Source organism: Pteropus medius, unplaced genomic scaffold, assembly GCF_902729225.1.
Source record: "Pteropus medius unplaced genomic scaffold, Ma_sr-lr_union100, whole genome shotgun sequence".
Lineage (NCBI taxonomy): Eukaryota > Metazoa > Chordata > Mammalia > Chiroptera > Pteropodidae > Pteropus > Pteropus medius.
In genome coordinates this window covers 11,005,443-11,129,415 of record NW_024352784.1, presented here as the reverse complement: position 1 = coordinate 11,129,415, position 123,973 = coordinate 11,005,443, and the positions used below count along the sequence as shown (strand labels likewise).

Sequence of the window (123,973 nt, the reverse complement as noted above, 5' to 3'; positions counted from 1 at the left end):
TATCGAACAGCATATACTGTTCAGCAGGTACAGGAATCAGCTTTAAATGTCCCCCACCACCACTGCAGGAGTCATAGATTTTCACCTTTTTTTTTTTGAAATTCATCCCCACCCCAATCCTTACCTCTCATCCTCTGTCTTGGGCCATGCATTTAAGGGATGAATGTCTTGGATTAAGAGTGAGTACAGTGGGTCATGGAACATGGCGAGCAAACAGGATGACAAAGAGATTAAACTTTGGGGTCCCTGGCATGGGATTTTTTAGTTAACTAAACATAGGCAATACATACACTTATTTGACATTTTCATTTAGCATATATAAAGTATTGGGCTTTGCAAAATCACTTACTGTAATTTTATGTTATTGTCTAATAACAACTTATCTGCAGTTGTATGAAAGTCTTACTTATGCTATTTTAGCACCTTCATTAAAAGGATGTGTTTGCAGAAATTTCTATTCTGAATTTACACATGCTATGGTTTTAAGTGTTCTATTATTAATATTAATTTGAACCACATGAACTGTGTTTTTTATGTCTAAACTGGTCAGATATTGGCAATTTTGTATGATTCTAATATGATATAGTAAGTCATAAGCAGCAAAGATTGGGAGGTAAATACCACTAGCTGAAGAAGAAACTTAGACTCTTACATGTTTTCATTCTATTTTGTTTAGTTTTTGCTGCTTAGGGAATTTGGAAAAGTTATCTCACCTTGCACCTTTCCCTTAGTTAAAGAGGAGAAATTGCAAACTTGAATGGAATTTTAAAATGCTTATTCATGTACAAATCATTACAGATCACAGGAATTAAAGTATAAATGTGGTTTATTCCCCAAATAGCTAAATGTTTAGATCACTGTAATTCTCACTTGGGTGATGTAATGCTTTAAATCCACAATTCCTTGGCAAGTTGGAAATCGGTGTTTTGAAAAACCTTTAGGATTACTACCATTAGTTGACTCAATTTTTCCACATTTGCTAACCACAGACAATGCCTGATATATGCTATCTAAATATACCTCCAAATACATCTGCAGCTGAAAGATGAAAACATGAGCTATATTTAAAACACAATCATGTGCCTATGCTTTTGGCCAGGTGCTCACCTCTGAATATTTCAAGAACCGAAATATCTTATTTCCGTTACTTGCAGGAATCCACACGTTAGTAATATAAGATGTCCTATCTACATTTTCAGACCTGAGATTTATTCAGGCTTCTCAGAGAATAGTTTTACTTTTCATATCTAGGTAAAAATAAGCTTGAAGAAACAGGCTAGTCTTTCTTTGATCTTAGAGATGAAACCCTAAGAACTAACAACTGTATGTGGCCTATTATTCTACAAAGGATATTTATGCTCAGAAAGGGTGAGGGAGCTCTCTGTGACTTCTTTTAAAAGGGCACTAATCGCATTCATGAGGGCTTTGCCCTCATGGCCAAATCACCTCCAAAAGGTGCCACTTCCAAATATCATCATGTTGGGGATTAGGTTTCAATATATGAATTTGGGGGTAGCGAGGGGACACAACATTAAGTCAATAATAGATGATATCTAGTTAATTGGGCTGATTGGCTACTCAGAGTTACAGGTTCAATATCAGAGGAACCATATCTGGTTTCCCTTTGCAATATAAGAAAGAAATACCTAAAGATCAAGGAGCGTTAACACGTTGTCAATAGCATTTATTGCCTCCAGGTAACTTAATCGTGTCCATTCAGCTTATTCTAATTAATATTTATTCAAATGCTTTCAATCAACCCCTTAATCTGGTACTAGCCAAACTGTAAGACCAGAGACAAGTAATCTGGCTAAGACCTGCTGAATTATGACTATTTTACCAAACACACGTACCTTAAGTTTAGATCTTCAAAGAGTGGAAAAATGCTTCTCCAGCCACTGCTGATTTTTGGGTCTGTTTTAGTGATCTTGGATAATACCTATTTTTATAATGCTTTGGTTGGTTGATTTTGTAATTGCAGGTGCTTCTGAACTTAAGATGGGATTACATTCCAATAAACCCATGGTAAATTGAAAATCTCATAAGCTGAAAACACATTTAACACACCTAATCTATCAAACATCATAGGTTAGCCTTGCCTACTTTAAACATGCTCCGAACACTTATATTAGCATGTAACTTATTGAATACAGTATCCAGGAAATGCTGGCAACATAGTGCACTATGGAGTGTTGGCTATTTATCCCTTGTGATTGTGTTGCTGACTGGAAGCTGTAGCTTGCTGCTGCTGCTCAGCCTCATGAAAGAGAATCTTACTGCATATCACTAGCCTAGGAAAAGATCAAAATTCAAAATTTGAAGTACGGTTTCTACTGTAGGTGTACTGCTTTCATACAATTGTAAAGTCAAAAACTCGTAAGTCAAAACATCAAAAGTCAGGGACTGTGCATACTTGGATAAACTGAGTGTGCATGTTGTAATTCCTAGGGTAAAAGCAAAGAGAAACAGCACTTAACTTCCAAACTTAGGAGAAAGAAAAACAGGAATAAAAAAAAATCAAGAGAAAAAAAGGAGAAAAGAAATATTGAATAGGTAGGATAAATAGGAAGTATGAAATATGATAAATCCAAATATGCTTTTGTTATTATATTAATTGTTGATGGACTAAATTTTTCAGTTAGAGCACAAAAACTGTCAAACTGGACAACAAAACCCAACTATATGAGGCTTACAAGAAGCACATCTAAGACAAAGATACAAGAAGACTGAAAAACAAATACAAAAACAAAAACTTCTTGCAAATACTAACCAAAACAAAGGTAATGTAGCACAGCAATAACAATTAAAAGACAAAAAGCATTAATAGTGATGAAACAGGACTTTCACAATGGTCTTTTCAATCTATTAGGAAGATACAAGAGGATTGAATTTGTACCTAATATAGCCTCAAAATAAAATAAAAATTGAGGGAAATAAAAGGAGAAATACATACATTCACAATCACAGGGGGGAGATTTTAAATTCTATTTCGGTAATTAATAGAACAGGAAAAATCAGTACAGATATAATTTGAGCAACGTGGTAAACATTATCTAATATACACAAAATTCTATGCCCAATAACTGCAGAACACACATTTTCAAGCACATGTGGAACATTTACAGAAACTAACTATATAGATTAGGCCACTAAGTCTCAACAAATTTCAAAGAATTGAATTAATATAGAATAAGTTTTATAACCACAGTGTAATTTAGGTAGAAATCATTCACAAAGAGATGACTAGAAAAAGTCTTTTATCATTGGAAATTAAAAAACATTTGTAAAAAACTCATAAGAAGCCACATGGAAATTATAAAACATTTTGAACTGAACAACAGAAAGACTAAAATAGAAGTTTGGTTTCAGGAAAAACTCTAGAGAGAAGATAGACTTCAAATTAAACAGTTTATGGGTGGTAGCTATAGATGAGTGAATGAATTAAACCAAAGAGTATATGTAGAAGGCTGATAAATAGAACACTCAGAGGCATCATCTTTTAAAAGGCAGGCAAATAAGGAGGCAATCAAGGACAATAAGGAGGGAGATCAGACAGCACCTCTGAAACTGAAGCAAGCAGAGACCCTGCCTCATGTCCCATAATTCAGGGAGACTCATGTTTAGTGAGACTTCCTCAAGATTTTCTAAATCTCCCTCCAGTTCTTAGGACTAAGCAAGGCATCCTGAGCCTGGATTCGGTCCCATGTGGGACCTGGTTGCCAGAAGTTATGTCTCTTGAAATTTTCCAAGTCTCACTTTGGTCCCTGGAAGGTGCTATTTCTTTCCTTTGACCCTTGGTGTGTACTGAATGCCCTGATGAACTTTGAGTCTTGTGCCTATAGAATTGCCCTGGGTCTGAAGAGTGGACTATTCTCACTAGCTGAAGCAATCTTTCTTTCACACAGTAGTGAGATTAGAGATTAGGCTACCGGATGGTGCTGACTTGCTTTTAGGTGTCTCATATTGGACACAGGATAAATTCAAGGTTCTGGGCTACCAAAGGTCACCATGGACTCTTGAAATTATGTTGTGTGGGGAAGGGGGATGCTGTGCATTGGCTCTCACTGGTCTTTGTCCCATCTACAGTGATGCCCCTGGTCTGTAGACACCCCAGGTTTGTGAGGGTGGTAGCAGGGTTGTTTTCCTCTTGCCATTGGCACTAGGAAGGTCACCCTAACCCTCTCTGCAGATTCTGTACTTTGTGTTGGGCCAGGCCTATCTCATTTGAGGTCTTAGGAAACTGCTGGTCCACAAAGCCAACTGGCCATTTTAATCAATGTCCTCGTGTTTTCAACTAATAGTGACTTTGTTCTCTCCAAGATACAGCTTAAGACATGCTGAAGAAGGAACTGTAATTTGTGCTCCACCCATGGGCCACTTGCCTGTTCTTCCTGTGTGTGCCCAGAATTGCAGTAATAACAGCCTAAAACATTCAGAAGACATGGTTAGAATACGTCTTTTATGTTTATGCTACAAAAGCTCAAATGGTAAATATAATAACATGACCAGAAAATGAATTATTATTCACATTTTCCTGCGTATTCTGGGTAAGACTTGCATTTTTGGTAACCAGTGACACACAGTAACAACCTGGAAGCCAGTATTCAGTGGCACAATGGGTGCAGCATCATGAGTAGTAACCAGCATTAAATAAATGGTATTAGGGAACTCTAGAGGTAAGATCTATATATAGTTCAATACAAACAGGTTTTTAAGAGTCATGGAATTATGAGTAATAATAGCATTACCACTCTTATATGAAATTAGCCGGAAACTGCACATTTGACAATATAGAACATGAAGAGACTATTTCCTAGGTTTGAGGAAGAGATGGTGCCTGTATACTATAAAAAATCTTTACATGCACTGATTGGACAATAAACATGCATTTTTCCTATCCATTATTCTGAATCTTCATTGACAAATCACTTTACCTTACATGGGCCCATGAATTTTATAATACATTTTTTTATAATAAATTTTAAATCAAATTGTTTATATAGATGAAGGCTCTGCAAAAAAATATTTGCCTTGCAGGCGACCCTGATCAAAGCAGAGCTGAAACTAAGAAACTAGAAACCATGAGAATGGTATCTTGAACATAGAGGAAGTGCAGAGATAAAATAATGAATGACGATCCATTGGATTTGAGGGTCAGAAAACCACAGACACTATAGCCGCCAAAGGTCAGGGAGAGAGAATAGATTGCAGCAGGTTGAACAGTGAATGGCATTAAAGTTGTCAGTGACTATTTTTTAAAGGAGCCTGGCAATGAACGAGAGTAGCTAGCAGGGAAATAGCAAGGAGTATCACATGGAATATTAAAAAGAATAAGTGTAAGGCATCTATACCAACCACTTAGTCAATCATTTGTAACATTTTCTCTTTTGCATATATATTTGCTTTCAATATTTATCTCTATCATCTATCTAATCATCTTTCTATCTAATCTATAATCTATCATGTTTTGCTGAGCCATATGAATGTAAGCTGCAGAAAGGACATTTCATCTCTAAATACAACAGAAATTTCCTTAAAATACTTTCTTCTACATAACTACAATATCATTATCCAACCAAAGAAAAATAACAGTAGTTCTCCAATATCAGTGGGTTGGTAGCATATAGAGAATGAAGATTTGGAATAGTTGCTGTGAGGAATGGCTAAAGGAGATGACCAGAGATATGTAAAAGATTTTGCAGGGTGCAGCTGAGGTGCTGCTAAGGATCTGAGTGTCTGGAAAGTACTCTTCATTTTGCTCCTATTAGCACCTCAAGCTTATCTGCTATCATAGAACTTACCAGATACTAATTATTTATTAGACCATGAATTTCTTGTGAAGGGGCTTGGCTTTCATCTTTGAATCCCCAGAACCTAGCACAGTGCCTGGCATGTAGTAAGTACATAATGAATACTTACTAAATAAAATAGTGAGTTTCACATTTAACTCTAAACAGTAAAGTTTTAAAAATAAATTTATTTAAATTAGTTTCAAGTATACAGTACATTGGTTAGACATCTATAATGTTCATAAAACGATCCCCCCAATTGCTCCCTCCCTCCCCTGGCCCTCCACTTAGCCATCATATTAATGCTAATTGCATTCCCTCTGCCATGCTCCCTATCCCCGTGCCCAACTATCAACTACTAATTTGTACTTCTTTAACCCTTCACCCTATTCTCTCAGCCTCAAAACCTCCCTCCCCAATGTCCATCACCAAATTGTCCACTACATTTGTGAGTCTGTTTTTGATTAGTTTGTTCTTTTCCTTAGATACCACATATAAGTGAAATCACATGGTATTTATCTTTCTCTGACTTATTTCACTCAGCATAATAACCTCTAGGTCCATCCATGTCATTGCAAATGGTACGATTTCATTTTTTTAATGGCTGAGTAATATTCCACTGTATCTATGAACTATAATTTCTTTATCCCATTGTCTAAACAGTAAGTTTTTATTGACCTTTCTTCTTATCCTCAGATGCTGCTGGGTTAACTGCTTCTCTGTCATGATCCCATAAGAATATAAACGTTTATAACCCTCATTAAAAACCTCTTTCATTGAATTTGCTGCATTATAGTCAAATTGTCTGTGATATGTCTGTCTTACCCAGTAGACTAAAATCTTTTGATACAGTGGGCATTTTCTGAGCTAAGATTAACAATTAAGAAAGACTTTAAGTTGTGGTCTGCAAAAACTTTATTACTGAATGTACGTGTGTTTTTAACAAATACTTTTAACAAGCAAAATTAACAATTATTACTAAAGTACAATCAACAACATAAAGTGTCAAATTATCTGAATCAGAGTATTCTGGATAAAACACTCAGAAAGAAAAACAATGGCTTTACAAACATTTAAAAAAGCACAACAGCACCTTTTTCCTACTTGTCTCTTTAAGTGTTCAAAATGGTAAGAATGCTTTTCATGCCAGTGGAGGCAAAAGTTTCTGAACAGACTTACCTTTAAAAGTTCAGCAATGGGGTTCAGGTGACTTTTTGTGAAAATAATTCAGGAGACCACACACTTTCCATTTCAGGCACTGAAGGTGGCCAATTTTCTGAAAACGTAAGGCAACATTTGACTTCTGAACAAGGACCAAGTCCCAAAACTGGCTCTTTGGAAATCCAGCCTGAACTTGTACTGTTACAGTTAGGAGTTTTCTGTTTTGTAACTACTGCTGTAAGCATATTCTTTAAATTTGACTTCTTAATTAAACATTTATCAGTTCCTTGTTTGACATATTTTAGTTTCTTTCTCGGTAGTTCTTTTTGATCAGGAGAATTACAGGCAGCAGGGCATTTCCTTAGACCCATGGCTTGGAATCCAAGCACACCTGAAAGAAATACTTTTTTTGTGGTAGGAGGGACCCATTCATCAATGTCAGATGCAAGGCACTCGGGAATAGGACAGTTATTGAAAACTTCTGGTTGTGTAATACCAGATATAACAGGGCTTCTGGATTTCTGGCTGGGTGTTTTTACATTTATATTTTTTGGACAGCTGGGGATAGCTTGCTGTCCCTCATTTTCAAAGGAAAAACTTGTTTTTTTATAGTTACCATCAAGATCTAAAAAGGCAGGTATTTTCTGGAAAGCCCCTTTTATCCTATGAATTCTTGTTTGGTGGAATCCTGCAACTGGAGTTGACTGTGAACATGGAACAAAGTCTTGGCTATCTTCAAAATCATTTTCTGAATCTGACTGAAAATGAGGTGGAGAAGAGCATGTTTTTGGATACACAGAGACAGATATGTTTTGCAAGGATAATTTTTGTGAAGATTGGCTGGAGTTTTCAGAAAGTGATCTCAGTGAAAAATCAGAATCTGCATGATGATTTTTTGCCAAAGACTCTCCCCACTGTAACACAATATCCTGTGATTCTTTGGTAATTTCTTTTGCGACGTCTATTTCTTTAGCACCATCATCAAAGAGATCAGCAGAAGCATCATAGCTACCTTCAGGACCAGCTGAATAGTTCTGTGTTAAAGTATTATTAATATGTCCATAAGGAATTTCTTTCAATGTATTTTTACTTCTATTTGGACTACTGCTGCAAACTGCTTCTAAAGGATATGTAAGTTTCCTGCAAATTGTAAAACTGTCATCTTGGTTCTTAGGCCACTTACTATGTTGTTTATTTTCTAAGTTGCAAAGGTCAGAAAAATCATTATACCTCCTAGTACAAAAAGCTGTCAGTTTTTTACTCATTTCTGAAAGTGATTTTTCTCCACATCCATTAAAATACTTGATATTGAGACAAGAATGGTCACTCTCTGAAGTACTGCACTTAAGTGAAATTTCAGCCGTATGTGGTGGAATTCTGGTAGACTTCCTAAGAGTAGCTGGTTTTCCTAGACCTCTTGAAGATGGAAACAAAGCTGACAAATAAGTGTTTGGCAGACAATATTCAGAAATATCTCTTCCATTCCTACTTATAGAGACAGCCTCTGCTGTACTACCTGATTGTGACTCATTTTGAACACTAGGAGTCAGATTTGCTTCACAGTTGGAAAGGAAGTTATCTTTCTCAGAGTTTGCTTTGACTGTTGCTTGTGATGATCTTAAAGATATAGGTGGTGTAGGCAAAGCTCCAGTAGTTTTCTGGGGAGTCACACATAACTTGCTGTGGTATGCATGTAATTTATCAATGTCACTATCTAGATGATGTTTTCTACTACTGGCATCTGTCTGGGTTATAGCAACTTCACTTTCAATAACTTCCAGAAACTTGTTTAAGCTTTCAGAGAATGGCAGTTCATCCCAAATCTCAGGGTCACAATCCTGGGAACCACCAGCTATCTCTTCAAGTCTGAGTGATGACGGTGGACATGTAGATCTCTCCTGAAGGCTCAGGAGGGTAGCTACATCATGACACTGGTGATGGGTTAGCTCACACTGGGAATACCTGTTTTTAATTTCCACTGCACTGTGGAAGGATTTTGTATTTCTTGGCTCAAGGGGCTCTTGCATTTTCAAAAGGAATAAATTAGAGCCAGTAACTCCAATTTCATGACTGCTGTGAACTGCACTTGGCTGATTAGCTTGTAAGCCAAGATCTTCACCCGACTTTTGTGATGTACTCTTTTTATCCATATATGAAACAAGACTCCATGGACCCTGAATGGCATCATGGCAGCTATTGGAACCAGTGGCCTCTGCAAAGGAGATACACTTTCTGTTCTGGTGAAGAGTATCACTGGCCTTGCTTTGTTCTGAAGCTGAAAAATTATCATCATCTGCTGGTTGTGAAACAATGGAAGTGAGTTCAAGTGATGGCTGCCAGAACCTTAAAAAATTCTCTCTGCTGTGAGCCTCAAAAAAACAAGAACTGCTGTCAGGATCACATATGTTGCTGAGATCCCTGCTGGAGTGTTCTAAAGCAAGTAAGTGACTATTAGGTGTCTGGGAACCACTGTGAAGTTTCTTAAAGTCAGAGAGCCGCAAGAGCTGATGGAAATAGTCAATGACAGTGGAGCCTGCAACACGTGGGTCTGGTAGAATAATCTGGGAGGCTACTAGTGCTTTAACTTCTTTCTTGTGGTCAGGGCACTGCTGTAAGAAGTTACTAGAATCTGAACCTTGCCCATGTTTGTTTTCAAAATTCTGCAAAAGAAGTAAATAAATTTAAATGAGAATAAAATGTTCTTCCTTTGACTCGAATGTGAAATAGGTTTAAAAGGTTAAAACAGATACAATTATAGCCCTACCCCCATAATTTGAATTCTTCTAGTGTTATACGCAAAGGAGTATAAGTAAGAGCAGTAAACCTTGGAATAAAGAGACTTGTCTTCAAATCCTGATTCTAATATTTACCAGTGTTATGGCTTTGGACAATTAATTTAACCTCTCTGAGCCTTGCTTTTCTCATCGATAAAATAAAGATAAAAATGCAGGATTATTGTATTTGCAATAACACATGGAAAACTGTGGTGCTTAGCAAACAGGAATTGTTCAGTAAATGTTAGCTGCTATTATATTTCTCATTAGCTTCCACAACTTTGAGTGTCTAAGGGAATGTTCTTACCTGTTTAAGAAAAAAAAGATAAAGAATTGCCTAAGATTTTAACAAAGAAAAGCTCTGTAGCTCCTAGCTTCACCTTCGCTTTGAGTTTTTCTCACTGTTCAGTTGTAGAGTGCTCTATTACTGTTTTTAAAACTCTGATTCCAATGTGGACAAAATTTCCATTTGTTCTCTTAAGCATAGATGAGACAGAGAATGATTACTCCTTCACAGTCAATACATTCTTTTTAACTTCTCTAGTCACTTTTATAATTATTTAAGACCATCCTTCCAAACCTAGTCTTAGAGTTATCAATATGCAGATACTTTGCCTTCAAAGTTTCCTCCTTCTCTTTTTACAGATGATAGAATTAAAAAGTGAAAAAGTTGGAGAAAGTTTTACTACAGAATTGAACAAAGTTTGGAAGGTAAAATAAACACCAAACATCAAAACAAATATCTAACACATCTGAATTTATAATAAATTTAACATTTTAAAGCCCCGAAAGCATCTGAACTAGGCTTTTCTGACTTTTGAAAGCAGAAGTTGTCACAGTGTTTTAACAAATTGGCTATAGCCTATTTTTAAAGTGCTTCTGCAGGCTCTCATATTTATGACTCCTAAACTATTTAGAGAATTCAAGTCATTTCATTATAATGGAAATGTTAACAGAATATGAAAAAGAAAGCTAGTCTCAATTACCGTCACTCCAAAAATGAAGCTCTGTCCAACAAAGCAAGTTTCAACTGCTTTAGCTAACAGGTTCTCAGTAGCATCACTGTCCAGTGTTTCTGGGATTTCATTAGGATCTTGAACATATCTTGATTAGAAAGAAATAACACAATGTGAAGAGATAAGCTTTAAAATTTTAACTTGCCATAGAGTCAGAAGATACAAATGATTAGTCCGAAAATGCAGCATGAACCTTTTTGAGTTACATATATATATATATATATAAAAGTGACTTTAAGAGCTAGGCCTTTTGTTCCCTCTGGTTTTCCTCAGGCTAGAAAGACAAAAACAACTGATCAAGGAAGTGTGAAAAAGTAGATGCCTGCCTAGTAATCAGACCCAGCAATTATTCTAAAAGTGGCAGTGGGAATAGTGGTGGGATCTCTTGCCCTTCTTCTCAAAGCAGAGGGAAGACTTTCCTCTTCCCTGGCAATCCTAGCTATGGTCCCTTGTTGCCTCTTTCTTCAAATAAGTTTGCTCTCAACTCTAAGGAGATAGAGATTTCTTCTGTCAAGTGATTAGGGGAAGAGGATAGAAGACAGGTTGACAAAAATGTTTCAATTGCTTCTATATATATATATCCTAGCATTCTCAGGACATCATAATAGGTCAAAATATACAGGTGAAGTTGTAGTACAAGTGAGAGAAATGACTAAATTTCAACTTCTGATATGTAAATATACCCACAAATGGTTTCTTCTGCCTCAAGGGACCTTAACCGCTTGAGCGTTAACCTCAATTAGGATAATCCTTCAGTTTGAAACCATTTTACTTATACTATATTTCTCTAACTCGGATTAGAGTTTTGTAATTTAATATTCTAATTGCAGTTTGGTTGTCCTGAATAAAAGGAGCCTGGTTTAACATCATCACAATATATATTCAGGAAATAAACATCTTTCTTTTTCTTGTTTATCTTTTAAAGAAACTGATCTGAGGTTGAGTGATTATCTTTTTACTAAATGCACATTACCTTAAAAACACATATCTTCAAATTCTATTAATATGCTAAAAGAGAAGCTAGGGAAAAGAATGCTTTAAATCTTCTTACCTATGCAAATCAGTGGCTGTAAGACCAAAAAATGCATCTAAGCAGCTTCCAAATACAGTAATGCCAAATAATTTGTTTGATTCTGCAACTTTTATGGAAAGTTTATATCTGTAACTGGCATTTTCAGCTTCACCAGTAGAGCCACATTTTGGACAATTAAACCTGGAAAAGTGATGGGGAGAAGTATAGAAATGTTCACTAATTTTTATTTTCATACGATGAAAAACAAATCTGAAAAATTAAAAATTAAAAATATTTTGTGTACAAATGTTTCTATACAACTTACATTCTTCTTAAACTATTTCAGATGAACCTCTTTTGAATTTGTGCATAACAGCTGCCTTCACTGATTTAAATTAAGTAGCACTAAATAGACAGAAAAGTGAAGGAAAACTGTGGTTGGGGGGTGGGAGAGAGAGATGTTCTTATCGGGTAGTTAAATCATCGTTAACAAATCGAAGCATATTATAGTCTGGAGTCGGGGGCGGGGTGCAAACTAATACAATGAAGTGAGTATCACACCAACAGAAGATATGAAAATTAATGTCTATCTTTTGTTAAGAAAATAATAATCTTGAAACATTTAATAAATATTTACACAGAGTACTCAGTTACATTTTCCTCACCATTATAATAGCTTTACTTTCTTTAATTCATAGAAATATGCTGAGAATCTATCAGATTACAAAAAATTAGGTACAAAATATCTTATTTAACTTGTTTTTAAGGCAACATATAATCATGGCCAATGGCTTTCTTGTAAAAAACTGTATACAAGTTTAACTCTACTGTCATGCACTAACTCTCTGGTCTTGGGATAGTTACTAAATCCCTTATACCTTTATTTTCTCATCTGTAAAATCCAGGGTTGAAGAAGGATAAAAGGAGACAAAGTAAAAAAAATATATAGTAAAGAAAGGATTATTGCAGATCTTGCCAAATTAATAGGGTTAGTCTGCTTATCTCTCATAATTATATTAAATATTGTGATTATTATCATGTCTGTTTCCCTTTTTAGCTGTTCACAGTATCTTATAACTCTGATATCCATCTTACAAATTCTTAATTTAGTCAACTGACCACTTAAAACATCTTACGAGAATGATTAATCTTAGAACTTTGTTTTTCCTTTGTGTCACTAGTGATATAGCTTAAAAAAGAGTGGCGCAATGCAAATAGAAAATGTTAAATAAAAATAGTTGTATAAATTTGATTGCTGCTAGATAGCCACTAGGGGGAGCCTGAACTCCACGACTCCCAAAGTGACTATTTTGAACAAAGGTCAATCCTTCATGTAAGAAGTTACTGATTCATCATCATTAGATCTGTGCTAATTATTATTATTTTTTTTGCTACAGTGAGGATGGATCTGTCAATCCAATCATATAATTTTACCCAAATCTACTAGAGTTTGTGCTATAGTTTGGCCATAGAATAAAGCAAAGGTAACTGACTTACTAGGGGATTAAAACCTCATTAGTACCAAGCTCTACTGAAATGAATTATTTTAAATTTATATTAGATTATTAAATATATATTCTTTAAAAGCTATATACTCATAATTCATTCATGTCGAATGTAAAATTCTTAGCAAATCTTAGAATAATTAATATGCATCAGCATTTTACAGTTTACAAATATTTGCAACATATATTCTTTCATAAACAAGGTCGTTTATCCCCATCTACAAATGGGGCAACTAGGGTAAATTTTTGACCAAGGAGACAAAATTAGTGAATGTTACCCAAATCCAAGGCTTTCTATTCTTAGCTAGAAGTTTTTTCCTGGATATCTTATAACTATAAGAGCAATACTGTTAACAATGAACTATCCTGCACAAAGGGTATCAATGACAGCCTAACAAAAACTAGATCTACTAATATTAATGCATACGCTCTAAATTACATATACTTTTATATAACATATATGTATAAAGAAAATATTTATTTATATAGTTTCATCTAGTCTTTTGGGAATAAGGCTGGATTGAAATAAACATTAGTATGGAGTAATACAGATGAGAGCTTAAACTTTAATATGCATACACATCATCTGGGGATCTTGTTAAAATGAAGATTCTGATTCAGTAAGTCTGGGTCAAGGCCCAAGATTCTGCATTTCTAACAGGCTCCCAGGTGATGCCGATGTAGCTGTTTCTCAACCATACTTTGGGAAGCAAGGGTAGAGACAACACATTCAGATCCCAGTCCCCTGATTTAACTTCTAGAAGCACTCCTATTTCCAAAATGCCATTTGTTATGAAATAGCAGTTTTCAAACTTTTTTGGTCTCAGGACCTTTACTGTCTGTATTACAAACTATAGAGAACACCGAAGAGCTTTTGTTATGTGAGTAATATCCATATTTTAAATTAAATATAAGAAATTAAATAAAAATAAAGGTGAGAAATTAATATTGAGAAATCTAAAAAGTATCAATTCATTAAAAATAATAGACCCATTGCATGGTTAACAAAAAGAACATATTTTTATAAAAAATAAGCATGTGTTCCAAAATAAAATTAGTGAGAAGAGAGTGGCATTGTTTTACATTCTGCAGATCCCTTTAACGTTTGGTTTAGTAAAGACAGATGGATTCTGATATCTCTTTTTCTGCTCAGTCTGCTGTGATATTACATGTCATGCAGTCTCTCGACAACTCCACTATGCACTCATAAGATAATGTGAGTGAAAGTGGAAATAATGCCTTGGAATTATTATGAAAATAGTTTTGATTTCAAAAAGCCTCTGAATGGATTTGTCTGAAATAATATTGGTAATATGCTATCTTTTTGGTTTGATACCAGTTAAAATAGAATTTTCATTTTTTTATTTTTCTAGGTTACTGTATTTATATATATATCCTAGAAGAAGAATTGATGAGATTAGTGATTCTTAGTGTTCCCTTGAAAATCTGATGAAAGCAATAGACTTACTCTCTCTCCCAGAAAAATGTGCATATAACTGGAACACACAGTTTATATACTTTGGAGACACCTATAGCCTACCTGCAGACCCCAGGTTAAGAATACCTCAACTAGATGATTATACAATGTCCCTTCCAAATTTATAGTTGCAGATTAAATTGAATGTATACAATGTAATGAAAAATATTTTTGAAAAATGTGTGTTTAAGGCTTTATATACCACTTCCTTCCAAAAGGAGGAAACTATAATCTAAGTGTTTAAAATTCATTTGACTTAAGTAAATGACACAGACTTATTGGGTGGTTGGGAGTGGTGGGCAGGGGAGAGGATAGGTAGATAGTCTCTGAGCTATGATTCACATTTTAAGACAGGAGAAAAAAGTTCTTAGTGTGACAGACAGACTTCTAGACTAATGGGACTATGGGGCCCATTAAGTCACCTAGAAGAGCAATTTACATCTGTTTAGGCTGGGTAGATAGCTTATTTGGATAAATAAGTCCCCTCCTTTGCTTACAATTTTTGGAAGAGTACACACACACACAAAATCATATACATATAAAGTTAACTTGGTCCTTCATGTGAAAAAATTATTTTATTCACACATATATGTACATATATAGGTATACACACACATATGTAAATATGACAATCTTCTTATATGAAGGACCAAACTTTCTGTATGTATATTTTTTATATTTGTATTTCTACATCTTTATCTATATCATGGAACCTGTTCAAATGAAATCTTGGAACCCTAATACAAGGATAAGAATGGAGCTCTTGTTGAAACTAAAGTGGAAACCCCAGAGCCCATCCTGACTGTCAGCACGATCCCCTTTTCTTTCTCTAATCCCGATCTCCTCTAGAAGCATGGAGCCCTAAGGCTCTGCAGAATGTAATTTGAAAACCACCACTGCTCAAAATCTTGGAGGTTAAAAAAAAGAAAAAAGTTAATCCCATAAAACATAATACATCGATTATGGTGTTGTCATTAAGGATTTGGAGTTCGAAGAAAATCTTTAGGCAGCAGTCTTTTTGCTCCTCGGTGTCTGTAAAACCTTTTTGCAAAGGCTAGAGTATGGAATTTCTTTGTTATATACTTGCTGTGCTGTAGCAGTGAGGAAATGAAAGTGGGAAATTTCTGTGTCCTGTATTGACTTAAAACTGACCTTTTGGAGACTAGGATTATCCGCGAGAAGCACTTTTGACATGAAGGATATATAAAACTTGAATTCTGGAGAGCAAGAACTGAGGCAAGAAGAAATTTTCTTCTTCTAATCATGTGTTCACACTGTAGCCTACAAAACAAAATATTCAGTGGGGTGAATGGCAAATCTTTAATTGTAGGTGTATACTTCCCTTCTTAGGAAAACCTCTTAACTTCCACTGCAGAGCCAATAGAAGTCTTTTGTAGTATCAACGTCTTGGAAAACTAATTTTCCTTTTCTGTTTAGTTAAAAATAATTAATAGAAAAAAATAAGATTTAAAACAGAATACTTCAAACAAACATTGTTTCTGAATAAATACTCCAACTCAGTAATTCAGGAAATCTATCATTTAGCTTCTTTCACATCATTATAAGAAAAACCATACAGAACTTGTTTCTACCATTAATAGGAAGAAATTTAAATAAACATATAATTCTTAAAAGAACCTAAATTGGTAGGAAATGGTCCTTTTTAGCTGAAAAAATAACTTTATTAGACTTCATTGTACAGTTTTACACAGCTGGAAGAGAAAAAAAATTTCATCAACAGAAAAAGCAAAATGTTATACGGGGAAGGGAGTGCTTAAAGATCCTTGTCTAAAACATATCAGAGAAGTAAAACAATAAAGCAACAATGTTCTACTCTTTTATACTTTCTTAGACTGGCATCTGCAAATTCTTACAAAGTGGAAGTCATCAGTTTAAAAATCACAAAAGAATCTTTTAAGTATAGCTCTTCATAGGATAATCAGAAATTTAGGATGATGGAAGGGAGATTTTAAAATGATACTAATCATGTCCATCAATCAAAATCAGATTTCTGTGAAAAAAATCTTGTTGTCTAAGGTTGAAAGATGGAAACTTACAAAGATATGATATAAACAGATTTATATAAATTACTGATCTACATTATTAAAGGGAGTATAAGGAAAAAAAGCTAATGCTTCCTAATTCTTTGCTGTTATCCTTTCTTTGGGATCCTTAAATATGTATGACCAGTAAAGTTTCACCAAAAGCAGATATGTATTCCTAGATTTGGTTTTCATCTTAGGCCACATGGCAATCTCTAAGGATAAGGTAAGAGCAGGTGATAGAGGATACAAGGGGAAGGCAGAAAGAAGGGTCGCAGAACACTGCCATTATTAATGCTACTAACTTCAAGTTCCTTGCCAACACAAGTGATGGAATGTATGTCAGCAAAGGCATCTTCCCTCTATATCTCCTCTAAAATCCCGTTTGGGATAGGGTGTAACATGATGTTACACCTACCCGTGAGCTAAGAGAGATAAGAGGGCAAAGCTCCCTCTTGAAAATGCCATCTCCTACCTGCTAAAATCCTGCTATTTAGAATGAAGGCTTAATTCCTTACAATGGCCTGAGGCCCTAGGTCATCTAGCTCTATCTACCTTCTTGACCCCACCTTGTACCACTCTCCCCCTTAGTCACTGAACTGCAGGCCATGCTAACCTTTCTGTTCCTCAAATACACCAATTCCTCTTGTCAGGCTTTTGTGCTTACCTTTCTCTTTGCCCAGAATGGTCTTCCCTTAGTTCTTCAAATAGTTGGCTCATTCTCATCCTTCACTCTTGAATGTTACCCCCTCAGATAGCCCCACTTTATCTCAAATAGACCTCTTAGTTACTATGATATCACCCGTTTTATCCCTTCATGGTACTTATGCTTGTGATATAAGCAATCATAAAAATGCATATATTCTATATATGCATATGTTCCTTATTTTTGTTTGTTCTACCTCCACTAGTTTGAGTTGCATGAAGACAGGGATCTGGTCTATCCTGTGCTCCATTACATCTCCAGTGCTTAGCACACAGTAAATTTTCAATAAATATTCATTGAATAAAAACTATAAGCAGAATCTTGTTATTTAGAAAATTTTTATAACAGAGTAGGTATATGCCATATAATAGAATTTGCCTCTGTTTTCATTTAAAGCCCCCTTCGAAAAGCCTTTCTCTATTAACAAAAAGGACAACTTTTTTTTTTTTTACATATTACACTACTGTACTTCCATAGTTTTACCATTTGTTCTATTCTATTCTATTTTCTACTTGGTTTTATTTTCCCTAATGCCTTTTCTCTTGATTCTTTCTTGTCCTTTATGTGCTAGTAATTTATGCTAGAGAACACAAAAAAGTAAACTGAGTTGTGTTCCTTGTTCCTTTCTTCACCCCCAAACACTTCCCTACCACAATATATTTCACATTTCTTTGCCTTTTTTTTCACTCTTTCCTCTGTCTAAAACGTTCTCTCACTCTCCCGGCTAATGCTTATTCTTAAGATTCTTCTCAGGGGTCTTCTTCTCCAGGAAGCTTTCCAAGGTTAAGTTATGTGACTTTACTTTTTAATTTATTACTTGCCACATTATAGTAAACTTATTTGTTTAATGTGTTTTTCTGAAACCAGAGTAGGATCTTAGAAGGACCATCTGTTTATATCCCCAGTGCAAAGTTAAAAAAAAAATTGTTGATCTGAACTTTAGCTATTAACTTTCTTCCTCATTTTCAGCTATCGTCTTTTTAAGTCAGTTCTGCAATGTACCAATATAAAACAGTTTTACCAGATCACAAAATAATTTTAAATGTGTATAGAGTGCACAGAGTAGTTTCATATATAGTATTTAAAACTTTCAATAAGTTTTAAATACTTAAATACTTAAATATTTAATATTTTTATAAATATTAAATATTTTAAAAATATAAAATATTTTTATTAAAGATTTAAATATTTAATAATATAAAAATAGATATAAAAATATTTTTATTAAATGTATTATTAATACGTTTATTTAAAACTTATTTTAATCATTATTTACATTTTATCCTCATTTCCAATTTTTTATTTTCTTAATTGTGGTCATATTTGCAGAGATTATCTTCTTTAGGGCTCTAAAATAAAATTTTATATTTTACCACAACTATATCAGCATTCACCAATCATATTCTTTGTAATTGCTATCAAATTCAAACTTAACGAAATGGATTAAACCTGTAAGATGACTAGGAGACTATACTAAGTGTTGTGGGGGATATTTTAGAAATAAGACACTTCCTGTCCTAAAATGTTTACTGTATAATTGCGCAGACAATTTACCAATAACTGATAAACATATAAGCAGAAATATTTGGGGATTCATTTCTAAATTACTTGCACAAGCACTAATTGTTATATTTTTAAAGGACGTTTTGTTATATTGTCTTATTTAAGGGTTTATTGCCCTCTAGTGGATCAGATAAGTATGTCTAGAAAACTAAATGGCAAATTTGAGAACCGAAACGAAAAAGGTCATAAACTATTTTTACTATTTGTGTTTCTCCTGGTAAACCTCAGCAAATTGCAAAAAGACTTCCCATTCATTGTCTAACAAAAAAATGCAATAATTCTTTTAAACAATTACTGTTAGTTATTCCTTTTGCTGTTTTCATATTTCCCTTATGATACTGGTCATCTCTCTCTCTACTGCTTGACTTGTAGTACAGTGAATCTATGTTTGATGGATAACTGAATGAAGCATCAGGAATGAGTAAATACTAAAGTTAGGAAAACATGATGGCAGCTTTGGGAACAATTACATTTCTTTCAGTCCCATCGCAGACAGCAAACCATACTCCAATTTAATAAGCTCAATATATTTATTTACTAGGTATTTATTGTGCAGCTGCTAAATATCAGGTGTTAGTGATAATGGACAAAATAAACGAAGTCCTCTTGGTCAGGAGACTCACAGGCTAATGCAAGAGAAAGATATTAAACCAATAATCACACAAAGTTTAACTGAAACTGTTGTAAATTCTATAAAGGAAATGAACATAATATCATGAGAAAATATAACAAGGGGATTGATGTAGTATTAGCTTGGGGGAATGGCGAAAGAGAAGGATAGTTAGGAAAATGTACAACATTTCCTTGAAAAGTATTTTCTCTCAGAGTTGTTAGATTAAAGGTAATTTTTTATTTCCTTACATATTTAAAATATTTTCTTAAAAAATTACATTTATAATTAGAAAAAAATTTTAAATGTAGTAAAAATACTAGCTGGGGACTTAGCAATAATATACCAAGAAAACGTAGATCCTCTCAATCTCTCACACATAAAAGTAGAAACAAGTTGAGATGGAAACAGAGGGAAAAAGAGCAAATGTTAGGGTAGGTTGATGGGAACTAATTAGGGCCTCAGTTAGCTTTTGTTTTGAAGGCTCAAGAGATTGCCTAAGTAAATGTCCAGGAAAGAAGACTCTGATAGACTTATACTTATGTGGGGTCTAGGTGGACACACTGTAGTACATTTTTAATTTAACACTAAATACCATGGAATATTTGCTTTCTCTCTTTCTAGCCAAGCCATATGGGGAGCTAAACTATAATCAAAGATGCTTTACTATTTTACCATCACAAGGAAGGGATACATCTTAAGCCTATATTTTCTTTTGGGTATACCTACATGTTAAGCCAAATTATAAACAAAGTTTTGTGAAGAAGGGGTGTTAGGTGAGTCAAAAATTTAATGGAATCAGGCTAATGATATAGCTGATGCATCCTCTTCACACTAGAGATTATTTTGTCAGTGGGTCCAGATATATCTCATTGATTGCTGCCCTGCATCCCATTTTCATACTAGCCAAGTGATTCTCAAACTTTAGTGTGCATCAACAACACCTGGAGGGCTTGATAAAACACTGACTTCTGTGCCCCAGTGGATGAGGGTCAAAGAATTTGCCTGTTCCCTGGTATGTCTTATGTTGCCCACACTTAAAAACCTAGCCATTGGGGCTGTCTGATGAACAACACTTATGATTAACGTGGTTACAATTAAATCATAAAGCCTGTGAGCATTTAAGTCTCTTTCAGATGACTTTGTAATTCTTTGTTCTAATATCCGGTGACTTTTCAGCTTATCTCTGTCATTACCAAGTTCTTAGGAGGTACCTTAATAGTTTGAGAAACCCTGCCCAGATATGGACACACACCGACATACTTTTTTTTCTCCTTTGGGCTAATTAGAAAATGTGGGATTGGGCTAGACTAGAAAATCTAGAACAATTCTTGTTAACTGTTTGATCATGGAGAAAAATTTAATTAAGTATTTATGTGAATACTTATATGGTGTGGGTAATGAACAGAAGACACAGAAGTATAAGATCCTATTTTAACAAAGTTTATAATCCAGTTGGGCTCATAAATTCTTTTGAATGCTTTATGGTTCTCAAAGTGCTTTTACATCATTACCTGATCCTCTCAAAGAAATGAAATAACTAAAGTTTAAGAAGCAGGCAGAATTAGGTCTGGAATTCATGTCTTCTGATGAGTAGGTGTCACCAGTCTTTCTAGTCCATTACACTGTATGGTTAAGCTTCACACTTAAAACTATTTGTATTTGTTTCAAGACTGTGGGCAAAAGATGAAATCATTCCTTTAAAAAACTAGTCCCCAGTTCTAATGACAGATGGAAACAGAGATATGACTAACTTTTCTTCCTTCTTTCATTCCTCCCCAAACTGGTCTTGCTTTGCAAGAAAATCTCTGTCACCTTGCTGCTCTCAGATTTTCTGTTTCATATTTTCCATGCCAAGAGGACTCAGCTATGGGAAGAGTGGCTATTTTGAGTTGTTTTCTTAAAATTATCTACTGGTCTTCTTCAAGGGCAAATACTTTGTCTAGTTTTTCTAAAGGCAGTCATAACAAGTCCTGAGAAAATTCCAGAAAAAGAAAAAGAGAGGCAGGAGATAGAAATTAAATAAATGAAAAATAAAGAGACAAAACCTCTCTTGTTTGGAGTAATATTGGTGAAAAATATTTTTAAAACATTATCCAGGAAAATCTTGGTGAGTATAAAATGCAGTTTGTCCACTGCATTTATGATAGCTAAAGTTCTAGTCTAGGGAAGGGGAAGGGGATAGGATTACAGAGAGACAAAAATGGCTCTTGTGTTCAAGGAATTTATAATCTATTGGCTAAGACAATGTATAATTGCCAATGAAGTGACACAAAGGTACACATTATATTTGCAAGGTCCAGATTTCCATATCTTACCTGCATACCTGAGAGCCAACTGTATTTGGATGTCTTATAGGCATTTCGAGGTTTAATAGGTAAATTTAATTTCCTCTGAAACATCTTTACTTACAATTTTCTCCATTTCAGTAAATGGCACTACTCTCCAACCAATAACTCAGCCCAGATAGCTAGGAGTCATCCTTCATTCCTGTTTCCCTCAATTCCCACATTATATACATCGGTAAATGCCCGTGTTATTTCCATATCTAAAAACCATCATTCAGTTTTACTCCCCTATATTCTGCCATCACCTTAATCCAAACCACCATCATCTGCTTATGTTCCTGCATTAGCCTCATAACTAAGTGATCTGGTCCTTGCCCATCTCTCTAGACTCATATCATACAATTATCTTTTCTGAATATATTCCAGCAACATTGGTCTTTTCTTAGGTTCTTGAAACTAAGATGCCAAGCTCTCTCCTGCCTCAGGGCCTCTGCAAAACCCATTCACTCTTTGTTTCAAGGCTGGATCATTCTAGTCTCTTAGGTCTCAATTTAAGTGTCTACTTCTTAGAGAGGCCTTGCCAGACTAACCTAATTCAAACAGGTTCCCCTGTTATTCTTCTTAAGTCTGTCCATAAAAGGTTTAAGTTCCATTAGGACAGGAATCTGTTAACAACTATAATCTCAGTACCTAGCAGTTATTGGCACAGAGGAGGGAAGCACTTAAAATTATCTGCAGAATGAATAACTACTGGGTGCTTTGTGACCCAATATTCCAGGGTCAGGAAAGATTTCTTGACTGAAAAGTCTTCGTAAAATGAGATCAAAGGAATTAGTAAAAATTAGCCAGGTTGGGGACAGGGTTAGAAGAGGTCTGGAGGTGAAGGAGGATACAGCATTTGAGGAATTCAAAAAGACACTCTGTATGGCTAGAGCCTAAGGCTAGAGTGGTGAATAACAAAGCAAGAGAGGTAGGCAAAGGCCAGACAAGGGCCATGTAAACCATGTTAAGGAGTTTAGACTTAAATCTGAGGGAAAATAGCAGCGACTGAAAGGTTTTAAATGGGGAGTGAGTGCCCTGACCAGATTTGAGCTTTATCAGCCTTGGCAATGTGGAGACTGGCTTGGAAAGTAGCAAGAATGAAAGTGGGAGAACCAGCTGGGAAGCTACAGTCAGAGATATGAAGCAGTCAGGGTGCTGAACCAAAGTAATGACAGCAAAAGTACGGTATGACTGGCTAGATGTGAGAGAAAAGGAAGGAATCTAGAAAACTTTCAAGTTTCTGGTTTGAGCACACCGCTCAGTTAATCACTTTTCCCTCTGCGCCATCAAAGCTCAGTTTGGAAAAGACTACTTCTCATCACGTATTACTTTCGGCAGAGCAGCCAGCTGAATATGCATCTCTGAGCACCTCTGAAGCTGGAGTAGCACACCTTTTCCTTTCTGTATTTCCAGTTCCATCCGTGTCTAGCTCGATGACACGGTAAATGCTCAATAAACGCTCGCAGAACGATGGCAACAGCACTGTCTAAAATTAAAATGATTGACCTTTTCCCTCCCTACCTCATGACCGCCCTTTTATGGAAGAGGCTGACTACTGAAAAAATCATAAAAAAATGCTCTGAGTCTCACTCACAATGCCGTTAAGGACTTCGTTAGGAGTCTCTGGCCCTTGCCCTCCCGGAGAACCGCTTTCCACAGCTCCTCACCTGAGGCAGAGGCCGGGGACCCTGCCCGGGCAACGCTCGGAGACGCAGGCCAGCTGATCTCTGCTGCAAACCAAACGCCCTCCAATCGAATCTCCCGCGTCCTTTTCCGCCGGAAGTGATGAGTTGGCCATGGTTCCTCAGAGCCAATCAGGAAAAGGCGCCGCCCAGGGTGGCGATTAACCTCGGTATCCTGTGAGTGTTTGGGAACAACCCTTTCGGTCAAACTGGGTCTAGAGACAGGTTTGACGAAAGTTCTTCCGCGACTGGTAGAGCAATAGTACAGTCTCAAGTTGGTTTGGGGGTCGCGCTGAGCTAGCTGGGCGTAGGGAGCCCGGGAAGGGGTGGGAGCCACCCCCCCACCCCCTCCCGCCTCCTCCGACTGGGGTTCAGCAGGGTGACTGGAAAAAGGAGCGGAAACTGGGTGAAGGGGATTGGCAGAGCCGTGAAAACAGAAGGGAGCTCTGCTCGAGGAGCATGGCACAGCCCGAGGACCGGGGCAGAAATGGGTTGGCGGCAGGAGGAGGGAGTAAGGAAGGTGCGGAGGCCCAAAGCGGCTGCCGCGTGCAGAGAAAAGAGGAGGCGTAACATGGAAGAAGGGAACTGAACCAAGCTGGATTCCGGGGCTACATGGGCGATCTCCATTAAAGGCTGGGTTGTGTGGGCATCACGGAGGTTTGGGGCGACCCACGGACAGAGTACCTTTGAAGGTGGTTAGGCTTATGTAATGGAGGTGGGGTGCGAGCAGCCAGTGCTTCTCACTTCCTCTGATTTGGGTGACCCAGTGCCAGTACCCGCAACAGTCCTAGCCTGTTTCCTCATTTCTAAATGGGAATAACAATCACACGACGCACAAGATTGCTGTTAGATGGGATGATGTGTGTACCATTACGTCTAGTGATGTAGTGACATATAGTGAAAGATCAATGAATTGTCAAGGTAGATATTATTACCATTATATGGGATTTGCGGAGGGTAAGGGATGTGGCAATGGAAATAAGGCGGACAAGGCAGGGTTTGGCAGTGAGGATAAAGGCGAGGATGTAGGGCGACCAAGCCGAAAGGTGTAATATAGTTAAGGATGGGATTCAGAGGTCAGGAAGGATGGGACCCTGGAATGATGAGGGTAGACTGGGAATGTGACCGAAATGGAGGTGGACTATGAAGTGAAGGTGGCACGAGAGAAAAATGAAATGTGCTGGCGCCCTCTGGGTTGGGGATGGGGGAGGTGTGGCTCGGGTCACGGGTTTGGGCAGTGCAGCTGAGGGGCGGGGTGACTTTGAGTTTCCCGGGGGAGGAGCCTGTTGGAGGCGGGGCGGGCTCCAGTTGCTCGTCTCTGCAGGTCTACCTCCCACCCGCACTGCAGCCGCCAGCCTGAGCCATGGGACGCCGCACCTTCCTGCCCCTACTCCTGGCTCTCCTGACGCCTGGCGCCGCCATCCCCGTACCTCCGGCGGTAAGGGCCCTCAACAACCTGCACTTGTCAACTAGCTTCACATCGCATCCCGCTATAGTCATGGAGTACTCGATTCACTACATCCAACAGAAGGTAAGGCTTGGTAGATAGGGCCTGGGTCGGGGGTGGGGCTGAGGCTTCGCCGCCCCCAGCCCAAGCAACAGGACCCCAGGCACCGGAGTCCACCCAGAATTGCAAAACCTTAATGCCTATAACTTGTCTGATCTTTGGATAACACTTTTCAGAGGATGGCCCAAGTCCAGGTTCTCTTTAAAATCTCTTCTCCCATTACCAGTAATTTAATATCAGTCCTGGCTCCACTCTTCTGTAATTAGCTATGACAGTCGCTTCAAGTCTTTCTGCTCCTGGAGGATGCCTTAATCCAAATTCCCCCGACCTCTTCCCAAATCCAAATTATTTAGTGCCAACTCTGGCCCATTGTCTGCTGTGAGTCATCCTTTATCCCAAAGCCACCCCTAAATACAAAGTTTCAATATCTTATTAGACGATATCTCATATTCAACTTAAAATGCCACCTTGTCATCTCATGCTCAGCTCAAAGTTGATTTTGTAGCCCTTTTATTAAATTTTTAATCTTCCCTGGTCTCCGTAAGACTGAACATATGTGTAGCCCCTGCCTATAAAGGAAGTTAGAGTATGTCAAGCTTTGAGAGTGAGATGGGGGTGGGGGTTACCATCTCTGGTCTGAAGCTTGAGTTTAGAAATGTAAGCAGGACTTGATGCCTTTGTGCGTGGCTTTGGCATGAGGTATTCCTGGACAAGCCTGGATGGAAATGTACATCCTGTGTGAAATGACAGGATCCTTACAGTTCTGTATTTCTGGGCACTTGTCTAGAGATGGGTAAAGATTTGGGAAAGGTTGGGATTAGAAAGAATGCAAGAGTCTGAGATTTGGCTTTAAGAATCAGATACACCAGGATTCCACTCTGCTAGCTCAGTGACTTTGGGGATGTTACTATACCTCCCTGAGCCCAGTTTCTTGATCTCTTGGAGATTGGGTAATGGTAAAATGAGAGCAGATGACATATCCCTAGCATAGTATGTCCTCCAGTAGACACTTATAACATTCGTGGTTATTGACCTATGTGGATTTTGAATAGGAATTTGGAACAGAGCGATGGCATGAACTTGTAGAATAATTTATAAGAAATGGTTTTTAATGCATAAGTTTGTATTAGAGTTTATGAGGAAGAGAAAACATTTTAAGTTTAGCAGAGGTGCCAGGAAAAAGGGGTCTTTTTCTTAGGCAACTCACTTAAATTAATTCTCTAGGCTGCGGTTTCCTCATTTGTAAACTTAGAGGTTCGGGCAAGGACCAAAATGTTTCACACTTCACTGAGGAAAATTGAGGGCTCTTTGGGGAGACATCTCGCAGGAACGGTGGGTGAAGGCCCAAGTCGATGCCAAGTTAGGGTTTCCCAGTACTCCTCTCTCCCTGACCTCTTTCATCCTGAGCTTTATGCTTTTATCTATTTTATATACTGATTTTTTATACCACTACTTGCAGAGTTCTATTGCTAAAGTAAAACTGAAGGGGAACTATTGGAATGAGGATTTCTAAAATCCCTTTAGGAATGATGAAAAAGAGTAGAAAAGATCGAATGATTTATTAGCTCTTAATATTCCTTCAAAGTAGATACCTTTCCTGACCATTTCACTCTTTAGAAATGTAATTTAAGACTAGTTCTGTTTCCATTTTGGCAATTTGCAAAATGTTTGGCTTTACTCAACCTCCTCTTGCCCTCTGGCCTAAATATGAATATTAGTTTATATTTTAGTACATAGATTCCACATATATCTTTATTACCATAATAATAATTTTTCTTACATCAACTCCAATTGAGTGTTATTTCATTTTTTTGAGAAAAATTTCCACATATGTATTTATTTGCATAATAATGGTTATAGTAGTTGCCAGTTTCTGGGCCATAGATTTTTAGTTGCGACTATGTATGCGCAAACTCAGCTTTAATATTTTAGTTAGAGCATATGAAATACTTTTATGCCTTTTAATAATAAATATTGTTATTATAACAGTAGGGCTCAGTTTTTATTCAAGGTTTAATTTTTATCAAACTTTATAATGATTTTCTTTATCTGTGGTTATATCTGTCCCACTGACCAAGCTGTTCCCAGCTGTCCTTATATGCACATACACTCCATGAATGGTTTCAATAAAAAGACTTAGCCTATAGCCCTGTCCCTCCTCTGCTCAGAAATCCTCCATAACTGTGACTGTTAGCAAGATAAAGGTCAAATTCCTTGGCATGTTTCTCACCACATAACCCCAGCTGGCCTTTCCAATTTCACATCCTACTGTAAGCCTCCCTACCCATAACACACATACACTTTTAGCCACATACAACATAGACTCAATTGAATTTTACTGTGTTAGAAATTGTCTGAAATACCATCCTCCTTCTCTACTAAACTCATACCTGTCCCAGCTGAAATGTCACCTCTTCTATGAAACCTTCTTGACTAGAGGGCGATTTACTTGGTCCTTTTTCACTCTGCACATTTAGTATTTTGTATGTCCCTCCAGCTAGATAGCACTTTCCAGTATCCAGAAGAGCCTGTAAAAAATATAAAGTACAAAATACGTACTTGTTGAGGGAGTGAATGAATGACTAACCAGAGAAAGCCTAAACAAAGCAAAGTGACACAAATAATTTTTTGTTTATTTTCCTTTTTATCTTTTACTTCCGTCTTTTGTGTGTTACACACCGCTGAGTTGGCTGACTCTGTGTGAGTGATGTCCACAATGTTCTATCCTCAGTAACCCGGCTCAGCAACTGTGTACTCATGCTTATGGATTCTTTTATGGAGTCAGCTCATGTCACATTTGTTCTTCCTCTTTTCCTACTACTTTCTATTTTTCCCAAGATTGTTGTCTTTTCTAAAGAACCTTGCCTTCTAATGATGAGATGAAGTAAGACAGCTTCGGTTTTGTCATTTTTGCCTTCAGTGGTGTTTCAGGCTTCATTTGCTCTAGGCTCCACTTGTTTGTCTTTCTGGCAGTCCAGGGTATCCATAGAGCTCTCTTCCAACACCATATTTCAAACAAATCACATTTTTCCTTTCATTCTATTTTCTTCACTGTCCAACTTTTGCATCTGTACATGTAATTGGGAATATGAGGGTGTGAATGATCTTAATCTTGATCTGTCTCTAATGACACATCTTTGTTCTTGGTGATCTTTCCTAATTCTTCCATTGCTGCTGCCCCTTTGACTCTCAGCCCTCTCTTCATTTCTTGGCCGTAGTCTCCATTTGAATTGATGACTGAACCAAGGTAAGTAAAGTCTTTGCTAGTTATTTTTCCTCTTCTTTCAAAATCTTCAAATGTTATCGATTTAGTAGGAATATTTTATTTCTTTTATCCAAATAACTGAATCAGGAGACCAGACAAAGGATAGTACATTATTTGGGCACATCAAAGCTTTGGGTACATGTGTGATGCTAGTGTTATAAAGGACTCCATGGGATGTGTGGCTTATGGTGACAAAGTTTCCGTTTCTTACTACTCTCCACCTCCCATGCTGGACCCGCAGACTAAAATGTGAGTCCTGAGGGCATTTTACTGTGTGGTATAGTGGGAAAAGAGAGTGGGCCCTTTCAGGCTGTCATTTTCCTAAGAGCGATATCTACTGTATTAGTTAGGGTTCTCCAGAAAAACAGAACCAGTAGGATGTTTATATATAGATAGAGATTTATTTTAAGGAATTGGCTCATATGATTGTGCAATTGTGGAGGCTGGTAAGTCCAAAATTTGCAAGGTAGGCCCACAGGCTGGAGACCCAGGGAAGAGTTGCAGTTTGAGTTCAAAGGCAGTCTGCTTGCAGAATTCCTTTTTGCTCAGGACAGGTCAGTCTTTTGTGCTGTTTAGGCCTAATTGGATGAGGTCCGCCTGCATTATAGAGGGTAAATCTGCTTTACTCAAAGTCCACTGATTTGAATGTTAATCCTATCCAAAAAACACCTTCACGGAAACATCCAGTGTAACGTTTAACTAAATATCTAGACACTGTGGCCCAGCCAAGATGATATGTAAAGTTAACCATCGCATCTAACAAGGTTGTTGTGAGGGTTATGTATAGTAACATGTGAAAGCGCATGTACAGTGGCTGGAACATAGTAGAACTTAAGGAACTTAAGAGAGTAAGTGCCGGTTCCTTCCTCATTCTGTCCTAAAAGCACACTCTTCATAGTGTTATACATTTCAGATTGATTCAAATGTATGACAGTTGTGGAAATGCCTCTTCTAGAAACCCAGTAGTCAGTCATTTATACTCAAATATTCCTATTTAACTACTGACCGGTTTATTATGTACTTTGGCCCGACATTGAGCTCGTGGCCACTAACTCCCCTTTCTACAGCTCCTTCCTTGTCAACCGTAAGGCAGTCAGTCATTTCAGTGGGCTAAGCTATTTCTATTTATGTGCATCCCTTACAGTCTACTGTCACTTCCTATTCCGTGTTCCTCTTTTCTACTCTTGTCACAGTGAGTGACCCTGATATCTAGTAAAATGTATCTGTGTCAGGACCCTTGGAAGGGCCTATTACTCTTTCTCCTCCTCTTCTTATTTTTTTTCCTTCCCCTTAAACCTGGAGTATACTGTTAAAGATATTATGTGTGAACTGATTGCTGTTTTTGCTCACAGTACCTTGTGAGAAGGGGCCTTATAGATCATGTAGTCCATCCTTTAGATATGATGAATTGACCTTGATCCAAAAAAAAATTATGGAGGATTAAGAACTTGATAGAGCTGGAATACCATACAGGTTTTGAGAATGAATTCTGTTTCTACCACTGAGTAACTTCAGACAAATTACTCTGAGTTTTCACTTTCATAATCAGCAAAATGGAGATAATTATACTACCCATCTTGCAGATTTGTTGTGCAGTGAGCTGGTATGTGTAAAGTGTTTATTTAGCACAGTTTATATCACCTGGTAAACACTCAATCAATAGTAAATATTATTCTATTTTACTTTGCAGTTTCTTAATGTATGGGGCTTTTACTTACTCCCTCTCCACTCAGAATAAAATATTTAAATAATTCCTTACTATAGCTAAAGTAGTTATTCTGGAAAATATGAAAATCCTTATGAACTCTTTTTTGTTACAAAAATAGTATGCATATGTCTTTTTATCAATGGGATATAACTTAATAACACTTGTAAATCAGACAGAGAAACTGGCTTTTCTCACTTAAAATCATTTTCTATCACACAAGACTGATGCATAGACAGACATATGAAGTTATTTTTATTTTTTTTTTTATTTTTATTTTTATGCTATTTTCAGTTTTGGGAAATTGTGGGTAGAAAAATATGATAATGAATGTGCTTTTTAGGTTTTTGCTTGGATCTTCTCTTGACAGTAATACCAAATTTAACACTGTCTTTCTGATAGCAGGGTTTTGAATGTTTTACCAGTTAATGCTAAAATGTAATTTCAGTAAAAATTAATTTTAGGTTTTGCATTCTGTATCTTGTTTATAACCATCTGTCATGTTTGTTGTCATGTTTATATCCATCCGTCAGTATATTGTGGGGACTTTGGGCTTAGGCACTTAAAACCAAACATTTTCAAAATTTGAGTTCTAGTATCAGGCTTGCCACTAACTCTTGATATAACCTTGGGCAAGTTGTTTAACTCTTGATTTCAATGTACATAATATGTAAGACAGGAGAATTGGATCTGCTGATTGTGATGTCTGTAATTCTGCTTAGTGAGTGCCTCTTGTCTATAGGGCACTGTATTAGGAGCAGTGAGGTTGTGAGCACAAGTCTATTTTTTGCCCTACCATTAGTTGCCTTTGGTAAATCAGACCTAAACAATATTTTCCAAATCAACTTATTTAAAGACATAGACTCATATCATATAAGTATTTTTTAAATTAAAAATTAGTTCTATCACCGATACAATATTTATAACAGAGCATCACATTTATGTTTGTGATTTTAAAGTTTGCTTGGTTATGAGTAGATTGGAGAAGAAGAATCATAGATAAGAAGAATCATTGCTATATGTCTTATTTGTCTTCATTCCCAGTGCTTTTCATGGTGCCCTCTACATAGCAGTTCTTAATAAAGATTTTTTTTAATGGAAAAAATTAGTTATAAATTAAAATGAGTAAGGAGTAAGATGTGGGAGAGTAAAATGAAATATGCAGTGTATAAGCATCTAATGCATAATAATAATAATAATAATAATAAATCTGCTACCATTTATTGAAAGCTTTATATGCCCTAAATATTCTGCTGAGTACTGAACAGACATTTACTTATTTAATCCCTGTAGCTAGCCTATGAGGTAGATACTATTATTGTCCCACTATAGGTTAGAACTATTTTACAGAGAGGTTACATGTTCAAGATAAACTGCTTATTTCTATACCACTTTGTTTTTCTAAAAATAAACTCTAACAAATTTCTTGTTCTAAAATAAATGTTATTACCTTGCTTGTCATACCAGTCAGAATAGGCTAGGTTATGCTGCTATAACAAAACTCCAAAATTGTAGTGACTTAACCCAATGAAAATTTATGACTCATACAGTATTTCTATTGGAGTGAGCGGAGGGTTCTGCTCATTATATTCACTTAGAGACTGAGGGACTGATAGAAACTTCCTTTCAACATATGTTTTCGTGATCACTGTAGTAGTGGAAAAAGAACATGGAAGGACTTGTGCCAGCATATAAATGTTCTAGTCTGGAAATGACATATGATCACTTACTTTCACAATTCATTGGCCAGACAGGTTATATTGCTGTATCTAATTACAGGGTGGAGAGACCAAAAATGTTGACTTTGGCATACATAGAGATGGCACTAATGACTACCATACTCAATTGGTCATTTAACCCAACCACCCATCCACCTACTCAGGGTTTATTCAATTCCTTTTATGTCAGGCACTGGGCTAAATCCTAGTGAGGCAGAGAGGATTACATCCTGGAGCTTATATTGTACTTGTTGACCATTTTAGTTGCATACACTTAAACTCATATCTGAAAAATATGGAAAAACACTGATAAATTTGTAATGTATTGGCATTTATATGGCTGAAATTCACAGATTGCTTAAAAAAATATCCCTGAAGTGGGACTGGTCTATTTAGTATTTTCTTGCTCTTTTCATTATCATAGTTCACTGGGGTGGTATAGTTTGATGCCATATTATTTAAAGGCAGTGAGTTGGGAAAGAAGGAGAGAAAATTAGGAACAAGGAAGATAAACTATCCGATTTCCAGGCCCAGTAGTGGGAGAAGTTTGAGAGGGAAGTTAACTGCCATTTGAGAGGGTCAAAATATGTTTAAAAATATGTTTATGTCTGCACAGAGAGTAGAAGAAAATAACTAAAATATTAACTGGTGGAAAGGTATGGGTGATGTTTCATTTCATTCTTTCTACTTTTCTGTATTTTTCAAGTTATCTATAACAAACCTACATCATTTTATAATCCATTAAAAAGGTATTATTTACAAAGCAGCAGTTGACCTGTCCTGGCTCACATAGGCAGTGCGTAGCAACATTAAGAACCAGGACTTCGGACTCCAGACTGTGTATCTCCTAGTGCCATGCCTCTTTGTAAACACTTGGATAACTCCTGTTCCTCTTTTGCTGCCTAGCTATGACTGCTTTGCCATCTTTTCCTTAAGTATTTTGCATCCTTGTCTTCCATACACTGCTGCAGGCAAGATTGGAGAACTCATTTGAGAGGAGATGGAAGGGAAAAAAACAGAAATGTCCCTTTCTCTACCTTACTTCAACCTAAGCTTTTACTGGATGGAAGAGAAGACGGGGAGAGGAAATAAAAGAAAGGTTTCCAGAGGAATTGGTACCTGCGTCAGAGAGGGGGAGGAATTAAGGTCACCCAAATAGGACCAGAGCATGTATTTTCTGTTAAGTCTCCAACCCCTGCTATCTGTCTGCTTTTCACAGATAGGAGATCATAACTTCTCTCAGTACTGCTTTGCAGATCATTTCCGAATCCATAATTGTAGATTCCCTCCCTCCCTCCCTTTCTCTCTCTCTCATTCTCTCTCTCTCTCTCTTGCGTGCGTGTACTTGACCCATTTCTCTAAAAGTAATCATAATAGTAATAATAAATAATATTTATTGAACTCTTACTATGTACTAGGCAATCAACAATTATCATAGAAATAGCCTTTAAGGACACATTTTTCCCAATGTATCCATTCTCACCCTTCCCTTAGCCCTCACTCATATACAAAACAAAGAAAAAACAAGAACTGCTGCATTCCTTCCCATGACTCTTTCTCTGTAGATATGTTGGGAGAAGGGTAAGAAACGAGTAGCCACAGCTTTCAGATCATCAAAATAAGAGAATGAGAACAAGCAGGTCTGTTTTTATTTGCATGTATCCTTAAAGGCTATTTCTATGATAATTGTTTATTGCCCATATTTATTAGAGAGCTGACATAAAGAGGAAGTTCTTGTGATTTTGGTTTTTCATTTGCAGAGTTCAGTTAACTGTGTGTATTTGTAAATCTTTATTTTCTATTATGTATGCTTCGGTTCCAAGTTCCAAGTTGTCTTATGGTCCTGAAAGGGACTATGAAATCTTTTAAGATAAAAGAGACTATGAAATATTTTGGGATGGCTGTATATATTCTAGAGTAAAGAATGTTAAGAGACCCTCACTGATGATCAGACAAAGGTACTCTCCAAGAGAATAAAGTAAACTAAATTGTTGAGGAAGGAGCCAAGAGAATAAAGTAAACTAAATTGTTGAGGAAGGAGTGAGAACTTTATCCCCTTAAGTTTGGTGCTCAGTATAGTTTACCATAATTCTGTTAGCACATTCTTTATCTTAAGCTTTTTCAACAGTCTGTATACAAAATTTGGCTTGGAATAAGTAAGAAGTCATATAAATGTCCCTAATCTGTGCTGCATGGACTAGTCACTGCCATATATTCATCTTCTACTCGTATTAGTTCTTGCATGTCCTCTTCCTGTTCAATAACTAAAAGGAACAGAAGTCACCTGTTTGGCACTCTGCTTTTGAAAGTCTACCAGCCCCTGTATTAGGGAGTCAGGTCCACACAATTGTATCTAGGTAGTTTGTTTTCTTTAAAAGCCTGGATACTGGTCCCATCTTTTAACACTGTGTTTAGAATAATAGTACTATTCTTCTGTTTGATAAAGTGTTATCTTTTTAAAGAATATGAGACTGAAAATTTAAGCTAATCTCTTTAACTACTTTGATGAGAAGCCTGGCTATGCTGATTATAATATTATTCTGCCATCTAAGAGGAAACAAGTAGTCCCTTGAGATGTGGATTTATAATCTTCAATATATAAAGTGATCAAAGTATCACAATTATTTTAAAATTCTTTATAAATAAGATATCCAAAGTATTTATATTTTATTTCTGCAATATGTACCTGTCCTCAGACCTACTTAATTTTTACAGTGATGAATGTGTATTGAAGGTATATTGCATTGTCACAGCATTGGTGATGGTAACTGGATAAAAAGGCAAAGCAAAAGCAAAATCACACACCAGGCCATGTGATATTTGGTATATAAGAGGCCCTCATTGTCACCAAGTCACTACCCTATTGTTGTCATCAGTTCCAAGATAGCTACAATTTTTTTTTAATTTGACTTTGCAAGGTCTTGTTTTTTTAAATGAACACTTAGAATAAATTGTTAAAGTTTTATATCATATTTTCCTCGTAAATGCCAATATTAAACACATAACATACATTATTGTGTATGTTTGTGTGTTTGGCAGTGTTTTCAGACTTAGGTTCAGTGCTAATAATATGCAACAAAAATATATTAGTAATACATGAAGCTCTTCCCGTCTGCTCTTGCTGGGCACTTATACACACGTATTATCCTACGTAGTCATCAGAAGGCCGCTCTGGGATGGATATTATTTTTTTTCGTTGTTTATATAAGAAAACAAGCCCAAAGACATGAAGTAACTTGTTCAAGTTTAAATAGCTCTAATAGGTGGCAAAATTTCACTCAAACTCATATCTGTCTTCAAATTCCCTTCTCTTTTCACTGCATCACAGAACATTTGTGGTTTTGGGGAGAAAAAAAGTTTTTGAAAGATATCTCTGGTACTGATTAAATTTTATTAGTGCAAAAGTGTGTGTATGTAATTAAGTCTTGACACACAATTTGCATTTTTGATGTTTTCCTGATGGTATATGGCTGGCATGTTTGGCTAGCACCATCATGATTTAATAACCTTATTTAAACAAGAAACTACAAAACAAACAATGGCTCCGATTCAGCAGATAAGAAATTGAGGAAGTACTTGTTATTATTTGTCAGTGAATTTTTATTTTTATGCAGTTTGAACCATGGGTCACACTGCAGACACTGTTAAAACCGTAGGAAACCTCCGTCACTTCCTGAGCACTGATGGCCTCTTCCTTTGAGGCAGCTGCTCATACAACAATTTTGGAAAGCAGTGGTGATGACTCCCTTCTCCTTGGTGTCTGATGCTTCCTTTCTCTTGAACAGTTGGCTTAAAATGACAATGATCAATGCAGCCTGTACAAACCAAAACAGGCTTTTTGTTTGCCTTTTTGTGTCGTCTAATTTCTAGAAAATGACCATACTTTAAAAGAGAAGGGAATTCATATTTGCCAAACACCTCTCTGTGATCTCCTCCAGGGCAGCAACTTTGAGTCTCACTGATCTGTGGATCTGGGCAGCCACAGCACCAAGCTCTGTCCATGTGGAGCTGAGCTGGTGGAATGACACTGCAAGTCATGTTCTGTCTTATTGCAGGCATTAAATGCAAAGAGCCTATTGCTTTTACTCATATACCCCCAGTGCTTTAGTCTGACTCTGAAGAATGTGAGTATAACATGATGAAATGGATATTGGCCGAGATGCCAGGGAGTTATTTGCCACAAAATATGGATCATGGCTTTTAAAGATTTCCAGAAAGGCTTTTTGCAGTCAAATTCTATAACATTGCCAAACCCTTTTATTAATTTGAATTTGTAGTTATTTATCTGTAGTCTCTGTTTCCAGGTGAGCTTCTTTCTCTACTTCACACTCCAGCCATTTACTCTTTCATCTTGGTCTTCCTGCAAAGATTTATTCTTTAAATGCCTTTTTGATCTTCAAGGTGTCTGGCCTGTTTAGTGCTTGCTTGTCATTCTCTTCTGTTAAGAAATGTCTCCCTCTGGGAAACCCTTGTTGTTAATTCGAAAAGGAGCAAGGTTCTGTTGTTCTTTTGTTCCCACTTTACACTTCAGTTCATTCAGTGTCCTTCCTTTATCTTTGCTTACACACATCTAACAAGTGCTAGCAACTCTAGTTGATTTGCAGATTCCATGTGCTTCATTTTTAAATTCCAAACTGACTGACCCCATGCCTCCCAGTGTATCTTTACTGCCCTATCCTTTGCTCATCTAGTGTAGACTTAGACAATGCAGATGAATTTTAAGATCAACCTTTAAAAACATAATCATAAAAGTAAATCTGCTAGGACAAAAATCTCTAATATTTATTATATATTGTTATAATATATACCAGGTATTACACATTATTGTTTTCTATACACTATGCCTGGAATCTGGCTCCTACGGTGCTGGTATCTCTCTACCTGGAATGGTTTGTCTTCTTTTTCTGCCTGGCAAACTCCTGTTCATCCTTCACTGCTCAGGTTTTGCATCACCTTCTTTATGAAACTATGGAGCTGCTTTTCTTCTCTCTCACAGGCTGGATAATTACTTATTTACCCTTTATGCCTCCCATTGCACTTCATAGATACTTCTTTTGTGCTACTACTCTGGGTTTCAATGATTTGTATGTTGGTATGCCCATTAGACTGTGGGCAGCCTGAGTTCTGGGCTCACACCCAACATTGTATCCTCAGTGTCTGCCATCAACAACTGGTTAAATGAATACCTGGCTCAAGCTGAAGTGATTATTCTCTCTTTTGAATGCTGTTAGCACTTGCTTTTATTATATTTTGCCTAGTACTTATAATATGGCAGAGATACTAACCAGTCAGAACAGAAGCTGGTCATATTGCTGAGGTCTCTTGCAGTGCCATAGATTGGTTCTTTAGGTCTAGAGGTCTGGAGAAGGAATTGGGGCAGTGGGGCAGGTGGGCATAGAGAGGAGTTGGGCATCACTCAAAGTGCTAAGGTAATCATTTGCCAACTGGAAGTATTTCAGTATTTTAAGAACTGGTTGAATATCAGCCTTGGTTATTCCAGGTAGTAAGTGCCTTAAAAATAAGACACTGCTTTTACTGCTTTTGATGTCTCATGTAGATACCTAAGTACAACTCAGAGGTACAGGTGTTCAAAGAAAGTTAAACTTTTATAACCAATATTAATGCTACTAGATAACATTCCCTTCTAAAAAGCCTCTGACTTTTTTCACATTACAGTTAATGTGAAAGGAGAGGAGGAACTCCTCTCCTCCTGGTCACCCAGGATAGAGTACTTTGGGATCATCCGACTCCCTCACCTTTACCTCCACACCAAAATCCAGTCAATCACCAAGTCCTTCCATGATTCCTTACTAGTTTCTGTCCTGTCCTTTATATTCCCAGGATTACTATCTTGTATATGGCCATATAATTCCAAGTTAAACTATTACGGTAGCCTCTTCAGTTCCTCTGTTCTTTCATCCTCAGCCCAGGTGAGCTGGCACCATGGTTTTTCCTCCTCTCCTCTTTTCTAATCCAGGCTTTAGTAGGCCCTGCTTAAACCCCACCTCATCAGGGAAACCTTTCCCAACTGACCTAGCCTAGTATAAGCTATCCTTTCCTGGGTTCCTCTAGTATTCATTGTCTGGAGCATTTATTTGGCTGTTCACTGTGCTCTGCTTTGTGAAATGGTTCTTGTTGCTAGACTGTAATTACATCTTGGTATGTGATTTAACAGGTAGTTAGCCTTTAAGTAGAAAGCATCTATGCCCTAGAAATATATGCCCTAGAATGAATACTCCAAAAGGGGCATATGGTTTAGGATGTTTAGATTTTTTAAATTTTCTGATAGACATCATTTAAAATTCTGTAGCTAGGTTGCTGACTAATATACAATTTTGTTAAAGAGAAATGCTGACTATGACCCAATAAATTTAGTTTATAACCCACTAATTGATCACAACCTCTATTTTATATAACACTAATCTAGACTATATGGACCTTACAGAAAAATAAATGTTTCTCCTATAATGGGAGAGGTAAGGCCTGAAATCAAAATCTTTAATATAGGGTGAATGTAAAATATTGCAAGAGAAGTATATAGCATGAAAGTTCAGAGGAGGGAGAATTGTATGGTGAAAACTACTTGCTGTTGTAGGAAGATGACTCTGGGAGAGAAGGGACTTGGGTATCTCTTAGTGGTCATAGATTTTTCCATTGATAGTTAAATCATTCCTTTCAGGGTGTTTTTTGTTTTGATTTGTTTTGTTTTTGCAAGGACAGGTGGAAATAATATACATCGATTTCCTCTTTATTCGCTGTCTTGTTTTTCTTTTGAGTTTATGTGCTCACATACTAGCAGGACTTGTAATTGAGGTTTCCTGACTTGGATTGTATTTTTAACACTAATGAGCAAAAAGGTATATCTTAAGGGAGAAGATTTATTTCTTGTTTAATACTCATCTGTTTGTTGGATGAACAAAAAAGTCTTTTAAAAATGGGAAGCTGTAAGAGATACTACTATGGGGATGAAAACATCATCACTTGTGAGTAGTTTTAATTCCTTTCTCATTGTAGGCTGCCTGGATTATAGTTTTAAAAGGAGACTACTGTAAGTAGTGTTGGCAGACTTTATTATTTTTTTAATTAAAAAATTTTTTTCAATTACCATTGACATACAATATTATATCAGGGCAGACTATTTTTATTACTCCTGAGTAATTTCCCTCAGAATATGCTGTTTGTTTTCCATTGATTTCTTTTTTCTTTTTTCTTTTTTTTTTTTAAATGAAATGAGGCTTTGAGGCAAAGCTTTTCTTGGTTATATTCATTGTGGCAGCTCATTTCCCATATAGAAGATCCTTTATATAAAGTCTACCTTTCATTCTTTTACTACCTTAATGGGGACAGAATTGTTCCTAGGGAAAATGTATCATCAAACTATTTTTTAGATTTCCTATGGTCAGATGCCAAATGTTGTGAAAATATCCTGTGTGTGTGTGTGTGTGTGTGTGTGTGTTAATATCACAAGATAAAATTATGGATCAATCATCAGGAGTATTTGCTGTAATTCAACATTTTGAGCCTTTACCATGGTCAGGGATTTGTACACATACTACCTTAAATTCTTGTGACCTTGTAAGGAAGATATGAGTAGCTTCTTTTACAAATGAGTCAGTGGAGGTTCAGAGAAGGGAAAAAATCTTGCTGGAATTCACCTAGCTGCAAAGTGGCACAATCAGCATTTTAACCCAGGACTGTCAGGCTACAAAGATGGGTTCATTTCACTGGAGAAGGAGCACTCTCTTCTGGACCTGGGGTTGTCCTGGAAAGCTTTACAGAGGGGACAATGCTTAAGTGAACACTTGAATGAATGGAGGATGAAGTAGGACTTTTCTGGAATGACATGAGGAAGAAGATATTCTAGGCAAGGGGAAATTTATGTGCACCAGCTTGGAGACTTAAGAAAGCATATTATGTCCATAGGATTTCAGAATTATGAAGTAGGAAAGGAATTATGAAGTAGGAGAGGAAGATGAGGTTGGAAAAGAGGTGGGCAGTGTCTTGGTGCAAGCATTATCAGTTGCTCTGAGTTCGACTTCATTGCAGCCTCTGGTACCGGCAGTTAGTTGAGTTGCATCTCCTCTTTGCTGCCATAACAAATACCCTGTGCTTACTTGCATTCATAATGTACACATTTTGTGTGGAAATAGTTTCTTTGCTTGCTTGTCTCCACCAGATTGTGGCCTCTTTGAGAGCAAAGACTGAGCCTTTTATCCTTGTATCAGTGTAGCCAGGCACATGCAATAAGCACCCGAGTAATGTTGGGAGGATGAAAGGGCTTTATCCTTGCTGAGAAGAATCAGTATTAATCATAGTCACATCTATGTTTACCATTCTTCTATCCTTTCAAGATTGAGCTGGATTTTAACTTGATAATTTTAAGATCTGTTCACATTTCCTGAGATTAACACACCTGATAGAAAGATAAGAATCTCACTGGTGTCACATTGTACTTCTCACTTCTTCTACTGAATTCGACTCAACAGTCTGATGGAAGAAGTTCTGTGCCATTGTGCTTTGTGTTGTGGCGGGTAAGACATGAACAAGGGCAGGCAGTGTGGCATGGTGAGAACAGTGCAGCCTCTCTACTTCATAGGGTTCCTGTGAAGAACAAATGAGAGACTGTACCTTTAGCTCTTAGTATAGCCCTTACATTATTCACAGGAGCAGGTGGATATAATACACATGATTTGATCAATAGATTCTAACATCTTATATTGGATTATTTTAGTGTTGAGGTTTATAATAGTATAGCAGGTATATAATATGTATATATAAATAACTACAGTACAAAGCTATATTTGAAAAGCGCTGTAATAGGCTTAATTAACTAATGTCTGCTTTGAGACTCCCTCTATGACCACCCTATTAAAATTAGGTCTATCTCTGTTATTCTCTGTCAGAACCAAACCTGCACAATTACACTTTCTAAGTGTTTCTTTATCTGTGTATTTGCTTGTTTGTTGTCTATGTCTCTCATTAGACTATAGCACTGTGAGAGCAGTGACATATCTAGCTTGTTAGCTGTTATATCTCTAGCATTTATCCCATGGCAGACACTCAAGAAATACTTGTTAAATGAATGAGTGAATGAATGACTATAACCACTGACTGTCATTTCTTTGTACATCCTATTGGCTCTGGGCAGTAGCTATACAGGATGGTGACATAGTGGCTAAAGCACCAGAAAGTAATCAAAGAAGCAACTTGGTCATGTTTGAACTTGCTGTCATTGTTCTGAGCTTTTTGGTTTCAGTCAAGGATATCCTTTTCCCTTCCTTTATCTGTTTTACAGTGCCCTTATCATTCAGACCGGATGAATGCTGAAAACAATGAGTAGTCTATAGAGTGTATTTTTAAGTTTATGATTAAAAAAAAGTCTGTAGAGGCTATTGTATAGTGAAACCGTGACTGAAAATTTGATGTTGGAGTTCCCCAGGAAGAAAAAGCTTAGGCAACTACTTTCTTGAGTTACTTCCTTTTGTGGGTACTCTTAATGTGTGGATTTTGTAAAGTTTAATTTTTCAGAACACAGAAAATAATGTATTAGTGTAATAGGAATAATTAATTTTAAGGTAGTCTCTGAAAACTGAATGCTGTAGGTTTCGTTTCAGTGGTTTTCAAAGTGTGATTCACAGACGATCCTCCATGTGAAAAGAAGAGATGCATTTTAGCATTATGTTGTAGTATCTTGTTTGTATGTCATACTTTTTTTAAGAAGTAGTTTATTATTTTAACAGAGGTAACTGGGTCAAGATTGTGACCCCTGATGTCTTTTGTCTCACCAGTGGGAAACTGTAAAGTTTGAGAACTATGAGATTCTCACTTTGTACAATTTCTTTAAATAGTATTTGGAGGAAAAGGGTGGAAATAGAATCTACTTTGATAATTTCCATTAGATGCTAGGGGGACCCTGATAGCCTTGGAACTCTTTCACCAGTTTAGTACGGCTTTTACTCTTAAAATGCCCGTAGTTGGGGTCAGTGAAGAATCAGTTATTAAAGGGTAGTAGTGTTGACTACAGCTGTTCAAAAGACTTGTTTTTGTTGATTGCTATTATTTGAATACTGCTGATGTCATACACTGGGTCCTGGGTCCTTTTTCATTGTATTCTTTCCTGGGTCTATCATGATTTTGGAAAGTGAACATTAGTATATGTGTAATATATGTACCAATTAAAGAGAAACTTGGGTTTGAAACCTGGCTTATTTATTAGTCTTGGCAAGATTTCTCACTTGGACCATTCAGTAGCCTTCTGTTTATTCTTTCTCTCTTTGTTTAGCATCTCCTTCTCCGGGTCATACTCCACAGAACAGTCAAAATGATCTCTTTAAAATTTAGACCAAAACAAGTCTTAAAACTCTTTTAAGGCTTCCCATCTCTCTTAGTATTAAATTTAAACTCCCTGCTGTGGCCTACCCAGCCATAGCCTCATTCCATACCATTGGCTTCTTCAGGCTTTACCTCCTTTGCCACCTCCATGGGGAGGCCTATTTGTTAATTTCTTAGAGCTGTTGTAAAAAAGTACCACAAACTGGGAGGCTGAAACAGCAGAAATTTATTTTCTCATAGTTCTAGAGGCCACAAGTTCAAAATCAAAGTGTTAGTAAGCTTGGCTCTTTCTTGGGGGCTCAGAGGGAGAATCGGTTCCGTGGCCTGCTTCTAACTTCTGGTGGTTTGGGGCAGTCCTTGGCATTCCTTGGCTTGCAGCTGCATCATTCCAACATCTCCTTCTGTCATCACATGGCTGTCTTTTGTGAATCTGTACCTTCCTATGACATTCTTCTTTCTGTATCTCTTCTGTTCTTATAAGGACATCAGTTATAACAGATTAAGAGCCCACCTTACTCCAGCGTGACCTCATCTTGACCAGTTACATCTGCAATGACCCTGTTTCCAAATGAAGTCACATTCTGAGGTTCCAGGAAGGACATGAATTTTGGGGGACACTATTTAACCCATCTTCCCTGACTCTCAATTTAAAGTAGTCTGCATTGTGGAGCTATATCTATAAACACACTCATAAGTTATTTATTTCTGGCCAGTAGTGAGCAAGGCATTTCATTAGAGCACATTTCATGCAGTGGACTCAGTTCTGGGCACACCATCTGTGAGAGAGAATGTAATTGAACTAGGATGTGAACAAGGTTATAAAGATTTTAGAAATAATGTTATGTAGGTAAGAACCAGGATTGCTCAGTTGGAGAAGAGATTTGGGAAGTCACTGGAGTCCTCTGTAGGAAGACTGTCCCTTCAGAAGAGGGGTAGTACGAAAGATCAGATTATAAGTTACATACATCACAGGTCTGTACTCCTGTATTTGAGAAGCATGGTTTTGCCTTTTGGTGTTTGGGGGGAGGTCTCTATCCTTTTGCATTATACCAGATACCAGCCTCCATCTCTCACAAGATCTGCCATGATATATGATTATAATAGTGCTACTAGGAGAATATTTTGCAAGTACAGAAGCATTCATAACAATAGAGTATAAAGAAAGAAAAACATTAGTAATATATCATATTATATTTAACAAAACAGGAGAATATAAAACTGTAAAGCTTTGTTTGATAATATACATTGCATAATTTTTATAAGGTTACAATTGAAATGCTTACATATTGTGCATATGAGTTCTGGCAACATTTTTCACTCCTTAAAATGAAATAACTACAACATAGCTTAAAATCCCTTGCAAGTCACCAAGCACATTCCAGCAGTATCTGTCTGTGGTGAGAGGACCTCGTCGCTCTGGGTATTAATGGTTACGTGGAGATAGGGATGGCCTCAACTGTCTTGCCCCCTGACCTTCTGTCACAGTCTCTTTATGAAATTCCCATCCTAATGTTATCCAGCCACTAAACTGCTCCTACCCCTGAGTTTTTGGATTTCTGCTAAGCAAACCTACAGATAGTCAGGTTGTTGTACCTGCTAATTTAGCTTCCAACCTCAGGGACCCTGTGGAGACTTAAGCATCGGTTCCTTCTTCCATGCTGTACTTTTACCTCTGTCTTTAAATCGTTGCCACACTATGCTCTTTTACTCTCTTTTAATAAATAGCCTTGCCCCCCACTTCACCAATTTAAAAAACTAAGATGTTGTGTGAGTGACATTTTAGTTAGAACCCCTACAGTTACCTCACTTTCCACCTAGAAATGTTAACTCCTGTACCCATCTGTTTCCCAGTAGAGGAGGGGCTCCTCACCTGTCCAAGTCAAATTCATTTATTTGTGCTGTGGAACCCATTCCCTCCTGCCTCTTCAGAATCTTCCTGCATCACAAAATCCCCCTCACCTGTAGTCTCAACTGTTGCCTCTAATCACATTTTTGCCCTTTTCCACCGTTCGTATGATTCTTCCTTCACATAACTCTGTTGTTGGAAAAATGTATTTTCCACATAGATCAAATCAACAACTCATTTAAGTTTACCGAACTCTAGTATACTGCTGAATGAACCATTCTGACACATATTTTACAGGAAGCTGTCATTCAGGTTAAATATCCACGCGCTGGCCGAGAGCCACAGCTTTAAGTCCTTTCCAGCCCTAAAAACTGTGACTGTAACCTTGTCATAAGGTCAGATATATTTTAGGTTATATACTTAAGTAAATGCTGGTTAGTCCTTCCCTGCTGCTCCACCTGGATGCTAGCCTTTTGTCTGTATTAATTTGTAGTTATTTTCCTGTTTTTACCTCCAGCAGAGGGCATGCAGTTCCTGCTTTCTCAGCAGCTTGGATAAGGCTAAATTAAACTGTTACGAATTGGTTTTAGATTTTATGCTTCAATTCTCCCCTAGGCATGTGATTTGCCACTAGGCAAAAGGCACACCCAACCACAGCATTCTGCACCTCTTCCAAAGCCAGTAACAGACACATGCAATAAACCTGCACAAACTTAATTTTGGGAACTTTGATCCCCATTCTCATTGCTTTGAGTCATGCTGTTCTCTGAAGCTCTGTTGGGTCTGTTTTTATACTAATTGTGGAGCTAGGATATATGCATGCATTCTCATTCATTTATTCTCTACATATTCACTGATTTTCTACTATGTCCCAGACATTATTCTATCTATACCCTAGGGATTTCGCATTGGACGAAACAGACAAAAGTCTCTGCCTCAGTAAAGGCTCTATTTCTAGCGAACTGATTTCATTATTGGTTTAGAGAGGCAATCTCAGATCTGTTAGGTTTCTCTTTATAGAACGATTTTCATATCTATATCTAGTAGCAGCCCGAGGAATCTAATCTTATCTCCCAACTCTTACCCTCATAAACTGCCATAAAACAACAACAGTTCCTGAATATGTTTGCTTTGCACAGTCCATCATTCTCCCTTTGTTTAAAATGCTCTTCTGTCTCTTTTGTACTGAAAAAATTCCTGTTACTCTTCAGGTTTCACCTGAGATGTCACCTCCTTGGTGCAGCCTTCCATGATTTCCTCAGACAAGGTGATTAACATCCTCTACTGAGCTCCAAGAGCACTTTGTGTATAGAATTTAACCACGCCGTCATGTGATTGTTTATTAGCATGTTCATCATTTTCTTATATTCAAAATTTGAGAAATGGAATTGTATCTTACTCAGTTCTCTTTCCTTAATGCCTGTCATTTAATGAGTACTCAATACATATTTTTGAATGAAAGAAAAATTTAATATAGATATGACTTAGTACAATATAACTTACATATGACTATAATGAAATAGAAATGTAAATACCATATGTACATTATAAAATCTTAAAATATAGCATATATCTTAAAGGAAATCTTAAATGCTTACAAATCTATTTGTTAATAATCTTATTATGCATATAGAAGAATGCACTATCGTAATTCCAGAAGCCCATTATTCTCTTTTAGAGTCACTTTTCTCCTGCATGGGTAACCACTATCCTGACTTCTAACAGCATAAAGTTTGAACCCTGACTTTAAAAAGAAGGGTAATGAATGCCATATTTAAATTATATAAATATCTCTTTATTTAAAAAAGAAAAATTTTAAATAATTGACATCTCTGTATCTCGGTTTTTTCAGTTAAGAGTTTGGACTTAGGATCTAAGTTTTGTTCCTGTCTTAAAATTTTATGAATTTAGTATTTAAAACTTGTCTCTCCCACTTTACTTTTTATACAACAATACCATCCGATGGTCTAACATTTCCTAAAATTTATGTATTTCATAATCATACCAGTAATTTATCCCTAATTTGAGACCTCAAGCTGTGGCCAGGTAATTTTAGTGGTACAAACTTCCTGAAGCCATCAGAAGTTATTGATCATGCAGTGCTTTCACAGAGTTGTTTAGTCAATAGATGATGCTTAAACCTTTGATGAGACACTAACTATTGTTAGACAAAACACGTTGGTTTGATTTACTGGAACGTTTTCAGTGTTCTTAAGGGCAGGATATCTTCACCTCTGTTTTAGCAGTAGAGCAGAGAATATTTTGATTTTGGTAATTTAGAATTTTGGTAATTTAGAATATGATTCCCTCATTGGGGCTCACAGTCTTTGGTCAAGGGAAAGGGGGTTACTGAGCACTGCTCAGTTATTGGAGAAGGTGTCTGAATTCACTTTCCTACCAACTACCTTCTGTTTTTTTCAAATATAACTTTATACTGTTGTGATATTAATTTATACCAGTATTTAATTTATAATAGCTCCTCTTATATATTTACTTGAGCACTGGCTACTAAAACAGAACGTGTCTATGAAAATTTTAAAATTAACAAGAAATGTTAAAGATTTGAACTGCATTTGTTTAATAATTATGAAGTGTCTGTCTTGTACAGGAGTGCTGTGGTAGCTATTGTGTTCTTGCCTTTCTGACTATCCGTTTATAAGTATAGGAGGCTGGGTGGCCAAACTTTTTCTATCGTGGACAGCCTTGTATCATTCCTTTTCTTCCTCTCCTACTTTGTCATTTCTCTTTAAATAAATAATTTATTTCTAAGAGTCTCCTTTTTTAAGATTAAGAGCAGTTTACCAAAAAAATATAGAGGAGAGAATTCAATTCTCTGCCCTGGTTAATATGGATAGAAGTCGTGCGTGAAGTGTATGAAGAAGAGCAGTGTCTTATTACATAGAATGATGATTTCATTAGAAGGACATAGCTGAGAAAACTTTCACCTTCCTTGTCAAAATGGAAACTAGACCTACTAAGGTTGACAATGAAGAGAGTATTCCTGTGGGAAGGGAAAGACAGTCCTGTTTAGTATATTCACTTTCCTCTTAGAGGGACTTGGGATCATTTCCCTTGTCACCAGCACACTGTCATCAAGGAATACCGTTTTCCTCTTGATTATTTAAGCCAGTTCTTTTCATTTTAATTCTTTAAGCCTCCAGTTCTTCCTGATATCTTCAAAGTACAGATGAACAAAGGTGTAGAACACTTAAGTAGGACTTTTTAATGGCCCCGACATAATGAAATGGAAATAAATGGGAGTCACCCATGATCTACTCATGAGATCTGGCTTGCTCTCCCATCTTGTCCTAGATTTGGGGCTACTACTATATAAGGGACAACTTAGTAGGATTCCTCTTATAGATACCTACTTTTCTCCAACTGTAGACCTAAGTCCTACCTAAATCCCACCTTCCTTCCAGGTTTTTGTTCCTTTGAGGACATCATGTGTCCTTCCAACATTAAGATGTTCACCCTTTCAGAAGAGATCAAGCTTACCCAGAAATGATGTCAGAATCCATTAAAATTAATATAGGACACACATATTAAATGGAAGAAAAGTGATTTTATTTCATTATAGCACTTCTGGGTTAGAATTGGAAACTGAGCACCCTTCTTCAAGGTGCTTTGATTTATTGGAGCTGTGACTCCATTTTTTTTTGTCCTGTGTATCTGTGAGTATACTTTTCATATCTTCAGTAAAATTTCAGTTAGCTATTATCATATATCTGGGTACATAAATAAAATTAACTGTATACTTAGTTTTTTAGAACTAAAGACTGCCGAGTAAGAGTCAATATAATTTTGTTTTATCAATGGCCTAATTAAATGAATTAAAAATAGTAGTGTAGTAACAATTTTGAATTAGGTAAGTGAAAATACTGATATTCACATTTTCTTCAGTATAACTGTTAGTAAATGGCTGAGGGATCTATTCTTCATTCTGCAAATTTAGGAGAAAGACACTATAGTGTCTCCTGCTGAAGTTCGAACTTCATAAGCAGTCCCTGTTTGCAATAGTGTATTTTTACCAACAAAGCAAACTGGGTTTTGTCCTAGGTAGGCTTGGGTAGAGGATAAAAGCACATGGAAAATAATCGTATTTGATGTTTATTTACTAGTTATGTTATCTTAGTCAAGTTATCTGACCTCTTTGAGCTTCAGCATCCTTATTGTAAGATTGGTATAATGAAAGTATCCCCAGAGGTGATTGGGAGACGATAAAGTGATCTGTGCCAGCACGGTGTCAGGCACGAAGTAGGTGCTCTGTGTTACCACCCTCATACCCCACTGCCCCCAGATTGCCACCAAAACTGTGTCTACCAGATGTAATATTCTTATAGGCTTTTCTGGATGTGAACTTCATTTTCAGGTTTTAAGATCCAAATAGTTGTTTTTGCTGCAATAAACTTTATTTAAAGGATATTCTTTTGGTGTCTTTTTACCTACCCATTCTCATGGATCTTTCTCTACAAGGTGAAGGAGGGAAGCTTGAAATTGTTTGGCATGTATGAGAAAGGACTACTATATATCATTAGAGGTGTGTTTCCTTTTTGAAGGACATGTCTGTGTCACTTTTATATAACTATTAATTTAGTTATTTCGGTAAACCAACTCTCAAAATAATTAAAAGTTCCAGCTCTGCTTCTGACTTGTGACCAAGTCACTTGACCTCTGAACTCAGTTTATTCTATTGAACAATACAGATCAAATGGTTCCTAAGACCTTTGTCCCCTTTCATGTTGTAATTTATAAAATCTCTTTATTCAGGAACCCAGAGCTGGAAGTGGCATGTAGCTTGCAGTTCTCAACAGTAGAGGGCACAGTGTTCCTAGTGTGCTGGGCCATTAGCCTTTGGAAACTGCATTTCTGTACCTGAAAGTTGATATTCTTGGTGATAGGAAGGAGCCAAATTCTGTAAAGTAATGTTTTGCAAAAGAGATTTCATATCCTGTTTCTAGCTGTTTAATATTTAGGTGACGCACTCAAAAAACAGAAACAAAAAAAAGATTTTGACATACTAAGGGTACTTCCTATAATTCTGTGAATAACTTCATCATCCCTTTCATCTCATTTAACCCACTAAATACTCCTGATGTAATTAGGTAATTAGTTAATTAGGTAAATGTACCTAAGTAGGTACATTTTCTCTAATCCTCACAGCAATCCTTTGAATTATGTTATTATCCTTATTTTATATAGGAACACACCAGAACTCAGCGGTTAAGTGACTTGCCTGAAGCCTCATAATAGAGATTCAGGTTTAGATTTGCTAACTCTTAAACATGCTTTCTTTCTATCATATCAGGGTTCTTACTCCTTTCCCCCAATCTAAAACAATTAGGGATGATAGCTAGGAGCAGGAGTGCCCTGAAAGTGTCCACAGAAGGAATTCTCACTTTCTCTGGTTCTGAAGTTCTTGTGGCCCTTGTTTTTCTAGATGGAAGCTTTTCCTCTGGTAAGAATTTTTTGCCATTTACGTTTAACATGATATATACAAACTGATATCCATGTTTTCAAATTTGAAACCTTTAGACTGGATTATTGAAATGTTTTTCTTTGTGGCTGCCTTAAGTGTACAGCCATATCTCATTTTACAAGAAGCCTCGGTTCTCAAGTCAGTGGGTAAGGTGAAAATAGTGATGGCAAAATTGTCTTTGAAAATCCCATAGTAAGGCATCTTAGAAAGCCATATACTTCCTTTCTTTAAGTCCAGCACAGCCAGTCTTTCTTCCTTTGTTGCAAAAGATCATGGTGTTTCCTGTTGAATTTCAAATGATACAATTGGCTTTTATTTGGGAGCGATGTTGGGTGGTAATTCACATTTTTAAACACCAGAGTCTCATTCAGCATGGTGAGATGCTTAGCATATGAGTATTCTAAAACCCAGATCAAGACAAGGAATAACAGATTCATGTCTTATTTGGGGGCTCATGCTAACTTGGTGGTTCTCAAAACTTTAGCCATGCATCAAAACCACCTGGAGAGCTTGTTAAAATACAGATTCCTGGGTTCTACTCCCACAGTTTCTGATTCAGTAGGTCTGGGATTGAGTCAGAGGATTTGCATTTCTAACAGGTTCCCAGATGATGCTGTTCCTGCAGGGACCTCACATGGAGAACTGCTGTACTCCTTGAATAGAAGCAGGTGAAATAACTTTTCTATCTTCCCTTCACTCTGTGCTTTTCTTGCCCTCTTTTATTTTTAGGCGAATGGGTTGTCTCTTGGCCAACTTCATCCTGTTGTTTAGATTACTAGTTGGCCCAGAACAAGTACTTGGCCCATTCAGTAGATGCCTGTTGAATGAATGATTGAGTGAGTTAACATAGATAATGGGAGGGGTTTTTAGCACATGGACATCATTATTATATACCTGTTCCACATAAACTGCTATTTTCCTGAAGGTTGGCAGTCTTTAGTTTAAAATAGCTTATATTTTAGGACGATATATGGCAATGATCATGGATATCAAGAAGTTTGCAATTAGGTCCAGTTTTGAGAAGCTTGCATTTGGGAACCTTTGATATGAATGTGAAGTGTGTGTGTGTGTGTGTGTGTGTGTGTGTGTATGTGTAGATGTAGCCAACTATGGGGTGTTCCGTCCGTTTTGGAATGGCCTAGGGAAGTCTTGCAGGGTCAGGCTTCTGTCTCCTTAAGGCACTAGGGAATGCAGCCCCATCATCCTTAAGGCTCAATGGGGCTCTGTACTGTGGGGCAACTGTAAATTCATATTGTTGTACATGAATCTTACTGTGTTATAGAATTTGATAATTATATTTTAAATGGTGAGTTTATTAAGCAAAGAGGAGTCTCAAAAAATGTATTCGAAGTTCAGTTTAAGCTTAACATTATTGTCATTTTTATCATTTTTGACACGTTTTATATTATGTCATACAAAGTCTCAGTATCCTGTGTGTTTTGTCTCTTTCAGTATAGATTAAATTTTCTTCCTTTTAAATTCATTTTACTTTTTTATGCAGAAGTATTTTTAAGTAAATTACAGACAGCATGACATTCTATTTCTAAATTCTTCTATATGCAGCTATAAAAACAAAAACAAAAACAAAAACATTTTCTTATGTAGCCAAAATAATATGATCACTCCTAATAAAATTAACAAGTTATTACTATCACCTAATACGTCCATATTCAAATTAACCTAATTGTCCCTAAATTGTCCTTTATATCTTGTTTGTTCAAACTAGGGCAAAATCTAGAATCATGCATTGCATCTGGATATTATGTTTTTTAAAATTTACTTAATTTAAAACAGTCTTCTTTTAAGACACTGCCTTGCCATTGTCTTGTAAAAGTCCCACTTCTGGATTTGTCTGACTGTCCCTTCCAAGTGTCTTCAGCTTGTTCTCCTACCCTGTGTATTTCCTGGAAAATGGAAATTAGATCTAAAGGCTGGATGGACAATTGAACATTTTTGGCCAGAATTCATCATAGATAATACGTGCTTCGTGTTATACCACATGAGGAGATACATAATCCCTGCCTACCTCCCATTAGTGATGCTAACATTGATAACTAGATTAAGGTGATGGCAGCCTGATCCTCCCATTGCGAAGTTATTTTTTCCCCTTATTACAAAAGAGTATTCTCTATGGTATTACTTTGGCACTAATATGAATGTTCATTCCCCTATCATCTATTCTCCGAATGCTTTAAACACCATTTGGTAATTTTTGCCTGAATCAGTAATTTCATTAGGGTTTATACAAAACTATCATTTTTCTAATTCTTTCATTCCTTCTGCAATAGGTGACATTTAATTAAAGAGAGCTCTTTTTCATCAGCTGGGACTATTTGGTACCCTGAAATACAATTCTGTTGGAAAGGCAGGTTAAATGTCGAGTTCTTTAATTTTTTATTTCCAATTTTAAAGTAAGGTGTTGGTTTAATAGACACATTAAATGGTGGGAAATGAATATTTTCCTTGTGTTCTCTTTTTTGATATCCTTATGGACTAATGGGTTTTCATGAAATGAATATTTTAATCAACTATAGTTATTCTTTTTATGTTCAATTTGTTTTATATTCAATATTCAATTTATTAATTCATTTTATGAATACTTTAGGCAATGATAGCCTTTGTGGTTGGGTCCTATGCCAATTGAACATAACTCCATTAATTTTTTTAGCAATTCCTTGCTTCCTTGAATGGCACGATGCATAGGTTTATCTGGTAGCTTCCTTGTCCCAAATGTCAGCCAGCCATGTCACTAACAAGCCCTAGTTCCTTTTAGTGAGGAATGGTATTAAACACCAAAATACTGCTCCTTGGAATGTCAGTTGTTTTGGGGATGACAATGTTTATAGAATTTTTCAGGGTCTGTTTAGTTCTTGAATCTTGATATTGAAAGTTTGGATAATGAAAATTCAGATAGTAAGGGATTAATGGGATCACATCACTATTTCCAATTCAATTTTAAAGTTATTGTGTTTTAAAGTAGCTACTTGATTTTGTAATTGTATCTTTTCTCTTACACTAAAAATCTTGACCATCAATAGCATTATTTTGTCTTACAATATAAATAAAATAATTTCAAAACAACAGTATCAATATTACTACTGCTAATAAAACCAAATGAAGTTTAAATTTTTTGTATACTTTTTGTTGCATAGGTCGATTTTAATGGAGGAATAGATTTAATTACTTTTATGTTGATCTCATTTAATTACTTTCCTTTGAAATATGTCTTGTCTGTTTTTCTTATAGGTGGATCATTTTGGATTTAATACTGATAAAACTTTTAATCAGCGGTACCTAATAGCTGATAAACACTGGAAGAAAGATGGTGGATCAATACTTTTCTACACTGGTAATGAAGGGGACATTATCTGGTTTTGCAACAATACGGTATGTGCAGATTTGTGAAGTTCCTATGCTCTATTTTCTTTTTATTATAAATTGGAAAAAAGATTTTGTAGTATATTTGACCACGTTTAACTGTACTTAATTGTGAAGTTCTTTAAAAAATAAACAAAAGATTAAACTCACTAATAATAGAAAACCAGCAAAAGAACATGAATAGAGAGTTCACAAAAGAATAAATACAGATACCCAATAAACCTGCACGTTCAGCCTTAAAGAATTACGTGTGAAAAGAATTAAATGCTATTATTGAACAATTCAATTTTAAAAGATTTTTTAAAAATCTCAGCTTATTTCTAGAGTAAATAAGAATATGAAGGAAATGGGAATAGGAATGTTATGGCATATAGTTTTTTATTTTATTTTTATAATGGTCTCTGGAATGTAAATACAAGGGCAAGAATTTTTGTATGTTTGTTCAGTAGTATATTCTCAGAGTCCAAGACTGCTAGGCATATAGTAGGTGCTCAATAAATATTTGTTAACTGAATAAATGAATAAAACCTGATCAAAGCCAATGCAAATAAGAAAAAAAAAGTCTAAGCTGTCAAGTAGGCACCGACATATTTTAATTTATCTTTACTACTGTCCTATCATTTTTCTTATGTTTATGATGGTGAAAAATGGTATAGCTGTTAGATTGCTTCCGTGACTATATTTGATATCTTTTATAATCCATTATTGAAACTTAATTTAGAAGGACACATGAAAGGAAGAAATTTCCTTTTTAATGTGCCAAAGATAGGATTAGAAAACTTCGACTTTCTATCAAAAACCTATTCTGTCAATTACCTTAAAGTGGAGACTGAATCATAATCTCCACTGCCAATGTCTGGCATCGTGCCTGGTATTCAGGAGATCTCACTAAACGTGTGTTGAACTGAACTGAATTGAAAGCAAAGGTATGAACCCAATAGTACTGTGTAATTATATGCCATATTTCTGATTGTTTCCTTAGGAATGTTAAGAGTTTAAATATGTTAGTTGAAAGTAAAGTAATTCCCTAAGAAATGAGATGCTAGTATGTCTATTTCTCTTTGATCAGTGAGTGACAAAGGAAATCAGAACTTGTTTTCCATCATATTCCTGCTCTGTGAAACAACCGAGTTTGCCTTGTCTCCCTTTCTCTTTCTTGTGTGACTTCTCTTTTATGCCAGGGTCATAGGGCAACTTCTCTTGTTTTTCTTTATTGTAGGCAGGCAGCCCTTCCTGCCTTTACCAGACTCCAATGCTCTGACTGGCACTGCAGCATAATCGAAAGTTTGCCAGGGAATCTCTAACCTCGGAAGTGGTAGAAAGAAAGTGTAGGAACAGTTCCAGAGACAGATTGTAGAAGGACATCCTGGTTTCATCCCAGCTCTACGCACCTTTCATTACATATTAAATTTTCTAGTTGCATATTCACATATTCTGGACATTCATTTATTGAGAGGCAGTGTATCTTAGTGCTCAAGAGTAAAGACTTCTACCAGACTGATAAGGTTTGAATTCTCACTTTGCCGCTATGTTGTGTGTCTTTGGGCAACATTCTTATTCTGTGCCTCAGTTTTCCATCTGTCAAATGGGTATGTTAATAATGTCTAGTTTACAGAGTTGTCGAAGACTAAATAAGAATCGGAAACTCAGAGCAATGCTGGCACATACGTTATTAAATGTTAATTTATTGCATTGACCTCATTTGAAAAATAAAAATACCCTTGAGGTAAGGGCAAATAATCACTTATTACAGTGTTAATCATTTCAATTAAATTGCTTCTTCTTAAAGCCTGGGGTCTACTCCACAGAGGTCTGGCCGTTTTGATGGATGGTCCTTACCCTTAAGAAGCTCATAGTCTGGTAGGGTAAGACACACATATAAGCAAATATTGCAACATACTAATAGAGATCTATACCTGGCACAGTGGTATTGAAAGGAGGGAGTGATCAGCACTGCCATGGTACGGCAGGCAGAGGATGGCATGCTTGAGCTGGGTGTCTATAGATAAATGGCAGAGAATGAGCAGGGTTTAAGAGAGAAAGTGGAATTATTGAAATCATCACAGATGTCAAGTTAAATTCTTCATCTTTATGTGCATAAAATTTCTTTTAATTGTTCATTTATTGATCAAAACAAACAAAAAAATTTAGAGGTTCTTAGTTCTTGTTAGGGAGCAGCAGTGCATCAAAAAGCAAAAATCTGCACTAGGAAGGGCAAATAGTTTTAATATATGCTAAATCTAAATCTAATTGGTTGATGTTGGCCACCTAAAATGCTTTGTTGAGAAGGATTCTGAAGGCACAACTGAGATAAGTGGAAAACTGCAGTGATTAATGGCTAACATTACATGTAGAAACAAGGATGTCTTATAGCACTTGATGATTATACTCTGGAGCCAGGCAGTCTGTGTTTGAATTTGACATTGCCACTTTCTAGCTATGTGACTGTAGCAGGTTATTTAAACTCTTGTGCTTCAGTGTCCTTATTTGTAAAATGGGGATAATCAAAATGCATATCTCTTAGATTGTTGTGAAAGTTAAGTGAATTAATACAAATAAAATGTTTATTTGTATTAAGTGCCTGACACATTGTAAGCACTCAATTAATATTAGCTATTGCTAGTTACTATTCATTTTCAAGTAAATAAGATTAATGTAAAACCCAAGTTAGTCCAGTATGCTTATTTGTACTGTTTTTTTCTTTTATGTTGTAAATGTCTATGAGTAGGCAGCAAACTTAAATATCCTCAGCTCTTTCTTAGACTGTTTAGCACACAGTATAATTTAAAGACTATTTTTGACATAATGTTGATTCTATGGCCAGAGTGTCATAATAAGGAGAGCTGGAATGACTTGTGGTTGAGCAACTTGGGCTTATTTTTGTTTCACTCTAATATAGTTTGAGATCGATAGGCAACAGTGAAACAGCAATTATATAACTTATCTGTGGAATAAGTATAAATTATTGGCTTCTCAGAGAGCTCTTTTGGTCTGATTTAACATTTGTTTTATATGAGTTGCAAAAAAGGTGCAGTGACAATTTTTGTATCTTGCTTTTACCTCTGAATTTATAAATTCTTCCTAGGGGTTCATGTGGGATGTGGCTGAGGAACTGAAAGCTATGTTGGTATTTGCTGAACATCGATACTATGGAAAGTCTTTACCCTTTGGTTCTAGCTCATTCAAAGTAAGTATACTTTTTACTTTTAATTTAATTAAAAATAATTTTAGCATATTTTCAAATTATAGGTCCCACTATAAGAAAGAAATGATAGCTTTAATTTGACCTGCCTGAAATTTCAATAATTTGTATTTAATCTTTCAATTTTGTATATAATTTGAACGGATTGAGACTTTTTAAAACCATATTGTTTTCATTTCTAATGCTGATCAGTCTAACTCATATGCTGAAGCTAGCTAGCCTTCACTAGGTAAATCTTAATCCATGGCTGCACAGACAGTGGAGGGAACTTTTCATTGTTTCAAAAATGTCAGTAAACAATTCTGCTTTATAAATTATACACTTAAATTATTTGCTACTACTGGAAAAAAAATATGAGTACTGAAATGTTTTAATGTTTTAATCAGGTGGTTTTTTTTTGTTTTTTCCCAGTAAAATAAGGACCAAATCTCTATGATTCAGTGAGGCCAACTGGCCACTTGGATTTCCTTCATGAAATCCTAGTCTCATGAAGAGCTTTGGCCTTGGCCACAGACCCTAAACCTAATAAACCAGGACAATTTTTCCTCAACTAAGTCCTTCATGTACTATCCTTACGATCTTGACTATATAATTTTGCCATCTGTACTACTTAATATTTTTCTTTAAACAACTACTTTTTAGAATTAAAACTATTGGGGTAACATTGGTTAATAAAATGAAATAGATTTCAAGTGTACAATTCAATAATGCATCATATGTATATTATATCATGTGTTCTAAACAACTCACTTTTTAAACTTAGCATTATCTTAACAAAGGCTTTATATAGTAGTTATTTTTTTTTCTAAATTACATTAAAATAAAATAAGTATTAAATTAAAAATGTTTGTTTAATACCTAAGATCATCATGCATATCACCGGCATATACATACCATGCTTTTGGGGACCTCTGAGGAATTTGGGGTCTATAATTTTCTAGGATGCCTATTTTAAGAGGAGTTTTTATTTTTTGTTCTCAGAGGTTTTATTATCTTGTATTATAAATGAAATAAATAAGTCCTTGTGTTATAAATGAAAAGCAGAATAATTTTTTGGTATTTATTGTGCTGCATGAGAAACTCTATTCTTTAGCTTATTATTTTGCATAATTATCTGGTTACAGGAGTTGACAGGTCCTGAAACTATTAGTAAGTAGTCAACTTGTTGCAGATACAAATGTAATATCCTCTCTTAGGTCCCTATGGTTTATAATTTGTTAGCAAAATGGAGCTAAGGGCTCTCTTTGTTATGCTTTTTCTCTTTGTCTGCCCTCAGAATTTGTCAGGAGCATGGGGAATATTACAAATATTTTGCAAGGATTGGAGAAATAAAATTGCACTCAAGTATACATAGCACCATAAAAACAAAGTAAAGAATAGTGACAAGGGAGGTAAGAAGTCAGAAAGCATGCATCTTGGATAAGGGAAATGGCTAAAGGAGTAGGTTACATACATAGGAAAATGGGAAGGGAACTCTGATTCCAAATGTGCCAAATAATGGAAGGAGTCAAACAGAATGGTGAGATCAAAGCATGAAAGTCAAATAGGATAGTGTAATACAGATATAACATCTATATAGTAATTTACATCAAACCTTAGTGGCGTAAAACAACAACATGCATTTATTATCTCATATTTCCTGTAGGTAAGGAATCAGGAGTGGCTCAGCTAGGTGGTTTAGTTTCAGAGGGGTCTCATGAGGTTAAGACGTCAGCTGGTGCTACAGTCATCTGAAGGGTTGACTGGGGCTGGAGGTCCCTCTCCACTCCACACTATGGAGGTTTCACATAAGTGATATACATACTGGGTGTTAGCAAAAGGCCTCGGTTTGTCTCCTCTTAGGTTTTTCCAAAGGCCTACTTGAGCGGCCTCATGACATGGCAGCTAGCTCCCCTCAAAGTTGACAAACCAAGAGATCAAGGTGAAACTGCAGTGCTTTTTATGACCTAACATTGGAAAACACATATCACTTCCATCACATTCTGTTCATTAGAACCAAGTCACCAAGTCTAGCTCAAGTTCAAAAGTAGAGAAATTAGCCTTCACCTTGCCAAGGGAGACACTTCATTAGCCTCCACCTTGCCAAGGGAGACACTTCATTAGCCTCCTCAGCTTATCAGTACTCTGAGCTTCACCTCCCTATACCACAGTAAGGAAATTTGTCCCTGGGCAGAGAGCTAGATGGTCATGGAACTCACTTTATGTGCATCCTCTCAGGGATCAGTGTCTTGTATTGCTGTTTTCCAATTTCTGAAAATAGTTGCTCCACAGGTTTTTTTTTTTTTAACTTCAATTTTATAGTTGTTTACAACAGGCAGACTACTTTGTTCTAGTTGATATATCAGACAATAATAATTTTTCTGATGAAGAAGGGTGAGTTTTATTTTTACTAATGATTCTTCAGTTTTCCACAGGATTTAGTTTACCTTTGCCTATGTAGTAGCCATTTTAAATGTTTGAAGATTCGAAATAAAAGTTATAATATGGCAGATGTCTGTTAAGCTTAGTATTGTATTCCATCACATTTGCTATTAAATGTTACTTGCAGTTTGTTTCTATTTTTTCTACAACCTCAACAAGATCTTTGGAAAATAGCATTTAATAGAAATTACATTTAAATGCAAAATACATTATTCTTTCCATAAACTTCAAATCACTTTATTAGCATTGCTATTGCTTTGACTAGGCATTTTAACTCAATTGCCTAGAAATTCTGTTTGGAGAAAAACTTATCTGACTCTGGCTTTTTTCTGGATCTATGCTATGCCTAAGCTGCTATTATATGTACATTTATACCCATGTTCTCTGTTATTTTTCTTTAGGATTCCAGACACTTGAATTTTCTGACATCAGAACAAGCTCTGGCTGATTTTGCAGAGTTAATCACACATTTGAGAAAGACAATACCAGGAGCTAAAAATCAACCCGTCATTGCCCTTGGGGGCTCTTATGGTGGCATGCTTGCAGCCTGGTTCAGGATGAAATTTCCTCATATGGTGGCTGGGTAAATGCATTTATGTTGGACATGTGTACGTCTTAATGATTGTCAAGGCATACTGAGAGATTTCTTTTAGGAAAACATGCTTCGTTCCATTATACTGAGAGTTCTAGTTTCTTTCTCATTAACAGTTGTTATTTTTCTCACTATTTTTGTTCAATATCAGTTTTAATTTTAAAACTTGAATTCAATGAGTTACTTTTTAAAAATTTTTTTCTCCTTCTTTGTTTTTCTTACCATTTAGAGCTCTTGCAGCCTCTGCCCCGATCTGGCAGTTTGATAATATAGTACCCTGTGGTGTATTTATGGAAATTGTAACTACAGATTATAGGAAAAGTGGCCCAAATTGTTCAGAGTGCATCCGCAGATCCTGGGATGCCATTAATCGAATCGCAGAGAATGGTAAGCTTTAATTAAGAGAATGAGATTATGGGTTTTTTTACATTTCACTTGTTAAGTTCAACATTTCCTACTCTTTCAGTATAAAATTAAAGTATAACGTGCATATTTAAACATAACATACAGAAAAGTACACAAATCGAAATATACAGCTTAATGTATTTTCATGTAGTGAGTATGTAGTATAATCAGCATCTAGATCAAGAAATTCCTTCAGAAGTCTTCTTATGCCCTTTCCAGTCACTGCCTCTTCATTTCCCAGGCTAATCATTATTCTGACTTCTGGAACTGTAGATTAATTTTGCTTGACCTTGAATTTTTTAGTAATTGGAATGGCAATGGTATGTATTTTTTGTGTCCGCTGTCTTTCACTCAATATTATGCTTGTCAGATACATCCATTTGTTTTATTTAGTTATGGCTTATGCATTCTCATTGCTCCATAGTGTTCCATTTGTTTGTTTGTTTGTTTATTTCAATAATATCTTTAAAACAGGAAATAATTCAGAATACTAATTCTGGTAAGCTCCATGAGATTATCCAGTTGCTGTAAAAATATCTTATTGAATGTTGAAAAAGTATTCTTGGAGAAGTAGTATAGAAGATTGAATTTTTTTTAAAATGCCAAGTGAAGAATAAATGATCTGTAAAGTCTTATGTTTAGCAGTGCTTTTTAGATTTCAACATTGTGTTCTATCCTTAGGTACTGGCTTGCCTTGGCTTTCTGAAACCCTTCACTTATGCACCCCGTTAAAACATACTCAGGATATTCAGAATTTGAAAGACTGGATCTCTGAAACCTGGATAAATCTGGCAGTGGTGGACTACCCTTATGAGTCTAACTTTTTACAGCCTTTGCCTGCTTGGCCAGTCAAGGTAAGAGGAAAATGTCCTCTCATCACTTCTAATAGTTTTCATTTGTGTGTGCGTGCGCATTCTCTGACATTCAGCATCTTGGTCAAAGCTGTCTTCTTCCTTAGTCTCTACATCTTGCTCTGCAGAATGGGATAATTATACTAACATTCTCAATAAGGTTGTACTGAGAATCAGATAAAAAAAAAATAATGGATGTGAAAACACTCTGGAAAGTGTAAAGACACATTATACTATAAAATTTAAGGTTCTTTTCCTACCAGAACTCTTTATGTATTCTTTTTAAAGCATTCCTTTGTAAAGAACATTCCTCTTAGTTTTAAAAACAAAGGCTGGCCAACATGATGGTTATTAAATTTAGAGAATATAACTGACTCTGCAGCAAGAATGAGTGCTGGAAATGTTAATAGAATTGGTGATACGAGAGCCAGGTTTCAAAAGCACTTTTAATTTAATTGTCCCTTTGAACTACTAAATGCACACCTTGCTTAAAACTTTGAAACCCAAGTGGAACAAGGTTATTTGCTATTAGAAATATTTTTCTTTACCTAAAAAAGTAGAATGACCAGTGAGTGTCTTACACATAGCAGGCTAGAGGTCAATGTGTATTGAATTAAATTGAATACAAAGTCCCTCAGAGTAAGAAAACCTGGATCAAAATAATGAGAAAAAAAAAATTAAATCTGAACCAATTAATTTCCATATGTGTTTATATACTAATAATGCTTTATCTTTGTATATTATTTACGAAGCACTTTCATATACACTATCCCATTTAATCCCCACAAAAATGCTGTGGAAAAAAGAGGTATGATCTTGGTTTTGTGGAGAGGAAATTTAAGTTCGGCTAAGAGGTAGGGGATGTGGGATTTGAACTTGAGACTACCACTGTTCAGAGCTTATGATTTACCACATTGCACTGGGTTAGGAGAAGACTTAAAGGTTTGGGTGGATCACTGGCCATAGTATGACAACTATCAGAGTTAACTCTGTATACAAAGTGAGAATTACATTTGCATCTTTATGCCCACTGGAAGAACAAATGAATTGTCAAGTGATAAAAACACATGGAGAATTTCCTTGTTATTTAGAATAGGGGTTGGCAAACTTTATAAAGGACTATAGTAAATGTTTTAGGTTTTGCAGGCTGTATGGTTTCTATGACAGTTACTGAACTCTGCAGGTGTAGCAAGAAAGTTGGACATAGACAATATATAAATGAATGAGGATGACTAGGTTAAAATAGCACTTTATTTAAAACAGGCAGTGGGCTGGATTTAGCCTGGGGGCTATAGTTTGCCAATCCTGATTTAGAAAAAAAGCCAGAAGAATACAGCTTTTTAGTATTTGTTTAAAGTGTAGAACAGCCTCACTTTGGTTTTCACCTCATCTCTTTAATGTTTCCTTGGAGATATTTCACTTTTGAGTCTTAAATGTAAGTAAATATTTCACCTTTTCTCCTAATCATTCAAAGTGAGTGAGTATATCTCAAATGTTTTGTTATCTGTTTTCGATTTAGCACAATTCTTTCATTTATGTGTATATACATTATAAAAGTTTATTTTTAAGGCAAGATAACTTTGTCTTTGCCCCATAATCACTTATTATTTCTTTTATCCAGGACTAGTTGTCGTCATTTTCTTCAGTTATTTCTTACCAACTTTATCCCTTCCTTTTGACATGTTAAGAAATTCTCGATTGCCTGTAATGTATTTATGATTCTGTTTCCTGTCTGTACCCCACCAAAAGTAATCTCCCTTTGGCTCTTGCTTGAGAAACTTCCACTGCCTACATTTGTCTTCAGTTTCAGCCTATCTGATTTGAGAATTTTTCCACTACTTGTCTCCCTCACAAACTTTCAGCCTCAGATCACTTTCTTTCACTGTTCATTCTATTTCTCCTTTCTTGACCCCCTCTCTGTTCTCCCAACCCACTAATCCCTGGAACACTACCCAGTTGGGGACCGTTCTTTCACTTGGGTAGTTCCATTTAATCAGGGCTCCTCCTCCCTCTGATACACTTCCTCCTTTTTAAAGGGCTGACAAACAGTCGTTCTTTTCTGAGTCTGTAACTCAGGCTTAGGATGGTGAGATAATATGTAACAGCTGGGTTATGGAAAAAAAGCAGGTGATTTCCAATTTTGTCTGTACCTTGTACAGTTCTGAAGGATCCATACATAGGCAGTGACTAAATGCCATTTTCTGTTTCAACTCAAGTATCATTCTTTTGTCTTTGAGCTTTGCACACTCAGACTCCATTTGCTTTTGTTTACTGTTAACAGAAGCTGCAACATTCATGCAGAAATAATCATGTACTTGGCTGATAGAACACAAGGAAGAAGAGAAAAGGGAAATAGAAAACTCCTCTGTCATTTGACTGCTCTGTCAGCATAACTACTAGGTCTCTTCTTAGCTTAAAGAGCATTTTAAAAGGATACAGAGTTTATTTTGGAAATTTTTTTTTTTTAGCTGATAACTCACCAAATCTTTTAGCTTAGACTTCTGAGCATGCAGATAGATACTGTGAAATAATAAGACATAAAATGGAAAATCTCTTCCGTTTGTCTTGGTATTTGATAATGTATGCGACCTCTCTGGGTGGTTTAAGCGGTTTAGGTGCATTCTATGAAAAGGGAGCTTTTAATGACAAAACTAATGTGATTATCTGAGTGAGTGTGAGAGGGGTATTGAAGCCTTAGAGAATGAAATCTGTTAGAAAAGCTGAATGTATCTGCTTAATCCTTTCTCTAATGTGGATGGACCATACTCTCTGAGAGGAGATTGGTCTTTTTTTTTTTTAAACCTATCTTCTTTCCTTCCTCTTTTAAAAAATTTTCTTTGCCCTCTTTTTCTTGCTTTTATTCAAATGCTTATCCTCATAGATGGGGGGACACCTAAATTAAGCTTTTAAGCAAATTGCTATCTTTACTTTCTCTGGTGTTCATGGGCTCAAAGGGTAGAATCTAAATATTTCGGTGCAGAGCTGATTAGTTTGGTAGTAAGTTTGGAATGTTCTACTATCTCCATGATTTCTATACTCTTTAAAACTAGAAATATTAAAATGGTCTTCTAATGTTCTTTTTAAGTTTTTTGTGGATGTTCACCTTTGCTCTGGGAAGTAGAAAGTAAATTGTTTGTCCATTTTGTATGATTCTTGAGCATCACATTATTGTTTTATTGTTTTTACTATAGCATAATGAAACAGTTTTATGATTTTATATTGCTACAGGTTCCCTTCTAAGTTTTTATCAAAAACAAATAATCATAAAAATATAAGGACAATCTAAGAATTAAGCATGAGATTACAGATTTATTTAGGCACTGTTTCTGTTATTTGTATCTTACACTGTAACATCAGAGTTGAGTATGTGCAGTGTAGTGGTTACAAATGGAAGCTTCATAGTGAGTCTATTTGAATCTGCCTTTGTCACTTCCTGGCTGTGTGGCTTTGGACAAGTTTATTAACCACTCTCTGTTTTAGTTTCCTCATTTGCAAAATGGGGATAATAGTACTTTTAATGCTTGTTAGGATCATTATGAGGATTTAATAGGACTTGGTATATAGTGAGCTAAATTGATACTAGTTATATAATAATAACAATAGCTGTTATTGTTATATAATATCAGGGAGACAGATTGTTATACCAGGACTTTTTGACCAAGATCCGAGTTCAGAACCTATATTCATAGTTTTAAGTTATATATCTGTAGTAATTCAAAGAGAGATAGTCATATATATTTTTATTAAAGATCTGTAGTATACACAAAACATATGTAAATTGTTAATTTGAACCCTATGAAATTGCCATGTTTATAAGTCAAACACATTCAACTATTGGCACATTGGGTTCAACCTTATATAATACTTCATAGCTCAAAATATTTGAGCTTGTTTATTCCTCTGTGAAATGGGAAAGGTCATTTATATATTTCTCCCTGGGTCATTGTAATGAAAATACCTGACCTCAAGAAACATTCAATAGTTGTACTAGCAACTTCAGCCCCAGCTGCCCCTAAAATAGTGAATTTATATCATAAGTAGGAGTGCATTGCCTTATGTAGAAATTGTTTAGAAGATAGTGTTTGTTAGTATCCACAAAATAAATAGAAAATATAGTACAGGGATTACCTCCATGTTGAGTATTTTGGATGGAAGTGGTTGGCAGGGACTCTTTCCTTGTCATCTGATTAAATCATAGCCTATAGGTAAACAATCAACAGATTGCCCTCATCAGGTGGGTAGTATCTGAAAATTATCAAGTTTAAGCTGAAGTATTATATAAGGTTGAACCCAATGTGCCAATAGTTGAATGTGTTTGACTTATAAACATGGCAATTTCATAGGGTTCAAATTAACAATTTACATATGTTTTGTGTATACTACAGATCTTTAATAAAAATATATATGACTATCTCTCTTTGAATTACTACAGTCTTTGAATAAGTATAGAAGTATGAGAATAGTGCTGAGGTTTTAACAGTATGATTTCAGTATTTTTTGGAAAACTTCATTCACTCTTTGCTACCAAAATTGTTAAGGAAATGCATAGAGATATGTAGAGATTGTGTTTTTATGCTAGAGGATGATGCTTGAACTCACAAAATCTTTGAGTTACTAAGGAACTTTAGAATCACCTAAAATTAAAATATTTCCTTAGTTAATTTGCAAAAAAAAAATTAGTGATATTTTTCTGGCCTATCTAGTGGATAGGTAGAATTAATAATTGGTACTTCCTTTCTATAAGGCATTTGACAGGATGTTGCAACAGCTTTAAAAATGTTTACTTCCTCCGAACCAATAATTCCTCTAAGAATTTATTTCAAGAAAACAATTAGGGATATATGTAAAGATATAGCCCCAAGGTTGTTTATTTTAGCCTTATTTATAATGAAAGATTGAGAGTGATAACAAATGACAAATTGTAGGGTTTCTTCAACTATTTCTCAATTTCCTATCTTGATTGCTACCCTCTGGATTTTCTCATGTTGGTCAGTGTCCTTCTTAAAGTGTGGTATTCAGAACTGGACCCAGTATTCCAGGATTGCCCTTAATCTGGACATGGAATTTCTATAATCAGAGGCCAAGTTTCTGACCATGATCTTCTCTTTGTATAACTGGGGCTGCCGAAACCCAAGTATTATCAACTAGTTCTGGTCCCCAGCCATGCTTGTGTCTTCTAAAGAGTGACAGTAACTGCCCATTGCAGGGATGGCTATTCATGGGGACTCCTTTTCTTTGCCCGACAGAGGCCCAGTGTTCTAGCTCTGAGAGGGGATCTGATGCCAGCATGTGAGTCACACTCATTTGCTACTGTTCTTTTCCAAAGTTTTAGATCATTTGTTGCTGCACTTCACCCCCTTTTCCCCCTGCCCAGCTTGCACTGTCACCCTGCCTCATCTACCATGCTGTGCTTGAACATAATGCTCTTCTCTGCATTCCATGTGTCTATCTGTAGTTTTGTGCTGCATTTTGAAAGAGATGAATTCACTGTTGGTGTCTGCATTCAAGAAAGAATGCTGATTAACTCTTGGTAATAGATAGTTTAATAAATTCTGTGATTGGTTCTTGATCTCCATACTTTCTTGGGTATTTCCGATTGGCATATTTCTTAGGAACATTTTCTGAGAAAAGCGCTATATAATTAGGTATTTTTTGACTTAACATGAATAATTGAGAATTGTTAGAATAGTAAAACACCGTTTTGCCTTTTTTTCTTCAACCTGCATTTCCTTATTTCTTTAGGCTTGATAGGTTTGGAAAGCTCTCAGCTTAGTTCAATTCTCTTTCTTTATGTATATTTTAAACCCTCGTGTATAACATCACGGTTCCTTTTTTAAGGTATAGGGTGTCCCATTATTTAGACATCTTAATTTCTGACTTTTGTCACATTCAACATTTCTAAAAACTTACTGGGATTAATGCATACTCCATCACCCTTTTGGAAAGTCACATCGTCCTTGAGCTTGTTAAAGGCTGTGAGAAATCCTACAGTCAAGAAAACTGTTCACATTAGCTAAAACATTTTCTAAAATTGAAACATTTTTTCACAGAGTACATTTAACATTCCATAGAAATTTTGTTGGGCTGATACATTTGAGGAGAGGCATGGATTTTTGTTTGTTTGTTTGTTTTCTATAATTCATTTCCTCTGTCTTTTCACGTTTCCCTTTTTTTCAGGAAAGGATTGCTGGAAGCTGGTCCTAGGCCAAACTGTGATGAGAGGCTGGGTTTGCTTGTAGCCACTTACCCTCCTTTCTCAGTATCCTCCTTTCTTGACTGGGCGTATAACCCCAACCCAGGCCTTGTTGCTCCTGATGCCCAGAATCTCTCTCTGAAGTGAGGTTACTGGACTCTTTCCTCCCTGGCTCTTTCTTCTCTGAATTCATTTCCTTATTGCTTTTTTTTTGTCAGAACTTCCCTGTGTATATATTTTTTCTGTACGAAGTGAGAAAGGATCAGATCACTGAATTGATGTGAAGGTGTTAATAGAGGATGGAAACTTAATGTGTTTTCCTTGCGATTGGGGCTATTTACAATTTTACAAGAGGATACTACCTAAGCTGTGTAGCATAATGGATAAGATGTATATTTTATAACCAAAACGACCTAGGATTGAATCTAGCCCTGGATTACTAGCTGGATGACCTAGAATAAAGTGATTTGACCTAAGAATCAATTTCTTCATGTAAAATAGTGGACAGTAATATATCTAATAGGACTGTTTGAGGATTAAATGATGTAATGGTTGTAAAGCTAGTGCTCAATAATCAGTAGCTATGGTTGTTGTTATTCAGCTATGATTCCTTGTCTGTGATTTTCCTCCATCATTTTATTGTGAAAAATTTTCAGCACTGAAAAGTTGAAATAATTGGACAGTGAACACCTGTAAACCTACCACCTAAATTCTATAATTTTTTGCTGTATTTGATTTATCACATATATGTATTCACCTATCTTTCAGTCTATCCTTGATTCCATCTTATTATTAAATGCACTTCAAAGTAAGTTGCTGACATCAATACACTTACTAAATACTTCAGCTTTAACATTATTAACTAGACTTTAGTATTTGTTTATGATTTTTTTGAGGTGCAATTTACATACAGTAAAATATACAAATTGTAAGTGTTCTGTTTGTTGTGTAACCCAGACCTCTATGATAATATGGAATATTTCCATACTCCGGAATGTTCCCCATGATTTTGTCTAGTCAAGACCCTGCCTTCACTCCCAACTCCGAGTATCACGTGTGACTTTTAGAACTAGAATTTCAGGCACTGACTATACTCTAGTGATAGGAGTATTTGAGAGCTGGGGAACTGCCTGATCTGCTTATCATACCACAGATGTTCAAGCTTGGTATAATTTTTCCATAAGAAATTTTATAAATTTTGTGCTATAAAAATGTAGTCATTCATCCAGTAAACATTTAATTGCCAGATAATTTTGCTAAAGTTATCTAATGAGGTGAAGGAGACATACTGGAATCAAATGAATACTGTACTCTGATATAAATAGACACAGGGCATAGTGGAGGCATAAAGAAGGGAGTGATTGGGTTTTCTCGATTTGAGGGCATAGGCAACAATGGCCTCAAAGAGGAGGTGATACTTGAGCTGAGTATTGTGGAAGACGAGTTGATATTTGCCAGGCATTAGTGGAGTGAGAGAGTAGAAAAGGCATTTCTGGGTGAGCAAAGGCGAAGAGGAAGGAAAGAGCTTGGTGTGCTGGAAATGGTTTTGGTAGGCTGGAGCAAAGGCTGTAGGAGGTGAGGTGAGGTGAGGTGGGTAGATGGAGAGGACTTTGTATGCTATGCAGATGGCTTTGGTTTATTTCTATAGCATATTTTAAAAGATTCGTTCATTTTTGAAGGAGATTATACTCAAAAGGTAGAAATTGTCAAGAAATATAGTTAAATGCTTAAGATTATTTTATGATCAAATCAAAGTCATATGTCTTCTTTGTTTTATTACACTACAATTTTATATCTTTATTCTGACTCTTTTCCCTTTTATCTCTAAAATGACAGGTAGTGTGCCAGTATTTGAAAGATCCCAGTGTATCTGATCCACAGTTGCTGCAGAATATTTTCCAAGCTCTGAACATATATTATAATTATACAGGCCAGGCGAGATGTCTGAATATGTCAGAGACATCAACTAGCAGTCTGGGATCCCTGGGTTGGAGCTATCAAGTAAGTGTGTATAATTTCCCCTCTTTTCACTGATATGATTGTGCTGTAACAGAGACTTCGCAAGATTTTGTTACCTAACTTGGATCTTAATCTGGGCTCTGTTACCTTATACGCTAAGAGCATGGAAAAATTTCTTCATTCATTCAGTCAGTCATTCATTCATGTATTTAATAATCACCACATACATTCTGAATACTTATCGTGTGTCAAGTACCATTCTAGGCTCCAAAGATACAAAGATAAATAAGACTTGATCTTACTGTCAAACGTAGCTTGTTGAAAAAGAAAGTTAACTAAAATAATATTACATTCGATCTTGATAAATCCTATAAATGCATCATTTTATGGACATATAGAAGGGGAGTCTAACTTAATTCTGTTTGAGCCTCCATTTCTTCATTTGAACAATGAGGAGACTACTACTACTACTACTACTACTACTACTACTACTACTGCTGCTGCTACTACTTTCCCTCCAGAGTTGTTTTGAGGATTAAGTATGACAATAGATGTGAAAGAAAGCAGTTCACAAAGAACGAATATATATCCCTAATTTCTGTGACTTCTCAACTGAGTTTTTTCAAGAATAATGAGAGGTGGTATGGCATAGAGGTAAAGAGCAGGGGCTCTGAAGCCAGACTGCTTGAATTTAAACTGCTTACTAGCTGTATGACCTTGGAAAATTTATTTAACCTCTTTGTGCCTCATTTTTTCACTAGATTCTTCTGTTTTGCTTTCCCAGGCCTGCACAGAAATGGTCATGCCCTTTTGTACAAATGGTATCGATGACATGTTTGAACCTCACTCATGGGACTTGGAAGAATTTTCTGATTATTGTTTTAGACAGTGGGGTGTGAGACCAAGGCCCTCCTGGATCACTACACTGTATGGAGGCAAAAACATCAGTTCCCATACAAACATCATTTTCAGGTGAGTTTTTGCTGGTTCAAAAAAAAACTTTGGTTGATGGAAACATTTGTAGAATAGCTGAGAAAATAGAACCAGGAAAATGCTGGATGATAAAACAATCTAGACTACAACAGTGGTATCCATCAGGTTTTCCTACTCCTTGAAAGACAGAATGCTGAAAAGAGATATAATTTTACACTCTATTACAATGTGCCCAAAGTCTTAAAAAGAACATAGCAACAAGATTAAAATATTTTTTTAAAAAGCTCCTCAGCACAAAATGAAGCATCATCTGTTGTTCTCAATTCGTCTTACTGTTGTTCCTGTTGTTATTAATGGTAATAAAAAAAATTCAGTATTTATTCAACAAACTCATTTGAAGTACCCAGGCTGTACTGTTCTAGGCACTTAAATTACTTAAAATTGAATCCTTACAACAACCCTGTGAAATAGTTTTTATCGTCTCTTCTTTACTGAGGAAGAAAGTGAAGGTCACTGTTTTCAGTCACTTGCCAAAGTTCATCCAGCTTTGTTTTAGTTACTAAGTGAAAAGCCAGATTTTAGCCTTGGCCTGTTTGATTACAAAACTTGTGTTTGTCCCTCTGCATTACACTGCTCCTATAGTGACATATTTGGTATTGGTTCACATCAGAGTTAATTGAGTAGCTTTTATGTGTATATGATTGTGATTTTAAAATTTCCATGTTTTGTCTTGTATATTCAGTTGTCAGCTATTAACAATAGCAACTAGTTAATCAAAAAATTTCCCCAAAACTATATGGAAAGAATAAAGAGATATCCATACATACCTCTTAACCTGGAGCTATTGTTTAAATTGTAAATGTCATTGTTTTACAAGCTCTTCTACATAAGCGTCAAATTTGGCCTTTGTGATATGCTCAATAGGTTTTAGGAGTGAGGAGTGTTGTTTGAACTGAATGATCACTGTCTGGGTTTAGGCCTATAGCACTGTCTACTTTGCAGTCTTTCTTATTGGGTTCATGCTGTTTTCTCACCCAGCAGGGTACCTACCCAAAATAAAAGGTGAAACACTTTAATGGAAAATTTAAAGATTCTTTTTGTTCAGTTTCCTTAAATTGTGTTCCTTGTTCTCAATAAGATTCTTCAAAACTATACCCTTCAGCTCAGTTTTATAAAAGTGACAGTTGAACAAATAAATCTATTTAGGGCTTTAAAGGAAACGTGCCAAATTTGAAATCAGGGAAACGTGGAAGGACTGAGAGGGCTGAAAAAAGCTTAAATACAAGCCATGGTCTCCAGGCTCACCTTTGTTCCTCAGAGGAGGAAATACTTTGTCAATTTCTTATTTTTTCTTTAGGAGCTTATCCTCATGTAGTATTTTTATGGATTTCTCTAACACGCTGACACTTTAAGCTCATCCTTCCTACCTTTGACCTTATAAAGTTGCAGTTCAAATTGAATTAGAAAGTGGAGTCTTTAAATCCTAATATGAAAGTTTTAACATATGAGTTTTGATAAAATACATTGTCTTTTTTTATTGGGTCCAACCATTACAGATAAGTATTTTAGTTATCCATTTATCCTCTTATATTATTTTCCTCTGGCCATCAAAATAACAATCATCATCATTGTCATTACTGGGAGGGGTACATATTTTGTGAGAAAAATTGAGGAATAGAACTGAAACCCATAGATGGAAATTACAGCTTAGTGTTAAAAACTTTTAGTTCAGTATAAGAACTTTCTAACAGAGCTGTGCAAAGGTAGTATGAGCTCTTAAATAAAATTACTTAAGCTCTTTGATCCTCAGTTTTCTCTTCTGTAAAATGAGAATAATTTACCACTCACCCTATAAAGTTGTTATGATGCTTAAAAGAGTTAACCCAATTAAGTACTTGTCCTAGAACTGGCAAATATACATGCTTAAAAAATATTTGTTGAATAAATGAATGGAAGTATACTCTCTATTTTGTGTTGAAGCCACAGAGAACTGTTTATTTGTCCCTGAATGTCCTTTCTCTCTTTTTTGCCTTTTCTTAAGACTCAGGCATCCTCCAAGAAACTTTCTCTGACTCCTCCAGAGAGTTAGGTTCCCCCATCCCATTAGCTTCCCTAGGGCCTGTGGCTGTCACTGGCACTGACTGGAAATTGCTTGCGTTTCTGTCTGCTCCATAGATTGTTAACTTCTTAATGATGAGACTGTGTTAATCATCTCTGTGGCTTTAGCACCTGCTGTAATGACTGGCACATAATGGATGGCTAATAAATGAGTGTGTCGATAAGGATGATGAATGAAATACAAAGCTCAGGAAGGCTTTAGAGGCAGGTGAAGTTTAAAGGCAGGATTATGTGAAGATGTTAGTTATTTTTCTGCAGTGGCAAGTCTACTTTTAAAAAGATATCTTTTTCCGTATGCTGCTAGGTGTGAAAAATCCAATGTAAAAAATTTTAAGTTATTTAGAAATTCAAAATTCTCCTGCTTTTCCGAAGAAAGCACATTTCCAAAGTAAAGGAGTGGCCTCAGGTGTCTCTGTTTTATATACTTTGGTGACTACCAGCTAGAAAACATTTCTGGCTGATGAGTAAGAAAATGTCTAAGAACCATGTGAAAATATCTTTATGTTCATGCTTCTCTCCTTCGGTTGCCTCACACAAATCCAAGTGTGACTGCTTTTCTGATTGGAAAATTCAGTCTGTAATTGTTGGATTTGAGATTTGCCAGTTAAGAGCTTGGGCTTTGAAGTCATGGAGACCTGGGTGCTGTTCTGCTTCTTCACCAAGTTAGCTGCATGGCCTCAGGCAGATTGCCAGTTTATATAAGTTAGAAATAATGACTGTCCAACAGTTATTTCAGGAAGTAGATAGACTATTATGGAAGTGAGCACTGTGAAGGCAGAGATTTTGTCTGTTCACTGCTGAATCCCCTGTGCCCAGTCAGTGCCTGGCATGTAGTGGGCACTTAGTAAACATTTGTTGAATGAATGAGGACTTAATAAATGGTAGCTATTAATAGTTCCATTTCAGCAGTTTTTTGTTTTTGTTTTTGTTTTTGTTTTTTAATTCCACAGTGGTTTTGTTGGAATGATTATTTTTTTTTCCTCAACCCCAGTTTTGGGGTAAGAAATTATCTTACCGTAAATGGTCATTCTCAGTTATTTAAATATAACTCCAAAAGGGAATTCCTGAGAAGCTGGTTAGTTTAACATCATTGCCAGCAATTAAGTGAGGCTCACTGTTGGGATTTTTATCCAGGCATCTAGATACTTTCATGAAAGCCCTTATTATGGCTTTTTGCTTGTTTGTTTGTTTGTTTGTAAATTTCCTAGTGACTGGTTTAGCTTTCACATGTCTAGGACCAAGAAATTCAAGTCCATGTGCATCTTAGGTCTCTCAGCAACTCCAAACACTGTTGCTAAGTCACTAGGCTGATTCAGATGACCTTTTAAATCAAATGCAGTTTGCTTATTATGTGGCTGTTAGGATGGCTTTTTTGTTTTGCAAATAATGGTGAGTTTCCTATCTGGGTAGGTCCTGTCAAATTGGAATAATGATAAAGGCTATCTGTTTACCTAAGAGAATCTAACCCCTTGTATAGTTTACTTTAAAAATTTATCTGGTAGTTGAAAACTAAGGATTATAATTTGTATTGTGAGTTTTCTCTTTTGTTTTTAATAAAACCAAAAAAGTACATTATTTTTTCAAGAATAATGTTAAGTTGTAACCGATTTTTTTTAAAGAAAAATGTGAGACTCTGGTGGGAATTTAAACTTGTGTTTCAAATATACATATATTTAATGTACCTAAATGTATATTTTCTCATTTAATTTGTACATTTGCCTAGAAAAAATGATTACATTAGTTTTCTGACCTCATTTTTATGAGAAATGCTTTCACATCCCTTTTCATGATTCATTTACTTCTCAGAAGTATTAACATGTTTAAAGAATATGATAGTTATAAATATTTTATAGTTTATACCTTACTTCTACATATATTATGTAACTCGGACTTCACAATATATTTGTGAGAGAGGGGCATTATCTTTAAAAATTTTGAGGAGATAGTAAATGTGGGAATTGAGGGTCAGAGAGGTCAGGTGACTTACCCAAAGTCACGTGGCTAGTAAGGGTATAAAACTTAGATCTGCTTAGTTCTTGTCACTATTATACACATTTGAAGTCAGTTTCTATATATTTAAATTAATCATTTATATCAACTCCTCATGTAAAAAGTACTGAAGCGATTTACATGTTCTTAAACTTGTGTACATGTATTTAATAGATCTCTTTTAGGTAAAGCATCTGATATAAGGCCAAAGACAACTAGATATTTACATTCTTTTTTTCACTCATTCAGTAAATATTTATGTGGCTCCTACCATGTGCCAGGTACTGAAGTTATGGTAATAAACAAAACAGACAAAAATCCCTGCCCTTGGGGAGTTCTAGTTTGAGAGAACATAATAAACAAGATAACACCTATAAAGACATTAGGAGATAAGTGCTAAGGAAAAAAACAGGGCTATGAAATATTGGATGGAGGCAGGGTTTGAAATTTTAGATGAGAGTGACTAAGGAAGACCAAAGGGTCTTTTGGAAAATGATCTGGAGGAAGGAGCTAGCTAGCCATGAGTTTGGTGGGGTAAGAAAACCCCAAACAAAGGAGAAAGCAAGAAGGGCTTTGAGAGGTAAATGTCCCAAGCATATTCTCCAGGTCCACTAAGGAGGTCAGTGTGGTTGAAGTAGAGTTAATGAGGGAGAGAGTAGAAGAGTTGAAATCAGAGAGGCAGCAGAGGGTCCAGACCATGCAGAGACTTGTAGGACGTAGTAAGGACTTTGGTTTATACTCTGAATGAAGTGGGGAAACTTGGAGTGTTTTGATTCAGATTTTAATAGAATCAGAGTGCTGCTTTATCTATAGCAGGGGGACAAGAATAGAAGCAAGATCAGTAAAAGGGTATTCAGGCTAGTGATAATGGTGACTTAGACCAGAGTAGTGGCAATGGATGTGGTGAGCAGTGTTCAAATTCTGGATATATTTCTATATATGGCTGACAGGATTTGTTGACAGATTGTGTGAGACAGAGAAGATTGAAGAGTGACACCAGACTTTTTGGCCTGAGCAACTAGGATTAGGTAGCCATTAACAGAGATTGGGAAGATATAGGGGAGGGGCAGATTGGCAGTTGGGGAGAATCAAGTATTCTCTTTTGGACCAGGTAAGTTTGAGAAGTTTTGTAAAAATGTAAAAGTAGACTGTTGAATTTTGGTTCTGAAGTTTAAAGGGAAGGTCCTGGCTATAGACATTATTTGATAGTCATCTGTATAGATTAAACTCATAGATGAAGTTTTTTAACCCATTTTCTATTTGCTCTGAGAATACTCGCCAGCAGCACTTGCGGCTGCAGCATTTACCCCGAGATAACTCACGGATTACAGTCCTAACCTTATCCCCAAAGTTTGCCACACAGTCTCTCTCTTTTATTACTATTTTCACATCACTCTAGTATATTAATAGTCTTTGGAAATAAATGACATCATTCTTTTTATAGCATTCTGGTTTTAGTAGTGGTATTTCCATTTACAAAATATAGTAATTCTCAATCGCTAAAAATGTCAAATCCTAGAAAACGTAGCATTCCTAACATGTGATGTTAACATTGTTCTTGAACAGTTAGTTGTTAGCCGAAGATTCATTTGATGAATCCGATTTATGTATACATTTCTGTACATTAAGGTTAGAGAGAAGTTCTGTTTAGAAATAACTCCAAGAACAGTTTTTATATTTTATTTCCACATTGAAGACCAGTCAGATTTGCTTCAGCCTCAAAGGGTATGTTTATGTAAAAGTAACACTGCAGGGATCTGCATTTAATTTCTAAACAGGAAATGGGTTAATGATTATGCAAATTATGTAAATAATTTCATATATCTGATAATGTGACCTTGAAGATTTGTTGTTTCAAGCTTTGTAACAATGTCAGTGAAATGGAATGTGCATTAACAAATGTAAGAACACATAAAAATGCTCTGTAAGTGATTTCAAGATATATATAAAGGTATACCAAGAGGTGCCATACAAAGAGAAAGTTATCTAATACCTGTCATAGGCCAAGTATTTGATATTTGAGACCAGATATTTCAGTCCCTATTTTATCCTCAGGAATCTAAGCTTCCATGAACTTAGGAAGAGACAGACCTGGGACAGGAACCCAGGTGTGTCTGTCTGATCCCAAAGCTCATGCTCTTCTTACTCTGCACCACACAAGTCAAGAGGGTATGTGCTGTTGGTTTCCAAAAGCAATCTTATGTCCACGAAACGCAATGTGTAAAATTGAGCATTGGACTAGCGTTATAAGACCTGAGTTTGTATCTCAGATTTGGCATTCTAGCTGAATGATTTGAGCAACCCTTAAGAATTGTAATTTAACTTACCTCACGGGGTTGTTGCAGTGGTCAAATATGCAAGACTTTGTAAACTCTTAACCAGCTTATGCATGTGTGGAGTTAATAATACCAGAGAACAATTTGATTTGTAATAGCATCAAGAATAAAATACTCAGGAATTAGGTTAACAAAAGAAGTATAAGACATATACATTGAAAACTACAAAACATTATTGGAAGAAATTAAAGATTTGAATAAATGGAAAGACATCTCATGTACTTGTGGAAGGGGTGATATTGTTAAGATGTCAGTACTCCATAAATCATTATACAGATTCAGTGCAATCTTTGTCAAAATCCTAGCTGGCTTTTTTATAGAAATTGACAAGCTTATCTTAAAATTTATATAAAAATGGTAGCTGATAGATGGTCATGGGGATGAGGAGCATGGCGTAGGGAATGCAGTTAGCATTAATGTAATAGCTAGGTGGAGAGCCGGAGGAGAGAAAGAGCAATTAGGGGGATCATTTTGTAAACTGTACAAATGTCTAATCAATGTACTGTATACTTAAAACTAATAATAAAATAAACTTTAAAAATTTTATATAAAAATGCAAGGGACTCAGAATAACCAAAACTGTCTTGAAAAGGAAGAACATATTTGAAGAACTCATACTTCCTGGTTTTGAACTCATACTTCCTGGTTTCAAACTTGTTATAAAGCTACCGTGATCAATACAGTGTGATACTGACATAAAGGTAGGTATATAGATCAGTGGAAGAGAATTGACAGTTCAGAAGTCAACTTTTATATGTTTGGTCAATTGATTTTCAGACAATTCATTGGGGGAAAGAATAGTTCCGCCCCCCCTCCCCCAAGAAATAATGCTGGGGAAAACTGGATAATCACATGCAAAAAATGACATTAGATTCCTATTTCATACCATACAAAAAATTAATTCAAAATGGATCAAATGATTTAATTGATAACTCAACTTAAAAATAGGCAAGGATCTTAATAAATATGTTTTCAAAGAAGATATATAGATGTCCAATCAGTACATGAAAAAATGCTCAATACCATCGGTCACTTGGGAAATGCAAATCAAAACCACAGTAAAATTCATTTGACACCCACACAGAATGGCTATAAATCAGAGGATGGGAAAGATGGGTGGAAAAGGTGAAAGGAGATGTCAATAATATTGTGATGAGTTTGCACAGTGAGAAATGATTGCTAGAATTAATGGGGTTATCATTATAAGGTATAAATTATTGAATCACTATATAGAAATGTACACCTGAAACTAATATAACTAATATAATATACCAACTATACTTAAATTAAAAAAAAAAGATGTAAAAATTTAATAAGGGTTGATAAGGATATAGAGAAATTAGAACCTTCATATTTTGCTAGAGGGAAATGTGAAATGGTGCAGCCACTTTGTAAAACAGTTTGGTATATACCCAAGAGAAATGAGAACATTCATTCATGCAAAAACTTGTACATGAATGTTATAGGAGCAATATTCATAATGGCCAGAAAATTGAAACAACACAAATATACATCTAATGAATGAATAAATAAAACATAGCATATTCATACAATATAGAATATTATTTGGCAATAATATAGAATATTATTTGGCAATAAAAAGGAGCAATATACTGTTATGTTACACTATGGATTAAACCTGAAAACATTATGCTAAAAGTGAAAGAAGCCAATCATAAAAGACCCCTATTGTATGATTTCATTTATATGATATGTCCAGAAAAGGCAAATCTGTGGTTGAGATAAAAAGTAGTTTGAACCACTTCAGCACATCTGAAATGTGCTGAAGTGGTTGCTTGTGGCTGAGAGTGAGCGAGGTTGGGGTAGGGAAATGGGAATTACGGACTGCCAGTGAGTATGGGTTTCTTTTGGGGATGATGAAAATGTTCTAAAATTGTGGTGATGGTTGTAAAACTCTGAATATACTAAAAACCATTGAACTGTACATTTTAAATGAGTAGAATTTGTAGTAGGTGAATTATCACAACAAAGCTATTAAATATTGTTAGGGATACTGTCTGTGGTTCTATTGAATTTTTACTTAGCTAAACTAAATAACCTGTGTCAAAGACTGATCCTGTGTACATCATTCTGAAATGTCTTGTGTGAACCAGCCAAGTCCAATAACCTAATAACATTTCCATAACTTTCAAGCTAATCTAAAATGGAGACTTTGAGTAATGACCAAAGTTTGAATTTTCAAATATAGGAAATTTTCTTTATCACTTTGATAGTTGGGTCCTAGGAAAGAAAAAAACTGGCATTGAGGGACTCCTGTGTGCCTGACACTTGTGCTTATTAAATACATCTGCATGTACCAGCTGGTTTAACCTTTACAACAACCTTATGAGGTAGGCCCGGTTATCTCTGTTTTACAGATGAAGAAAGTCACATGGCCTTTGAGTAATGAGGCTAGGATTAGAATTTAGGCTTCTAGATTCCAAGTCCCAGTACAGTCTGGGCTGATTCGTAGTGTACAATTTTCATTCCTCTCTGGTTCTATTTCTTGCACTTGGTTGGAAAAATGTTGTAAAACTCCAATCAGAAGCTCCTTTCTATATGACAGATTAGATCCTCAGATCAAATCCCCAAGATTATAATTTTAGCTGTCATGCATAATATAAGTTTTCTTCTATCTTATCTGGGTATAGATATGAAACACTAACAATCTTATTTTTTCTTCTTTCTCTCACGTAGCAATGGTGACCTAGACCCCTGGTCAGGAGGTGGAGTAACCAAGGACATCACAGACACCTTGGTTGCCATCACTATCCCAGAGGGGGCCCATCATCTAGATCTCCGAGCCAACAATGCCTTTGATCCCACGACTGTGGTATTAGCCCGCTCTATGGAAGTTAGATACATGAAGCAGTGGATCAAAGATTTCTATGCCAATCTAAGAAAGAAGTACTGAGCAACTTTGGATCATTTTCACTTTCTTCTTTTATATTCATTTCACCTACATTCCCATTTACTTTGGTTTTCTACATGTAATTACTTTGCCTTGTTTATCATTTGTCATTTTTGGTGGGGCAAAGGTTGAGATAGAAGAGAGGGTGATGGTGGTGACAGCAGCCATCCCGCACCCCAGGTCCTCGTCATCTTTATGCCACTTCCAAGAAGAATCTCTTCGTGACTGCTTTCCTGCACCATCAGTGGGCCTCATAACTGGAGCAGAGTTCCTGACTGCCTTTTGCAAAAGGGAGAGTCAGTCCCTTTGTTTCTCTGCAGGCAGAGATTTCTCTTGGTTTTGAGATTGAAGTCTCTTTGGCCCATTTGTCATTTCTCCACCCATGCCCTCCCAAAAGAAAAACAAAGATAGATAAAAATGATGTAATTGCAGCTGGTAGGAAGGATGTCCGATGCCAATCCAGGAAATAGGAGCCATTTCTTTTCTACTTGATTTAATGATTTTGAACCGTGCTGTAAATAAAGAATAAGGCTGGACCTTATACCTGTGTGTTGCTTCTGAGGCTCACTCCAGCTGTTGAGAATGCTATGTGCACTGGGCTTGGCTGTTTTTGGAAAGTCCTTTTATTTATTCCACTTGGCAGCTTTTCTTAGTTCTGGGATATTTGCCACTGTGGTACTGCCAGTAAGAAATCTGGCCTTTTTCTGCTCTATTTCTCTTTGTTTCTAAGGTCAGTTTTGTAGTAATTTGGTTACATTTTGCCAGTTTAGGAAAATGACTATTTTGTTTTTCCTTTGACATCAGAGCAAGCTTTTATATACTGTGGTCACTACTGATAGTTTAGTAAGAAGCCTTTAAATTGATGAAGTTGACTATTCAGAAGGTAGAATATAGTTATAGTCAGCATTTTTTTTTTTTTAATTTTATTTTCTGGTGGTCGTTGCTACTGTCCTTTAAGCCAGAAGTGTCAGGACACTAAGAGGCAGGTGCACAAGAACTTTTCTGTGTGGCTTCCGAAAGACAAGCTGACTAATTCATGCGGGCAGCATATTTGACATTAATAAATGGCTGAGCCATTCCTATTTCCAAAGGGTTGGCTTCTTTCAAGCAGTTCTTACACTGAAACCTTTCTTCAGAAGAGCTTTTCTAGGATAACAAATAGAGTTGGATCAAAACCTTTCAGGGACACAGAGAGAGACTAACAGTTTCTACTCTTTTGAAAGATTTCTTCCCCCTTGTTTCTTTTTATTTTCTCTCAAAAATTTGTTTTCTTCACCCTGCCTTGGGAATATTTTCTATTTTTTAAAAACTGTACCTTGGTCTCGATTGCTAAAGCACTAATTTTTTTTTTAATATGCAGATATTAAGTTAATTCTTGGATGAGAGACTGAAATATTGCTCTTATTTTCCCTGGCATCTGGAGATACAGAAAAATCTTTGTCTGGTTTCGGAAGCCTCCAGTTCTCATTATAATGAGTTGTCCATCAAAGCATTTGGTCACTATTTTTATTTCAGCATCAGAAAAAGTCTGCTGAGATGGGAATTCAAGGGTCAAAACAATACTAGTTTTTATTCTTTGTCAACTGAGAAGTTATATAATGTAGGGTTTATGGGCTTAATGGAGGATATGATTGCTATTTATTTTAGGATATTGATTTTAGGATATTTTCCTTGAAATCTTTTTACTTGTTTAAAATCTTTAAAATACGTTTCTGCTTCATTTAATATTTTTTGGATGAGTTGCATTTTATGAAGATAAAAATTGTCAAAAAAAGACTTCTGCAAGTATAATTTGGTCTTATGTACATGTTTTTTTCTATGTATAGTTCATGACAGACAGCATACTTAACTAGAGTTAGCCTAATTATAAATGCTGAAATTTAATTTTAAATTGAAAATAATTGGAACATTAAATAAACCTTATTATTTAAAGTATCCCCTAATTAATAGATAATGCTTTTGAAAGACTAGAAAAGAGACAAAGAGTTGGGGTAGTTTTTATTTTCTCTTTCTGTTACTTTAACTACCTAGAGTCAATAGATAGAACTAAAGAAAATTAGAGATCTTGCATAAGGGTTCTGTAGAATCCAGAGATTATCAAGAGGAGTCAGTGTCTAGTGTAGCATATTAGAGTGAAGGCACCTCGGATTTCTAGTCCAACCCCATCATTTGTGGGTGATGACATTGCGCCACAGAGAGAAGGGACTCGTCATTGTTTCGTTTTATTGGAATAGCTTAATCTTTGTTTGGATTCAAGAAACAAAACCTTGCCAAACCAGTTTAAGTAAAGAGGGAATTTATAGAAACTGCAGGAATAACTCTAAAACTTGGGAAGCTAGGAATCATGAGGGAATGGAACTGGGGTCTAGAAAGTCATTAAAAGTCAAGACTGCTATTTCTCTTTCACTTTGAACATAGATCGTCATTCTCAGCTACAGGTGAGATTTGTTCCTCAGATGTTTATTGTTTGGCTAGCAGGCTAAAGTGTGCATGTGCATCACATTACCTGAAGGGCTTGTTAAAATATTGATTGCTGAGCCCCACCCCAGCATTTGTAATATGTCTATGGTGGATCCTGGGAAGTTGCATTTCTAACAAGATTCCAGGTGATGCTGGGGGATCACATTTTGAGAACCACTAATGGAAAGAATTCTGAATTTCAGTTTCTTCACACAGGACATGTCCCTTCAGTTCACCTCACTCCTGTTGTCCTGCCTGATCTCATTAGAGTATGGGAGCCCTGCCTAATATTTCTTTTCCCATGGCTGCTTCATTCTCTCTGCAGACCAGCTTCCTCTTCTGTGCTTGCATAGGGCCCATGATGACTTCCCAAAATGATGTCTGAATTCAGGCTCCTGAGGCTGCACCTCACAAGCCCTCATCTCTCAGGTAGTTAGGGAGGGACAAGTTCATGAAAACATGGCTTCAGAGATACAATATTTGGAATGGATGGGGAATAGTTCAGGCAACTCAGTATATTTATGTCACACAGCGTCTCTTGGAACACAGGTATCCAACAAAATGCCAATGTCTTGTGTAGTAGAAAAGACCATAGTTAAGCAAGTTTGGAAAATAACAGATGAAGCAAAGTCAAATACTTTTTTTTCTTAATCTGTCAATATGCATTGTTACTCTCCAAAATAGTAACCGAGAATGCAGCTTTTCTTACTTAGAGAGCTGCAACGCATAAGGCATTTTCCTGAAACCTGGAGAATAAAATGGTGAAAATGCACACTATGTGTTCTAATACGGTTTACATTTTTGTGGGAGAAAGATATGAAATGTCAAATTATAGCAAGAGTCGGTACAATTGTAAGTGCTATGAAGAGGGGGTGCTCTAGCAGGGAATCTGAGCCAGTTTGTGGAAATCAGAACGCTCTTTTGAAATGTGACATTTTAGCTGTTATCTAAATGATAAGTGGGAGGTATAGAAGGAAGAGGAGTGGAAAAAACAGTGTAAGAGTCCTGAGAGTAGCACATTCAAGGAACTGAAAGAAGGCCAACGTAATGGGACAGCAGATAACCAAAGAGGAAGTGACGTAAGATGAATTTAGAGACGTTGGCAGGGAGAAATCTCATTCAAATAGATCATGATAAGGAATCATTATAAGAGATGAGAATACATCGATGGTCTATAATTAGGGAGTGACGTGAACAGATTTTTCTTTAAAAGATCATTCTGGAGAATGTCTATTAAGATCCTCTGCCCAGTTTTTAATCAGATTGTTTGGGATTTTTTTTTTTTTTTAATATTAGCTGTGTGAATTCTTTATATATTTTGGATATTAACCCCTTATCGGATATATCATTTGCAAATATCTTCTCAGCTTTTTAGTTTGATGTAATCTCATTTGTTTATTTTTGCTTTTGTTGCCCTTGCCTGGGGAGGCATATCCAAAAAATTATTTCTAAGTCCTAGTCAAAGAGTTTATTCCTTATGCTTCTTTATTCTAGGAGTTTTCTGATTTCTAGTCTTATGGAGTAGAGAGAAAAGTAAAAAGGTGAAGGGGAGGGAATATGAGATACAAATTTCCAGTTATAGAGTAAATATGTCATGGGGATATAATATACAGCATAGGGAATATAGTCAATAATATCATAATAACCTTTAAAAAAAAGAAGCACTCGATGTAGAGTGTTCATCGTAGGGTACAAGCATGTGCTATAGAAGACCACTGTTGTCCAGGTATGAGAATAGATAGTTTTATTAAGGTGGTAAAGGTGGAAATGAGATGTGGATGAATTTGAGAGATTTAGTAAGGAATGCCAGTGGTGGTGGGTTCTATATGAGATAACGAGTTGGGCGGGTGTCAAGGACGATAATTTCTGGCTTGTGTGCTTAGATAGATGGTGGTGTCATACACTAGAAAGGCAGCACTGGAGGGTGACCAGGTTTGGCGGGAAGATTATGAGTTCGGTTTAGTTTTGTAATGCTGAGTTTTATGCACTTTTGAAATAAACAAGTGGAACTAGCAGTCAAATGGGACTGTTGGATGTAAACATCTCAGTTTGGGCTGAGAGCCATAGTGCATAGATGGTAATCAAAGCATGGGATGTGAGTTCAAGGAACTTGTGTTCAGGAAATATACTTCAGGAGTACCTACCATGAATGCATTATTAGGAAATCCACAACTAGTACATACGACTCTACTGAGCCAACCCACCACTTGATCCCTGGTAAAGCCTTTGCTTAAACTGGCATGTACTTCTCTGCACTCATTTTCCATTCTTACTGCTACCTTTCACTTTCCTAACATCCAGCAATTCAGCCATACCAAACTTCCTGTTGTTCTAAAATACCTCTCTGTCTAAAATTCCCTTCTCAGCACTATCCTCCAGAATGTTTTCACTGGCAAATATCTATGCATCTTTCAAAGCCAAGATCTTGCTTACTTCCCCCATGAAGTCTTTCTCAGCTTTCCTATAGGGAGTGGTTTCTTATCTATGCTCTCACAGGACAAGGTTCACACCTAGCTTGTCAACTAGAATGTAAACTGCATCAAGGTGGAGATTGTCCGTCTTGTTCATGTTTGCATCTCCAGCACCTGACCACCTCTAGTTTAGCACACATACTCCAAATTGTAATGTTTTTCTAAATGTTCTTACCCTCTTTTCAGGGACATCAAGCTCTCTGAGAGTAGAGTCTTATTCCTTCTAGTAATCAGCATCTAGCATGGGGCCTGGCAGCCAGGTCTCAGTAAGCCTTTGTAAATTTATATAAATGGATACATTTCAGAGTGGGAAGACCAAGCTTTCTATCCATCTCTCTCTGCTCACATGACCTCCTCCCTTGGGCTTCCCCGGATTTTGGAAAGAGGATCTCCTTGTACTACTCAAAACCTCTAGAACTTGGACTTAACTGATTTTCCCTCACTTCAACTGCATGTGCCCCTGGCTCCTCCCATTCCATCAGCCTGGAATTCCTTGTCAAGGGGGCTGACTGTAACTCTGCCTTGATGTTAGGTGGGAACAGAACACTGGCTAGAAATAGTCATTCAAGTGGATGGATTTCTCTGGAGCCACTCTTCAATGAAAGAGGTCAAAGGAGGGGCTGGTTCCAAAAAATTTTGCTACCTAATGAGATGGGAGGATAGAAGCTTGCAATAGTAGAGCTGGAAAGCAACCTTAAGATCATCTAGTTTTACATGTGTGTTTAACATAGCTAACATCTTTAATAAGAAACAGGCCCAGAGTGTGAAAGTTACTTGCCAAGACCATACAACTAACATGTTTATTATTCATTTTTAAATTTTTGTTACACCTGGTTCTGAAAGGTTGTCAGATGATCTAAAGATGTGCATTAAACACAGCATACATGGGACAGAAGAGATTTGACAGAGATAGAGAGGTAAAATGGATCCAGGAATGCAAACAGTAAAACAGCATTTATCAAATAGGTTCCACGGAATGCTAGTAAGGCCAGATGTCAGTGGCTGTTACATAAAAAAGGGGTACAAATCAAAATGTTTACACGTTTGAAACAAATTCAAACAGGTTATTACAGAATCTCTCAAAACTTTGATATGCTATGTGCATTGTTAATCAACAAGAATTTTTGACATTTCCAAAATTTATTTGCTCTAGAACCATTTTTTCAACATTTGAGGAACTAGTGCTCTGACAAAACCCATTGGAAAATGCTGCCATGGAATTCTATATATTTTCTGAAGATAGGGATCAAGAAAATTTGGCTGTAAGATTTCTAGCAGGCATCTGCAAAGAGGAAAGCAAAGTTGGTTAAAAAATTCACGCTATGCATTAGATAAAACCAGACCAATCAACCTGGAGAAGCCCTGCAGGAAGTTCCTGAAAGAAGGGGGAAAAGTGTAATATAATGAATGAGATCTTCAACTTCTTCACCCATACAGCTAAATTTCACTGTATTCATCCTTATATGATCCTTTAGTACAGAGGGAAGTCATAACACCGAAGCATAAAAATTATTCTAAATGAACTAATGAAATATATATATATATATATATAGTTGCTGACCTGGCTTAATCTAGAAATAGATATTTACAGTATCTAGAAGAAGACTCAGCCAAAATTTTGCCAGGTACCTAGTTTATATGCTGTAGTAGATACTAGAAAAGGAGGGAATGATGCTTTATAACATAAATGAAGCAGTTTGAAATCATAAGCTCAGGTGCCTGAATTTAATACCATCCTGCTTGGCTCACAGGTGAACTATTGGATCAGTGGTAGCTCACTAGCCAACTGGAGGCAAAGTGGAGACAGAACCAGGTGCTTCTACCACAGAGATATTTGCATCTGTAACCAAATTTCCTCTGTGGCTCTGGCGGAGTGGTTTTAACCTTTTTTTCTGTTTTGTAACTCCTGAAATATGAGGCAAATAGTGAGAGAGAGGTTTACAGAAAACCAGCAATCAATAACTCCAGCATAATAAACTCTAAATGAAACTTTTTGCTCAGTGATATGTAGAGTGCTCTGATGCTGAGGGTATATAGTAAGTACTCTTGAATAAGTACAATTCAGTGAAGTATACAGTTGGTTTGACACATGGCTTCCTTCTCTCATCAACAAAGGCCATCGAATTATTTTTGTTTCAGAAATCTCCCTTATAATTGACAGAACACATTTCATATGTTATGTGTAGAGAGCCAGATCTGAGCCAGACCTGATTGAAGCATTGGCAAAGCTATGCTTGGCTGTGTTGCAGATCCTGTGGCCAAAGCATTGGCAAAGCCATGCTTGACTATATAGCAATCTGCCAAGGACCAAGAAGCGAAACAGTTAACAGACAGTTGCTTATAGGTTAGTGTAGATAACCAGATACAGACAGGCCTTGGGAAATTATTGCTGCCAGCAAGTTTCAAGTCCTGAGAAGACAGACTCCCACTCCCTCTTCGACCTTCAAAAGTATATAATAAATGCGCGGAGTTTACCTCGGGGTCACTGTATCTAAGCAAAGTGCAGTATCCCACCTGGCCCCAGCTTTTGTATATACTGTCTCTGTGTTTTTCTCAATCCTTCCGTTGGCCCCTCTCATGTATATTAACCCTCTAGCCATGCAGGTCGTGGCAATGATGATGTCAGTTCATTTGGTCAATCTACCTACTTTCAGAATGGATGGTCCAACACGAAACAGTCAAATGTCCACCTGCTTTATATTTTAGGAACTCGCCATCTCTCGTCACCTTTTCTGAAGTCACAAAACCCTTCTCTGCAGGCGTTCACTCTAAGTTTAAGCCAGCGTTTTTCAACTGGCAGCACTTTTGTCCTCCAAAAGACATTTGGCAATGTCAAGTGATGTTACTGTTTATCACAACTCTGGGCTGGGGGAGGGGAGTTGCTGCTGGCATCTAATGAGTGGACACCAGTGTTTCTTCTAGGCTTCCTACAATGCAAAGGACAACTTCCCACAACAAAGAATTATGTGGCCCAAAATGGTGATAGTGTCAATGTTTAACCTAAATCTCTATCATAACTTAAGGCCCTTTCCTCAAATTTTACCTTGCAAAGGGGATGAAAAATTGTTAATTCAATTTATCTAATAGTCTTATACTCTAAACAATACAATAGCACGGTGTTTAAAATGTACAGTCTAAACATTGTAGGACAGACACCCTCCTCTCTAAAATTTAATAAACTTTATTTAGGAGACTGGTTCTTAAATTACTCCTTGAATTTCTCTTCCCTGAGCCAAATAACCCTAATTCTTTGGATTGTTTGTTCATTTATCATTCATTTGTTCAAATATTTATTGAATGGCAGCTCTATGTAAGTATCGTGTAAGGTAGTAAGAATAAAAAAGCAAAGCCCAGTCTTTTTCCAGAAGCTCAATGTTAAAGAGGAGAGATGGTCACCATGTCAGATTAGATACATTGGGCTAAGAATTCTTTTTGCATTCAGGATGCTGTAGGAGCATGAAAACAGAAGTGATGAATTCATCCTGAAGGATTGAGGAAGGCTTTAAAGGAGAAGTAACATTTGAACTGAGACTTGAAGGATGAATTTGCAGTGTGGATGGGGTTTAGTAAGAAAGGCAGTAATAGCACTATTTATATAATATTCATATATATATGAATATTTACATATTCATATATATTTATATATATTCATACATATATGAATACGTATATTCATACATATATGAATATATATATATATATATATATATATATATATTTAAGCATCCATTATATACCAAGGGTTAGGTACCAATCATGTTACTGTGAAAAAGACATAGCTCCTATTATTATGGAGGTCATACAAAGAGCCAAAGGAACAACCCCCACCTCCCTCCACCCCGCTAATGCTTTATATCATACTTTATATACCTCAGAACTCCACAGCCTGCTTTTTCTCATTTGAGCCTCTCAACAACCCTGGGCAGGAAGCAAAGCAGAAAATTACCTCCATTTTATAAAATAGGACCATGAGGCCAAGAGAAATGAAGTAACTTTCTTCTACCCCCAGTCATGGCCACAGATCTAGTAAGTGGCAGTTTTCTGATTACAAACCTTGTGCTTTTCGACTCTTCCTTCGTACCAAGCTCAATTTCCTGTGGCAGTGAGGCAAGCCCACTTCTTTCCATCCCCTCCTTGCCCTCCTATCTTCATCTCTGTCTTTACTTTTGTTTTCTGCTGGCCCTAATGATGAAGGAGTTTTTCAGTCTTCTCAGTTCCAATTACTGAGGGACCGACTAGGGAAGGAAGGAGTGAGAATTGCTGTCCTGCCACTGTCCATTTGCAAACTTATTTCTACCTCGATTTCCCCCAAATGTTGAGGACTAGGGAAAACTGAGATGGGGAACAGAAAATCTCTTTTGTTTGTCTTGGTGTTTGATAATGTATGCGACCTCTCTGGGTGGTTTAAGCGGTTTAGGTACTTTCTATAAAAGGGATCTTTTAATGACAAAACTAATGTGATTATCTGAGTGAGTGTGAGAGGCGTATTCAAGGCTTAAAGAAAATCTGTTAGAATAGCTGAATGTATCTGCTTAATCCTTTCTCTAATGTGGCTGAACAATGCTCTGGGAAGCCATTGGTTCATTCTTTCTTCTAGTAAATGCCTGTCTCCAGAGGTAGAGACTGTTTGCAGCCTTTGATACCCTTACGCTTCATCTTCTCAGCTGCACAAAAGCACAGGAAAAGCCTGAAGAGCTCAAAGCTCTGGCAGAAACCAGTGTCTCCTTTAAATGCTGAGGGCAAAATGTACAGCACATGCATGCTTTCACCACAGCATGGAGAGACGTGAGGGCTGCAGTCACCATTGGGAACAGCGTCTCGGAGAAGGATCCTGTTCCCAGTCCTTGATTTCATTGGGTTCTGGGTGAGGGATCACTTGTGGAAGCTTAAAATTTTATACTTGAGTTTTAAGAGTGGCTTCGCTACTCCTTTAGGGGGAGCTGAGGGGTGAGGTGGGCAAGGGAAGAATAAGAAGGAGGAAAAGTGATACAGTTTAGGTTCTGCAACTTGTTCTGTGACTGGGCCAAAATAAAATCCCTCTGAATCTGTTCTCTTATTTGTGAACTCAGAATAATAATATCTGCCACATAAATTCACTGTGAGAACCAAAGTGAAAATGTGAATATGAATGTGAGTGTCACAGCCAATCTAGGACATTATGAGATAACATGTACACTTTTATTTTTATTTTGTCTTACTTTGTTTAAAGTAATATTTTAAATTCTTGTTCTTTAAAAAATACCCTTGTCTTCTACATGTGTAATTCAATTTCATTCAACAAAGCATGTGTTGGTTATCTACTATGCACAGAGCATTATGCACAGTTCGGGGGATATAGATATGAATTAAATCTCTGACCTTTAAGGAGGTCACAGTCTTGTAAGGGAGACAGGCATATAAAATTCAGCTTGATAAATGTATATTAGAAGGATTAATTCTAACTTGGGGTCATTAATAATAATGGCTAAACCTTATACAATGCTTATTATTTGCCAACAGCTGAGCCAAAAGCTTTACTTGCATTACCTCAATCAATCCTTATAACCCTATGAGATATCATGCTCATTTCACCTGTGAGGAGGCTGAGGCTCAGTCAGATCAATTAAGTCACTTTTCCACAGAATCACAGCTAGTAAGTGGTCGGCTAAATTGTAGTCCCAGATTTGTGTGACGTTACAGTCTAAACACTTAGTCATTGTGCTGTGCTGTCAAGGAAGACTTCCCAGAAGAGTTGACCGAAGCTAGGTTTCAAAACAGAATTAGAAGTTTGCCAGGTATACAGTGGAGAAAGAGCATTCCAGGCAGATGCAATAGCGTAGGTAAAAGCACATCAGCTGGAAAACTGTATAGAGGGAGCTGGAAGCAATTTGTGATTAGTGATGAAGTAGGGCAGGTTGGGGAAGGAAGTAAGAGGCAGATTATGATCTCACACCGTACCTCTGTGAAAAAAGAAGGTAAATTATTTATTTTAATTAATTACTTGATTTATATCCTATTTGTCAAAAAGAGTTTTGCAGCAAAGTGAGAAACGTCGCCACAAAATATGCTTCAAATTTTAGAATCAGAAACTTTCACATAGATAACGGACTCATTTCATGCAAGAGCAAATCAAAGCTGAATGCATGTAAATGTCTTAATCAAGGTTATAAGTAGTTTAATCAGCTAAGCCAGGAATTTTTTTTTTTTTTAGGTGGATTATTAGTTAAAGTGAACACTAAATGAGAGTTACAGGATTATTTTCAGGTACACTTATAGAAATTGGTCACTTGAAAAGAAGGAGAGATGTAGTGATAATTTCAGGGAATTGGAATAAAATCCTTAGTTGAAGCTGTAGGTTCCCCACTAGGAATCTTTGTGACCACTGTCTTTGGAGAATGGTGTTGGATATGTAAGTGCCTTGGCTGAGCTGAAGCTGGAATCAAGTTCACATGGAAGGTAGAGTAAGGGGTATTTTCCTATGTCTATTGATTTTTATTGATTACTTTAAAGGGGGGCCTGGTACAAATGTGGTCTGGTTGTCGCTGACTTCACAATACAAAAGACAGGGCTGGCAAGAAAACAGGTAATTGCAACAAACTGGAATTAGTTATTAATAAGGAATAGGATGCTATTATAGCTTAGAAAGGACATGAGTAACCTACTTTCTGATTGAGTGAGGAAAAGCTTCCTGGGGGAGAGTGACATCTAAGATAAGACCTGAAAGATAACTAAGTGTGGTGAATAGGAGGGCAGAGAGTGCTCTAGATAAGGAAATAGTTAATGCAAATGCCCCAAGGACAGAGACCACTGCATGTGAGAAAATGAACTTGAATATGCTATTCCCATTTGGTATAGCTAAAGTGTAGTGTGTCAGGTGGGAGTGACATGAAACTTTTTTTCCCCTCTGATCTCCCCTTCCCTAATATGCAAGGTTACATATAGGGGCAGTTTACTAGAGAGTGTTACAACTCAGAAACGGTTGCAATATGTTTGGGAGTACCACAGAGAGCAGATATTGATGTAGTGGGGGTACGTTAAATGATTGCACAAAACAAAATCTTCAATATTTCCCCTTCCCTTGTCACTACAGCCATCCCACTGACCTAAGAACCGGTCACCCCAAAGGGGCTACTTCTTACCTCTAAGACAGAAAACAAAAAGGCATGAAATCAATACTCTGAATGTAAACTATACAAACAAATGTCAGTGCAGCAGGAGGGGAGAGCAGTAGTGAGCAGGCCTGAGTGATGGTGGTAACCTGCTGAATTCCCAGGTCACAGAATAATTTACTGACTGGTTCTGGGCCACTAGGTAATTATCCAGACAGCCCTGATTCTGGTGCAAAGCCTCCTGCTGCTCATGTTATTAACACCAGCAGCAACCAGCGGGCGTTGGTGGGAGCAGAGAAGAGCAACACAAGTCCCCAGTCTGCTAAGTGAATGTGGAGGCACTTGCCAGGGCCCTCTGAGCTGGACCTCACCAGGAAAACCAACTGGCTGCAGCATTCAGCTTTTAGCCCAGCTGTTGCATAGTCCCCAGAGAGAGGCTCCCCAAGAATGGCCGAGGGCTTGTACAAAGGAAGTAGGCACCCAAGTCCTGGAATTTGACCAGCTTATGTCAAAGAGCCTCTGCCCTGTTCCCCCTTGGAGATGACTGGAAAGTGATTTTGAGGCCTCCCTAGAATAACTTAAATTAATATCCATGGAGCAGTGTCAAACACGCCTCTTTGACATGGCGTGGGAAATAGACTTTACTGCACTCAAGTGGGGCTAGGGAAAGTGATGGCATCTGTTCTAGGGTTTAATCATTTGGGAGCTTGACCTCAGGTAACCCTGAAGAGATTTCAGGGGGCAACTGGTGTGGCAGTGAGGCTCTCTTGTCCCATATCTCTCTTTAAAACATAACAACATATGTAAAGTCCTAGCACATAGTAGACATATTTAATCAATGTGAATGTACTTCCTTCTTTCTTCTATAACATTATCTAGTGAATGGCCTGACTCATTTTTCATCTTCTTTTCCCTCTCATCCAGGGGCAATTTTGCATCCCAGGGAACATTGCCAATGTCTGGAGAAACATCTTTGGATGACATAATTGGGGAGGGGAGTGCCACTGGAACTTAGTGGCTAGAGGACAAAAATGTGCTCAACACCCTACAAGGCACAGGATAGCTCCCACAACAAACAATTAACCAGTTCAAATATCAAGAGAGCTGAAATAGAAAAAAACCTACTCTAGGCGATTTTGCACACTGCAGCCAAAGTAATTCTTTCAAACACAAATCTTATGTTGCTTTCTTGCTTTAAAAATTCCAACTGGTTTAGTCGTTGTCACCATAAATCCATTCCTAATTATCACTTAATATGTATGGAGCAACTGTCCTGTGGCAGGCACTGCGTGAGATTGCAGAGGTACATCTGCATAGTCCCCGCCCTTGAATCGATGGTTACAAACACTGAGTTTCTGTCATCTCCAGGGTAAAGTCCAATCAAATGAGGGTAGAAGGGGAATGTGGGCAAATGGAAAATGAGGACTTGGTTTTGGGACATGAGGAGAGATTCTGCTGTGGGACGTCCAAGCAGACTGAGCAGAAAGGGCAAGAAATAGCAGTCTAGATGCTGTAGAACTTTCTACCCCAAGAGGCATGTGTGTGGGGTATTGTGTTTCTTGTTTCAGTAACAGAACACTCAGCTTCTCAGGTTCCAAGCCTGAAACTCAGATTTCCTTCTTGACTCTTCTCTCTTCCTCAGGCTCTCAAGTCTTTCTCATCTATTTCAGGAAAGCATTATGTCCCAATGCTTAAAGTAGCTATTGTGTGTAATGAATTAGCTTTTCTCCATTGCAACTAGAAGTGATCCTAGCTATGCACCATCCATAAGAAAAGATTTTAAAAAGTCATTCAAAATATTTTCTGTAGGATTCAGCTTTTTCTAGGGGCTCTTGTTGAGAAAGGTTGGCAAATATCATATCTCTATGACTTGTGTTTTAATTGAACCCTTACTATTATGATCTTTACATATTTTCTCCTTTATAGAAATGTCTGGGTCTTTTGTCCATTTTTAAATTGGGTTATTTGTTTTTTGCTATTGAGTTGTGGGAGAGCCTTATATATTTTCAATATTAACCCTTTGTTAGTCCTATGATTTGCATATATTTTCTCTCATTCTATAGGCTACCTTTTCACTTTGTTAATTGTTTCCTTTGCTGTGCAGAAACTTTTTAGTTTGGTGTAGTCTCACTTCTTTATGTTTGCTTTTGTTGCTTTGCTTTTGGTGTCATATCCAAGAAATCATTTTCAAGGCCAATGTCATGAAACATTTTCCTGGTTTTCTTTTAGGAATTCTATAGTTTTAAGTCTTAGTTTTAAGTCTCTAATCTATTTTGAGATGATTTTAGTGTATGGTGTAAAATAGGGGTCCAAATTTATTCATTTACATATGGATATCCAGTTTTTCCAGCACCATTTGTTGAAAAGACTATCCTTTTCTTTGGCACTCTTAACAAAAATCAGTTTACCATAAAAGTGTGGGTTTCTTTCTGGGCTCTTTATTCTTTTCCACTGGTCAATATATCTGTTTTTATGCCAGTACAATATTGTTTTGATTACTGTAACTTTGTAACGTATTTTGAAAGCAGGAAGTGTGATACCTTCATGTGTTCTTTTTCAAGGTTGCTTTGATTAATGAACTCTTTTGTGGTTCCATACACATTTTAAGATTGTTTGTGCTATTTTTGTGAAAAATGTCATTAGAATTTTGATAGGAATTACATTGAATCTGTAGATGGCTTTGAACATTTTAACAATATTAATTTTTCCAGTCCATAAGCATGGGCTATCTTTCCATTTATATGTGTCTTCTTTGGTTTCTTTCATCAGCCTTATAGTTTTCAGTTTACAGATTTTTGACTTCTGTGGTTAAATTTATTCTTAAATTTTTTTTGTATTTGATGCTATGGTAAATGGGATTGTTTTATTAATTTCTCTTTCTGATAGTTCATTGTTCGTGTATAGAAATGAACTGATTTTTGTATGTTGAGTTTGTATTCTTCAAATTTACTGAATTTGATTATTAGTTCTAACAGTCTTTCGGTAGAGTTTTTAAGGTTTTCTGTATATAGTATATGTCATCTATGAATAGAGGTAGCTTTACTTTTTCCTTTCCAATGATATCTTTTATTTTTTCTTGTCTAATTGCTCTGGCTAGGTCTTCCAAAATTATGTTGAATAAAAGTGGTGAGAGTGGTATCCTTGTGTTGTACCTATCTTACAGGAAATGTGTTCAGCTTTTTACCACTGAGTAGGTTGTGAGCTGTGGGCTTGTCATATATGGCCTTTATTATGCTGAGATATGTTTCCTCCATACCCATTTTGTTGAGAGTTTGTATTATGAATGGATCTTGAATTTTGCCAAAATGCTTTTTCTGCATATATTGAGATGATTATGATTTTTATCCTTCATTTTGGTAATGTTGTATATCACATTGATTGATTTGCACATGTCGAACCATTCTTATATCCCAGGGAGAACTCCCATTTGATCAGGGTAATGATCCTTTTAATGTATTGCTGAATTTGGTTTGCTAATATTTTGCTGAACATTTTTGCATCAAAGTTCATCAGTGATATTAAATTGTAATTTCCTTTTCTTGTAGTGTCCATGTTTGGTTGTGGCATCAGGGTAATGCTAGCCTCGTCAAATTAATTTGGAATTGTTCTCTCCTCTTCCATTTTTAGAAGAGTTTGAGAAAGGTTGATATTAAGTCTTTAAATGTTTGGTGGAGGTCACCAGTAAAGCCATCTTGTCCTGGACTTTCCTTTGTTGGGAGGTTTTTGATTACTGTTTCAATCTCCTTACTAGTAATTGGTCCATTCATGTTTTCTATTTCTTCATAATTTAGTCTTGGTAGGTTGTATGTTTCTAGGAATTTACCGATTTCTTCTAGGTTGTACAATTTGTTGGCATATAACTGTTCATAGTAATCTCTTATGACCCTTTGCGTTTCCGTGGTTTAGTTATGTTTCCTCTTTCATTTATAATTTTATTTGTCTTTTCTTTCTTTGTTAATTTAAGCTAAAGGGTTTCAATTGTATTTATCTTTTAAAAAACCCAGCTCTTACTTTCATCGATCTTATTTATTTTTTAGTCTATTTCATTTTTTTTTCTGCCTCGTTCATTGGTTACTTCCTTTCTTCTACTAAACTTTGGGCTTAGTTTGTCCTATTTTTCTAGTTCCTTGAAATGAAAGTTAGAGTGTTATTTAAAATCTATCTTTTTTCTTTTTCCCCAGCTTTATTGAAACATAATAGACACTTTGTTGCTCGTATTTACACTATACAATTCAATGAGTTTTCTTTTTCAATTATAGTTGGCATACAATAATGTGTCAGTTTTAGGTGTACAGCATAGTGATCAGAGATCCACATAACTCACAAAGTGATCACCCCACTAAATATAGTATCCCTCTTCACCCTTACATATTTATTACAACATTATTAATCATCTTCCCCATGCTACATTCTACATCTCCATGTCTATTCTGTGTCTATCCATTTGTACCTCTTAATCCCATTGCCTTTTTTCACTGTCCCCCAAACTCTACTCCCATCTAGTAGTTCTCTGTATCTATGAGTTTATTTCTGCTTTTGTTGCTGTTGTTGTTTATTTTGTTCTTTAGATTCCACATGTACGTGAAATCATGTGATATTTGTCTTTCTCTATCTGACCCATTTCATTCCTTCTAGGTCCATCAAGGCAATATCTTTTTCCATCCCCTTTCTTTTAGTCTGTGTGTGCCTTTTAATCTGAAGTGAGTCTCTTGTAGGTAGCATAAGTAGAGATCTTGCTCTCTTGTTTTCTTGTTTTCAGCCACTCTATCTTTCATCTACACTTCCCCTAAGTTCATTGAACATCTTTATAACCAGTGTTTTGAATTCTGCATCTGTTAGATTGCTTGACTCCATTATTCCTGTCCTGTTCTCTCATATGATTTCTGCTTCTTTGTCTTCCCATTCACTGCCTTTCTGTGTCTGTTTCTATGTATTAAGCAAAGCTCCTAAGTCCCCCGGTCTTATTAGTATGGCTTTGTGTAGTAGGTGTCCAATGGCACAGTCCTGAGAGGGGCTCAGCTGCAGGCCAAGTTTAGCCCCAGTTAAGATTCAGCAAGCAATTCACAGATGCTGCGCTTATAGCTGCCTCAAGAGGCCACACCAGAAACCGAGGTCAGCTGCCAACAGTTTAAGTCTTGGAGTTGGCTCAGCAAAGAGCACCTGACTTGCCAAGACACACCTGGATATGGCTTTGGCCGCGATTTGGAGGAGGTGGAGTTTTAGGGAATCCTCTGAGCAGAGCAACCTCTGTTATCCTGTTTGATGACGTCTCAGCTATAGTAGAGCTGCATCCAGCATACTGGGAGAGAGGAAAGCTCAACAGAGGAACAATGGATACCTTGACACTTCTGTCCAGGAGAGAGCCATGCCTCCAGCCCTCACTCCGACAACTCAGTGTCCCTCTGTAAGTCCCTGGTACCCTCCGAGCAGCTGACCCAGCGCTGGTGCTCAGAGCGAGCAGGCCACCACAAAAGTCCGTTCACCGACACGGCCCTTTTAAGAGGCGTCTGCAGCTGCTGCTTCCACAGTCTCTGTCCCACTCAGCCACTGGGAACCAGGTAGCCTCACCAGGAGCCCTCCTACCTTCTACCATTGCAGGTTGATTAATTATTTCTCTCCCTAGTTGTAGTGCTTCTGTTCATCTAGATCCCAGGCGATTTTCCTTGCTGTATGCTCTGTGTTTCTGTCACAACTGTGATTTGGTTGCAAGAGGGATGAACAAAGCCTCTATCATCTATACCATTTTTTTTTTCTGAAATCTTTCTTTTTCCTTAATGTAGACTTTTATTGCTATAAAATTTCCTCTTAGAACTGCTTTTGCTACATCCCATAAGGTTTGGTATGTTATGTTTCCATTTTAATTTGTCTCAAGATATATTTTAATTTCTCTTTTCATCTCTTCTTTGACCCATTGGTTGTTCAGTATCATGTTGTTTAATCTCTACATATTTGTGAATTTTCCAGTTTCCTTCTTATAATTGATATCTAATTTCATATCATTGTAGTAGGAAAAGATGCTTGATATAAACTCAGTTTATTTAAATTTATTAAGACATTTTTGTGACCTAACATATGATTGATCCTGGCGAATGTTCCATGTACATGTGAGAAGAATGTGTATTCTTTTGCTATTGGCTGGAATGTTCTATAAAAACTGTTAGGCCTATCTAGTCTAACATGTACTATAAGTTCAATGTTTTGTTATTGATTGTCTGTCTGGAACATCTACCCATTGTTGAGAGTGGAGTATTGAAGTCTCCTACTAGTATTGTATAGCTGTCTATTTCTCCCTACAGATCTGTTAATTTTTGCTTTCTACATTTTGTTGCTCTGATGTTGGGTACATGTATATATTTATAATTGTTATATCCACTTGATGAATTGACCTCTTTATCATTATATATGACCTTCTTTGTCTCTTGTTACTGTTTTTGGCTTAAAGTCAGTTTAATGATATAAGTAGACCTACCCTTGATTTCCATTTGTCTGAGATATTTTTTACATGTCTAATTTTTACTCTGTGTTTCCTTAAAAATGAAATGAGTCTCTTGTAGGCAGCATATAGTTGAACCTTTGTTTATTTTTAGCCATAAAGCCACTCTGTGTCTTTTGTTTGCAGAATTTAGTCCCTTTACATTTAAAGTTATTATTGATAGGTATGGACTTACTATTGCTATCTTGCTAATTGTTTCCTGGATGTTTTATAGTTCCTTTATTCCTTTTTTACTCTTCGTTTGTGGTCTGATAATTTTCTGTAGTACTGTGCTTTGTTTTTTTCCCCCCTTCTTTATCATTTGTGTAGTTATTATAGGTTTTTGCTTTGTGGTTCTCAAAAGTCTTACATGAAACATTATATATCTAAAACAGTCTATTTTAAGCTGATAATAACTTAAATTCAAATGCATATAAAAGCTCTATATTTTTATGTCCCCTCTCACGTTTTATGTTTTTGATGTCACAATTTACATTTTTTACATTGTGTATCCATTAATAAACTCTCATAGTTAAAGTTTTTAAAATACTTTTGTGTTTTAATCTTCGTACTAGAGTTGTGATTTACCCACCACCGTTACAACATGAGTATTCTGAATTTAACTACATATTTGCTTTTATTAGTGAGCTTTATACTTTTATATGTTTTTCTTATACCAGTTAGTGTTCTTTTATTTCAGCCTGAAGAATTTCCTTTAGCATTTATTGTAAGTCTGATCTACTAGTGATGAACTCCTATAGCTTTTGATTTTCTGGAAAACTTTTTCTCATTTAATTCTGAAGGACCACATTTCCAAGGAGAGTGTCCTATTTGACAGATTTATTTCTCTCAGTACATTGAATATATTGTGTCACTACCTCTGGCCTACAGGTTCTGCTGAAAAAATCCAGTGATAGTCTTGGGGAGAGTGGGGGTTCCCTAGTATCTAACAAGTGGCTTTTCTCTTTCTGCTTTTAAGATTCTCTTCTTGTTTTTAACTTTTGACAATTTATTTATGTGGCTCAGCGTGGGTCTCTTTTGATTCATTTTATTTGGTACTCTCTGGGTTTCCTGAATTTGAATGTCTGTTTCTTTCCCCATTATTTCTTTGAATAGGTTCTCTGTCCCTTTCTATTCCTTCTGGGACCTCTACAATGCATATAATGGTCTGTTTGATGGTGTCCCCTAAGTCCTTTAAGCTAGCTTCACCATTTTCATTCTCTTTTTGCTCCTCTGATAGGATGAATTTCACTGCTCTGTATTTAAATTTGCTGATCCTTTCTTCTGCTTGATCTAGTCTGATGTTGAACTGCTCCATTGAATTTTTCAGTTTAGTTATTATCTACATCAGCACTGTGATTTCTGTTTAGTACTTTCTTATATTTTCCATCTCTTTTTTTGAATTCTTACTTTTTTCATGCATTGTTTTTCTGACCTTGGTGATCATTTTTATGACCATTATTTCGAATTCTTTATCAGGTTAATCACTTATCTCCACTTCATTAAGGACTGTTTCTAGAGTTTGATTTTATTCTTTTGTTTGGAACATAGTCTTATGTTTCTTCATTTCTTTTGTTGACACCATGTATTAGTTTTTGTCCATTAGATAAAACAGCCACATCTCCCAGTCTTGATGAAATAATCTTGTGTAGGAGATAAACCTTATTGTTAAGCCTGGCCCCAAGTTCTTGGTTGTCTCTCAAACCTTTGTGATTGTCCAAGTTACCTTCTTCATTCTTAGTGGCTACCTAGTAATAGGTGTGCCAAGACCTGTCAGTGTCTCAAAGGGCAGATTGCATTCAGCACCTAGATACAGGTTCATTGAATGTCAGACCCTCAGGCAGAAGCTGGGAAAGTATATATTTAAGCCCCTTCCAGGAAGAAACTGGTAGATGGGCATTTTTGCCTGCTTTCTCTTGGCCTGAATGTATAGCTGTGGGAGTGTGCTCCTGCACCTGTTAAGAACTGCTTCTTTGTTTACTACAGCCCCATGCGACTTGTGAATGCAAGCTCCATTGGCTGTCAGAGCCATGTAATTGGATAGCTCATCCCTTGTCAGTTGTAGCAAAAGCTGAGGCACTAGATGTGCGCATATGCTTCTTCTAGGGAGATACTGGCAACTTAGAGCTGACTAGAGGGAGAAGGTAAGAGAGGAGTCTCTTGGATTCCTTGGTCCCAGGGGAGAATCACAATCAGCCCCTAGGTGTGTGCTAAATTCGAAGACTTACCCTCAGGTAGCATCTTTTATTTTTTAATTTAAAAAATTATTTAATTAAAAAAATTTCAATGACAGTTGACATTCAATACTATATTAGTTTCAGGTGTATAGCATAGTGGTTAGACATTTAGATAACTTATGAAGTGATCCCCTCAATAAGTCTAGTACCCCCTGACATCATATATAGTCATTACAATATTATTGGCTATATTCCCCATGCTGTACTTTACATCCCTGTGACTATTTTGTAACTGCCAATTTGTACCTCTTAATCCTTTCACCTTTTCCCCCGCAGCCCCTCAACGTTCTCCCAGCTGGCAACCATCAGTTTGTTCTCTGCATCCATGAGCTTGTTTCTATTTTGTTTGTTTATTTATTTTGTTTTTATTCATTTCATGTGCAAGTGAAATCATACAGTATTTGTCTTTCCCCATCTGACTTATTTCATTCGCTATAATTCCCCATAGGTTCATCCATGTTGTTGCAAATGGTAAAATTTAAATCTTTTTTTATGGCCGAGTAATATTCCATTGTGTGTGTGTGTGTGTGCGTGCGCGCGCGTCTATGTACCACATCTTATTTATCCAATCATCTATCGATTGGCATTTGTGCCTTGTTTTCTTATCCATTCAGCCACACTACGTCTTTTGTTTGGAGCATTTAATACATTTACATTTAAAGTAATAGGTATGTAGTTATCACCATTTTATTATTCATACTTTGATCCTTCTCCTCTTCCTCCTCCTCATTTGTGGTAATACTGCTGTGGTAGTGATGCATTCCTTTAGTTTTTTAATGTCGGGGATAGGTAGCATCTTTTAAAGTATGCAGATGGACCCCTTTCAGGTAAAGACTAAGAGATGGTCATTTTTGCCTGCTCCCTCTGTGCTTAGCCTCGAGGGGATAGCTAGTTAAAAACTATTTCTTTATTTGCTACAGCCCTGTGGGACTCATGAATGGCAGTCTCTGTGGCTATCCAAGCTATGCAATCTGAGGACCTGTCTCTTGAATGGTGGCTGCAAAAATTGGGGTGCAGACATGTGTATAAGCACCTTCCAGGGAGATGTTGGCGACTTAGAGCAGGCTAAAGGGAAAAGGCTGAGGAGGTGTCTACTGGCTTTTTTTTGTCTCTGGGGAGGATTATAGCCAGCCCCTAGGGGTGTCCTAAATTAGAACTCTGACTCTCAGGCGAGGGGTTTCAAAGTAATCAGACAGACTCTTTTCAGCAAGAGACTGGGAAATGGGCTTAGTTTTTCTGCTCCCTCTGTATTGAGACCTGGGTGGGTATAGCTGCAGTGAGTGCTTACACACCCTTTAAGAACTGCTTCTTTGTTTGCTATAGTTCTGTGAGAGTTGTGAATGTAAACGCCATTGGTTTTTAGAGCTAGATGTTTTGGGGCCCATCCCTCAGGTGGGAGTAGAACGCTAAATGTGGGGTCCAAACCCTTTGCAGCTCAAGGAGAAGCTGAGAGGTGGGAGTTCCCCCTTGAATGCATGGCACTGTGACGGGGTTGAAGTTTATAGTGAGAGTGTGTCTCAGCCTTTCCTATCCGTTTTGATTTGGGTATTTTCTCATTTGCTTAATGTGTAAGAGTTGCTCAGCTAGGTCCTGGATTTCTTTCACAGGGAATTTCTGCATGTGTAGCTGTATATTCAGTGTGTCTGTGGTGGGAGAGGAGTTCAGGAGTACCCTATGTCACCATCTTACTTGACCTCTTGGAAATCCTGCAGATTTTGTAAACTAAAAAAAAAAAAAAAAAAAAAAAGGCAAGGGCTCTGGAGAAAAGATATGTGTGCATTTTGACTGAAGGATGAAGTGGGGGGTATGTGTATGTGTGTGTGTGGAAGGGGAAGGTGATGGGTATGTATAAACCTTCCTTTTTTAACTCTGAGAGTTATTGTGATGATAAAAATGAGTTTACAGTACTTGAAACTTTTTTTTCTTTTTTTAATGGGATTTTATTTTATTATTGTTTTACTATTATTTATGCCTACAGCACCTGGTCTTCCTAGGTGGTCTCCCATCCAAGTACTAACCAGGCCTGACCCTATTTAGCTTCTGAGATCAAACATCGGGCTTGTTCAGGGTGGCATGTCTGTAGACCATGGACCATGGCTCTACTGGGGCGTGAACCCAGGATCTTCTGCATGTAAAGCAGACGTGCTAACTACTACACTATGGAACCACATCCTTTTTTTTTTTTTAATGGTGACATTGGTTAACGAAATCCAGTAAGTTCAGCTGTACAATTTCACAGTAAGGCATATATATCTTTACACTGTGTGTTCACCTCCCATAGTGGAAACTTTTAAGTGCTATAGAAATGTAGTTGCTGTTAGTACCTAGAGCAATATAATACAGGCTCTTAGAGATGATACCACATTGGGCCCAGCCCCATGATTTTCTCCTCTAACTCCTTCAAGTTTGGCTTCCTCTGCACTGTCTTCATAGAGCTTGTCCTTGGCCTAGAAGCAGATGGGGTGTACAGAACTTATACCATCTGTCCGTGCCAAGACAGGTTAGAAAGGGAGGCAGAGGTACTTCCAAGCACTGTGGCTGGCTATTACATACCTCCTTACTCTCTTTCTCTTTGCAGCAGAGAGTGAGGATTCTGAAAGGATTCTTGGTAGTTTTTGTGTCTGGCTCAAACTGAGATGAGTTGTGTTGACTCCAGCCACACAGATGCTGCCAAAGGACATTGCCTCCTTAACATGCACAGCATCCAGGCAGTGAACTACAGATAAGATCGTGCTTCTTCAGATGCAAGTGTAGGAGTTTTATTGTCTTCAGAGGGATCTTGGAAGTGACCATAGACCTGGGTGTCAGGAGACCTGAATTCAAGTCTAAGCTTTGGCATTCGCCAACTGTGTGACAAGTTCTTTCATCTCTCTGGGCCTCAGTTTCCTTAACAATGAAATTAGAGAATAGTATTTAGATTATAAGGACAAATTCAAATTAGAAATAAGAGACTCTCTTATTTATGGTCAACTAATTTATGACAAAGTAGCCAAGAATATACAATAAAGAAAGGGCAGTCTCTTCAATAAATTATGTTCAGAAAATTGAAGATCCACATGCTGAAGAATGAAACTAAATCATTATTTTATGTCATACAAAAATCGACCTGAAACCATAAAACTCCTAGAAGAAAACATAAGTGGTAAGCTCGTTGAAATAGGTCTTGATTGTAATTTTTTGAATCTGACACCAAAAGCAAAAGCAACAAAAGCCAAAATAAACAAGTAGTTCTACATCTAAAAAAAGGAAACCATTAAAAAAATAAATAAAAAGGTAACCTACTGAATTGGAGAAAATATTTGCAAATCATATATCTGATAAGGAGATAATATCAAAAATATATACAGAACTCATACATTTCGATACAAAAAAGAATTTGATTAAAAATGGGCAGAAGATCGCAATGGCATTTTTCTAAAGAAGGCATACAGATGAGCAACAGGTACATGAAAAGATGCTCAACATCTTTAATCATCAGGGAAATGCAAATCCAAACCACAGTGAGATATCGTCACCTCTCACCTGTTAGGATGGCTATTATCAAATAGACCAGAAATAAGTTGATATTCAAACTCACCAAGAGAGATGTTTTAATTGAATAAAATTATAACAACTTATTATTAATCCTGCCTGTTACATAAAGCTTTCATACTTGTCCACCTCATAAGTTATAGATAGCTAGTTTGTTAATGTGTCTATTCCAGGTAGTTTTTGTTAATTGCTGTGGTAAAGTTGAGTTAAAAAAGCAAAAGAGAAATGTCAAATATGAGTAATAAGCAAACTGATAAACTAAGATTTTTTTTCATAAGATTGCATCTTTCATAGCACTTCTAATATAATACTTTATTTGCTTAAGAATGTATACATGTACACACTCAAATCAATATCCCTTATATTCATATTCTTTTGGTGAATAACAAATTACCACAAACTTAGTGGCATAAAACAATAACTATTATTACCTCACAGTGTCTGTGGGTAAAGAGTCTGAGTATGTGTTAGTTGGGTCCTCTGCTAAGGGTCTCGAACCAGTCTGAGATCAAGATGTTGGCTAAGGCTGTGATTTTATCTCGTTTTTGAAGGTCCTCTTCCAAGCTCACTAAATGGTTTTTATATAGTTTTAATATCGAAGTCTCCATTTCCTTGCAAGCCATTGGCAAAAACTGATCCTCTCTTTGCTTTGGGCTCCCACCCCTCAGCAATAGGTCCTCTTATAACATGATAGTTTACATCTTCAAGGTCATCCAAATCACTCCTATTACTCTGCTATAACAGAGTCTTAGATATCATAACATAATTATAGAAGTGCCTATCTCATTACTTTTGTCAAATACTGTAAGCTAATCCAGGGAGTGAATATACCCTTAAATTCACAGAGCCCACCCAGACTCAAGAGTAAGTGGTTATACAGAGCATATATACCAGGCAACAGGAATCTTGGGGGAATATCTTAGAATTCTGCCTATCGCATCTATATTTTATTTTGGGGCCTTGATTTCCCCATCTCGATGGGCAAGTGGAAGGTAGTTCTTGAATGGAATTCAAGTTATTTCTTCAAATTCTACATCCTATGGAAATAAAAGCTCTGAATCTTTTTTAAAAAAATTATGCATTGGTGATAGGTTGGGGAGAGTGGGGGAGGGGGAAAGGCCGGAGTAAGAGCAGTTTATAGGAGCACATTCTTCAAAACACAGGATCCAGTTGCCTCTAGACCCCTGTTGAAATATCTAGATAAATGAAGCCCCTTTTATCAGAATTCTCCAAGGAACTGCAAAGCACATGCAAATTACCCAGGGCCTAGGGACTCACTGGCTGTGAGATGGCAACAGGCTGTTTTCCTTTAAGCCAATTTACCAATTTCTCTCCTTTTTTTTTTGATGGAGCACAAAAGGTAGGATCTTTATTTGTTCTGAGTAGCCCTATTCTTACTCTTTTGGTCTCCCTACTGTATTAAATATTCATTTGTGCCTCTTTCAACAGTGCCACATAGTTCATGAAGACATGAAGTAAAGAAGAGGGGTACAATACTAAGAAGCTATATTGCATAACGGTGAGTTAACACTCAGGTCTGGAACCAGACTGCCTGTGTTCAAAAACAAACTACTACTTTGTGGTTGTGTTACATTGGGTAATTACTAAACCTCTCTGAGCTTCTGTTTTCTCATTTACGAAAATGGGGAATCTTATTATGAGGGCGAAAAGAGTTACTTTATGTAACATACTTTTATAACAGTGCTTGGCACACAATATGTGTATATAAATTACCTATGATTGACTAAAATTAACAGTCAGGAAAAATACAATTTATAGATAAGGAATTATAAATTCGTATTAAGTAGAGGAGAAAACGATCAACCTTACTCATAAAGACTATTTTTACCTACCAGATTGGCAAAGATGGGAATGTTTGATAGCATATTGCATTGGTGAGGGTGAGGGATATTAAACACTTTTATGAATTGTTAATAGGAATGTTAACCAGAGAGCGATTTGGCAATTTTTATAAAAAGTAAAAATGCGCATATCTTCTTTCCATAAAAACCCACTTCTTGGACTTTAATCTACAACCTGTAAAGTGATCTATCTACCAAGATATTTAATAAAGCATTTTTTTTTTTGTAATGGCAAAATGATAAAAAAGAAAGAACAACTCTATATCTGTTGATCTGAAACAATGTCCAAGATAAATTGCTAAGTGGAAAAAAAAAAACAGGTACAGAACTGTTCATTTAGTATAAGATCATTTAAGACATATAAACAAGGCTTCATTAGCGTAGAATATGTTTTATAAGACAATTTATTTTTTTTAAAGATACACAAGAAACTGGTAGTGACTTCTAGAGAGGGTAAATGGAGGTGGCTGGGGGTCAGGTAGATATGCTTTCCATTGTAACCTTTTATACCTTTAGATTTTTTTTTTTTTTTACCATATGGATGTAATTCCTAGTAAAAATATGTATAAAGGTAAAAAAAACTATCTGTAAAAAGTTTTTATGTATATTAACTTTATATAGACTTGATTTGTCATTGGAAAACAATTTGACTTACCAGTTTCAGGCGTTTCCACGAAATTCAGCAAACTCAATACCTGGATTTTAACTCAAACACAATCAGTTATGTAATTAAGTTAATTAATAAACCTATAATTTTTCAGTAAAAGGCTATTCATTGTTCCAGTTTTCTCATCTTTAAACTGACAGCAAGTGTGCTCACCTGTTTGACAGGGTTAAATAGAGGAAAATCTGATGAGAATTTCAATAGTAATTCATAAAAATGATGGAATTGCAGAATTACTATAATTTGAGGCTGGTAGGCCAAAGTTCTCTCAAGTGTCCTCCCTCCAGCTCATCTCTTCCAGAAGCATGTGAGCATCTGAATTACTCTATTGGTTTGGATTTGTGGGTTCACTCAATGTAGTCTTTTACTTTTGCCCTGAGTGAGCAACTCTGCCTTGTTCCTTGTGAGATTAATTTGTAGCATCATCATCTTCCCACCACCAACTCCACTCTCATTCACCTCTGACTTCTTCCTCTGCCCTCAATCCCATGTCCAATCCATTGCCAGCTGGTTTGATTTTGTCATCCTGATGTCTCTCTCATCTGTTACTGAATCTACTCATACTGCCCACAGTAGCAGCTTGATGTGGTTTCATTGGGCTCTCTCCTCCTGTCATATTCCTAGCCTCTTTTACTTGGTGAATTGTTACTCAATATTTAACAGAATAAATTTAGCCTCAATTTAGCCTCTTTCTTAAACCCGTGCTGAAATTTCCCCTTGAGCATTACTATACTTTGTATACTATGCTTTATACTTACATTTTTGACCCAATATTTTGTATCTCACCTCCCAATTTATATGTTGAAATCTTCTGCCCCAATGTGATAATATTAGGAGGTGGGGCTTTTGGGAAATAATTAGGTCATGAGTGTGGAGTCCTCAGGAATGAGGACACAGAGAAAAGGCAGCAGTGTGCAACCCAGAAGAGAGCCTCACCAGAATCTGACCCTGATCTTGGACTTTCAGCCTCCAGAACTGTGAGAAATAAATTTCTGTTGTTTATAAGATACCCAGCCTATGATACTTTATTTTAGCAACTAGAACTGACTAAGACACAATGTAGTTACTTGTTTTTCGTGTTTGTTGTCCTCACTAGGCTGGAAGGTCCTCCAGGAAGAGACTAACTCCCAACCACTTTTCTGAACTATCATTTATTAGCGTCTATGTGCCAAATACTGTATAAGAATTTTACCTATGTTATCTCATTTTATCACTTCCTCAGACATCCCTGGAAATAGATTTATAAAATCCACTTGAGAGGAGCAGATTCTAAGAGCAGAGCATTTACATGACTTGCTGAGCTGTGATTTGAACCTTTCTCCTTTACATTCTGTTGCATCATCCATCTCCATAACCAGGCACATGGCAGATACTGAATGCTGAGTTACAAACTGAAATTACTGTGTGTAAACCTCAGTTTAGACACCTCCTGTTCTAGGAATTCTTCTGTTACCTAATACTGCCTCTTTTGCGCATGAACCCTCCTGATCAGACCTGTTATCGCACTTATCATGCCGACTTGTGATCTTTCACCACACCTGTCAGTTTTCCAGCTCTGTTGGGTGAGCTAGGTGGATTATGCGTCTCTTCTGGAGTGAGAGAGCAGGAGTGGGAGGCTGCCCTGCTGAGCCAGCTCTGGAAGAAATGCTCCTGGAGTACCCAGGGCTGAGGTAGTTAATTTGCCCCAGTGGTGAGGAGGAAATTTCTTGTAAAAGCTAGCTCCCCTCAGAACAATGTGGCCTTTTATTTTTTAGCTTTGGAATGAAGCCTAGCTGTCCGTGGAAACAAAGAGAGGAGCGAATCACTGAACCAGTCTCGCACATAAAAAACTGGCCATGTCTGTCTTTGAAGTCTCCTTTATGCTGTTTAGAAAACTTTGGATTATAAGGGGTGTTTTTCCCTCCTTTTCTTTCTCAGTTCCTCACCCCATCCCAATTTTTTTTTCAGAGAAAAGAGAGAACTGGGTGTAAGGGAACCTTTCTTTGAAACAGGGCACAAGTCATTAATTAAGGCTCCCATTCATTCCTTCTGACACTTGCTCATCAATCAGATTTCTTCTTAGCATTCTGATGACCCTGCTGACCTGGAGTCCTCCATGCTGTCTGCCAGACAGAATTGAAACTCAGACCACACACCAGAAAAGAGGGAGTGGGCTCTGGCTCCTGGCTTCCTGAAATTGAGGAGAAAGAGTCTGGGGACAAAGCTGGCTGGTGGGGAGCTCTTCTGAGTTGAGGTGAAGGTGAATAAAAAAGATATTTTCTTTGCGGAAGCAAGTGTTGCTCACTTCACTGGAACAGTGATCTATAGTTGCCCTTCCCTTTCTCTCTCTAACTCAGGGCCAGCCATGGAGCTTGGAGCCCTGCCAGCTAGGCCCGGGACATGAGCTAGCTGTTTCTCTCTGCCAACTCAGCACTGCTGAAAGAAGTTAACGGCTCTAAGCCTCCTCTCCGAAAAGTACAGGGAGCTGTTCTGGACATGACAGAGGCATTTTAGAGGGAGTTGGGGTAGTCAGCCTGAGCTATGGGGCTTTTATTATTCATTCATTCCTTCCTTCATTCATTCGATAGCCATTAACTTGGCACCCATTGTGCAGTAAGCATGCTGGGTACTGAAGACAGAACTGTGAAAGAGGCAGATGCAATCTTTGCCCTCATGGAGCTTACAGTCTATTTGGGAGTATACCTAGGAATTTTCTTAACGAAAATTTGGGTATTTAGGAAGACCCACTGTGGTCATATAAAATTAAAATTCAGTAACTATTTATTGGTCTCCTTCTATATTCTAGGCATAGTGCTAGGAGCTTGGAATACTGAAGTGAAAAAGAAAAAAGTGCTCACAACCCATATCCTCAAGGAATGAACAGAGTAGGCAATAGAAGACTGGTAAAATAAGGTCATTAGTATTCAGTGTAATAAGTGTGATTACAATGGTATATACAGGAGAAAATAGAGAATAGTTTATTCTACATGGAATTCCTTGGCTCTTACTCTGAGTGAGATAAGAATCCCTGGAGAGTTTTGAGCAGAGGAGCGACACAATCTTAAACCTTTAAGAAAGTCTGGAGAATAGATATAGGGGGCCAGGGAGGAAGTAGGGATACTGGTTGGTAGGTTTATTGCAATAAACCTGGTTTGGTGTCTTGGATCAGAGGTAATAATACAGATGTGGAGAATGCAGCCAGCAGAATTTTCTGATGAATTTGATGTCTGGTATTAGATAAAGGAGTCAATGTTGACTCCAAAAAATTTTGACCCGAGAAGCCAGAAGGTTGGAGTTTTCGTTAACTGAGATGGAGAAAATAATAGAAGCAGAGGTTTTAAGTGGGGGAATCAGGAGTATGGCTTTAGACATGTTAAGTTTGAGATGCCTGTTAGAAGGCTTGGTGATTGTCTTTAAAATCGTGGGACTGGATGAGATCACAAGAATGTGAGCACAGTAGTTTCCTCTTATTCTTGGAGAATACAGTCCAAGACCACCAGTGGATGCCTGAAACTGCAGATAGTACTGAATCCTATATATACTATGTTTTTTTCCTATACACACATACCTCTGATAAAGTTTCATTTTTAAATTAAACACAGTAAGAGATTAATAACAATGACTAATAATAGAATTATAACAATATAGTGTAATAAAAGTTAGATGAATGTGGCATTAATAAATAAAGTAAAGGTTACCTGAACACAAGCACTTCAATACCACCACAGTCGCTTTGAAAACCAAGACAGCTACTAAGCGAATAATGGGTAGGTAATAGGTAGTGTAGACAGTGTGGATATGCTGGACAAGTGGGTGAATCTCATCCCAGGTGGGTCAGAGAGGGTTGGTGCAAGATTTCATCATGCTACTCAGAATGATGCCTAATTTAGAACTTATAAATTGCTTATTTCTGGAATTTTCCATTTAATGTTTTTGGACCATGGTTGATCATGGGTAAGTAAAACCAGTCATAAGGGCGGGAGACTACTGTACATGAAGGACAAAGTCCCAGGGTGTCCCAAAGTTTAAAGGTTAGGAAGACAAGGGGGGGACCAGAAAAGGAGACTGAGAAGTAGCAGTCAGTCAGTGAGACGAAGAGGATTGTGGTTTCCTGGACTCAAAGTAAACAAGAGGTTTAGAGGAAGGGGGGGCGGGGAGGGCAGTGGCAAATATATCAAATACTCCTGAGTGGCAAAGTAAACGATGACTAAGATTCGCCGGATTCAGTAATGTCGATTACTACAGACTTTTATAAGAGCACTATCTATGAAATAGTAGTGATGAATTCTTATTAGAGGTAGATTCCCTAGAGAACAGAAAGAGAAGAATTAAGAGAAAATGAACATAGACAATTTTTTTTCAAGAATTTTCTACGAAGGGAACAGAAATATAAGTTGTTAGTTGGAAGGAGATGTGGAATCTCAAGATTTCCTTTTTAGTAAATTGAAGAATTTCAGATGTTTTTATGCAGATGGGGATGACCTTATAGAGAGATAGCAATCAATGATATGAAAGAGAGAAGAGATTTTTTGGAGTGATGCCATTGATTAAGGGAGAGGAGAAGAAATCCAGTACAGGAATGGACAGGTTGGCCTTGGGTGGGAGTAGACTGTCCATTCACAGCAACCAGAGGGCAGGCAGAGAATGTGGGCACAGACACCCGTGTGAAGGTAAATGTGGTGACACAGCTTCTGGAAGTTCTATGTGACTGTTTCTACTTCCTCAGTGAAAGAAGCAATGATGGAAGAAGAGGTGGAGGTTTAAAGAGAGCAAAATGAATGAAATGCTTATCTAAGAAAGTGAGAGAATGAATGGAACACGGAGATAATTCCCGAGCAGCTCCAAAGGTCTGTTGCTGTTTAGGAGTCATAATCTTAAAATCAGATCGGTCAGCGTGGTTGAGTGTTTACCTCCAGCCCAGTTCTACTGCTCAGGTGTGGACTGGGAGAAGTGTAGAAGTAGATCTCAAATAAATAAATTAGAAAAAAAAAAGAAGTCGATCTCACTGAGGTTGAATTTTTTAAAGAAGAATATAATGAAGCAAGAAAGGGAAAAGATAGTTGAAAGTGCTTGTAAGGGAGAAATTATAATGATCGTTATAGACTCTAACCTGGGTAAAGAGGGGAGTGAAACCACAGCAGGCTGCTACAGTGGGAGATGGTGAAAAAAGTACAATCTATGGATTGTAGGTCTTTGTGGGGTCCATTGGGATATTCAAACCAGAAAGATAAGACATGGTGGTGATCAGAAAGCAGCATGCTTGGACCTAAGATCAGGCAAAAGTTGCAATTATTGGTAATAATAATGTGTAGATCTGACTGTGGGAATGAGTGGCTACATTAGGGTGCAGGACAATATCACAGAAGCTAGAACATAGGAAGGAACATCTATATGATTATTGAAACTGGGTCTCAGCAAAGTTATTGAATTATAACTAAGTAAGAGTAAACGTGAGAAACACTCTCCAAATGAGAGAGTGTGACTTAAAGTCACTGGATAACGGCCACAGAGAGAGTGCAGTATCGTCTGACAACATTACTTAAAGTTGGGAGTTGTAGGACGGAAGGGGTAAGAATGGTCAAGAGGCACCATGACGGTTTGGGTTAGTAAGAGTCTAACTTGAGTCAGGAGCTGCGTAGTGTAGAAGTGGCTGAGAAATAGTCTAGATAAAGATAGCACTGCTGGTTCTCCTGGCTTGAGAAGAGCACACAGGAAATTCAGAAGTTTCTGTTTGGCTTGGTGTTGAGGTGCAGATGTGGTGAGAAGATTCGAGGGGTAGCAGAGTTGGGATTTCGATAAAGGAAAGACCAGATATGAATAGGAATTTTGCAGGAGTGGGCAAATTACTAATAGCATGAATGCTAACAGCAGCGAATACTGGTATGATATTCCAAAATATCTGATGGGATCAGCAACACCTCCATGTATACCAACCCAGGGACCCGATCTGAGGTTGAAGCATAGGGAACTCCCTGAAGAGACATGAGGACCCTCCTTCCCAACTGCCACAGACCTATGTAACCCCCTTCTCACAGACCCAAATGCCATACCTGAGATGGATTAGAGGAAGGGAGAGAGAACCAAAAGACTGAACATTTACCCAAAGGATACCAATGTATGTGAAAGAGACCGTTAAACCAGAAGAAAAAGAGATTATTTAATTGAAAATTTTAAGTCTTTTTGGTCTTGCAAATTTTGAGGAAGATTGGAGCAATTAAAGAAAATTTGAAATGGTAGTTTGTTACATTTGTATCTTCATTACAGGTGTAGTAACTTCCAGGTGTTTTGTGTTTGTGACCTAGGCAAGCAAGATGATGCTTATCTTTACCTAACACTAGGACACTAAAGCTGGGCACTTTAGATAGTATGTCACTTAAACTTTACCTTGAAGGTGTGTGCTATTAGTCCTGTGTTATACAAAAACTTAGGACACAGACACTTTGAGATAAATATTGTATTAAAGGTCACATAGCTGATAAGAGGCAGCACTGGGACCCTAACCTGTCGACCTTTAAAGCCTTATGTTATGTCTTGCAGCTACTGTGGTGATCTAATTAGGCTGTTGTCCCAGGCAGTGCTGCAGTCACTGATTTCTTCAATCACACTGGGCAAACATGGTCATATATGGGAAGGAGGAAAACAAAGGGATGTTAAAATGATAAACACAGTCAGAACCAGATAGTCTCCAGAGAGTTATAGATACTCTTAATAATCACATACACAGTGCTTTATAGTTTATAAAGCTCATCACATTTCTTAGTTGACCTTCACAAAAATCTTACGGCAGGTGTTCATATTATCTTCCTCCCGCAGATGAAGGAACCCGGTGTTGGAAGGATCAAGTAAGTTTCCGGAAGTCATATTGTTAAGGGGTGGAATAGAGACCCTCAGCCAGATCTTTTTATTCCTAAAGAGACACACATTGGAAGACTCTGACTTCCTATTTAGTTCAATGACAGGAAGACTGTGGCAAAACATTCTGTTACGTTTCTGTATTCTTCCCTGCAAGTGAGACACAGGCACCTTTGCTTTCTCTTTCACGTCCTTTTTATCCTCTCACTGGTGGTTGCTTTTTGATGCTTGGCTGTGATGTTCAGGACAAGTGGAGACTGATTTTTTTTACAGGTGATATATGGCAATGGTTTATTTCTCTTTCTCTAGCCTGAGGATTGGCAACCACTGTAGCTGGGAAGCAGCTGCCCAAAGCTGGGGCATGGTGGGGGTGGGAGTGGTGGGGGAGGGCTCTGAAGATGCTTGGTCACAGGAGAATAAAGTTATACAGGCTTCTGCTTTCAAAGCCTTTAAAAGAAGATTCTGCTTGAACTCAGACCTTTCTGTCCAGCTGGTTTGGCACCTTTTCCTCTCTGGTTTTGAGGAGTCAGAGATGATGTGGGATAAAGGACACATGCCCCCCTGCTGACTAGAGACCAAGCTTGGAAGTCTGAATAAATTGGCTTCCACATTAAAAAAGAAGAAAGAAAGAAAGAAAGAATGAAAGCTCTAAATGAATTGTGAACAGAAGAACTGATGTGTCTCTTATCTGTCTGCTGCCTGTTGACTTTGGCGGTGAGATAATCACCATGGTTAATGAGGATCCTGGCAGCCAATTATTATTCATCCCTGATTATTCTCTTTCACCATTGTTTTGACATAGAAAACCCTGAATGAATATCGAATCCCCAGTGCTCTGCAGCATTGGGGATTCTCTTTATAAACCACGATCTCCTTGTCCTTTCCCCAGCTTTTTCTCCCTGCCTGCCCTCTTTCCACCACTGCTACCAACTGCAAGAGACGAGGGGGGACTGAGCAGGTAGCCTTCCAGACATCATATTCTCGCTCCAGTCACAGGAGCTCTGCTACAGTCTGCTTTATGAAATGACTTATTGGGTGCCATTTACTCCTAAGGGTTCCTCTGTGAAACAGCTGAAATCCACATGATCTCAGATGTTCACCATCTCTAGCTCCAAGCTCTGATAGGGGTGAGGCAGTTGCACCCAAGCTTCCTGTTTTCTATCCATTGAATAAGTAAGCATAAATTAGTATTCGTCCTTATTATCTGTCCTTCCCCCAACAGTGACACCAGAAAGAAGGTGAAGAAACCTTGGCACATCCTGCTTATACAGGTGTCTGACAGCCAATGGAATTCATTTTCTTAGTCAAGCTAAGTTCACCTAGAGCTAACATTTCTGTCAAGGAAAGGGTGACCACTCTGAAGTTTACTCAGTCTTGGTCCCAATTTTGTTTGGTCCCTGGAGATGATCTGAAGCTCCTCAGGTTAACAGTGTCCATGTACTTCTGTTCCTTTAACTAATCTAGGCCCACGTACTCAGCTACATGGTGGGAGGGCACAAAAAGTACAGCAGGAGTGACTCCCAGTCTCCAGTTAATTTGGGCATTCTGATGGGCTTGCTCCGATCCACCGTTCCCTGCTCCCTAGTGCCCCTTCTCTGGCTCTCATGGATCGCTTGACTTTCTTCTGTTGACATACTATGTTGGACTCATTTTTCTGTCACATATCAGTTTTTTATATGTATAAATGTGCACTCCGGATCCATAAATTGCACTGGATGTAAAAGTGTTTCCTGCCTGAAACTCTTCTCCCACCATATCTTCTGGGATAAATTCTAGGGCTGTCACCTGCCTGAGTTTTTGTCAGGGTGAGAAATAGAAATGTGAAAACTTAAGAAAAGTCCAGAGGAAACAGCAAAATCTCTATCTGGAATGGGAAATTGGGCTAGTACATAAAGTCATTAATCCTTACCAGGCCCCAAGGTAGGTGATCGAGACCTAGTTTTTACCTTCATGACACTCACAGGCTAGTGTCTGATCCCTGACAGAGATAGCCAAGAGCCTAAGGGTTGTGATAAACCTGATTTGACCCAAGCTGGTATTAGGAGGCAAAGATTTATTTGGAAAACCGCGTAGGGCATGACGTGCTCCCAGGCAGTGATGATACTGGGGTACGGCAGCAACAGGGTTTGAAGTAGGACTAGAACTTGTTGAGGGTGGGAGTGGGTAGTGGTGAGAGAGGCAGGATGGATCTTACCCACTGGGGGAAAAAACTTGAAGGTTTGGGTGTTGGAGCCCAGGTTAAGAAATCTGGATTCAGAAAACTAAATTGTTTGCTGAATCTGCATTGAATGTTGCTTTTTAGGGCACATCTCTCATTCCGTTCTTTTGCTGATATATTAACAACATAGCTGTAGAGTGGTGTAGTATAAAGAATCTTAGACTTGTGACTCCTTTCTACCTACTTGCTACTTTGAATGTTTTGTCAAGTGGCTTCATCTCCCTGGATTTCATTTTCCTCATTTTAAATGTGAGAGTTTTAATATTTGCCTCACTGTGTGGTTATGAAGATCATGTGAGAGGTTATGAAGTACCACATTATTTGGACGCTCAGGCTCTGTACACACTGAAGTGTTATTCTTGTGTGTTATATCTATTTTTAATAATCCAGCTATCTTACTTCTGAGTATATATCCAAAGGAAAGGAAAACAGGATCTTGAAAGGATATCTACACTTCCACGTTTATTGCACCATTGCTCACAATAGCCAAGACATGAAAACAACCTAAATGTCCCTGTCAGTAGATGAAAGGATAAAGAAAATGTGATATATACATATAATGGAATATTATTTAGCCACGAGAAAGAAGAAAGTCCTGCTATATGCAATAATTTGTGTGAACTCTGAGGGCATTATGCCGAGTGAAATAAGTCAGACAGAGAAGGAAAATACTATATGACATCACTTATATATGGAATCCAAAAAAAGTTGAACTCGTAGAAACAGAAGTAGAGTGGTGGTTACCAAGAGACAGGGGGTTGGGTGAAGTAGGGAGCTATTGGTCAAAATGTATGAACTTCTAGTTATAAGATTAATAAGTTCTGGGGATCTAATGTATAGCATGGTGATTATAATTGAAAATTACAAAGGAGTAGACATTAAATGTTCTCACCATAAAAAAAGAAATGGTAATTATGTGAGAAGATATAGGTTTTGGCTGATGCTGTGGTAGTAATCATTTTGCCATATATAAGTATATCAAATCAACATGTTATACACCTTAAACTTACACAATGTTACATATCAATTGTATCTCAATAAAGATGGGAAAAAAGGGCTGCAACTTTCTTTCAGGGAGATGATGGGGCCTAACTGAAAATAACAAGAACTACTCATAAAACAGATCTTTATGCAGAGAGGAGTCAGTTTTTGCCTCGTTGCTAAGGTCCCAATTGTTTCCTGGCTGTATTTTGTGTGTCTGTGTCAGGCTATTCTGTGGGCTCCTTTCAGGAACTTGGTAATATCGGCCTGCAGATAATTAGATCAGTGTCATCACTTTCTCTGTTCTCCTTTTTATTCTGCTGTGACCATTTGCATGCAAATAGAAGTGGGTAATATTCCTTTCCCTTTAACAAGGTTAGCTTCTTACTGGGATGTAACTTGAGGAGCCATACACATAGAGAGGCTTTGAGAAAAGTCTCAAGTCACCGTGTGAGTGAGTGGGCTTTAATTGGGCCTACAAGACCCAGGTGTTAAGTCGAGCCATCTACCTCCCAAACCAGCCTTTTGAAAACTTACCCTAATGACATAGAGGATCTTCATCTGGGGTTCATCAGGATGCAATTGTTCAAGAGAAACTTTTAGGAGGCCTGCATTCTGTTGTGAAATTGTTTCTGGTGTTAATGAATTTATGTATGTTTTTATAGGTCTTCCCTCTGCCTAGGGCTTATCAAAGAGACTGACCTAATAAAAACTATCAAGAGTTTGCAAATATGAAGTTTGGGAGGAAGATGTACATATTTATTGTTGATTTGCTATAAAGCAATGGAGTTAGTTTTAAGAGAGAGCATAGGTTTAGATGTCTGTCAGAACCAGATTTAAATATTAGTTCCACCACTTAACTAATGGTTTGACCTCGATGAACTTACTCATCCAAAAAAGAAATGAAGAAAATAATCCCACTTACAATTGCATCAAAACGAATAAAATACTTAGGAATAAATTTAACCAAGGAGATGAAATATCTGTACACTGGAAACTATAAAACATTGGTGTAAGAAATTGAAAAAGACACAAATAAATGGAAAGATAGCCTTGAATTCATGGATTGGAAAATTAATATTATTAAAATGTTTACATTACCCAAAGTGATCAGTGCAGTCCCTATGAAGAATCTAATGGCATTTTTTTTTTCAGAAATAGAAAAAAAAAATACTAAATTTCATATGATCCACAAAATTTCATATGATGCCAAAGCAATCTTGAGAAAGAAGAACAAAGCTGGAAGCATCACATGTCCTATTTTTAAACTATATTACAAAGCTAATATAGTTTTCGTAATCAAAATAGTATGGTACTAGCATTAAAACAGACACATAGACCAATGGAAGAGAATAGAGAGAGCAGAAATAAACCCATGCATATATGGTCAACTAATTTTTTTTAAATAATATTATTTATTTTTCAATAACAGTTGGCATACAATATTATCTTAGTTTCAGGTGTACAACATAGTGATTAGACATTTATATAGCTGACAAAGTTATCACTCCAATAAAACTAGTGGAGTTCTGATACTGTACATAGTTATTACAATATTATTGACTATGTGCCTTATGCTATACTTTATATCTCCATGACTATTTTGTAACTACCAATTTGTACTTCTTAATCTCTTCCTCCTTTTTCACTGACCCTCTCATCTGGTAACCTTCAAAATGTTCTCCATATCTATGAGTTTATTTTGTTTGTGTGTTTGTTTGTTCTTTAGATTCCACATGTATGTGAAATCATATGGCATTTGTCTTTCTCTGTCTGACTTACTCCACTCAGCACAATGCCCTCTATGTCCACTATGAAATATCTTTTTCCATCCCTTTACTTTCAGTCTGTGTGTGTCTTAATCTGAAATGAGTCTCTTGTAGGCAGCATATGTATGGGTTTTATTTTCTTATCCATTCAGTCACCCCATCTTTTGATTGGAGCATTTAATTCTTTTTCATTTGAAGTACTTGTTCTTAGATATGTAGTTATTGCCATTCTTTATTTAGTCCACAGCAGGAGACAAGACAGCCCTTTTGTATGGAATAAACCACTGGAAGCAGCTTGGGTGGGCCCACAAGTTGGGAGAGGTGGAGTCTCAGGGAATCACTTGGATGGAGCAACCTGTATTATCCAGGATGATGGTGACTCAGATATGGTGGGCGCCTGCATTCGCAGGGTGAGAGCAGGGAGGACTCAACAAAGGAACAATGGATACTGCCAGCACTTCTGTCTGGGAGAGAGCCACCTCTCCAGCTGTCGCCCTGAAGCCTGACAGCTCAGCGCCTCCCTGTAAGTCCCTGATGCACCTGGAGCAGCTGCCCCAGCATCAGAGCTCAGAGTGAGCAAATCTGTCAGAGGTAAGGCCTGGCATGGGCCCTGTAAGAAGATTGTTTGTGACTCCTACACCCTTCTGTCTCACTCAGCCACAATCTCCTCTGGTTTTCACTGCCATAGGTTGTGAGGACCTCTCTTCCTGGCGCTGGAACCTCGGGCTGGGGAACCCGATGTGTGGTCGGGACCCCTCGCTCTTCGAGTAGGGGAAGGGCTCCACAGCCAAGATAGCCCTCCCGTGTGGGACCTGGAAGTTTCAGATCTCTGGCCCTCTTATTGGTTTGAAGTGACCTGTTATTTCTGTCCCTAGTTGTAGGGCTTCTGTTCAGTCAGACCTCAGGCAACTCTGCATGCTGGTTGCTCTGTAGTTTTGTTATAATTTTGGTGTGGTCGCAAGAGGAGGCATGCACAGCCATATCTTCTATGCCATCTTGACCTGCATTCATTATGGTCAACCAGTCTTTGATAAAGGTGTCAAGAATACACAGTGGGAAAAATTGTCTTTTCAATAAATAGTGTTGGGGAAACTGGTTATTCACAGGAAAAGGAATGAAATTGGATTCCTATCTTACTCTATATACAAAAATTAACTTGAAATAAATTAAAGACTTCAGCATAAGATCTGAAATTGTCAAACTTCTGGAAGAAAACATGAGGAGAAATCTCCTTGGCAATGATTTTTTTTTTTTTGATGTGACAGCAGAAGCACAGACAACAAAAACAATAACAGGTAAGTGGGATTGCATCAAACCGAAAAGCTTCCGGACAGCAAAGGAAATAATCAACAAAATGAAAAGACAACCAATTGAATGGGAGGAACCTATTTGTAAAGTATATATTTGATACGGAATTAATATCCAAAATATATAAGAAACACCTCCTGAAACTTACTGAATTTCATTAACCAATGTCACCATAATAAAAAACAAATTAAAAAAATAATAAAAAAGAAAGTGATTTACTGAAAACAAAAACAAAGCCTCCTACAACTCAAAAGCAAAAAATCAAATACCTCAATTGAAAAGTGGACAAAGGACTTGAATATACATTTATTCAGACGTACAAATGGCCAACAGGTAAATGGAAATGTGCACAACATCACTAATCATCAAGGAAATGTAGATCGAAACCACATTGAGATCACCTCACACTTGTTAGGATGGCTATTATAAAAAAGACGAGAGATAAGTATTGGCAAGGGTGTGGAGAAAAGGGACCCCTGGTACACTGTTGGTGGAAATGTAAATTGGCACGGCCGTTACGGAAAATGGTTTGGAAGTTCCTCAAAAAATTTAAAATAGCACTATCGTATGATCCAGCAATTCCACTTCTGGGTATTTTTCAAAAGAATTGAAATCAGAATCTTAAAAAGGCATCTGTGTGCCCATGTTCATTGTACCATTATTCACAATAGTCAGGATAAGGAAACAACCTAAATGTCTATTGACAGATGAGTGGATAAAGAAAGTGTCGTATATTCATACAATGGAATATGATTCAGCCTTAAAAAACAGAAGGCAACTTTACCATTTGTGATAACATGGATGAAACTGGAGGACATTCTGTTAAGTGAAATAAGACACCGAAAGACAAATACTGTATGAAATCTAAAATAGTCAAACTTATAGAAGCAGAGAGTAGAATGATGGCTGGCTTTCAGGGGCTGGATGGAGGGGAAAATGAGGAGGTGATGGTCAGAGGGTGCGAAGTTTCAGTTATGCAAGATAAACAAGTTCTAGATGTCTACTATAAAGCACAGTACCTATAGTTAACAATACTGTATCGTGTCCTTAAATATTTGTTAATAGGGTAGATCTTGGGAAACTTATGCAGGTGATAGATATGTTTGTTACTCCGATTTTGGTGATGGTATTATGTATGGGTATACGCATGAGTCCGAACTAATCAACTTATATACATTGAATACTTGCAGTTTTTTTGTATATCAATTATACCTCAATAATTAAAGTTTTGAAAAATAAATAAAATTTATGGGTAAAGAATTGTTTACTGAAATAAAGATACTAGGATAAATTTATGAAAAATATGGAGGAGAAAGTTGATCCTTAACTCATAATATCTTAACTTTATGTCACTAAATTTCTGACTATTATATACTATTTACCAATATATATTATAGGATGATTAAAAGAATAGACTTAAGAAATAAAATCACATTATAATTGATAACACTGTATTGTATAGTTGAAATTTACTTGGAGAGTAGAACTTAAATGTTGTCACCCTCCCCTCAAAAAGGTAAATATGTGAAGGGACGATGGTTAATGTGTTAATTAACTCAAAGGGAGTAATCTTTTCACAATGTATATGTACATTAAGTCATCACATTGTACATTTTAAATCTCTTAATGTTTTATTTGTCCATTGTACCTCAACAAAGCTGGGAAAAAAGAAATAAAATCATAGAATCACAGTTAAATATTAGTTAATGTGTAATTAATTTTGGAGTGGGGAAAGATCTTTGTAAGCTTAAAATAATAGGAATAATCATAAAGCCAAATATGTACTGATTTGACAACATACAAGTGAAATCTTATTTATGTTTAATATAAAGCATGGTCTTCTGGAAGAAAACACAGAAGAATATATTTCCAATTGAGATAGGCAAACTTTTTTAGATGGTGTCCAGAAAGCACTAACACTTTTTAAAATGCTAAATTGGACTTCAACAAAATTAAAAACTTCTGTTCATCAAAAGACATTTCTAAGAAAATCAATAGAAAAAGCACAGACTGTTTATATTCATAATATACAAAGAACAAGAAAAAAAAACAGATAAAAATAGGTAAGAGACTTGAAGTGTTTTACGAAGGAAGATATGTGAATGGCCAATAAGCACATGGAAAAATTATCATCATCATCATCAGGGAAATGAAACTTAAAAACAATAAGATACAACTGTATATCCATTAAAATGGCTGAAATTAAAAAACTGACAGTAGCAAATTCTGGTGATTGTGTGGAGCAACTGGAATACCAAACATTGCTAATGGGAATGCAGTATGCTATAGTCATTTTGGAAACTGGTCTGGCAGTTTCTTATAAAGGTAAATATACACCTACCCTATGACTCAGCAATTCTACTTCTATGCATTTATCCAAGAGAAATGAAAACATATGTCTACAAGACTTGGATAAGAATGATCATAGCACTTTATTAATAACTACTCTAAGCCAGAAACTACCCAATTGTCCATCAACATGGATAAACACGTTATGGTGCGTTTATATAATGGATTACTACACAGCATTAAAGAAGAAAAAACTACTGATATAACAATATGGATGAGTCTCAAAAATAGCATGTGAAGAGAAAGAAGCAAGATGTAAGAGAATGAATATATACTGTATGATTTCATTTGCATAAAGTTTTAAGGAAGGCTGTACTAAGTTTGGGTGAAAGAGATCAGAACAATTGTTTCCTGGAAGTAGGGATTAGTGCCATTATCAAGGGCTTGAAAGATGTAGGGGTGGTAATTCCCCTCACATGACGGTACCTCATCTACTGGCTTGTGCAGTAGAAGATGGATGGATTTTGGAGAGAGATAGTGAATTATCATGGATTTCATTAGATTATGACTACACTGTAACTGCTGTTTCAGATGTGGTCTCTTTTCGGGGGGAGCAAATTAACACAGCTCCTGCCACTTGGTATACAGATATTCTTCTGGTAAGTGATACATATACACAAACACATGCGCACACACACATACACACCAATAAGCAGATACCACCAGAACTAGTTAGCATTCACTGGGCAGGATCAGCACTCTGTTATAATTTAGACTGTCGGGACTTTGACAACCTCACCATTTCAGAAGGACATCATACTTATTCACTGCATTGATGACATAATCATTATATATATATGCCTTGGTAAGAAGCATGCATGATAGGGGAATAAACAACTCAGAAGATGGATAATAAACTCCTAAACCTTCAGTATAGTGTAGTCTGCGACAAGTTGAGATATAACCTCCACAGTGAAAGGCAAGTAAAAGGTAGGTTGGTGTACATTACATGCCTTACCAAGAAATAGAAACAAATAGAAACAATTTGGTGTATCCTTTTAGATTTTGAAAGCAACCTATACCACATTTGCATGTGCTGCTTAGACTATTAAGAGACATTTCCAAACGAGGCTTTCAGTTTTCAGTGAGGCCCAGAGAAAGAGAAGGTTCTGCAGCAGTATTAGTCTGTGGGGCAAGCAACTACATTACTTGGGTCTTACGAGTCCACTTGAGACAATAATGCTTAAAGTGAATACAGCATATTTTGATGATATAGAGGCTCTTGCAAGCCTCCTGAAGGACTCACAGCTCAGGCCATTCAGGTTTTGGAACAAAGCCATAGTATCCTTGGAAAATTACTCTTCTAGATTGCTATCAGGCCCTGGTAGAGACTTAATACCTAATCATGGGTCTCAAAGAGAACATGTTGCTGGGGCTGCACATAATGAGAGTCATTTTATACAAGCCATGAAGTTAGGTGTATTCAACAATTAAGGTGATCTACAGTCCCAGTTTGCCTGGGACTGAGGAGGCTCCCAGGGTATGGGACTTTCAGTGCTAGAATTGGGAAGACCCTAGGACAACTGGGACAAGCATTCCACCATTAATTAAAAGTGACTTCTATATTATTAGGCTCGAGCAGGACCTGAAGGCAGTTCATTTTATGATTGAGACTTCCATCGAATCTACTGTTGCATTGCCATACCCACAGCTTCACGGGGAATTCTCTGTGAGCATTTGACAAAGGAAAAAAAGTTTCAATCTTGATTATATATAGTTCCACATTTTTTACTGGCTCCAGCAGAAGTGTTCTTTAGGAGTATAAGAGCTCAATTTTGTAGATGTCAGTCTGTCTTTTTTCCAGACTCATTGAAGGGACAAATTTTCTTGCTGGAATAGACAGTCTGTATTTGGATTAACTTTTCCTTCCCACATGCTTCTGCCAGATCCATTGTTTATGGGCTTTTAGAATGCTTTATTCACCATGATAGCATTCATACTTCACTATTTTTATCCAGGAAAAAATTATTTACAGTAAAAGAAATGAGGATATGGGCTCTAGCTCATGGAATTCACTATTCTTATTGTGTAGTTATATATCTCATTACCTAGAAGTAACTGGGTCTATAGGCAATAGAATGGCCAGTAACGACATTGACTGAGAAACAATCCTTTTGGAGGTCGGATGCTGTCCTGCGTGGACTTAATACATAAAGAAAGAATGTTTTCAACAGGGAACATGCAATGGTTCCATAGAACTGGAAGTTGAGAGTGTCACCTCGCCATTTTGGGCTCCTCATGCCATTGATCTAACGTACAAAGTTGTGAGTACAATGGCTGAGATGACTGATTGTAGTTTTCAAGGGAAATTGGGTTGCTAATATACAGTGGGGCCAAGAACTATGCCTGGAAATCAAGGGATTCTCTAAGTTCACTATAGTGACCCCCCAAAAAGTAGGGCTGCTGAAGATCCAGACCCTTTAAGAATGAAGATTTGGTCATTCCACAAGGCTATGAACTTTGATCAACTAAAGTGATAGTTGAGGAAAGAGGAACTCAGAAGTTAGTGAAATGAGGAAATTATAAAAGTCAATCATGGCATTGTGATCATTTATAGAAATGAAGACTGTAACAGTTATGATATTTTTTTCTTGCTTGTATGTAAACTTTAGTATATATTAACTATTTTTCCTCACTTCTTTTCTCTCTCTCTTTTTAAACATAGGAATTGTTGGGATTAACTTTACAATTTAATCTTCAGGTTATGAAATATTCAGTTGAAATTTTGACTGAATTAAAAGAGACATTAACCTAAACTCATCCAGAGATGGATATGGTGGCTGTTGGGACTCTGTCTCCCCTTTTGGGGTGAGAATGCCTTCCTTCGTATAAGATGTACCTTGTTTGGAGGCAGCATGAAATTCTTATTGTTGCTATATGGAAATTTAAACATAGTAAGAGGGGTATGATTGGATATTGAGTAGG

The 123,973-nt window shown here is 36.9% G+C and overlaps 2 protein-coding genes across 10 annotated transcripts; one reads left to right on the top strand and one right to left on the bottom strand.

Annotated features, from left to right (window-relative positions):
• Positions 1-6,686: 6,686 nt before the first annotated feature.
• On the bottom strand, positions 6,687-23,799 carry DDIAS (DNA damage induced apoptosis suppressor). Of its 3 annotated transcripts, none has more exons than XM_039848162.1 (5): positions 23,653-23,799; positions 15,887-16,015; positions 11,792-11,953; positions 10,711-10,828; positions 6,687-9,610 (listed from the first exon to the last, which is right to left on the bottom strand). In XM_039848162.1, the coding sequence occupies exons 1-5, from the start codon at positions 23,781-23,783 to the stop codon at positions 6,992-6,994; spliced, it is 3,159 nt and encodes a 1,052-aa protein (XP_039704096.1). In that variant the 5' UTR covers positions 23,784-23,799; the 3' UTR covers positions 6,687-6,991. The 3 variants fall into 3 exon arrangements, with proteins under 3 accessions (XP_039704096.1, XP_039704095.1, XP_039704097.1); XM_039848161.1 differs by having other exon boundaries at positions 23,580-23,690; XM_039848163.1 differs by lacking the exon at positions 11,792-11,953 and having other exon boundaries at positions 23,580-23,691.
• PRCP (prolylcarboxypeptidase) lies at positions 23,737-79,348 on the top strand. Of its 7 annotated transcripts, none has more exons than XM_039848168.1 (10): positions 23,737-23,844; positions 25,016-25,198; positions 52,766-52,906; positions 55,983-56,084; positions 58,922-59,103; positions 59,342-59,499; positions 60,199-60,371; positions 68,398-68,562; positions 69,305-69,492; positions 78,594-79,348. In XM_039848168.1, exons 2-10 carry the CDS (start codon positions 25,031-25,033, stop codon positions 78,808-78,810), a joined length of 1,494 nt encoding a protein of 497 aa, XP_039704102.1. In that variant the 5' UTR covers positions 23,737-23,844; positions 25,016-25,030; the 3' UTR covers positions 78,811-79,348. The 7 variants fall into 7 exon arrangements, with proteins under 7 accessions (XP_039704102.1, XP_039704099.1, XP_039704098.1 ...); XM_039848165.1 differs by having other exon boundaries at positions 23,772-23,844; positions 24,992-25,198; XM_039848164.1 differs by having other exon boundaries at positions 23,808-23,918; positions 24,992-25,198.
• Positions 79,349-123,973: the final 44,625 nt, after the last annotated feature.

Excerpts from the sequence above, each read along its gene's own strand:
- PRCP (XM_039848168.1), top strand. The coding sequence starts at position 25,031 with ATGGGACGCCGCACCTTCCTGCCCCTACTCCTGGCTCTCCTGACGCCT. Across the intron at positions 56,085-58,921 it reads TTGGTTCTAGCTCATTCAAA|GATTCCAGACACTTGAATTT; the intron begins GTAAGTATACTT and ends ATTTTTCTTTAG. Across the intron at positions 59,500-60,198 it reads TAATCGAATCGCAGAGAATG|GTACTGGCTTGCCTTGGCTT; the intron begins GTAAGCTTTAAT and ends TTCTATCCTTAG.
- DDIAS (XM_039848162.1), bottom strand. The coding sequence starts at position 23,783 with ATGGCCAACTCATCACTTCCGGCGGAAAAGGACGCGGGAGATTCGATT. Across the intron at positions 11,954-15,886 it reads ATAATCCTAGTCTCCAAAAG|GTTTAATTGTCCAAAATGTG; the intron begins GTCAGTTTTAAG and ends TCACTTTTCCAG. Across the intron at positions 10,829-11,791 it reads ACAGCCACTGATTTGCATAG|ATATGTTCAAGATCCTAATG; the intron begins GTAAGAAGATTT and ends TTTCTAATCAAG.